Source organism: Pteropus medius, unplaced genomic scaffold (assembly GCF_902729225.1).
Source record: "Pteropus medius unplaced genomic scaffold, Ma_sr-lr_union100, whole genome shotgun sequence".
Classification (NCBI taxonomy): domain Eukaryota; kingdom Metazoa; phylum Chordata; class Mammalia; order Chiroptera; family Pteropodidae; genus Pteropus; species Pteropus medius.
In genome coordinates, this window is record NW_024351730.1 from 9,419,471 (window position 1) to 9,563,649 (window position 144,179).

Sequence of the window (144,179 nt, forward strand, 5' to 3'; positions counted from 1 at the left end):
TGTCTAACCAATGTACTGTATACTTGAAACTAAATTAAAATAAATAAATTCTAAAAAATTAATATAATTATAAAAACAATGCAAATATAAAGTATAATTCATGCAGGAGTGCAAGGGAACCAAAGAACAGAGTACAGAACTGGTCCCTTACATTCCACCTGAGTTATAAAATGTTTCCACTACTGTAAATGTGTCTGTTGGACATGACTAAAATATTTCACTCCTATAGCAGTTCACTCCTAGCCTCTTCTAGATGTCTTTTAGTACATAGCTGGCAGGGGGTATTATTAAAAATAGCTAATAACCCTAAAGGCACAGAGACTGGAGTCTCTCTGCTCTGCCTAGTATTAAACCTTTAATTGCTAGATCTGAGGAGTTTTGGGGTATCTCAAGAAAAAGGATGCAGTGAAGGGGCACTTAGATGGTAGGAGAATGGCTTTTTTTTCCCCCAGTGAGTATGGAAGGATTTCAATATTCTACTAATCAATATAGCCAACTTGGTGTGTACTGGCTGCACACGAGCCATGATAGCAGATATTATAGCTTCTTATTTGGGTATATTCCCCTCTGCCCCAAACTGTGAATTCCCCTAGGCAAGGACTTTGTCTCAATGGTTTTTTGTAGGTCTTGTGCCTACCTTGGTGCTCTATAGATGTTTGTTGAATGGTGAATATGAATAACTGTCTAGCATTGTATAATTCCCTATTCTGGTATTTTTCCTGATAGAAGTTTCTTGCCTAGAATTAAATTGGAATATAGTCTATTTTCACCAACTCTTCTGAAGACTTGTTATCCTCTCCAATATCAGTTGATTGAAGAAGAAAATTGTAAATTTTCTCTCAGGTATATTGTTGGTATCTTAACCCACAGTGACTTTTTTCTCTCACTACAAAATAGATTTTAGAAATAAATCAAGATCCCAGAAATTTATGATTGCTTTGAGTGGTAGCTTTTATCTGTTATCCTAAGAAAAAGGTACGGTCCAACGGCCCAGAGCACAGAGAACTTTGAATTTCAGTTCTCCCATAGCTGATGACTTGACCTTTTTGCTAGGACATTGGTGTGTGGGTTTCCACACTTGATTATAAAGATTGTGATAGGGCCCACATCTGTCTACTAACAATGGTACTTCCAATTCCTAGTGCCTCCTCGTTCACAGTAGACACTTAAATGCTTGTTAAAGAAAGAAATATATTTCAAGAGAAGCAATCATACATATTGTTAGAGTGGTGATAATTTTTAAGCGATTAGCTTTGAAAATATTTTTTCTTAAACCAACTTAGGTCCTATTAACATCAAAGAGGAGGGCTTTCAGTATTAAATAAAGTGGGGGGGGCTGATTAGTTATAAATTTTGTATGCTACTTTAGAGAAGAGTCTAGGTGCATCTAAAATGTTCCATCGCTCTTTTCTGATGGGTACCTCCCATTTATTTTCCATTTTTAAGCTCTCTGGAGAAGTGTTTTACTGGTTTATTAGAATGCATAGGAAAGGCTCATTATACCTGTAGTTAGTCGTAAAATGACTGGGTTTCCCTTCTTGGGCCACTTTTAAAACTAAAATAATAAACGTATCGGCTCTATCTATCTTACAAAGCTGTTATTGAGAGCATGAAATAATATTCAGCGTAAGGAGGAACCATAAAACCCTATACAGATACTGTTGTTAACCTTGGATAAAGCGTTTCCCAGGCAGTGGAACCTGTCTTGAGAGTCATTTTACTATTATTTTGCTCCTGGTACAGGCTAGGGCAGCTAAGAGGAACCCCAAGATCCCCACCCCTGTAACTATCGTCCGACAGGCAGAGAAGCCATAAAGGAAGGGGGTGGGGGGAAGGCGCTCAAAAGGCGTAGTACAACGACTTTGGTGCAAAACGGTTTGCAAACTCCAGTTCCCAGAGTGAACTTCGCAAGGCGCCCCTCCCCACTCCAAAGCCCCAGTCTCCAGAAAAGTCTCAGCAGGAGCTTGGTGGGCGGAGTCTACTGCGACCAATAGAAACCAACTGTGTGGTTAACAGGTTAAGGAGCAGGTGGAGAAACCGAGTATGAATTATCTACGTCCTGGCTCAGCCTTTTACCGCGGTGCCAGCCGCCACACTTGCCCCCGACTAACAGGAATGGAAAATATTGAGGTCCAACACCTACCACCCACCCCTATTCCTGCCGCCGCACCACCTCCAACACCAGCGACGTCCACCCTTCTCCCTCGGGATTGTGTTCGAGGGCCGGGAAGGACCTTTATTGTCTGGGGAACACCTGCCTGGGGGCGGCTGAGGTCCTAATGTGAGCGTGGTGCCCAGTTTAACAAAGCGTGTGGGCAGCACCACCCCGGAGACGCTTCTAGCGGCCCGACCACATCAGAGGGGAGGCGAGGTGGAGAGATGAAGGGGCTCAGAGGTCGGGAGCGGGCGGTAAAGGCCCTCCTCCCTGCCGGTTTAGCTACCCCCACCTTCCTCCTCCGAGATTAACAGGTCAAAAGAGCTGCGGCCAGACGCCGTAGGGAGGGAGCGAGAGGGAGAAAGGGAGGGAGGGGAGGCGAGGAGGGGCGCCGAGAAGGGGCGTGGCCGGCGCGCAGAGGGAGGGCGCTGGGAGGAGGGGCTGCTGCTCCGCGCTCGCGGCTCTGGGGGCTCGGCTTTGCCGCGCTCGGTGCACTTGGGCGAGAGCTGGAACGTGGAACGGTCCTCCGATCCCAGAGCAGCCTCCGCGATGAGAAGCGCTCGCGGTGCCTGGGGTTTCCTCTGCGTCCTGATCCTCCTGCCCGGCCTCCAGACAGGTGGGAGAGCGCGACGGGTACCGGGGCCGTGCCCCCCGCCGCCGCCTGTGCCCCCGAGGGCTCCAACTCGTTGGGGTGTGTCAGGAGAGGTGGCCGCCGGCCCCCAGTGCCGGTGCGTTTCAGCCTCGGAGAACATTCGAGCTTCCCCGGGACACTCCTGCGTCCAGCGTCGCTCACCTGCGGAAGGAGCCCCCAGCTGCTGGGGTTGGGAACCCTGAACTGGGGTCTCCCCGGCTTGAGGGTAGCAAGCGGGGTTAGGCGTGAGCGAGGTGAAGGCTGAGGACGCGGGCTGCATGCAAGTTTGGGGTTGCTTTTGTGCAGAGGGTGCGCGGGGCACAGGCGGGCGGGTCGGGGGTTTGCACCCAGCGCGTTATCTCCGCAGTGCGAGGCGCGGCCGCTGCTTCCTTTTGTTAAAAGTTGCGCGTGTGTGACCGGCGCACGGGAGGACTGGCCCGCAGGTTCTCAGCCGCGCCGAGGGCAAAGTTGGAGAACCTTTTCTTTGCTCTGCGGCTGCTGCTTTCCAACCGTGGGTGCTCTTTGTGCCCCAGAGCTAGGGACCGACCCGCTGCCGCCTCTGCTAGCGGCGCCACCCGTGGACACGAGTCGAAGGCTGCGGCGTTCCCCGGGCCCCGGGTTATGCTTTTGCACCCGGAGCATTCGGTTCTGGGGCGGGACCCCGCGAACCTGGCGGTGGCGACTACAGGGACAACTTGAGTACGGCGTGTGAAAAGCAGCCGCTAGGTTGCAGACTTTTTGCTTTTGTAAATCTCGTGCTTGAGGCTTGCCCCTTTCTGCCACCGTGCCGTTTCCTGCCACGCGCCTTGGAGCGGCTGGAGGCTGCGTTTGCAGCCTACTCTCGGTAGACGTAGAGACAGTGCGTTGGAACACTGAGGTCCCTGACCCCCGCCGCCTCCCGCGCCAGGCCAGAGTGCTGGGGCAGGAAGTCTAGGCTCTGCAAGCCGCGCAAATCGGGGTCTGCGACCTGTGATCGCAGCTCCCTGTTTTCTTTGGGAATTTTGAGATCGCAGCACCGTTTCCCACAGGATAGCTATATTTAAGGGCTTGCCTGAGGTGGGGGATGGAGTGGAACTTTCTATAAATCTTATATTTTAAAGAAAATTTTATTATATCTACGAGGAAACTTGGGTGCTAAGGCGGAGGAGGAGGATTTGCAGGCTCCTGGAAGCCCTCAGTTAGATTCCTGCTCCTTCTTCCTATTTTTCTGGGTGTCGCTGGCTGGTGCGTCAGCCAGTGCAGGTGGCCTGGCCAACTCCTGCATTGCTCTCTCCCAGGTCATTTAAAAAAAAAAAAAAAAAAAACCTTTAGGGCTATTCTGATGATATAAAGCTAGAAAGTGAGTCTGAACTGGAATTCAAGGGCTCCAAATGAAGCATCGCAGTGCACTATTGTGGGACTCTGGACTACCGCTCAATTTTCCTGTAAAATCTCAAGATGAAGCCTCCCCCTTCCCGGTCTCCTAAGGCATTGTGAGGGCTTTCCTGTGAGGGAAGAGAGGCCTTGCATCTGGACCCCTGCGAGGTAGGAGAGAGTTCACCAGTAAGTGTCCAGATTCCGTTGAGGGATTTGACTACCTAAGCTTAAAATGACATGTTCGGTCCTTATATCTTTGTGCCTTGGCATTTTTAATTTCAGCTAAGGCACGTGAACCAGCAATAGACAAACCACACAGAATAATTCCCTTTGTAAAAATGGAATGAATCAGTTCCTTCCTTCTTCCTTGTAATTAGCCTGCTCCATCCAGTAGATTTTTGGCAAAGGAAATTTTAAAGTCTGGCTCCTGATTTGAGGTGGGAGTAGGTGAAGTATGGTGCAGTGACAAAGCCTAGTGCTGCCCTCTGGTTTTTCTTTTCTTAGAGATTTATTTATTGGCTGTGTGCCCTTGGACAGGTTGCTTAAATTCTGGAGATCCCAGTTTCCTCAAGAGGACAGTAAAGCATCTGCATCATGAATGATCCTTTGGGTCCAAAATTCTCCTCTTCCAGTATTCTGAGTGTAGACTCTACACTTTTTCTGAACTCTTTCCCTAATTCCTTTCCGCCTCCTTGGCATTCCTCTGCCTCTCTTGGTCACAGGGATCAAGCACTGATGGTATCCTATTGATCTACCCCTGGTTAAAGTAGGGACATGTGGCTTGTGCCACCCTCTCCTCAGTCCACATGTGTTTACCTACAGTTTCACTTTGAGGGCTAGGAGGTGCCAATTCTGCAGGATGCCCCCCCACCCCCATATTTATTTACAATTCCTGTGCCCAGCTGGATGAATCTGCAGGGAGCAATGAATCACCTTCCCCTTGTTCCTGCAGGTGTGAGGCTAGAGTCATCCCCAGCAGCTGGACACATTCTGGATTATTATCCTGCTGGAAATAATATGATGGTCTTGTAAAGGGATTCCGGATAAGTCATTTATCTGCATTCTGGTCTTTCTCACTCATCCACACATTTATCCTTATGACTTTATAAATCATGTATGCTGTGCCCTTGCAACACGTTTTCTCTGGTGCCTGAAATTTCACATTACGTGTGTATTATACATAGTTGTTGCTCTTTAATTGGAAACCGTGTACCCAGCCCTGTGCTGGGACCCTTACCTGACATTTCCAGTTCTCTCAACAAGCCCCTGAGGCAGTACTGTCACCATCCCTACCATTTTACAGCTGGTGGAGCTAGCTGAGGATAAATCAGTTCCCAGAATAATCAGCAGTGAAGCCTGAGGTTGGTCCCATATGCATATCTATTCACATGACTTACCAGAATCAGTTATAAAGTGAGATTCATTTGAAACTATTTAATGAGTACCTACTATATACCAGGCATTGTTGAAGGTTCTGGGAATACAGGATGGCCAAGGGCATTACCATCCCAATTTTTGCAAAAAAGACTTAGAATTGCCTGTCTAATGATGTCTGAGTTAGTGTTCTCAGTCTGAAGGAAGTAGTCACTGAAGTGAGAGTCATTAAATTATAGCCTCTCCAGAGGTATGTAGGCAGCTGACCCTGAGTATGAAGACTTTAGGTGTTAGCTGTACCATTAGATTTAGTCCCTCAGAAATGAAGATAAGCCATCTCTAAAAGGATGATGTAAGTCAGTTGAAAATTTTTTCCATCCCCCACTCCGAAAAATAAAAATTGTTTTAGCTAGCATTATGTACTCGTGGCATACCTGTGAAAGAGAAAACTCCCAATCATGGGTAATACCATTGGGCCATTTACCCTTGGTGAGAATGACGAGCTATAAGGGCAGGTTACCACTCATAGCTTTTTATCTCCCCAAACAAATTCCCATCAGGAATGTGCCAAGTATTCTGTGAGCTTCCCTTAGAGCGCATTTATGTACAGATGTTGTTGTGGTGATGGATTTTGCTGCTGTTGTTGACGGCCGCTAAAAGTTGCCTGTAGGATTTTGACTCATTTCCTCAAGTCTCTCCCAGCTGATTAAAGAAAGACACCAGGATATGGGCTGCAGTGGCCTGAGCAGAATTCTTGAAGCTGGATTGCAGTGTGGGGATCCTTCAAAGGCAGCAGCATTTTCTCCAGAATGAATTTAGTTTTAGCAGTTGACAGGCTAGGACAGGGGGAGTGCTTTATTTTGTTGTATTCATGTGTGGTAATTTTTACAAAAAGGGATTGAAAGACATTTGAAGGAATCTTAAAAATGCAAATTTTTATATGCAGTTTCTGTAACTTGAGTAGGTATTTTGCTGCAAATCAAGAGTGAGGAGGGGTCTTCAATGGAGTTACCAGAGGTAAAAGTTTGAATTTAGGGCAAATCCAAGATAAATCTTTGTTGAAAGTAGATGGGACTTCTGGGTAAGCCTGATCTAATAGCTCTGATTTCTGACATTTTGGACAGGAGACAGCCCATCATTTGACTTCAGATTCTTAACAAGTAAAGAGAAGTTGCAAACTGATAGTCCGTGCACATGTTCTGTTTGGCCCTTGTAATGCCTTTTTAGCAAACATTGGGGCAATATTTAAAAATACAGAGAATTTATATCAAGATCTCTCAAAGGATAGAAAACTCTGCTCCTTGAGATGGGACCTGTGCTCTTCTGGTTGCTCTAGGCAATACCACTCTCTACTGCCAGCTTTCAGGTGTTAAGCCTGCCTGCTTATCAAGCTCAGGTGGTTCTACGCAGGCATCTATTGGGAGGATCATAGGCCTAAGGAGAGAAGACAGCCTTGAATTAGTCAGCTAGCTCCATGGCTGACAGCCTCGTAGCCTTGAATGGAGCAAGTTGCTTAACCTTGCTGAGTTTCACTTTTTCATCCTTGTTTTCTCTCTGATACTTTGGAAAAATTACCTAACCTCTCTGTGCCAGAACTGTGTTCCTACATGTAAAGATTTTGAAATGGTATAGTATAAGCTTAATACATGTGAGCCATAATTACTATCTGTAAAATACGAATTATTATTATCCCTAAAATTATTCTAATGTGACTGCCCTAAAGATTAGAAAGAGATTCTTATAAAGATGCTTGGCACTGGGTCTGGGATAAGACAGGCACCTAATACATAATGAATTTCACAGGTATGTAGAATTTGACTATTTCTCTTTATAATCTTTTCATGCAGTTACCAATAAGTACTAACTTGACAGGTTTTAAAATGAAATAAATTTTAATTTTTGTCTTGAGTTTTATATAACTTTTGACATAACACTTGGGAATTGCTAGTCTTAGAGATTGAACAGATCTTGGACTTTTTTTCTCCAGAGAGGGAAAAAAACCCAGATTTCTCCAATGCAAACATTCAGACCTGTTAATTTCTCCATTCATCTTATACTTTAGCCTTTATGCTTACACTTTGGTTATGACATACTTTTGTTAGATCTCTTCCAATGCATACCTCTCTGACAGCTAGGTTTTCAAAACTTTTGCAAATTTTGAAGTTTAAGCTAAATTTTTATTCAGGGCCTGTTGCATCAGAGTTAAGAGCTTGGGCTTTGATATTGACAACCTGGGTTCTTATCCAGTCCGCCACTTGCCAGCTGTGTGATCTGGGTAAGACCCTTTAGTTCTCCTTACACTTTATTTCCTATCTATAAAATGGGCATGATGGCATAGGGCTACTGAAAGGAGTAAATGAGATTGTGCATATAACATGCCTAGCAGTGTCCCTCATAAGGAAAGCATGGCATTCTGAAGCTAATTAGGCTGATTTTATGTTTCTCTTTCCACTTAGTCTCTTAAGAAAAAAAAATTGGAAATGGGTTAAAACCAGATTATATAAAAGCAGTTTTTAGTATTAAAATGAAGTGTATATATTTAATATATAGTTTTCTTTCTTTTTTTTTTTAAAGCCCACAGTTAGTGGCAATGTATACTTCTCTCTCTGGCTCTTTATTTAACCTTATTCTTGGCCTACTGTCCACCAAAGGGGATACAGATTTCTGGATAAAAGTTTAGGAGGGGAAAAATCTGTAAATGACTGTTTTCTCAAGGTGAATAGGGAAGTGTAGCTCACATGGGGTCCACGAACCCTGTTACCTTATAAAGTGGCATTGAAAGCTCCTTGAGAGTCAGGAACTTTTCCATGACTGCTTTACCTAGGAGTGAAAGACCAAGCTGAACTTGTCCTGGGCTGGATACTCAGTGGTACTCAGTAAATATTGGTTTAACATCTTTCCTCTTTTTCAGCACTTGCATAGCACTTTGAACACAGTAAATGCTCAGTAAACATTTAGGATTTAGTTCAACGAAGGTTTATCTATCAGTCTCTATGCCTTGGTCTTTGCAGGGACTCCAGGTACTGGGTAGGGGTGAGAGAGGGACAGGGTAAGACTGCCACTGATTCAAAGTAGAATTGCTATCTTAAGAAGTGCCAAGTGCCAAGGGCAGGATTTCAGAGGAGAGGTGTTTCTGTCTTGGTGGGTAGGTCAGTAAAAGTATCCATGTAAGAGATAATATTTGAGATTAATTTCTGCAACTTAAAAGAGGGTGGAACATCTTTAGTTGAGGCTTCAACTGGAAAAAGCTACAGAAACAGGAAATAAGACATGAAGATCTTATTTGAGCCTTGTCCAATCTTTCAATTGCTGTGATGGCTAGGGGTAGGGAGCTGTGGAGTATGGAAAGGTGGATTCTGGCTAGCCTCATGGAGCTTTTGGAGGGAGGATATATTTAGTGTTGAGTTTGGTTCAGATTCTGAAAACAGCTTTGAGGTCAAGGCTAAGGTGGAGGTGACCCAGTAGTGGCCCTTACTAGTCCAGGGCTTCTCGCTCCACCATTCCCCAAGGTTAAGCCCACTCCCCAACCTGGTCAGAAAACTTAGACACTCCCTTGCTTTGGGCAGCTGAGACTAAGGGAGGTGTGTGTGTGTGTGTGTGTGTAAATTTTAGTAAAATACACAGAACATAAAATTTACTATCTTAGCCATTTTGGGGTGTATAGTTCAGTTATGTATATTCACATTATTGTGCAACCCATCTCTAGAACAGTGTCCATCATGTACAACTAAAACTTTGCATCCGTTAAACACAAACTCCCTATTCCTCTCTCCCTCAGCCTCTGGCAACCGTCATTCTGCTTTTCCTCTCTATGAATGTGACTACTCTAGGGACCTCATATAAATGGAATCATTCAGCATTTGTCTTTGTGACTGGCTTATTTCACTTAGCGTCATGTCCTCAAGGTTCATCCATGTTGTAACATATATCAGGATTTTTTTTCCCAAGGAAGGAAGTGTGTGTGTACATAGATAGATATCACATTTTATCCATTATCCATCCATCAATGGATCCCCTTAGGAGGCTTCTCCTTTGGGCTATTATGAATAAGTTTCTGTGAAGATGGATATCTAAGGGAGAGTTTCTGAGGGGCCTCAGGATGGTTAATCTCATGGCTGAGAGCTGTTTTGGTGGGGAGCTGGACAGAGGAATGATCAGACTTTTTAGAGGACCTCTGGATGAAGGGGTGAGGGCCTGGGTATTAGGGTGCATGCTCTGGAAAGAAGAGAGACCACCTAAGAGACAGGAGGAAGATAAAGGTGGCAGACTTAATCTACCTTGGATGTGTCAGGCGCTGATGAGATTGAGGAGAAGAGGAACAGGAGTTATTACAGGTGCGAGTAACTGGGAGAACTGGTGGTGTGGTGGAATTAATGGAAATAAAGCCCATTTGAGGGGGTGAATATGATGCTGGACTCTGCTGTGTTTGTTCATTGATTATGTACAGGCTGCATTTACTTGAAATTCAATTTCACAGACATGATGGTAGGTATAAATGAAATTCTTCTTAGGGTCAGGTTCATGTAAGAAACAAAACTAAATCCCAAAGGTCATGGCTCTATAATATGGTAGGATTTGGGGATTATGAAGAATTGCGTGTTGTGTACCACTCATATAAGTACCAGTCATATAGTGAAACATACATCTTCATGAAAAAAATATATAGTTGGAAGATAAGTCTGCATTTCTCCTCTGCGTTAGGCCATTTTAAAAGTATGTTTATTGGTTTTCTCAGAGAACAAAATGGACATTTTGGATACAGAAGAGGACATAGGGTTGATTAAAGCTTTGGGAAATAGGCCCTTTGAAGGCAACTTAAATTGGATTTATTAAACCTGGAGAAGATAAGGTGAAGGAAAGTTTAGTGAATGACAGTCTTCAAATATTTGTAGTATGTGAGTGAAGAATGAGACACAATAGAGCAGTTTAAATTGCCCCAGAAGAAAATTGCGATTTATTTATTTTGGGGGGGGGATTCTTTGATTGAGAGGGTTGGAAATAACTTTATTGCGTTACTAAAACGAGTTATAGCGTCTTCACTGCAAGTATGAGGAAAGCCATATAATTGTCATTTCGAAATGGTTAGGTCCTGTCCACCTCACTTGGATTGATGACCTTTTAAGGGCCTGTCTGAAATCTTTTCTAAATAAAATAACTAGCTCTTTTCTTCACTTTCTTGGTGCTGGGGTAGAGTGTTTCTCATAAATTCTGGGTGGACTCTAACATGATTCACTACTCTCTTCAATTTGGCTATATTGAAAATAGCCAATGAAGAACCCACAGCCTAAAAATGGATTATTGATCTATTGGGCGTGGGGGTCTAACCACAGAATGAATTGTGCGATGTGATAATTAAGCCGAGTGCCAAAATAAGAAAAACAAAAGGAAGTTCGAGGTCTGGAGAAGTCCATAACCTATCATAATTAGCCCTAACCTAAAAGCGATTGTGCTCTGTGATCACCCAGCTGACTGATTATTTTGAGATAGAGCCAGCCATGCTGTATGTAGGCCGAAAGACCTGCAAGCGTGAAGGAAGTCCTTTTCCCTTGATTACTCAGGGATGGATTGTTCACTGTGTGACTTACCCACCGCCCTAACTTCCCTTCCCACCTGTCCTTTCCCTTTGGTCATTTCATGGTCATGGCTCATATGAGATGAGCCACAGTAGGGGAAGGTGGTAGAAATGAAATAGCAATTCAACAGCTTCTAGTTGTTTACACCAGGGGTCCCTAACTCCTGGGCCCCCAGCAGACCAGGTACGGTCTGCGGCCTGTTAGGAACCGGGCTGTACAGAAGGAGATCTGGCAGGCAAACAAGGGAAGCTTCATCTGTATTTGTGGCTGCTCCCCAGCGCTAGCATCATTGCCTCAGCTCCACCTCAGATCATCAGGTGTTAGATTCTTATAGGAGCACTGGTTGCTGGTGCCAAAAAGATTGGGGTGCTGGTTGATACCATTTCACCTGTCATGTCGAAAAATATGATGATTTCTGAGATGTGATTCCTGGCTTTAAGGAGCCTAGGATCTGTGGGAAGTTAAGTGCTGGGTAGATGCTAACGTAGTAAGATTTGTAATAAGATTTAAATAGCAGTCCTGGTCCATTAGCTAGGACCCATATTCATTACCATTGGTTCGGAGGAATGGGTATCGCTTCCTTAGTAGAATGGCTGATTTAAAGGAAGATCTGGGACCTGAGTTGGTCAAGGTGTCAACAGCAAAAGCAAAGGGTTGCAGTTAGCTCAGACTCCTGTAGAAAGAATCTCTGTGGAGACTAGTAGAAGATGAGATAGGATAATTTTTAGGTACTTGCATTTATATTCTTCAGTAATTGCTGTATTTCCTAAATGCCATATGCGATAAGATTTGCGTAAGTGTAATCTGGTCAATTAGTTGCTTATTCAGAAATAACTTTAAAAAATGGAAAAGTACAGATCTCACTTTTGCATTTGTTACATATATTGTATGCATAATGCAAATCCAGAGGTCTGAGAATATGTACTTTTTGTTGCTTTTAAGTCTAGGGCTAATTACAGTCCCCAACCTGCCTACCCTGTTACCCCCAGCCAAGATCATAGGTTTTGTAGACTCACCATTTGATAGACAATAGATGATCTTTGATTCTCTGTTTATTAACAGATTTTAAATATTTAGTAAAATTATAAGCGGATATTTAGCAGTCTGCATAAATTCATTTATTAAAACAAACAAGCAAACCCCAACCAAACCAGCAACAGGGAAAACCCCCAAGACTTGATAAGGGTCCTGTGTGGCTTAGGATGTCTTGAGATTCCATCCTGGGTTCCCCAGCTTTCAATAGAAGGGAATTAGGGGCACTGTCACTGCTCATTGCTTTGGGGAGGAGGTGGCTGTGGGAGGCACAAATCTATCATTTAAGTAAAAGATGCAAGTGTGGTGGCACTTGCCAAGGAATGCCTTGCTCTTGACCCAGGGTTAGGTGGCGGTGGGGTGCGGGGGTGGGGGTGCAGATAAATAATAAAGTGAGAAGAGTTGAAATCCTTACTCCTTTTCTAATATCTTTTTTTTTTAGTGAGGCAAACCATCCAGCTACATTGGGTTTACCTCAGGTGACGCAGGTGATATCAGGGGGGTGTTAAAAAATTCTTCAAAACAACCCTGGGCTGCTAGTAATTTATGTATGATGGCCTAAGTAGACTCTTAAGCAGAGGACTGATTGCTTTGCAGAGTTAGAACAATGTGGGCTTTATCACAAAGAACTTTGGAAATTATCTGGTGTCTCCTTTTATTGGAAGGAAGTATTTATAAGTAGGGATCTAATGTAGATTTGGCTTCTGGAGAAAACATTTGTGGCGATTTTAGAAGTACATTAGGTGGCTACTAGCATTGGCAATCTGTTATTTGGCTAGTGCACACTTATAAGAAAACCAGATTTAATGTTTTTTAAAAAATGAGAATTACTCTACTTGGAAAGACTATGGGTACTTTGAAAGTGATAACAATTTTTTTTTAGTTTGTAAAATGTTTTAACTGCATTTTCATTCTAATTTTCCCAAAGTACATTTCTTTTTTAATGGCTGACATTGATTGAAGGTACCTCGGGAAGATTTCACTTTAAGAAATGGCCTGGTAAAACAACGTGGACTTGTCTTTAGGCTTTTTGTCATTAAATTAAACCAAGATTCTTAATCCAAAGTATGTCTTTAGAATAGCCACTTGAAAAATGGTTAATCAGGATGTTTGAATGTTTTTTTACTTATTTTAGTATAGTTGGTGTATTTACTGCAGAGAAATAGTAGACAAGTTTCTAGCTCAATCGAAATGCATGAGTTTTATAAAAAAGAATTCCCCCTCCTGCTTTTTAAAATAAACTAGCATATGTATAAGGGCTTATGCATTTTTTAGTAGATCTGAATGTGTAGCCTAATTTACATTCCAGCATTTTCAAGGAATGTTATTTAAAATGATCACCTTAGTTTCAGAATGACCACCTTCTAAAGAGAGGCTGGTCAAGGGGGTGGATGCTGGAAGAGCTCTCAGGTGAGGCCAGGCCAAGAGCGGATGCCTTTGGCTTCTCTCTCTATATGGGAGAACTGGTGCAGCAGCTCTAGCCCTACAATTGTAGAGCTTAAGATTTACAGCTTCATTCTACTGGTACCTTCTAGTATCTTTTAAACTGACCCTATACCAGGAATTCATAAGTTTGTTCATAAATAATTATTCAAGTATGCGAGGTATAGCAGTGAGTACACCAGGCAAAAACCTTTATCCCCTTGGGGCTTATGTTCTAGTGAGTTTTTATCTCATGAGCCCAGGCCCACAAAGTGCCCAGAAAAAAAATAGTCTAGGGTCTCACAGAAAGCAACTTAATGTAGATTTATTTCAGTTCTGTATTATGGTCAATTAAGGAAGGAAGCAGAAGGGTCAGGAGGGCCTCGGTTCAAGAATGGGGAAAGAGGGGCTAGAGAGGGCAAACTAGGAACACAGGGAAGGGAGAGAGGTGGACAGGGACTCCGTAGGAGCTTTTCGAGATGTCATTGAGTTCTGTCTGCACCGGCCCTGCCCTCGGAAGGGCTGAGTGTCCCCCACTGTTCCAGCTTTTCATTGCTCCAGCGTATGTAACTTAAGAGCGCTGAACCTCTTGAGCAGGTGTTCCTGATGTAGGACTTACCGAAGTGCCTTGAATGTGTGCAACGCCAGGAGATGCAGACAGGTGTCTTCACTTTCAGGATGTCGTGGAGCCAGCTCTTAATGTGCCAAAGTGTGTTAGCCTGTAGGTTTGGAACCATTTTTCTCAGAATGCACCGGAATGCTTTTTCACAGCTGAGAGAGATGCTTTAGGGGTCCAGGCTGAATGCTCTTCAGTATGTCTCCAAGGATTGAAGGTTATGCACCTCCTTTTTAAATTCTTTCGCCTTTCTTCTTGTTAAAATCTGATCATTTTTGGTTTTCATAATAACCATGTTCCACTGGTAGCACTTTGTGTCTGACAAAAGCGCCATTTAGCCACCATCACTCCTACCACACATCACGTTTCAACTCTCCTGTCACTGTAGCTGGCCTGGGTGAGGTGACATCAGGTTGACTTTTTGCATTTTCGCCTTAGGGTGACCTTTCAGAGGCCTGTGATGTGATAAGCCATTCAGTTTCAAATCAAAGACTGACTTCCCAAAATGAGAATTGACACTGTTGAATTACTTAGGGCTGGAAGGTTCCTTCTCTGTCAGTTCTTGGTGTGGAGTAGGACTCCTGCCTTTGGCGCTGTTAGTGTTGATCCTCAGGAAGCAATCTAAGATAAAGACTGTCTAGGGACAGAAAGTGGTGCCCTCCTGAGCTATGGGCAGGAAGGTGTCCCCAGTGACCACAGCTTTGGTTGAAGGCATTAAGGAGAATTCCTCAGCCACTTGGTAGGATGTCAGGTGACGATTTGACTAAGTACCAGATTTAAGTTTACAAGTAGGAGTACTTAAGTAATTATGATATCACTTGCTTTAAAGTACTTGCCCTAGGTTTGAGGAAAGACTATTGTTTCTAAACCAGAGAATTCTTTTTATCTAGTGTAATAACCTATTGTTGGGGGTGAGAATTTCAGGGCCTAAATTTAAATAGGTCCTGTTTAAGTTTGCTATTAGTTGAGACTAGGGGAAGGTAAAACAAAAGAGTTGGGGGCCTGTGACTTCTAGGTGGTTCCCTGAGTTGTTTGAAAACCTATTACAAGCTATTTTATTTTAAGATGGAGGAACTGAACCTCACATTAACTTAAAAAGTGTGTGTGTGTGTGTGCGCACGCGCGTGCGTGTGCGTGTGCGTGTGCGATGGGAACATTTCTCACAGAGAGAATAGTTTAATGAACCCACATATATACCCCTTATCCAGCTTCACCAGTTAGATCGACCTCTAGTCTTTCTGCTTTCTTTCCATTCATTTCATTCTCCTGTGATTTTGAAGTATATCTCAAGTATCATAGAATTTAAAAAATACATATATTTTCAGTATGCAGCTCTGAAATACAGACTCACATCTCTAAAATAATGATAATGCCAATGTCAAACCCTTCCAAATCAATGTAACTCCACAACTGAGTATTCAGTATTCACATTTCCCCTATAAAAATAAATACACAAATATATGAATATTTGGTAGAATCCAAACAAGATCTACACATTGTAATTGACTGATATGGACTTTAAGTCATTTCTTATTTATAAGTCCTATTGTCCCCTGTTTTTGTTGAAGAAACTGAGTATTTGTCCTATGCAGTTTTTCAGTCTGAATTTTGCTGATTACATTCCTCTGATCTCTGTATAAATTGGTAGTTTAGGCTTGATCATATTCAGGTTTGATTTTTAATTTAAAGAAAATTTTTTATTCACATAACATACAATTAAACATTAAAAAAAATTTACCTATCTCTCACTTCACTCTCCTTTGGCAACTATCAGCTTGTTCTCTGTATCTATGGGTCTTTTTCTGTTTTGTTTATTCAGTTGTTTTTTTTCAGATTCCACATATATGATTTTAAAACAAGACTACTTAATAGATGCTGTGTTCTACTATTCTGTTTTCTTTCTCCCCCTTTCAGTATGCCGTTGGATACTTAAAAAGATGTGTATTTGTTAATGGTTGCCTTTATACTGATACCTTTATATGAAACCCTTCGTTTGCTCCTTCTGGGGGGCTCTTTTATATTGTTTTCCTAATATGAGTAACATTTAAATTAGCTAGTAAGTAGTCTGTTCTTTCCTCTCCCTTTTTTCCCCCTACCTTGGGATTTACCATCTATCTATCTATCTGACAATCAGCGAGCATATTCTGCTTTTCAGATATGTACTTCAGTGTCCCCTAATTTTTCTGATAGCTGTCCTAAAATTACTTTATCAGAATATATAGCAATCACATGCTCTACTATCTCCTTTGTTACTACTAGTCTTAGTTCTGCAAGTACATATATATTTAATGCTCGCCACTAGTTCTTATGTCCTTTCTTTCCTGACGTTTTGGTTCTCCAAAGCTCATTCTCTATTATATGCCTCAGGAAGAACTTATGGGAAGTATTTCCTGAATTATATGTTCACAACAGTTTGTCTGTAGCCTTTATACTTTTTAAAAGTCAGTTTGACTGATATGTAAACCCTTGGCCCATCTTTTCTTTGCTCAAGTATCTTTAGTATTTTATTGTGTCATCTTTTGCCATAAAGTGTGGTCAAAGTCTGCTGGCAGTCTGATTTTCTTTCTCTCACATTTCACTTGGTATGTTTGCCCAGATACTTGAAGGAATATATTTTACCTTTATTCTTTGAAATCTAGTAGTTTTATAGCATTGGCTGCTCTGGGTTGATTCTCTTTTTTTTTTTTTTTCCCAGGGACATGATGTGCCTTTAATATGTAATTTCAAGTGTTCTTTTCTTTCAGTGAAGTTTTTCTGGTAATATAACTTTTGCTATTCATTCTAGTTGTCTTCGTTGGCTTTAGAAACTCCCATTACATGTCTATGAGATCTTCTTTGCCTGTCTTCTATATTGATCCCTTTCAAATCCTTTTAATGTTTTTATAATCTGTCCGAATTTAAAATTTTTTCCTCCTTTCCATCTTCTAGTTCTTTTAAGGCACTATTCATTTTATTTGCTTTTGTTTTCTTTTTCTTTACCCTTCGTATATAAAATGATTTTTTTCTTTTCTAATTCTTAGTTCTTGCCTCCATTTTCAAATCTTACTTTTCTCCAATCAACTGATCTCTGAGTTTTAAAATTCTGATTTATGCTGTTCTTCACAACTTCTTTTATTTATTTAATTTCTTTTAGATTATTTAGAAATATTAGTTTATAGTTTTCATTTGATTTGTGTCTTTCTGGTATGATTTTATTATCTATACTAGGGATGTCATTCTGTTCCTTATTTTTTCTTTAAATAACTATTTGGAATTTGGAATTCAGCTTTGATTCTTTTCTGTTGTTCACTGTGAGTTTTCCTATATTTTCAGTAGGGCCGGTATCGTTCTTCTAGCTTCACAGTTCTAGAGTACCCACTTGTTTTCATGAGGTGGTAAAAAATATAGACTCTACTTTTCTACATCCTAAGACCTTATTTTTTGTCCCCTTTCCCCCTCCCTACCCATCTGAACCTTTTTTTTCCTTTGCCCCTATTTTGCTCATCTTATATTCATCCCCAGCATTTTCTCTTCAGTATGGGGCTTTGTTCTAGTTTGTTAGTTCATAGGGATCAGACCCTCCCCACACCAGAATATTCCAGATATTAGATGTACATGGGTCACAGTCCCCTCTGCACTCACTGGTGAAATTGGAGTCTGCAGGGTCCTCTGCTAGTTCCTGTGGGTATTCTCGGAATGGCTCTGAGCACTCTAGTAAGTACCTAACGGCAATTTGTGAAGCCGTTGGTAGCTTGTCCCCGCCTCAGATAAAGGGTCCATGGTGGGGTACCTTATCACCTACCTTTGTTATAGGTGTTGTCCTTTTTGATTCTGCTCCGTTTGTCTGTTTTTAAGGTTATGACGGGGGCACGTTAGGGAGATTGAATAGTTATGTTGTCACTACTATCTGCCAGAATCTGTATGGACTTTTTAACAAAATTTGGTAACCTTGGAGTCTACCAAATCGGGACCAAAGTAGCAGTCCCGAAACATTAAATCCCTGATAGCTACCTTTAAAAATAATTTTCTTCTAAAATAAGTTACTAAAAACATATTGTAGAGAGAAAAGTTAGCAGTCATAGACTTTCTGAAAACTGGAATTAAACACTTTATGGCCTGCCTAGCATTTACTTTCTAAGCTGATTGTTTATGATAAAAATGTAGTGGTTGAAATCATTTGAGTACCAGGAAGTTCATATCTGAACTATTGTTTCTGAGGAAAATGTATAAAAAGTGACAGACTTTTGTTATTGTTTGTTTGATGTGACATTCCTTGAGTACAGGAGATAATGCTATTCTGTAGCTTAAAAGCTTTAAACCTCATTTATACTTTTAATATCATCTAATAAAGATAAAATCATTACTTAATTAGGTGCATTTTTCTTTCAGCCAGTGAAAAATTTGCATATCTCTAATTATAGTGATTTTAAAAAAAAAGTGTTGCCAGGGCTTGACATAATATTAATTTAGATTTCCAAAAATACTAAATTTCCTTCCTCCAATCTGAGTTTCCTCCAGTTGGCCATTGATTTAAATTACATACTAAAAGGTTACAATTTTAGAATTGGCCTCTTTCTCCCCCTGCTTTTAGGGATAGCCATTATTCTAAAGCCATATAAGGAAGGGGTAAAACTTTCTCAATGGACATGTTGGAAACTTTTTTTTTAATTCTGGAGAATAGAGCAAGATCGTTTTCAGACATTTCTACAAAGAGATTGAGAAGAAATCATTTCAAACACAGGGCTGGTCATTAAGAATTCTTTACAGAAAGGAAGCAGGCTTAATGTATTGCTCTAAGCGAATGTCACCCAAGAAAAATTAAGGGAAAAGTGAACACTCATTAAGCAAATTGACCAGCAAGTGTTCTGATGAATGTTGCAATGAATTCGAATAAACTGATTTTGCCCATTAGTGTGCTTTTAGACCAATGTGATTGTTTTGGTCTAATTATTTTTTATTTTGTTTATTCAAATGTAGAATAGCTACAGAATTAACCATTGCTGCAATTATCTGATTAGCAATTTAGGAAATTGGTGAATAGTATCGGACTACTCACCAAGAAATGTCATATTTGATGGAGCCTTGTGCACGAACACTTATAGTCTAGGAGAAGCCTGTGCTATCTTCTGTGTCTCACCCACTGCGAATGGGAGCTCAGAGGCCCTCACTGGATTAGCATGGATTGTAGACGTGGGCTCCAGGCCCTCAGATGTAGTGTACCAGATTGAGGTCTGATGTGCTGCAGAAGTTGTCTTTGCCACCCAGTGTCACTATTCTGGAGTCCTGTCGCTGTGACTGGTGAATTCTGCAACATTTCCCACTTTTAAAGCTTGGGGATTCGAGAAATCTGTGCCTGAGTGGCTGCCAAAGCTTGTCAGGGGGACCCAGTGCGAGGCCGATTTCTAGGTGTAAAAGCCAGGCAGATTTGCTCACTCAAGAAAATCTGTTTTTGCAGGTTTGCTTTGAGTTCCAAGATGCAGTTACTCTTAAGATTTTTTTTTTCCTGCACTAATATCATGGGTTTCTTCTAGCTGCCTGTCTTTTGTGGGGGAGGGGAGTATCCGTTTCTCCAAGTGGGGGCCTGGACCAACAGCAGTAGCATCACCTGAGGCTTCATAAGTGCACTCTCCCACCCCATTCCAGACCTACTGAAACTGGAAACTCTAGGCGCAGCAGTCCATTTTAACAAGCTCTCCAGGTGATTCTGGTACAGGCTTAAGTTGAGAACTGCTGGTTGAGTGCAAAAACTACAGGCCTTTGTCACAGAATTGGTCTATGATAGTTATATTAAAGCTACTGCAGTCTCAAGTGTCAAACAAGGGTGCAATTCTCAGTTCTCCTTCTGTTGCACTAAAAAGATAGATATGAGTTTCAGTTAGTCCAGACAGGAAAACAGACAATTGCAGTACTGTGGGACAGTGCCTCGGCAGAGACTGCAAGAGGCCTTCAGAAAACATGTGAATGCATGGGAGCGGGGACAGGAAGGCCCCTCTAGAGGTGGTATTTAAAAAGGACAAAATGATCATGTCTCTCCCTGATTAAAACCTTTCAGAGACTTCTCAGAGCTCTTAGAATAAAGTTTGTGCATGCAGATCCTATGTATGGCCTCCAGTGTCTCCTTTAATGTCCGTTTTGCACATGGAAAGAACCTGCCTTGACCTTTGGGTTGTGCTTTCTTAATCCTTAATGTTCCACTCCTTTCAGCACTGCCAGAGGCACCAGTTTCCTCCTGGTCTTCTTATGCACTTCTGATCCCAGCTCACATGTTTCCTTTGCAATCCCTTTCGACCCCCCAGGGTAGGTCAGATCAGCTCTCATTGTACAGTGCACTTCATACTCATCACATTGTAATTATATAATTGCATAATTATTAGTTTATTGCTCAGTGGTGGAGCTAAATATAAATTCCATGTGGGGGAGAGACCTAGCCTGTTCACTGCTGCCCAAGGGCCCAGCACATAGCAAGCATTCAGGAAATATTTTTAGATGAATGAATAGGGGGGTGGGCAGTCCCATTTTAATCCCTAAGTCATGGGGCTGGTTAATGTATGCAATTTTGGTAGAGGTGTCACCTAATGAGTTTTATTTACATGAGCAATCGCCACCACCGCATAATCCTTCCACTGGAAAGGCGAGTCCCTTGCACATTGGCAGCAGAATCTCATAACTTGGTTCTAATTTAGGACACCCAGGAGAAGTTCTTGAATATTGCTAATCCAAGGATATGGGAAAGGAGAGAAATGCTCTGATCTCAGAGATATTCATAAAACATGGGCCAGAAGCCAGCAGCTAGAGTGGTAAAGGTGGTGCCTGGGAAGTGTCCCCAGGGAATGACTGTTGTTCCCTCCCCACTCTGGGCTTCCAAGAAGAATTGCCTGCTTTGCTCACCAAATTAGGGTACCGTATTTCTTCCCATCCACTTCTAAATCCATTGAATAGAAGAACAGAGATGCACTCCTTTGCCTTATTTTAGTCAGTTTGTCTTAGCTTGGATAAAGCCAAGGGTTTTTTATTCCTATTCTAGCAGGCAAAAGCATGGAATTAACCTCCCAGGCGCAACAGCTTCACGGTGGGGGCATTTGTCTCAGGACACGAAGTAAGCCTCGCTGATGTTTAACAGAAGGATTGCCAGTAGCATACCTGTGTGTGATTTTTAAAAATACATAAATTGTGAGTGAAGACTCAAAAATTTTTAAAGATGGGGGTTTCAAGGCCTAGAGAGTAAAAATGCTGACATATTTAGGGAATCTTGCTTTTAATAGAGGAACTGATAATCAGTTGACTAATTTGTAAATTAGTCGAGGTGCTTCTTTTTAACATTTGAGGCTACAGATACTCTCATACCTATTTTAAACTCCTTTTAGATTAAGTTGATGTAATAAACAGTGAGTTTTGGAACAAAAGACACAAACACAATTTCTCACTTGCTGTCAGAATAGCTATAATCTGCTGAGTTGGCCAGGAGTGTTGATAGCACGAATGGCTATCATTTTATGTTTTGGTGCTTGTGTCCTTTATTTTATTTATCTTTATCAGGTGCCATTTTCCTTCATAACTTCATTCCACATCCCCACTGCCCTCCTGCCCATCCTGGATCCCAGTGTGGCTCTAATACTTTGTCTGGTACTCTCTTATCCTGCTTCATTGCTGTCAAGTACAGTAATTACAGCAATAGTAGTAACAGGACCATTTATTGAGTGTGAGGTACATAAAGGATTTACAGATGATGTAAGAATCCTGAACGATTTTACTTCCAATTTATACATGTCAAAACCAAGATTTAGAGAGGTCAGGTAACTGCCCCCAAAGTCTCACGTAGCTTGGGTTGGAATTCATGGTTGTCTGGCTCTAAATCCCACACTTTTTTTTTATTATATTCCTATTGCTTTACCATCATGTCCAGTCTCTGAGCTTGACTCTGGACTTTAAAATACTGCTGAATAAAGTTACAAACGTTGCAAAATTGGTACAAAGAACTCCAGGATACCCTTCACCTAGACTCACCGATGGTTAACATTTTGCCACATTTACTTGGTCTATGTATACACATGTTATCTTTTTCTATCATTTTGAGAGTAAGTTGCTAATGTGGCCCCCTGAAGACCTATCCCAAGGAGACTCAGCCTTGCTTTTATGAGACCACTGAGGCCAACCAGAATGAGTCCTTTTTTCTCCCCTTCCTCTAGGGTGGGGCCTTGCTCCTGGGAAGGACACTGAGCTGCTTTTCTCCTCAGTCTTAGTCCCAGTCCTTTAAATTCAGCTCAGACCCTAAAACCTATCCATTGCCTTCCTGGAAATTGGATCTCTCTACCACCTCTTCTATGGCAAAGAAACAGAAAGGCAAATAAAAAGGGGTTGCCTGTGTCTACCTATCTGTGAAGAGGGGAGAAAGGAGATTCGCCCCAGCTTGTTATCCAGAGCTGCAGCTAAACCGTTTTGCCACTTCTAATTCAAGTCTGTCTGCCTGACAGTTATCAATGCTGGTAACCTTTTCTCTGGCAAATGCCTCAGATAAGATTCCTTTTATTATTATTATTAATACTTTTGTTTTTACTTCCTTTGGTGTAAACCACCCTTGTGGCTATAAAAGACATTTTGAAAGTGGAAACAGATGGGAAAAAGCATTCTGTCTGCTCTGGGTATGGAATGGAGGGGAAGGTGCAATTTCCCTTTTGTGACAGGTCCATTACAACCAGGATTTAGAGTATATTCACTAGTAGAATGTATTGATTTACCCATTATGGTGAGAATTAGCTTAAATATCTATTTAAGCCAAGTATAATTCCTCACATTTTTCAGAGCTAGGAAATCGGGCTTTTCAGAAGTGTAGATCATATTTGAAGACAGGGTTTAAAAAATGTCTCAGGCAAACAACCCAAATATTAGGATGAATGGACTCACAAATATGTGGTATATACATACAACAGAATATTATTCAGCTTTAAAGAGTAAATTCTGACCCATGACAGAACATGGATGGACCTCAGAGACGTTATTCTGAGTTAAATAGTAAGTGAGACACAAAAGGACAAATATTGTATGGTTTCACTTATATGAGATATCTAGAGTAGTCAAATTCAAAGAGACAGAAAGTAGAATGGTGGTTGCCAGGGACTGGGGGTGGTGGCAGTGGTGGTGGTATGGGGACTATTTGTCGAATGGGCACAGAGTTACATGTTGGGATGATGATAAAGTTCTGGAGATGGGCAGTGGTGATGGTTGCACAACATTGTGAATGTACTTAATGCCACTCACCTATACAATTAAAAATGGTTAAAATGCTAGATTTATGTTATGTCTGTTTTACCACATGAAAAAAATTTAATGCCTTGTTGGCACATATCATGTTTGTGTGTGTAAATGTTGACCAGCCAAGTCCCTAACTTTATGAGTATTTCATTTGAGGTCATTAGAATGAGATGCTATAAAATTAGAATTAGAGCTTATGTCTTCACATATTTTTACTTCTTAAAGTTTTCCTTTGGCATTAGCACTACCTCATTTTACCTCCTGAGCCTGAGAGCTGGCATTTTGAGGAATTCTAAGTTTCCTGGTAGGAGGAAATGTTAGAGTGATAAGTGTCGAAGTACGGGCCACTCTCTGCCACACATGAAGGCAGTGTTTGCCTGACGGGTCCTGCTACAAAGCCTCACCAAGATCCGGAGGATCCGGGGAATCCGTCGTAGCCCTTGTCTCTGGGTCGTGGCCAGGAGGGTCTGCCTGGAGGTGAGAGGTGCACACGCAGGGCTCTCTTCCTTGGTGTTTGGTAGGTCTTGGGGTAAGGATGGCCTTTGACTAGCGTAGCCGTCGTTGGCCGACCTTGGCCATGCTCTTCTTGCTCTGTTCCTTTTTACTTTGTTCTCCAGTCCTCCTGTAAGTTAAGGAAGTTAATGTCGAAAGAAGTCAGGCACTCCCCCACTTCCACCCCAGACTTCGCAGATGGTGAGGGTCTTGTTCTGGTATTTATTGGATTCTAATCCTTAGTGCTGTTTATCTGGTTCAGATTTCAGTAAGTGCTTTCCAAAACTCAAAACACAGAAATCTACATATTTATAACAGGAGCTGTACAGGACTATTTGGAAAAACCCACTGGAAACGAGAAAGTTCCTCTTTTCTGCTGCAGGAATGGATCCTAATATATTGTGCTTGTCAAATCCAGACCTTATCTGACTCCCCAAAGACCAACTTCATGATGGTGGAGAAAGCTTTCCTGTCTGTACGAATCTTTGGCTGAGATCAAAAGAGGAAGTCCTGCTTCCTCAAATGATGGGTTGTACTTTTCTTGGGATGAATGACTAGGAAATACATTAAGTAGCCCTATGAAAGCCTCTCCTGCCAGTGATGTGTGCATATCTGGAAGAAGTTTTGCAAAATAATAAGCCAAGAAGAGTTGTTTTTTTTTTTTTCAGTGTTGACTAATACAAATATCTTCACATTTATTGTTCATTTTATAAGATGTAGGGGCCAGGGATCAAATTCTACGTTTAGGCCCTATTCTAGTTCTGTGTTCAAACAGTAGTTTAAAAACAAATAGGTGATTAGTAATATTATTTATATTATAAGAGAATCACTGCCGTTCATTCTTGCCACAAATAGTTGAGTACCTTTTATGTCCAGTCCCTGGATCTTTATAGGGGGCTTTCTTTATTTTGTCTCTTTAATGGCATAAATATTCTAATATAGATTCTAGAATTTTAGAGCTTTTGATGGTTTTTGATGGCTTCTTTGTAGTTTTATAGAAGGAAAAACAGAGACCTAGAGAATCCATGTGACTTGCCCAGGATTTAGAATCTAGAACTTTTCTGTGTCCACATTATTACATTTTTTCTTCACATCCTTCACTAATGGCTTAAAAGCAAAATATGCAGTCAATACATTTTCTCTAAAACATACGAATATCAAATACCTTAGCAGACACCAGATAATCACTAATTTTGCTTATCGCCTCCACCCTGAGAAAAGCTTTGACAGATGTCATAATTTTAAAAGGCATTTATTAGAAGTGGGAATCTTTGCTGCCGAGTTGTTTTAGTAAGTTTTCTTAGTGGCACGTAAAACTTTTAATATCTCTTTGCTCTTGGGTGCGCTTTTCAAAAGGAAAAACAGCCTGAGGGCATCTTCTCTTGCCACAAGATGGCATGCTGGGGAGCTGGGAACCAGTGGGAGGAAGGAGTTGAGGGTTCAGCTACAGTGAAGCTCCCAGTTGGGCAATGTTGAGGGATCTGAGTGCGGGGAATCCTCTACAGCAAAGAACAAGGTCTGCGTGATTTGCGCAGGAATCACAGTCACAGCCAGAAAAGCAAAAAATGCAAATGCTGCAAGAAATGTATGATCAACACAGATGATTTATTAGCACAGGGTTTGTCCATGTGGTTAAGGCAGAAAATAGAGGGGCTGCCTGGGCCCCTGGGAGGAAACCACTCTCAGTAGCAGAGGCAAGAAAGGCCCAAACCACAGATGAATCCACTCAGGCTGAACAGCCGCAGAAAGGTGAGTGGGCGTGAAGATGGGGTGGGGGTCGTGCAGCCCGACCCTGCCTCCCTTGAGAAGGGCACTCCTATTTGTGATGGGACACCTCCTTTCGGGCCCCTTGGCGAACCACTCTTCCTCGGATGTTCATGGGAAATAGGGGACCCACCTGCGGTACCATTCACTGGCTCTTTTGTGCCACTGCTATTTTCCTGAAAGAGTAGGTCCAGAGAAAGAGGAGCTTGAAATGGTGCTTTTGCCCTGCCCTTGGTTCCTTTGAGCCCAGTGAATTCATGCATCTTATGGGCACATTCATCAGCCCCTGAAGTCTGCTCAGCAGCCTTCTCTGCTAGTCACTTCTCTGTCCCTGCCTCTCATTCTTTCCTTCTTTATTGTTCTCCTGATAACCTGTCTCTGTGGATATCCATCCCCTAGCTCCTCATCTGAGTGCCCTGTGAGCACCCATGTCTTCCATTCTGGCTTTAGCCACTGCTTCCCTTGCTCGCTGACTCCAAGAGTCTTTCCTCCTCCTCGTCCCCCTCCTCTCGACTGACTCTTTGGTTGCTGTTCCCCAACAGCATCTGCAGTCAAGCTCCTCTTCTCTTACATGCCATGGCTGCAATACCATCAGAGGTTCTGCTGTGATTGGCACGGGATGGGGCTGGGAGGTTAGCGATTCTCATGTGCAGCCAGGGCTGCGAATGAGTGATATCAGTTACGTGACTATTCCGCCTCACTACTGTCAGTGACCAGTCCTGTATGCTGAAGACTTTGGGGCTAGTTCTCTGTTCATTTCTGCTGCCCTGTGTGCTGGCACATCTTTGGAGATTCTGTTGACCATCTAGAAGGCCCTCTGCATCATCTAGTCTGGGATTTCCTGGTTCTCCTCTACGGTGAGTCATTGCCATCTCTACTTTACCTCAGCCACCTTGGCCTTGTCATTCATTTTCTTCTCTGCTCCCTTGTTCCTTATTCTTTATACTCTCCATTCCCTCCCCAGACATCCCTTGTTACCACCCCACAACCACTTTGTGTGCTAGTATGTCCCCCACTTCCCCGCCCCCTCACTGCCACCCAATTTCCAGGACTTTCTGTTATTCACTGGTCCAAATGCCTTTAAATTAATTTTTCCTCTTTCAAGCTAGTGGCACCCCATCTCCTCATTATATAAGCCAAAAACAGGAATGTCTTCTCTCCTTCTTGCTTCTTCACCACCCAGATTCAGCCCATCCTGAGGCCCCTTACTCACCCAGTAAACACTCATCTCTTTTCTCGGTCCCCACCACCTCTGGCTGATGCCGTCATCAGCTTTTGTCCGAGTCTACTTGTCCTAGCTGTACTATCTCTAGTTCTATTCTGTCAGTACTCTCCTTCACTGCTCCTAAAAGGTCCCCCGAAAATACACATTAATAGCTCTGCACTAGAGTACGCTCACCCCCTTACCATGACAGAGGTGGTGTTACAGTAGTCCTGCCCTCAGTCCCACTCTGGCCTCACACCTGGATGCTGTAGCAATTCTGAATGATATTGTGACTCCTCAGCATGCACCTTACTAGTTCTATGATATTTGCTCCTGTGGTCCCCCATCTAATAGACCTTTCTCCCCCTCTGCCCTGCAGCTTGGCCAGGTCACACACATACTTTAATCTGAGCTCTAGGAATCTTTTTCTGACCCCTCTTCTTGCCCACAACCTCTATTGCCCTTTTTGCCGACACTTGCTTCATTGTGTGCTAATTATCTGTGTCATTTTCTTTCCACTGTCTGGGAGCCCCTGCTCATATTTCTGGTCCCCAGCTCCACCTAGACCAAATGGTAGCTGCTCAATTACCATTTCATCAATGAAGATGTGGGTCAGTGCTTTCATCTCTCTTTGCCACTAATAACTAAAGTTCCAGCTTTATTTCTCTTTCCTTCAGTTCCCTTCTGTTAATTACTTCATAATCTTTAGAACAACATTGAAATATACTTAAGGAGCTGCATTTTAAAAAACTGCTGCGGTGAAGTCTTTGTTATTTTATGATTTTTAAACTGACTTTTAAATGGCTGATCATTTTACAATGGTCTATTGCTATTGCTTGAAACTGTAAACTATCTCAAATATTGAAACAGATTTTGTATAATCACTAAATATTCTGTAGCTAATGTAGTTCTGAGATCTGGCACGCAGAAAGAAAATGTCTTTCCTTTTGAAAAGCTAACTACAAATTTATTTTGTACCAAGGAATTGTTTTTCTCAGGCCCCGAACACGAGAGTACTTCAGTGGAGGACTTAACATTAAGAGACAATAAGGAAATCATGTCAATTACTTATTATTTACCTCATGTCACAATTTGAGTTCTACCTAGATAAGTTCTTTAATCTCTGTATTGCAAGGTTAAAGATATATCTGAACTCTTTCTTTCTCAGAATCCTCTGGAAATAGCAGGATTACGAACCTGGATTTATGTGATTTAGGACTATTTGCAAACTTGGCCATGGAGGTAACTTTAAAGGTGGGAGGTAGTAGGCAGTTAAGTCTAAGTTTGGGAGTATGTAATTGTAAGATAGTTCAATTTCTTTGAAACCTCATGGTTCCCCCCACTCCATACATTTGATTTTACTTTCTATTTTACTATGTATGATATAAAATAATGTTTAAAATTATTTGTCACCGAGTAAAATTGACCTTAAGAAAACTAGTTAGGAAACACCCTAGATCAGACAGGCACTACTCTGTTGAATGATGTCCCAAATTATCTTCCCCTATCCTGCATCCCCACATTTCCTGTAGGTAGTCATTCCTTCATGGTGCACTTATTAAACATGTCTGTATTCCTGGTGCTCGGTGAGTCTTTGCGGCTAGGTATTTATAGACCTGGCTTTGGATTCTGAGAGCTCTCACAATTTCAGGGGGGGTTCTCACAGGGTGAGCTCTTCCCGAATCACCATGCACCTTTGCACTCTGAGAACTTTGCCTTTGCTTCTCCCTTCCTTGATCACGTATACAAGCATGACACATGCAAACACACAAAGTCTTCTTGTCTTCTTGACTCAACTCTCATGGCCCCTCCCCCTGGAGCTCTTTATGGTCCTTTCAGGAAGAATAATAGCTTCTCCTTTTGAGTCCTGGGACATATTTGTCACCTTTCAGTATTTTTATTTCATTTGCATTGGATTTGTTTCCTGCACAAGGCTGAGTTCCCCACCAGCATCTATCTAGTTCACCACTATAGTGATAATTATGCAATAGATGCTTGTTGAAATGACTTTTTAATGGTTATGGTGGCCTTGCCTCACTGCAGTAGAATGGGGTGGGGACCATCCTGGACCCTCCCTGCATGGCTCACTCCTTTTGTGTGGGTGATCCAGAGTGGATTTGCAGTCTCTCTGCCACTGGGCAAGAACATTTTTTAGGACTTGAGTGGTTTTCACTGAGCTCATACTCCCTCTCTCCCCAGCTTCATTCTATTTCCAGTATCATCTACTTGTTTTTAAAGCCTCATGGGTGTTGTGGGCAATTACTAGGATCCTTCCATCTTGCTTTTTATCATTTATTCCTACGGGGATATAAAAGTATGTCAGAAACAGTAGGATATACAAATCATTAGCTTTTTTATTATGAATTGTGGTTAAACAGTATGTGAACCAAAGAGTAGTTCAGCTACAATGGTGTTTTCAGCTTTGGCTTAGTCAGTTTTTCCTGCCCCACTTCCCCAAAACTAAAGTAGGTCTCTCTGTGTGGGTTTTCTTCCCCGCCATTATTTTGCCTAGTTCCTTATATTCGTGTCCAAAGGAGAAAAGGTTTTGAAATGACTTTCTTACTTTAACCTCAGCTGTAGATCCAGTCTTTGCAACTTTAGACATTTGTGAAGGGTACAGAGACCTTGGAATTGTTGAGACTCTAGATTGCAATAATGGTTGCTTGACGTGGTCCAACCACTACCGAAGGTGATCGGGTAGCACCCGTGTTCAGGCAGGTCACTCCTGCTTACACAGCTCTTTGAGAACCTTCTGCAGAAGCCCGGTCTGGACTTTCAATTAGTCTTTTAATCAACAGAACATGAAACACACAGGCCTACCTCAAATACTGTATTTTTTTGCTTAAAAAAAAAAAAAAAAAGGGAGCTGGACAGCTGCGTTCTTTTTGATGGAGAAGCCAAACCTTTCTTTGAGTTTTGGTTGATTGTGAGTTTGGGTTGACTGACGCGAGTTCTCAGAGGAGTTCTGAGCTGTCGCCCTTACTACACACTCTATCCTAAATGCAAGGTCTGCAATTTTTAATGTGAGTTTCCTTACCTGTAGTGCCTGTGAAACAGTGGGAATGCAGACTCTCCCCGTGTTTGTGAGTCGGAGGGCTCCCCCAGTCTTCTAATATTTTACCCACATTTAATTAACAAGTGTCTTTTTTTAGTTGAGCCACCCCTATAATGTGTTTCTGAGTTATCAGAGGATCTCCCCCAGTTCACACACACATATTTCATCAATTTTCATAATATGTACTTAATTTACATATACTACAGCATCAAGTCCAGCGTCCATAAATAGGTTTGAGTATAAAACCTAATGACTCAGGTGGTGTGAGGAGAAAAGCAATGATGTATGAGAGAAGAGACTGACAGCCTTGAGCATTCAAAGTCTCCTGGGTAGTAGGAGCCAGTGTGGTTTAAAACTTCTAGGTGATTCAGCCCAGAGGGTTAAAAGAGCTTCTACTAAGAATGCCTTATACTTTGTATAAGGTGGTAGAGACATGGGAATGAAGATGCCATTCACACCTTCAGTTGCAACTGTGTGGAACAAATAAAAATAATGACAACAATTAATTTTTTAAATGGCATGATTTAAAACAAAGTTGAGGGGCTCATTGAAGCTAATACCGGAAGTCGGAGTGGTCAAATGAGAAAGAGTTAGGATAGCTGAGAAAGTCTGAAGCTTCACCTGGGCCTTGACGAATTGCTGATTTTTTTAATTTAAGTTTTCTTTTAAATTATGGTAAAATATACATAACATGAAAAGTACCATTTAAATGTCCTCATCAGTGCCATTAAGTACACAGTGTTGTACAACCATCACCACTGTACATTCCAGAACATTTTTTTATTCCAAACAGAAACGCTGTACCCATTAAACAGTAACTCTATACTCTATTCTTCCCTCCTCCAGCCCTTAGTAACTTCTGTTCCCTGAATTGCCTATTCCAGGTACCTCATATTTATCCTTTTGTGTCTGGCTTATTTCACTTAGCATAATGTTTGCAAAGTTGATTCATGTTGTAGAAGATGTCAGAATTTCTTTCCTTTTTATGGCTGAATAATATTCTGGTGTATGTATATACCTCATTTAGCTTATTCATTCATCTGTTAATAGATACTTGGGTTGTTTCTACCTCTTGGCTATTGTGAATAATGCTGCTTGTAAGCATGGGTGTACAACATACATGCTGTGTTCCTGCTTTCAATTTTTTTGGGTATGGTTGAATTTTGTACTTTTGAAAGAGGTTACGGAGGGTATGGTGTATTTATCTTGAACTCATTAAAATCTTGGGTTATTGAGGCTTTGTAAGTGCCCTTGTCCTCCCTCGTTTATGCCCTTTGAGTACAAGGACTGTCTTCTAGGTGCAACACTTACAAGGGTAGCTGAGATAAATATTTGCTGAATAGTTCCTGGAGTTCCTAGCCAGGAGCCATCATCGACTCTAGTATTTGATCCCCAGAATGTTGGGTTTGTTGTCTTTTTTTTTTTTCTTGGCTCATAAATTAACATGTGTTCAGGGGACAGAAAACAACTGTTAATATCAGCCTTAGCCAAACATAATTAGTGAAGTACATTTTCTAATGCAAAGAATCCTGATGTAGATAAAACCCAATTCAACAAACATGTATTGAGAATTTGCTATGTACCATATTTCAAAATGTGTAGTTTCAGAGCAGTTTCAAAGCTCAGTTAGAATACTTTATTGGTATTGAATTTTAAATATAATAAAGACAGGTATATATGAATACACATACACCTTTTAACATTAATCTAATTTTTTTTTTTATTGTGAGAACATTATAACAACATTCAAGATAGTTTGGAAAAAAGAAAATAAATAGTACTCATAGTCCCACTCTAATATAAGTTCTATTTTCATTTATAATGTGACTTTGAAGGTTGAACTTATAATTTATTTTGAAAATAAAACCCTGAATGCTTCTGATGGTAATGATTTAAAAAGTTTATCTTTTAAAACTCTAGTAGTAAGGCATAAACTAATGAACTGAAATTTGGAGGCTCCTTTTTTGTAGGTAGCCATAGTAGTTTTAGTGGGTAAATTAAACCTCCCTTTTCTTAGTACATTCAACAGAATTGACATCCGACCTCTTTTTGAGGATAGGACATCTGTTATAGGGGCTGGATGTTTAGGAACCTGTCCTTCCTTCAGTCTTTTATATGTTCAGGGATTGAAGAGAATGTTTTTATGACTACGCTAGGGGAAAAAATATAATTTAGGATTCTTACTCTGAGGGCTCAAAGACCTTAGAGGAGGTAGAAGGGAAGTAAGATTTAGATGAAGACCACTGTCGAGCATCAGTACAAGCCACATGGTTGCTGGGGTTGGACATGTTGGTGAGATTTTGTGAGGACAGGTGATTGTGACCTGGAGTGGTTTGGGAGCAACATCCATGAAGACTGGGCTGGGCTTTCTACATGACAAAGAGGCGAATTGGTGGAGTAAGTGTGTCCTGGAGACATGGGCAGAAAAATGAATATACCAAGGAATGAAGAATGTTTGCAGGATCCTTAGCCAACCTAAAGGTGTTTCTTATTGGAGAGGCAGGTTGGGTCCAGAGAGAATAGCTAGAAATGAATCCCATGAAAGTGCTGTACCTGATATCAGGGTGAACTGCTGCTGCTTCCGGTAGTTTTTTGAGGCTGGGAGTGAAGTAATTGAAAAGGTGGTGCTTTAGGCTGCTGGAGCTCAGGATTATGAGTAGGATGAGTTGGGGGTGGGGTGAGTGGACGCTGAAGGAATGGACACCTTTTAGGAGACAATGTTATCTCTATGCTAAGTGGTAAATGGAAGTCTGGAGTGGGGCAGCGGGAGTAGAAAGGCAGACAGCAGAGTGTGGCAGAGGCTCCACAGGAAAGATTGCTAGAATCTGCTACCGAGGAGGGAGAAGTCAGACAGGAGTGTTTAGGAAATGATGGAATCATTCACATCTACAGGAAGTCAGTAAGTCAAGACTGATGGGAGGTGTGACAAAAAGTTCTGTTTTTGAAAATATGTGTCTAATATTTTTATGTGTTTTCTATGTGTGCAAGCACTGTTCTGAGTGCCTTATGTAACGGCCTTATGAGATAGTTGCTGCTATGTCCCTACTTTACAGATGAGGAAACTGAGGCAGAGATGATTAGTTACCACCTAAGAGTTGCACATTTATTAAGTGGCAGAGCCAGGATGCAAATATAGACAGCTTTAAGTCAAGAGTCAAGCTTCCACCTACTATGCTTTACTGCTTCTCTATAATAGCTAGCTAGCATTTAAAAACTGCCTAGAGCTATGTTAAGCTCCTTGCATGTATTTACTGTGTTTGATTCCCATAAGAATTCTGTGAGATGAAGCTATTTTTAACATAATTTTTCAGATGTGGAAACTTGGATACAGAGAGGTCGAATGGCCTGCCTTAAGTCACACAGCTAGGCCTTACCTACATTGGTGTGATAGGTGCCTGGAAGTCAGCAATATTTGTTCTGGATTGCAGTATCTACATATGCCCTTAAGATCCACTTGTGAGAAAATTGAATTGATTGGAATATACTGTAACATAAATTCTTTAACAATTTTTGGATTGTCTTTACTGTCAATGTCACTAATATTCACTTGGAACTACTCTCATTTTAAAGGGGATAAATAATTGAAATAATAGTGTTTCTATTGCTGTGCCCATACATTCTGTATGACTTTGAAAATAATCCCAACCACTTCATGTCCATATTCTGGCTGCTCCGTTTAGATGTTGAGCCTACAGGGCACAAACCATCTCATTTATAGCACTTCTCCTGTTGTTGGTACTTAATAACATCTGATGATTATAATTGACTTTATTGTTGTCTTCCATGAATCAAGGCTGCTGAGTGTCTTGTGATCTGGGCTGTGATTTGCGTGACATCATGGAGGCACAGTTGATGTCATGGTTGAAAGGTACTCAGATGAAATAAATACTTGTCTGGATAACAAACTGGAATTGAGACTATACCTGCAGGAGACAATTTCAGCTCTTCTTTAGACCATATTCATCTGTCCCTCTCTACAGACTCTCCTATCTTCAAATGTCAACAGGTCTCCTAATTTTTTTTTTTTAACTTTTAACCTCATTTGACTACAGATCTATTTCTCTGTCATCTCCTGCGATAGCTCTTCATGGAGAGGTTGACACTTGCAGCCTTTAACTTTGGAGCAAACAGAAATTCCCACTCAACTGAAATTGTACTCTTGGATTTCCTGCGGTCTCTTTTTAACCAAATTTGAAGACTTGTTCATTCCCTTTGATCTTGTTCAGCATCTGCCCTAGGACCCACCCACCTTCTCTTTGAAACTCTGATCTGTTGCCTTCCTTTCTGGTTTTTTTTTTTTCCTTTCTTTCTTTTTTTAAGTCTCTAAGTCTCGCTTGACTCGTTCCTATGCCCTTTTAGCTGGAGGAACTCTCCAAGATTGGTACTCAGTGCATTCCTCTTTTTCCCAAAAACCCTTCCCCTTGATTATCTGATCTCAGTCTTTTAACTTCACACATTATTGCTCTGCCTCCACTATCTGAAGTTCAGGTTGAAGCCCATCTACTTTCCTGTCCCAGTCCCTTTCTGACCATGTCTTCATCCCCCACTTCACCCCTCCCCGCCCCAGCCAGCCTGAACTTGCAGAGAGTTTCCTGGTATACCTGCCTCTTGCTGCCTTTTCCTCCCACCAGACCCTTTCTCCACCTGGCCTGAAGGCTTTTACTCCTCCTTCAGCTCTGGTTAGTTCTTTTCTCCATGTAGAGAATGTGTGGAGAGGAGGCACACATCCTATGCACATGAGCCATTTCGTCCATGAAACTGAAGAAGTGATTGAAAGTCCCCTAGGGAATTCTGTTCTCCTCTTGTCCCAGCCCACCTCACCAAGGGACCTTTTATTCTCTGTCCTTCACCAAGGTCATCCATGAGTCAACCTTTTGTATTTTTGATTATGCTATTCCCTATAATCATTAACATATTCTTCCTCGGACAGTATATTAGATCTTTCTCTTTAGTCTCAAATCCTTACTATGGGTTCTTTATTGCTTTTGCCTCTCTGAGGACCAGAGCTTTTCACTGATCTCCTTGAATCTAGCTGATCTCTGATATCTTCCTGTGCATGTCTCTCTTCTACTGAAAAACCTGTGGTGACTTCTACATGGTCTCTATTGTATATTTCAGATATTTATACCAGATGTTCAGGGCTCTGGACATCCTACTTAGCCTGTTTGATCTTACTTCTTCTCATGGTCTCCACAAGGAACCCTATTTCCATCCAGGCTGGTTTCTTTATAGCTCCAAATGCCTTGTGTGCCAGCTCTTTTCTTGTTTTGTCTTCTCTTCCGCCTTTTCTGATACCATCTAGGTCCAGGCCATTTCTTACTTTTTCTTCAGCTTAAACCTAAATCTTGTAGCTATGTTTCACTTATTCTGACACTTGAGCAATGAGTTCCTGAAGCCCCGGAGTCAGGCTATGTATAAGGATCACGTGTCACACTTATGTGGACTTCCCCCTAGCACCTTGGATGATGCTTTTGTAGACCATAAGATCATAATTAATGAATGAATGTTGCATTCACGCAACAGATGCACGAGTGAATGAATTGGCTGTTGTGAATTTTCTAAGGTTCACGTTTTGTATTCAGAGCCTGAAATTTGCATCTTTAATCTAGTTTTCTACCTAGGAAAACTTTCTAGGCATTAGGTTGATCAGGCTGCAACCCAGCATATGCCATGAAATATCTCGTGGCCTGATCTTTAAAATGGGATTTTCATTTTCTGCCTTAGTGTTTTGAACTCCTAAATAGTTCTTTTGATGACTATCACTGTATACGGAGAACTGCATAGAAATAATTGAATTCACAAAGCTTTAAGAAAAAGCCAAGCTATGTCATGGTCATGTACATTTTGCCAAAAGAGTCATAGGCCAATAGTTTTTTAGTGTGAGGTTTTGTTTTTGTTGTTTCTAAGCTGGATGTCAGCATGACAGTACCATTGTAATGGCCCATATTCAGAAAGGAAACTTGACCTAGCTTTATAACTCAGAGAAGGCCATGGCATCCAGCAAGTCTTGGCTTGCACACCAAGGATTAATAAAAGGTTGCAGAAAGTAACTTAATTTTATAGATGAACTTAAGAAACTTTAAACAGAACACTTTCTAACTATAAATAACAGGGCAGCTTTGTCCTATTTTTATTGTAGAGTACACAGAAGATGGAAATCAATATTGGAAGAAATGCTTTATTTCGCCAAGGAAAAAGATCCTACTCAACACGATTCTCATTTTTCTTGGCAGGCTCTTCTCAACCATCTGTGAGTCCAGGGGAACTATCTCCACCATCCATCCATCCAGCAGAATCAGAGTTAAGAGTCAGTGTTGGCGATGAGATTAGGCTGTTGTGCACTGATCCAGGATTTGTCAAATGGACTTTTGAGACCTTGGGTCAATTGAGTGAGAAAACATACAATGAATGGGTCATGGAGAAAGCAGAGGCCACCAATACAGGCAATTACACATGCACCAATAAGGACGGCTTAAGCAGTTCCATTTACGTGTTTGTTAGAGGTAAGTGTTCAGCTTTCTTTGATGCTGTGCTTTAGAGATCTTAATATCCTGTTCTTAATTATGGATGACATATAGATGACTAAGCCATAGGTAAAATATTACTGACTTGGTATAGAAAGCCTAAAATAAATTTTTCTTTGTTAGATTCTCTATCTTTTAATACATTGTGGCTTTGGGTATGACTCCAGCTGAAGGTCTGCAAGGCTGTGACGCTGTTCCTAATGGGATTACAATATGGTTAGCCCATTTGTCCTGCTGCTCTGAGTAAACTCTGAGAATAAATTAGGTCCTTTGGGAAGGCTGCATTTTAATGCCTTGAGATCTCAGATATTCCCACTTAGTAAAAATGCTTCAGGGAACTAAAGATCTCTAAAGGCCTAAACAGACCAACACTTCAAAAGAATTGACCCACTTTTAGGGAGTAAACTTAGAAAAATAACTCAGTCAGCAAAGTATCCTTGTCTTTCCTAGGTTCTTTATAGATGTCGGTTGATTCATTCAAAAAGTTGTGACCTCTTAAAAACAAAAGAAAAACATGGTAGTTGGATTTCTGTACTTCATTTCCTGTGTTGAATTCATTGATGCATCTGCATTTGTGCTTTTAATATCTTTCTCTAGAGGTGGTTTGCTGGGGTGAGGTGGGGGGAATTGGGGAGGAGTACCTTTTCGTTGATGTAAAAACTGAAGTACTTGAAGCTTAAGAGAACCAGCCAGGTTACAGGAGGCGAAGTAGAGGCCTAGTTCTCGTCCTGGGTTCGTGTCTTGACTGGGGCTGTCATTGAAACAAGCATGAGTAGGATGCTTCGTCCATGGTATTGTGGAATAATTAATGAGTAAGTTTATCCCACATTGTAAATCTGAGCAACCTCAAGAGTCTTAGTTCCTCACTGCAACATTTGGTTAAGATTACCTGCTCTGTCTTGTTTACATAATTGTTATTTGGGAGATAGAATTGTGTAAATTCTAGCTCTATTAAGGGTTAATAAAGTTGACTCACCTTTGCTATAAAGGTTACCATGAAATTGACTGCCTCTCCTTAGTTTATGTGTTGTCCTTTCTTAGGTGGGTAGCTGAAAAGATATACACTTTGATAGGCCACAGCTTAGCCTCTGGGTATGGTTTCATAATTGTTGAGCCAACTTGTGTGCTATTCTTTGACATTCAGAAGTATACTGTAATTTCCCAATGGTAATAAGAATCATTCTGTTTATTAACAGGATGGGCAGACACCTGACTAAATGGGGAAAACTGCTGAATTAGTCAAATCAGTCTCACAGTGCTCACGAATTTTCTTTATAGAGGAAGTCATCCTCAATAACTTAAAACTATACTTAATTATTTATTTAACATGTTTGGGTACTTACATAATCTATGTTATAGCAACGAAGGAAGTCAGGGATTATTGTAGGAGCTAGACTCGAGCGACTGAGAAAGAGTAGATGGAAAAATAACCACCTCTGGACTTGGAGCATAGTTCGCCCATTGTGAAGTAATTTATTCGCAGAATAAATGTAAGGCTGGGAAGTGCATAATTCATTTTGGAAAACTATTTCAAAATTGGTCACAATTAAATGGTAAGAAGTATATTTTAACTATATTAAATTGATTTTTGTGGAATACCAACTTTCCAGCTGGAAAGGACAATCAAAAAGCAAATTTTAGATGTAATCTGTTGTCCCAACAGTATGTCTATATTATCTTTATACAGCAGAGGGTAACAGCATATTGTGTATACACAAGGAGGTTTGTCTGTGTTTACACAGGGTCCCAGTCTGCCTGAGGCTTTCCCAATCCACACCTGGTGTCCCGGCATAATTATTAATAATACCCCCTTTCACTCACAAGGGTCCTAGTTTAGACGATAAATTATTTGCCACGGCATTCCTGAAACTTATAAACTCCCCTTGTGGATTTGAAATTATTTGATTTCCAGAAGTTATATTTAAACATAACTTTCAAAGAATTAGAATAGAGTGAGGCTTACATATTATTTATACTTGGTGGCCTGTCGATAGTTTTCTAGATTCTATCCAGAAGCTGAAAGATCCCGGAGATTGAGAACTCTGAAAAGGGCCCACACAGAGGGGTTAGGGGAAGAAAACCTTTCCCTGACCCTAACAAGTATCATCAGGTGGATTATTCTTGACTCATGCTTCTTGAAGTATTACCTGTTGCAGAAAAGGAGTAATGGTTGTAATAAAATATTCTCAGAGTTTTAAGAGCTCAAATTGTGGTACCATTCAGACCTGGGTTTGAATTCTGCACATTCATTTCTGGGCCATGTCACCTCAGGAGAGTCGCTTTGTTGAGACTTCAGCTTCTTCATCTATGAAATGGGGATAATGATAGTGCACCTCACATAGGAGTGGTTTGAGGAGCAAAAGAAATAAAGTGTGTAGTGGTCCAAGCTTAGTGCCTGACACATGAAAAGTGTTCAATAAACGTTAACTCTTACTTGTATTATTTGGATAAATTCTTGTAGTATTATTTGGATAAATTCTACTTTTGCCTGCAAAGAAAAAAGTCAATAGCCATTTGAGCAACTAGGAATTGTTATGAAAGGTAACATTTTTGAACTTTTAAAAATGTTTTAGTGCCTGCGACCAGCCATTTAAACTACTGATTTTTAATATGCTATAGATCCTGCAAAGCTTTTCCTCATTGACCTTCCCTTGTATGGGAAAGAAGGCAATGATACACTCGTTCGCTGTCCTCTGACTGACCCAGAAGTGAGCAATTACTCCCTCATGGGATGCGAGGGGAAACCTCTTCCCAAGGACTTGACGTTTGTCGCTGATCCCAAGGCTGGCATCACGATCAGAAATGTGAAGCGCGAGTATCATCGGCTCTGCTTACACTGCTCTGCGGACAAGAAGGGCAAGTCAGTGCTGTCGAAGAAATTCTCTCTGAAAGTGAGGGCAGGTACAGGCCCTTTCTTACTTTCTTCTGGGAGTCAGAGCATTCCTTGATCTGAAGACAACTTATCTTTGCACTGGTCCACCTTAGGCAGCTGGCTCTTCAATCCCCCAGCTTCCAAATAATGTCGGCTGCTTGTGAATTCTTTATTTCACAGTCCCAACCCCATGAGACCAGTCCACATCTGCCTCCAGCTGGATGTGTCTACCATAGATTGTCATTTAGCTGGGACTGGGGACAGTTGTTAAACCTACTGGCTCCAGTACACCTCAAAGTTTCATAATTGCACAAAGTGTTCCTTTCCAGAGAAACCCATTGAGAAGCTTTAGTTATGCTATTTGAAAAGTTTAGCATGTAAATCTACAAGGATTATTCATTCCTTGGTTTATTATTGATACATGAGTCGACTTTCTCCTTAGTTATTTTAATGCACCAACTGATTGTGGACCTTGTTATTATTGTGGCATTATGTAGGCTGTTTTAGTAGCGGGAGGATATCTAGATTTTCTATCTCAGAGATTATCTCATTCTATCCCAACTGGCATTCAGCGATTGAATAGTATTTATTAAGAGTTTTGAAAAAGTATGCTCTTTGGAATTAAGGAAAATTTGATTATTTAAGACCTGGGATTTTCAGAAACAAGCAAGATCTATTTTTAAAGTGCTTGGGAAAGATACCTGTTTGGTTACAAGAATATAATTAGTTGTAGGCCACGTCCTCATGAAACCATCCAGATTGTGTGAGGTAAAGATTAAAGCCACTTCACGATGCCAGAGATTCTACCTGTTTCAAAATAGCATTGTCCAGGAGCATTATAATCTCAAAGTGGACATTCCTATCTTTTTCACTCAGTATTAGTGAATTTACTTGAAGGATGCGTGATTTAATTGCTGATGTCTTCAGATATGCAGGTAATACAGATAGGTTAGTACCATATTTTATGTTTTGCTTAAAAGAAGACGAAATAAGCTGTGTACATTTGGGGAAAAATGATAAGTTAAAATGTCATGTATATTAAAACAAATTATTTGAGGGTCACATTTCTTTTTATTTTAGCTATCAGAGCTGTACCAGTTGTGTCTGTGTCCAAAGCAAGCTATCTTCTTAGGGAAGGGGAAGAATTTACAGTGATGTGCTTGATAAAAGATGTGTCTAGTTCTGTGGACTCAATGTGGATAAAAGAAAACAGCCAGGTGAGTGAATCGTTTCCTTAATTTTTCTCAGTATGTCATTCTCTCTATGTGGGATATTTTCACATTTTTTAAAAGTCTGTTAATTGTCCTGGGAGCATGGCTCAGCTGGTGCGTCCGTCTGAGGTAGAACTGTCTGGGAGCGTGTCGAGATGCATATTTTCATAACGCCATATGTAGATGTGCACACTCATTATTGGTAACAAGAAAATGTCATTTCGTACATTTATTTTTGGCAAATCGAAGAGAGAACTTCAGACTCAAGTTATTACTTCGTGATGTTTCTTTGAATGACTTTAGTAGGAAAATTAAAAAAACTAATAACATAAATACCTTGTATTTTTTTTAATTATCAATACTATTCAGCCCAGATTACTTAAAGTAATGGAAAGAGTTGCCAATTTTTTTCCTTCCATATTTAAAAAGAAGAAAAGTTCTCAGATATTAACCAGGAAGCTCTTCCCGCTCCGACCAAGTGGCCTGTCCATTTGAGAGATGAGTTACTTTTTGGGATCTGACTTTTTTCCTTTGAGGCTGGTTACCTGAGATCAAGTTGCTAATAGTTTTTTACTTGTTTTAGTTGCTATTAATTAAATGGTTATCTTTAATCTAAAACATTTGGAGATGTTTAGTTTCGTATTCATTTAACAAATGCATATTGAATGTCTACCATATGTCAGATTACTGTGTTAGGTATATCTTAAAATTAAATAAATTTAGCCAGTTATGTTTGAAGTTTTCATTTCTCTCTAAATATTCAATATGGATAAAGGAAATACTCATATTAATAAATACTCATATTAATAGCACAGACTTTTAAATGTCTAATTTCCCTGATATTCTGCTTTAAAATTTCTGTTGACTGATTTTTCAATAATTTTTGTAGGCTATCTAGTTAATTAGCTATTGTGGTTTTTCTTCAGTACACATGTATGCATTACATTGGAAAACAAAATGCTATATTTTTCTCCTCCTCTTTCTCTTCTTCCTTCTCATGCCCTATATTCAACAATGGCAATTTCATGCCTGTTTAAAATGCCTTTGCTAAACAAGTAACCATGATCATTAGCATAATGCAAAGCATTATGATGCTATTCATATAGACCTGTGATGGATGATACCTTGCTAAGTGAAGCCTGCAATTGACTAGGAGAATGGATTATCCTCTTGACCTGTTCTTGCAAACCAATGGCTCAGAGAAACAAGTTTTAGTTTCCATGGTCATATAACTTAATAAAAAACAATAGCTTATGTATGGATTTTTGACTAAATTTAAGGAATGCAAGCCTATGTTAATTGGCTTTCTATAACCCTTGATTTCAGATGAGAGAACAGTTTAGATTGTGTGTGTATTTGAGCCTCTGTATAACTTGAAAATTAGCCTTTTTGAGATGAGAAATTAAATTGCCCCAGGCAGTTCTGTTCTGAACCATTTTTCCCAAGAGCCCTGCATGCCATTCCCAATTAATCCACTGGCGTTGGTAGATAAGCCTTCAGTGTTGGGAGCCCTTTGGGGAAATCCCAATGTGCACCTCCAAGGGTTAAGGAAAACCAAATCACGTGCAAACAATATGTAGTGTGTGACTTGCAGATGGGGCTTATGGCTCTATGCCAAGGTTCATCCATGAATCTTTTATTGATATCCTTTGGCGTAATTTGGAATACTTAGCACTATCACATTATTTTAAAAATCTGCAGTATTTGATTCTGACCATTTAGAATAAGTTAGATTCACAATAAAATTTAGGATAAACTCACTGTTTCAGAGTTTTTTGCAGTTGTTTGTTTTAAAACTGGAGAATCTTGGAGTGTATTCTACACTTGTGAGTCTTGGTTAGCTGTTCTTATGCTCATAAGTCCTCATATTTTTACTTGCTTTTGCTTGTGGTCTTTGACAGTATCCTAAATTATGGTCTTTGGGTTTAGGTGTTGATATTGACCAAGCTATTTATGACCAAGCTATTTCTTCTGGCACTGACATGTTCACCTCCCTATGGTAGGCTCTTAGGCTCTTACAAGAACTGGAAAGAAAATACCTTAAATCTAGAATTTGGTATGTTATCTGTCCATTGTCATTCTGCAGAGGAGAAGTCTGTGACATGATGGAATGGGAAGGGCTAGAGAAAATGTCACTTCACCATGCTATTGTATCTTCTTAACAGCGAAATGGCAGATTTCTGTCAGTTATTAGTCAGTTATTAGAAAAATCTCTTAGAAGGGAGGATCTTTAAATCTACACAGTGCTCCTAACTGGACAGGCCTTTAAAGACCTTTGTTCCCTCATTCCTTTTTAAAAACAAAAGACTGGTGGTGTGTCTTTGACTTACCCAAGATCTCACAATTAGTTGACAAAAACCAGGTTTCTCTTCTTTTTATTTCAAAACATTCAACTTTGGCAGTCACCTTTTATGTGTGCTTATTTTCATGTAAAAAATTTTCTAAAAATATAACGAGAAATGTGCAATGGAAATATATTGTGAGCCTCCTGTGTCATTTCAAATTTTCTAGGAGGCACATGACAAAGAGTAAAAAAAGTAAAGTTTATTTTCAAGATATATTTTATTTGACCCACTACATCAAAAGTATTATTTTATCATGTAATTAACATAAAATTTTTAATGGGATATTTTACATTATTTTTCCACATTAAGTCTTAAAATTTGGGACTATTTTATATTTTTAACAATTCAGTTTGATGTTTTGCATTTTAAGTGCTCATCATATGTGGCTAGTCCTTATAAATACCATACTGCCCCAATTTATTTTTTTATTTTTTTCTCTGCCCCCATGCATATGTATTATCTCATGGTTGCAGTTTTAAGTAACACTCAATTTATGTTTTTAAAGTAATATAAACATTTTCTTGTTTTCACATTCGTAATTTTGATGTCTGATAGACATTTAGGTCATCTCCAAGTTTTCACCGCAGTAAGCATATTAGAGGTTTTGTTTTTTATTGAACTTTTTCCCTTGAGATAAACTCGCTGGACTTGATCAGGAGTATGAACACATTGCCAGGTTGCTTTTCCAGCAGGGCTGTTCTGATTTACAGTACTGTCAGATTGGGCTAACACTAACAGGTTCACCACGGCCCGGCCAGCGAATCACCCTTGATCTCGGTCCATGTCAACATAAGCTCCTGTCTACTTCCTTTTTTTTTTAGTTGCTTTTTTCTCCATTATAATAGAATGTGTCACAATTCAGAAAATTTGGAAGATGCAAAAAGCTATAAGCTACTTTTTTAAATCTTTTCAGAGAGTGGCTGTAGTTTATATTATTGTTTTTGTCCATGTAAGAAATCTTTCCACGTCTTGTCTACAGACAAATAATAAGAGTGGAATGGTGATATCATGAGGGTAAATTCACAATCTTTTCTCTTCAGCTCATGCTTAAATAATTTGGGGTTTAGTTTTATGTATTATATATCTTGGAACTTCCATTAATAGTTGCCAAACTTTTTCTGGGTAAATAAAAACTGTAGGATGAATTTCCAGGTTAGTTTGTAGACATTGTGATTCTCTTTTTATTCATGAAAATAATACACATTAATAAAATAGAACATGATCATTATTAGCAATGTGTTTCAATCACTGGGATATAGAGTAGAAAAAATATATAACAAAATACCAATATGACATAAGTATGCTAGTTTATTGTAAAATATCAGTATTCTGTAGTATTTCTTATATATTGACTTTTAAAATTTGGCACTGTTAAAAAATATTTAGCACTGCGAATAATTTGGAATCATGTATGCTATGGTTATTAAATGAATTTTCATGTTTTTTTCTAATCGCTAATGACTATCTTTCAATATAATCCTATAATATGAAGTGTTCCAATGACAGACTTGTCATGATGCTTTATTATCCTTAAGTAGAGTATAATGAATGCTAATATGCAGAAGCTAATTGCTGCTATTTTTAATTTATGTAGGAAAGATCCTGAATATAAAGTTTATGGTAATCTTACTTTTTTTCTCTCCTTCCGAAACCAGCCGACTAAAGCACAGGTAAAGAGGAATAGCTGGCATCAGGGTGACTTCAATTTCCTACGTCAGGAGAGGTTGACTATCAGCTCAGCAAAAGTTAATGATTCTGGAGTGTTCATGTGTTATGCCAATAATACTTTTGGATCAGCAAATGTCACAACAACCTTGGAAGTAGTAGGTAAATATCTCTAAGGGAATTATCAATTACTGGCAGTAGTGAAAGAAGGAATTACTCTATAGTTTCCTTTTTACATAAATGGAATGTTGAACAGAATCTTTGAAATTTTTATCATGACTGACTGACTGAATGAGTGAATGAATGAATGAATAAAATTATCATTGTGGCCTCTTCTAACTAGAGCACAAAAGCAAATTCTACCAGTTTAATAGAGAGAAGTGGAAAGCTGTAGTTGAAGTTATTCAAACCTTTCATATTCTGTGCTACTTACCCTCCCTTCGCCACGAAACAAATAAAATACAAGTTGAGCTTTTCCAGAAATTCTAGTTCTTGCTGAATGACTTGAATTTGGAAAGAGATGTAGAATTTCTCTCTTGAGGAGCTTGAATGTTTAGAGCCTAAAATATTTCTCTGAATCTTTAGGTGGGGCTCCTCAGCCTTTTGGTTTATTGTTTTACCGCTCATGGTTCTAGCTTTGTAGCAGGAGAGGGTGAATTGGACTTCTCCTCCCCATCCCACCTCACCCTGTCCTCCAACCTTATAGGCTGTAGCATGAACCTTCAGGAAGGAGGTCCATAGAGCCATGGGTCACTGGTTCTGCAGTTTACAGCATAAACTGGAACATGGTAACCTGTGCCCTTAACCCCATCATCTCCGGTATATACACTGGTTTAGCCTTTTCTTCTCTACTCTAGAAATTTCCCTAAGTATTTGTTTTCTAAGCGTCTACTTAAAGAGTGTAGTGAAATATTTGAAGCTTTTGATTTACAGAAAATAATAATGATTTTAAATTACTTCATTTACACTTTTTTTTTTCTTCCGAGTATTGTTTGAATTTAATTTCTTGTCTTGTCTTTTTAATGCAACCCTATTCCTAATGCTTGACTTTGATTAAGTGCTTGTAGGTGGAGAAATTCTTCATCATGAGCAATAATAAAATGATGCCATATTTGTTTTCATTTCTCTCCTTTCCCCGTATTTCTTTAATAATTTATGTAGCGATGTTAGAGGTCTGTGATTTATCTCACGATAATCTCATATAATTTTGATGTTTCTGCCCATGTTGTAGTGGAAAGTATTTCACCAGACTAAACATGAAAAATACACTTTACTTGCAGTTACAGAGTCAGCACAGAGAAAGAGTACTCTGTCCCTAAACGTGATTGTGAACCATTTATTAATTTGAGGAGAAGGCTATGCTTTTAAAATATTAAACTCCATAAGTGCTAATTTGCTAAGTTGATTAGGGATCATGTTGATATATCAGCTTCAGCTCCAGAAAGCAATTAGTAAGGATGTTTTGAGCATATCGTTGTATGTAATCAGATTTTTAAAATCCATTCATCAATTTCCAAGAATATAACTGTATAACTGGCAAGACTTGTGGCTGAGAAACCTGAATCTGGTTTTTGGATTGTTTTGAGAGTGGGTTGGGATGGAACAAGAACAGGAAGATACACAGAGAAAAGTGATTTCTTTAGGAGCTGGGAGTAGGATTTGGATATGATGGGGAGTAATAGAACAGGGCTTTAGGATGGCCTCGACTTGGTTTTGAGTTGGGGCTCTGCCACTTAACTTGCGAATGCACCCTACTTCAATTCTACCTGCATTTTCTCTTCTGAGACACAAAACCTCAACCTCCCAAGATGATGGAAAGGAGAAAAGTCAGTAGATTTTATAGAAGTGCCTGGCATAGTGTTTGTACTTGATTAAATGTGAATGCACCACCAATTTCTTAATGCAGAAGTATTTGAAAAAAATCAACTTTATGGTATAACAACCTAGCTGGAGTTCTTTGATTCTAATAATTCTTATACTTCATAAATTTGAAGCTCTCTTCCACTATAGGACATAAAACTATATTGAGCAAACTAGGTTATAGAAAGCTCAGGGGGAACTTAAAACAAATATTTTATACATGGTGACTGTGAGAGAAATGATTCCACAAAATATTTTGCGTTGTGTGGTTAGAATTTATAACCTTGAGAACCTGAAAATTTAATGTAGCATTCAGATGAAACATTTGTTCCCTCAGAATAACCCAAATTAGCATAAAGAATTACAGGTATTTATGATTCAGGTATTAGAACAGGTGGCGGTTTCTCTATTCAGTTTTCATTTGGATGATTTTCCATTCTCACCTGAAAAATCCCTTTTCCATTCGTACAAAAGACAGGTGAAGTCCATTTTCTATTCTGAATCTAGAGGAAACAAAGGTCAGTAAATACTATCTTGACAACGTCATGTGGGGCTTTGACATATTTAACCAAATAGCACTAAAGACAATGAATGATAATTTTAAATTTCCTAATCTTTAAAATTTGAAAAAATAGAACAATAAAATTGAAACTTATTTATAATCCCACCTTCTCTCTCTTCCTCCCTTGATTGGTCTCTCTCTCTCTCTTTTTCTAACTGAAAGGATATAGAGACTCTAGGATATGCTACAGTAAGAAGAGGTCGGCCTTGGCTTCTCATAGACCTGTGTTAAAACCTAGGCTCTGCCATTGGGTAGCTAGTTGTATGGCCTTCCAGGATTTAATTGTTTTAATCTATAAATTAGGAGTTATAAGTTTTCTCTTTCAGTATTTTAAGATTAAATATGTCATAATTATTAAATGAAATATATGCTAAAGTACTTAGGGCACTTCTTGGCACATAGTAAATATTCCATAAATGGTAGCTATAAAAGTAATATTGGCAATTATAATATTCTTTTTCAATATCTGTTTATATTACATGATCATTTAAGGGCTACTTTATTTAACTGGTTTCTTATTTTTAAAATTATTATAACTAGTGTAAATAGCATCTCTTTTATATGTAGCTATCTACCTTAGTAAGAAGAGTTCTCAAATGGAAATTACAGGGTTAAATTGAATAATAATTGTGAAAAATCTACATTACTAAATGCTTTCTAAGAGTTGTGCCAATTTACAGGGTGTCATTCAGTGTGCCACTCTTACCACACTTTATTGAGTTTATTTCAGATTACTTTTGTTATCATTTTTCCATAGGATGGATATATTTTATTTTTGAAAGAGCTTTATTGAAGTTATGCTATTTTTAATAAGTGAAAAGTGATCCCTTATTTTAATTACTAGTGTAAATATTTTTCTTCTATATTTTTATGTCTTTTCCTATTTAATTTTGCTATATAGACATTTAAAAATGTTTATGTATTCACATTTGTCTTTTATGACATTTTTCTGTTGCTTCTAAAAAGCCTAGAAAACTACATCCTCTGTAGAAGTTTGATGGGAGTCGGTTCTGTTTAGTTAAAAATATGGTTTGATTGTTAAAATGCTGTTCTTGATTCATCTTTGTAAATAATATGATGAGGAGACCTAAGTTTATTTTGCTTCAGGTACTAAAAGACATTCTTTTTAACATTTTTATGGCTTTCTTTTCTATATTTATGGCAAATAAATATACACTTATCAAATACTGAGTCTGGGTATGGGCTAACTATTTAGTCCAAATACTTTTTAACCTGATAAACATCAAGAATAGTACTCCTAGAAAACTTATAAGATGGTGATAGATTTTTAAGAGAGTTGTTCGAGAGACAAAGATAGGAGAATAAACATTACAAGTGTGTGTCCTTTCTTTATGACAGTGATTCTACAAGAGCAAAATAAAATATCAGATGGCTAGTTTAAATTCTTACTTGTTATTACCAATTCATACTAGAAATCAATTCGTTATCTTTGTCATCTAAAGAAGTTTTATTTTTCCTTGGTAGCTGTGGATAATGGATTCTTTCTGTTTTATTCTGTTATGATTAGATAAAGGATTCATTAATATCTTCCCTGTGGCAAATACTACAATATTTGTAAATGATGGAGCTAATGTAGATCTGGTTGTTGAATATGAGGCATACCCGAAACCTGAACACCTACAGTGGATTTATATGAACAAAACCTTCACTGATAAGTGGGAGAGTTATCCCAAGTATGAGAATGAAAGCAATATCAGGTAAGAACAAGGCCTTGCTCTGGAGATTATACATTTTCCCTCTCTTGTACTTGGCTTACCAGATCCTCCTTCTGTGACCCATAAATGTATGAGAGGACTCCTGGAATGGAAGCAAGTTTGGGACTGCTTCCTGAGTCTTCATCCCATCATTTCATTGTGCTGTGTATTTAGGGCACACACAAAAAAATCCATGCCTCAGTTTTCTCGTTTGTAAAATGGAGATTATTCTTTCCCAGAGTTCTGAGGTTACTCCAAAGCAGTGACTGGCATGTACTAGGGACACACCAAATAATTCTCTTCAGAGGAAGAAGAAAGTTAGTGCTTTTAATAATTTTTTTATGAAAATTTTTTTTTTATTTTTCAATTACAATTGCATACAGTATTACATTAGTTTCAGGTGTACAACATAGTGAACATACATTCAAATAACCTATGAAGTGATCACCTTGATAAATCTACTACCCGTCTGACACTGTACATAGTTATTTTTAAACCCTTTTTTTAAAACTACAAGAAAAGTAAATCATTAAGTAGCTTTGGGTCAGGCCGTGAACATGAGCTCTTTTGCATCAGACCTCTCCTTTCATCCTCAAAACATAACAAAAAATAATAGTAATAAATAACACTTTATGTAAGCTGTGTGTACTTTATTTTGCCTTGCCCTGTTCCAAGTACGTTTTGCATATTAACTCAATAATTTTAGTCTTCACAAACCTTATGAGTGGGCACTCTTATTTCTCCATTTCTATAGAAGATAAAACTGAGTTAAGTAATTTGACCCAGATCAAATGGCCAATAAGAGGTAAGTGCCTAGATAGAGTTTGTGTATTTTTCCAGTCAGGAGCCGTTGGCTGTTGTAAGACTGTGAATTAGAGATGATATTGGTCTGGGCCAAGGTCTAAGGGTTAGAGGGACAAGGATGGATTTGGGAGGCTACCCCCTTACCAAGACTTGGTGACTGAGGGGGAAGAAGAGAGAGGGAGGAGCTGAAGATGCCCCTGAGGGTTTTGGGTCCATCAGCCAGTTTGGGCGATGAGAAACGATACCATTCAAGGAGAAGAAGTGGGTACAGGTTTAGGGCTTGTTGAATTTGAGGTTGACCTTGGCTTCTCAAGAGGAGATGTTCAAGGGGGAAGGAAGTATCCTAGGTCGGGTTCCCTAGAAGCAGAGCCTGAGGCAGGGGCTCTCGGATAAGAGCTTTATTACAGCAGAAAGAGACCTGCCAGAGTTGGGGATCAGGCTTGGGAGGGAAAGAGGAAAGAAAGGAAGTGGGTGAGGTGAAGCTGAGGTATAGTCTGATTCCAGTGGTGCTCTGGATCTGGGCCTTTTTTTCCCATGGTCAGTCATTCATTGGCTGTAGACCCGGCATACAGTCAGCTTCTAAGTGGGTCTAAGTGCTCAAGGACAAGACATGGGAGAAGGTTGCAGGTATGAGTTGTTATTAGCTGCATCCCCTGCATGGAGGCATCGCGGCATGGAACTAGCTCTACAGAGGAGGCACAGACAAAAAAGTCTGGAGTAGAGGTAAAAATGTGAAAGTATGAACAAACAGCAAGTACTTGAGTATAAGAGTGGATTTCCCAGGGAGTGTGTACAGTGCAAGAGGAGTCTAACACACCAGTGCATATGTCCAGTTGGTTGTGTACCTCCTGTGGGTCGAGGGCTGCCCAGAATATGCCATCCACACTGGAGCCCATGTTAGTAACTCCCCTAATAGTCCTACGTGCTCAGTCCACACAGCCGTATCTGGCAGCCCTACAGTAAAACAGAATCTTGAATAGCAAATACTGCAAAGGACACTCAGAAGAAGTAGTGGGGTAGGAGGAAATCCCAGAGATTGTGGTGTTGCTTGCAAGAAGGAAGGTGGGGGCAACAGTACTGACCTTGCTGTGAGGGCTCTGCAATATCTGCATGGAGACAGCCTGCCACGCTGGGATTTTTCTAGGCCAATGTCAAAGCAAAGGTGGGCAGACAAGTTCAGGACACTGGTGAGAAGGTGGCCTTAAGGACAGCACAGGAGGAGGGAGAGGCTATAGTCTCTGGGAAATGGCCTTTATGCCAAGAAAGTCTTTTCCCACTCAGTATTCTCACATGACAGGCATTTATCCCAAATTAATTATATGTGTGTATATTTGTGTTTGTTAATGTGGATCTTGATAATACTAAGTTAAGTGAGCTGTATTTTCTCTAAATACATGTTTCCAGATAGAAACTGTGAAAAAGACATGCACTGGAGGCAGGCCTTCTATAGGTGATTAATTTATTGCCATATCTTTGTAGATATATAACTGAACTTCACCTAACCAGATTGAAAGGGACGGAAGGAGGCACTTACACATTTCTAGTGTCCAATTCTGATGTTGATTCTTCCGTGACATTTAACGTTTATGTGAACAGTGAGTAAAACGAATGGTTCCTTATTTCTTTATTTTTTTTATTATTTTAAATTGTGGCTCATGTTTGTAACAGTTGCAAAACTGAGCTCGTTGTGTACTATGCAAATAATGTTTCATGATAATTTTGACCTTAACAAAGACCCGTGGTTTGTGGTTGGAAGAATGTGTACAGAAACCAATTCCTTGTCCTACATTTCACTGACCAAGGGACCTTGTAGATGTTGGTCAAATTCTGGGTGCTGCCTTTGAATTTAAAAATAACAGTTCTTTGAGAGAAAATGTATTATTATTCATTGTGGAAATGGGGAGCCAGAGGTTGAATAGGACCTGGATTACGGTGTTGGGTGGCAAAGAGATGCTATCAAGCCCTGACATGATTTCTTTTTTATAATGCTCACCAACTGGGATGTTTGCCAAGTGCAGGGCTTCTTCCTGGCTCTCCTCTGGGACTTTTCTGCACTTTCAAGGAAGGGACACAGTTACCTGCCACACCACACCAGCCAGGACACTGGAGGACAGGAGGCTTCCAAAGATAGAATTCCAAGGGATGGCCTCCAAAACAGCCATCAGAATTAGGCATCCTTGGGTTTAGGGGGTGATGAGGAGACAACCGGCAACATTCCCTAGAGAACAACTCAGAAACTGCTGAGCACTTCGTGTGCATTGGGCTGTAGGATGGGAGCCTATTTCTCATCCTTAAGGAGCTTACTTTCTGTATGCTGTGACTTTACATCGTTATCTCACTGATGCTATGGCTCAGTGGTATGGGGACGGAGTAGCATGATCCATGTACAAATGAAGACAAGAAACAGCTACTGAGTGATACTTGGGACATTTCTGATTGCTGATCTGGAGTCTTTTGGACTATACCAGCATTTTCAAAATTGTGATTCCCAAACAAGATATGTGTTTAGATAAAGAAGATCACATCTGCGCAGTTACACACTTTTCTTCTCAGGACCCTTAGTGTGCCGATATGTATTATGCCTTCCCAGGAGGGGGCTGTGGGATGGAGGGTATATCTCAAACTTGTTTGACCACAGAACTCTCCTTTTCCAAGGGAATCATGTTAATATCTCTGTTCCTTGGAACAGTTTTGATTATATGATATCTCATTAGCCTGAAATTCAAATATCTCTAGATTAATTCAGATGTTAATCAGAGGAGCTTAGTGTATTACACATGGGCACAATTACCTACTTCTGAAAAATTTTAATATTCAAGTAATTTAAGAGACAGTACAGGTAAGTCAATATCCTTGCAATCATAATGCATTCTCTGTCCATACAAAACTTTATTTTGAGTGCTCTGATGTGGACCTTTTTTTTTTTAATTTCCAATTTATTCTGGACTGCTCCTTCTTGTAAACTATGGTAAAACCATTTACTAGAAAAGCGAAAGGAAAAAGAACAGATATGCAAAATACAAGATTATATATATGTGTATGTATATGTATATAGATAATATTGGATTCAACAGATACAAAAATTATTGTCAAATTGTTCCTTCCAAATGCTTATTCTCAGTGTCTGTACTTACCTCCTGTGGGCTAGTGACAGCAGATCATGGATGTGACCTGCTCCACAGACCTTCCTTTGAGAAGCTCAGTAGTTGGTAATTTTATAAAGTTAGCATCTTTTATATATCTCTTTCCTTGGCTTCAAGGCCAAGTAGGCGTTAAGATCTGCCTTTTTTACTCTTTTTCATCCTTCCATGAGCTAGTGTGTAGTCTGCCAGTTGGTGGTGAGTCATTGACCTTAGAAAGATGTTTCTGAAGTCACCCTTACTTTTCTCTGGGTGACAAAATTGCTACCATTTTACTTACAAGGCTAATTTGCCACCCGACAGGATCAGTATTAATCACCTCTGCTGGTGAACTCATGCCTGTTTGAAACTAGATAGGAAATGGCATTAACCTCACCAAATGATCCTTTCTAGATTCCTTGTTAACGCAGGAGGCCTCAACTGTATTCTGGCGCCGGGGTCACAGACACCCATCCAGCATCTGCTGAGCTCCTAATTTATAACACTGGGCATATAGGTGAGAGTAGTGTAGTCCCTGCCCTTTTAGATTAAGCTCTTCAGAAAGTCTTTTTATTGATGTCAGTTTGTTACAAACACTAAACTGACTAAAGGCATTTATTTCACTTACTTAACACATGGGATTTCTTGATTTCCAATTACTCTGAGTGAGGTAGCATTTTTATGTGAAACTTAAAACATTCACCTTTTGCGAATTATTTCCCAATTGCTTCTCACAGGTATAGTTAGCTAATTTCTTTGTTGGTTTTTTTGAGAAGAGGGAGGAATTGAAAAAGAATTCTAGTTAGCACTATATGGGGTAAGAACTTTTATCTTAAAACTTAAAATCAAAAGCTAAAAATACTTCTAAATTTCAAATTGGAGCATTGTGTCCATTTTGACATAACATTTTAGCTGAGCCAAATACTACCTAGAACTACTGTGTGGTTCACTCTGTAAATAAGCTGAGTCCCAAGGATGCAAGAAATTGCACTCTGTAAAAATTAGAGTTAATAAAAATCAGAATAATAAGTGCATAGTATTAGTGCATAAATTCAAGCTACTTTTTCTCAGTGACATTGATGCATAATTGCTTAATAGATTCAACTTTGAGAGGTGCTCATGAAAATTTTTGATTTTGAATGGTTAAATGTTTGGTGGTTGAAAAATCTATTTGTTTTGAAAATCCCACGTGTAGATTTGAGTGTACTGAAAAGGGGAGAGATTTAGTTTTAATCATTTGTGTGGGAGGCTTTAAAAAAAAATTATGTCCTGTCAGTTTGTGTTAAGGGACAAATAGGTAACATGTAAAGCTTGAAAATGTTTTAATACTGTTTTGAACCTCTTTAACCAAACCATAATTTACATGAGCCTGTTAAGTCGGCTCGATGATATTAAAGGTGGTTTATAATGGCCGAGAGTTATAACATGTTTCTGAGCAGAACATCCAGTGGAAACTGATGGGAGTTTTTATTTAAAAACAAAACAAAATCACTGTATCTTTTCACTGAACTTGACATTACTATAATTACTCTTGCATTGCTTATCAAACATATATATATAGGAATCATATTCTTAGTTCTAAGAAAGCTTTATTTATTTATTTATTTATTTATTTATTTTTGGCAAAAATAGCCATTTGTTTTCCTTACACATCAAAATTGGTAGAAAAATAGAGTCCTAAACACTAAGAAACTATCCCAAAGTGCTTTCTTAATAGGCACTACTCTTCCCAAAATTCCTGGAGTTGTTAGAAAAGTGACATCAAGATTCTGTAAGTAGCTTGCGATACTTTAGAAACCTGCTGTCTCTGGTTACATAAATGTCACACAATAAGGTTTTTACTACCTCCATGTATGAATAAAAGGCCAAATGTGTATTTTAACCTTAATTTATCCACTGGGCTCCTTTCCCTCTCCACCCAATATTTCTTGAATAAATTTCAGACTTTATAGTGGATTTAAATGTTAATCAGTAATATAAATATTTTATAATTTTATTTTGGCTTATAATTTCAAATTTATGTAATTGTGGAAATTATGATTAATAGGATAAATCATTTGTTCTTTAAACCTGGAATAATTCTAAGGAGACCCAATAACCTTTTTTTCCCAGCTTTATTGAGGTATAATTGACAAATGAAATTATAAGATATTTAAAGTGTCCAACATGATGATTTGTTATATGTATGTGTATGTATATAATATATAATACATTGTGGAAAGATTTCTGCCATTGAGTTAATTAACACATCCATCACCTCACACATTTACCCATTTTGTTTTGCTTGTCGTGCTGTGTTGTGTTTTGGTAAGATTTCAGTTATACACTACAGTGTTATCAACTATAGGTACCATGTTATACATTAGATTCTCAGACCTTGAGAATCTTACAACTGAGAGTTTGTACCCTTTTACCAACCTCTCTCCGCCCGCAGCCTCATGCCCCCAGGCCCTGGCAACCACTTCTCTGTCTGTTTCTATGAGTTTGACTTTTTTTTAAGATTCCACATATACATGATATCATACAGAATGTGTTTTTCTCTGTCTGGCTTATTTCCTTAGCTTAATGCCCTCCAGACTTATCCATGTTATCACAAATGATAGGATTTTTGCTCTTTTAAGACTGAATAATATTCCATTGTGTATATACACCACATTTTCTTTATCTATTTATCCCTTGACGGACACTTAGGTTGTTTCCACACCTTGGCTATTGTGAATAATGCTGCACTGAACACAGGAGTGGAGTTATTTCTTCAAGATATTGGCTTTGCTTCCTTGAGATATGTACCAATAAGTAGGTCGTAAGGTAGTTCTATTTTTAATTTTTTGAGGAACCTCCATACCGTTTCCCATAGTGGCTGCACCAGTTTACGTTCTCACCAACAGTTCGTGAGGGTTCCCTTTTCACCACATCCTCTCCAGCGTTTGCTGTTTGTTGATTATTGATAATGGCCATTCTGACGGATGTGAGGTGATATCTTATGGCGGTGCTGATTTTCCGGTAACTTAAAATAACACTTCAAAACGTTATCTGAGAGCATTTCCAGATCAGTATTACGAATTTAAAATTTTTAGCAAATGATATCCAGGGGCCAGCCATAAATAGATCTCCCTCTGGTCTTAAAGGTCTATCCTTTAATGAGAAACCTACTAGTCCAGTGAGGTGCTGTGGTACTCAGGCAGTAGTACCAGGAAGGCAGGCAGGACAAGCAAGGTACAGAGAACTAAAGGGTTCGCTTTTATTGTTGGGTTTACATGGAACACATGTAATGTTAAGCTAGATTGGATTTTCAAATGACTGTTGAACTGCACCAAATGAATTCTCAAAAGTCACCAATTTCACTCCATTTATGGCAGGGTATTAACAGGAGGTTGAAACAATTTAAGGAAATGCTAAATAATGTATTATTTCTAAATCACTGCATTATATAATTAACATCCTGTCTGGTGTGAGCGATTATTTATAGATCATACAGTATACCCAAATCACTTCAAGTAATAAATCACCCAGAATGTGAGGCCTCTTGATGAGAAAGTTTCTCTTTGCCTGCATTTGTAAAATCTGGGCTGCCTTTTATGTATTTTTGGTCATAGTTAATTCCAGTTACGAGTGGCTAAACTATTCTTCTAAGGAGAAGCCACTATAAATGCAACATCCTACAAATAAAGCACATGCCCAGCCTGCCATCTGCCAAAGGTGAAGATAGACCTGTCAGGCTGGCCATGTAGATAGAGGGCTCAGACTGCCTGCCAGCTAGCCATCTGGGTCACCCACCTGGCTGGAGGTCACCAGGACCTTCTCCCAGGTTAAAATAATAATGGTGGGCTTGCCTTTTAAGGGCTCCGTACTTTTGAACTGCCTAGTTACTAGAACTTTGCCTTTTGAGAAGATGGAACTGTTTTCTTACCTCAACCTCTTACTTTCTATTCCCATTTTTAAAAGATGATAGGACCTTCTAAACATTGGAGTGTCCAAACCATACTTGTGTTAGACGCTAAAAACTTTAAGACTGCTAACACACTTATCTATTGAGTTTTGCTTGAGAGGCTTTGCATTTAGGGTTTTTTATTTTTCCTCTGTTAGATAGACTCTATTAGAGCTATTCCTATATTATTAGAATTCTTAAACATTAAATAAAGCTAGTGTTAAATAGAACTCTTTTCTGATTTATTTACTTGCTTTTGAGAATGTACTGTTAAGGCTACCACAGTAACTAGAATGTAGCTTAGTTTGTGCAAACATTTTTGTATATTTGTGTTTTTAAATTAATTTTTCTTATTATAAAAATGTTATGTGAAGGATAGAAAAACTAGAAAATATAAATAAGCAAAATAAGAATCAGGCCAGTTTGAATTGTCTTTTAAGTTTATTTATGGTTTATAGATTACTATTGCTAATATGTCCCTTACCACATATTCTTCCAGACCATTTTTTAAACTTTTTTTTTTTTCACAAACATGAGTTTCTATTGCGTTGCAACCTTCTGTTCTGATGCCAAACACCAAATGCATTGTGAGCATCTTTCCATGTCATGAAATACTCTTCTACAACATCATTCTGTTATCTCATTGCGTAGTTTATAATTTCTTTAACCTGTCTGAGGCAATTTTGAGACATCGTGGAGTGTGAAGTGGGACTCTGAAATGATGTGACTTAGTTTTAAAAGAACACCATCAGACAGTTATTTAAAGCTTATAATTATGTTGTTTAATCTCAAAAGAGCAACCTTGCCTAAGTGCCTGGAAATCAATAAGGTTATCATGTGCCATGATCTCTCATGCTGCTATGTCTTGAACATATGTCATGAGAGATACACAGTGCTGGCTTTCAGGACAGCTCTAAATTAAGGAATAATTTCTGAATCTTCTTAGTGTGGTACCTAATCTCTATAAAATAGCTGCTCATCTTCTTACATTAATATTTTTATAGGTAATACGTGTTCATTTGAGATATCTGACAGTGTCTGAACTCTGTTTTTATTTTCTCTTCCTGAACTTGAAATGAATTTTTGTCCTTAAATTGCTTGGGAGATATGAGTGTTGTTTTTGATATGACAGTTTTATATCTCCTTATGAACAGGATCTCTGTGGATGCAACAATTGCTATAGACATTTAAATTGGGAGAAAAAAGGAATATCATGGCAACCTACTTTTAAAGTGGAATTTGATTCTCTTCTATTCTGAAAAGATTTAGGAAATGTGGCTCTGAACTAGAGTCCCATGCCCCCGCCCGCCCCAACCTCAAGTGTTGGTATCATTATTTTTCCTTCATGTCTCATAAGAAAGTTAGTTTGGTGAGGTGTGTTGCTAATTTGGGGAATCTGTTTAAACGCTGCCCCTGTTAGAGGACAAGGTAACTTGTCTAGATAGTTAGGTTCTTTGTTGGTGTGGTCTGGCCTTTTTGTAAATGTTTTTGGTAGAAAAGCAGGAGAAACAGGTTTAGATATGTGTAACCATGTAAACTTCTATTAGAATTGACCCTGCATTGGGCACTCGTTTTCTAAAAACAGCATGAGTAGGCCCTTTTATATCAGTGGAATTGTACTCTGGAAATTTTCTTTCCAGTTGAGCCACATGTGTTTTTACATCAAACTAGTCCCCTTCATTTACAAATATAGATGGGGACTTAAGCCTTTGTTTCTGTGTCCCCTAGAGAGGTGGTGACATCCAGGTGTATTTGCCACTGACCCAAGGGGTCCACTAGAGCTAACAAGTGAGCATGTCCTGGTGACCAAAGTTACCAAAACTCCAGGGTCACCTATAATTTAGTGGAAATTTAAATACATCTAAGAATAGGTACATAATTTTTCCATGGGCATTGTGTCAATAACCTTTCTCCTCCACTTGTGAATTATGAGGCAAAATGAATTCACTACTTTTACGGAGTAGAAAAAAGATAGTATTGTATCCCGTGCCTGCACTCCTCGGCAGCAAGTAGAGTTGCACTGCGATGTGTGTACATAGCTTCCTACCTCACGTCTGGAACACACAGCCATGGTGCTCCTGTAAATTGAGCATAGTGATTGAGGAATGCCTTCCCCAAGCAGTTTCATCATTTTTGTTCATTTGTTTATTTTAACTCGGAATTGGGAGATCTTTTTGATGACTGTTTAGAACAGGGGTTGTGAAACTATAGCCCTTGGACCAGATTCGGCCTGCGGCCAGTTTTTGAATTGTCTGTAAGCTAAGAATTTTTTTTTCAAATGGTTGAAAAAATATTAGAAAATTTTGTGACACATGAAAATAAATTTCAGATTTCTGTGTCCATCCATAAGTGAAGTTTTATTGGAACATGGACATGAGCGTTTGTTCACAGCCTGTGGCTACATTTGTGGTATAATGACAAAACTGAGTTGTTTGTAAGAAAGACCCTATGGCCCGCAAAGCCTAAAATAATTACCGTTTTACCTTTTACGTTGAAAGTTTGCTGACCCCTATTTAGGAGTGGAGAATGATTCTTAGGAGAATGATTTTTTTAAAAAAAATGATAAGACATTCTATTAAGGATAGCTAGATACGAGAGACTATAGTTGAAGTTTTGTTTTGTTTGTTAACCTTCTATTCAAGTGTCCACATGCCAATTTCTGGCTATCTTTAAGAATGTACAAAACAAAATAAATTTTCGAAATATTTATTCTGGGGATTTTTTAAAAGTATAATATTTCTCTTATAAGTAAAAGGTAACCTGAATTTTTTTAGTGCTCCTATTTTAGCTGATTTAACTTCCTTATTATAACAGTATTTTGGCAGGAATATAGATTTGACTCAAACTCAAATCAGGAAAGTGATAAATTGCTACAAAGCATTGCTGTATTGCCATTAAACACCAGCAGACCTACCATCAGAAAAACAAATTCATCCCAGAAACAACCTAAGTGTCCATCGATGGACGAATAGATAAAGGAAATGTGGTACATATGTACAGTGGAATGTTACTCAGCCATCAAAAAAGAATGAAGTCTTGCCATCTGCAACAGCATGGATGGGCCTCAAAGGCATTATACTAAATGAAATAAGTTAGACAGAGAAAGACAAATGCTGTACGATCTCACTTCCGTGTGGAATCTTTTTAAAAAAATTGGAACTCATAGATACCAAGAACACTAGTGGTTTGTTTACAGAGGTGGGGGGTATGGGGTGCACAAAGTGGGTGAAGCGGGGGGGTCAAAAGATATAAACTTCCAATTATAAAACAAGTCCTGGGAATGTCATGTACAGCATGGTGACTGTAGTTAACACTGTATTGCATATTTGAAAGTTGCTAAGAGAGTAGATCTTAAAAGTTGTCATTATTAGAGAAAAATTTTTGCAACTAGCATGATGACAGATGTTAACTAGATTTACTATGGTGATCATTTCGCAGTATATACTAATATCAAATCATTATGTTTACACTTGAAACTAATATGTCAGTTATATATCAATAAAAAATTCATTCCTAGATTCCTCTTTGTTTAGTCTTATTATCTGGAGACTTAAGTCTGTTCTTTGCTGATTGTAGGGTGGGCCCGTGTGCATTTATAGCAGGACTTGGTTGAGGTGATCGGGAGTGAAGAGCTGTACTCAAAAATGTGTCCATCCGTTACTTGCATAACTCTCCTCTCGTCCCCACCCCACCCTCAGCTCTTTGGTATCTGTGCTCTGTTCTTTGAAATTCATTTTGTTCTTCTGCGTGGACCTGATGGTGATAAAATAGGAATATTTTTCAAGATCACATATCTGTGGGGTAAATCATCGAATGGTTAGGACTTTGAATTGCATGAGCAATAAATTTTCAGTAGAATTAGAAGCACTCTGAAATCTGCCTACAAGCTGATCAGTGTTATTGGAAACACCAGAATGACTCAGGTCCACAGTGCTTTGAAAGGGGGCTATTTTTATCTCCATAGGAAATGCATAACTTATACACCTCTTAGGCTTATCTAAACCTCCAACTTGGGAGGAATTAGGGAATGTGTCATTTGGCATACTGCTGATTGTAGAATATCTAAGAAAACCTTAGCTCAAATTTAACCTGAAGAATAGCAGAGGGTAATGTATCTTTAAAAGCAAAATATATATTTTATGCCTTACAGTGCTTTGAGGCACTCATAAAATGCAGATGAGCCCAGATTTTCATTTTTAGGAATCAGATTTATACCCAGCTCATTTTTTGTGAATTAAACATTTTCTCAGTGCAACTTGCCAGGTACAGCCCAAACTGTACTCATGAAACTTAGCCTTTTCAGAATGAGGTCTCTCATCACCAACATTAGGGACAGGGCTGGGATTAGGGTGAGAAAAAGAGAGGTACTTAAGGTGCAAAATTTAAAGAGGTGCTCACTCATGGTGCCAACCCCAGATTTGTGTGATCTTGAGGAGGAGCGCCTTCTTAATTCTGCACCCTAAGTGCTTTTCTTCCCTCACTCTAGTCCTGGCCTGAGCAGGGTCCCTTGAAGGTACTTTTAAAAAGTGCATTGCTGGGTCAGAGCTTCAATTTACTAAATCTCTGTGGGTGGGGCCCTGGAATCTGCATTTAACCTCTTAGTGCTTCAAATACACACTGAAATTTGAGGACCCCCTGAGCTTGGTTGGCCAACCTGAGTCCCAACAGGACAAAAGTTGCTCCTCTAGCCTCAGGTTATAACTGAGATAGTCGCTGAAAAATCTGCCTAATTAACCAGCACACAGGAGCAAGTAGGCCAGCCAGACCGTGCCCTTGCCAGCCCTGGCTGTTGTGTAACTGCTACCAGGTGTCACGCTGGAAGGCTTGGATTGTGGAGCTGTGGAGCACGTATAACCAAAGCTAAAGATTGATTATGTAATTTTGAGCTGTTCTAGTTTTTTTAATTAAAAAATGTTTTATAGGTTCATTATTAGCTACATGTTCATTGTAAACAAAAATTAAAAAATAAGTCAAAAGAATAAAATGGAAACTATCCATAACCCTATTACCCAGAGATAAACCATCATTAACATTTTAAGGTACCCTTTCAGCGTTTTTTGGGGGTTTTTTTGTTTGGTTGGTTGTTTTTTTTTGTTTTGTTTTTTGTTTTGTTTTTTTTTGCTATTGAGTCGATTCCACTAAAATTTATCATGTGGCATGAGGAAGAATGAGTTATAAAAGGAATGTTGGTATGAAGAAATCTGACATGAACTCAATTCCCATTTGAGTCCTGTATATTTGCTGTCTGTATAGATCTTCCCCTCTCATCATTAATCTCAATATTTAAAAAAAAATTCACATGGCTAGATGTGTGTGTGAGTTTCCTTCCTTACAGCCCACTATCACAAAAGAGAGTGGAAATGGTGCCCCCGTACAGGAAAGTTGCCACTGGACTATTCTTCCAGGTCTCCTCTTGTGGGTCTAATCGAATTCCTTGTTCTTTTTAGGGATACTTAATCATTCAATAGTTTTTACTGTGTGTCCATCACAGATCAGACTCTACTGGGGGTCAGAGGTACAACCAGTAAGACGTGGTTTCCTGCCCTGAGAACATACAGTCAGGTGGAAGAGGCAGACCAGTATACTGTAGAATATCAGGCTCTCTAAAGTGCTACAGGAATAGGGAGGAGAGATCAACCACCTTGACTTTGGAGAGTTAAGGATGGCTTGGAAAAGGGGTGACACTTGAATCGAGTCCAGAGAGGCCCACCGTATGGCTCCTGCAGGCTCCAACAAATAGCACTCTCATAAAGTTCTACTGTTTTTTTGTGTTATGTCCTACTTTCCAGTTCGATCACACAGTTGCCCATGATAATTAAATGAAACTTGCCAGATGGATGCTTTCGCAAGACGATGGCTCGTTTTCTTGCTCTATTTGTGAAAGCTGGCATTGGATCCAAACTCCCAAGGATACCCCTACCTTGAGATTGCTTTGGAGTGTCGCTCTTTTGTGTGTATTAGCCAAATGGCCAGCCCATCAACCAGGCCAGGTTGAGTGACAGGTGGGTGTGCCATGCATGTAGACACTCTGACCCCTGGCAAGCCATTTTGCCTGCAAGGAAGTAAGATGCTGAGAGATTATTCTACAAAGATGTCATTTATCAGTGTTACCTTCCTTTGAGGAAATAAGCTTCCTAAGTTTCCGATCTGTCAGTCTTTTCTTCTCATCACATACAGTTTTCCCACCAGTTGTGACATCATCGATGTCAAATTCCCAATTTATTTGATTAAAAAACAATTTAATACTATCTGAAAGAATAATTTTTAGATCATGGAAGAGAATATTTAGAGTGGCAGATATAGTGATCTTGATTGGTAACAAACTTGATTAACCAAGGAGGGCATGTATTCTGAATAGAAAAGAATAGCTGAATCGTTAATGATAATTATTGAAGTTATTGTTTCTGTGACTCGTTCTTAGTTTATCATTCATTTCTGTGACTCATTCTTGTGCTTCATCTCATTTAATTGTCACAACATCCCTATGGAATGGTTACTGTTGTTATTCCCATTTTATACACAAGGAGACTTGATGGAGGGCAGGGAACTGGTGAGTGTCGGAGATGGAGTGCAGCTCTGTCTGCCGCACGCGGGGCCTTCCGAGCTCTGTGGTCAGGTTCGGCATGCGATGCCGCAGCCGGGATGTTTAGTTCAGCTTACTCGTTCTCAAAGGGTTAAAATTCTTTAAATAAATTACTAATAGAACAACTGAACATAAGTTCATCTTCCTTCCACTTTAGAAATAATCTCAAGAATTTGCAGTGATTTAGGGTTCCCTCGATTGAATATCCGCTGATTATTGTAGTTACACAGAAATGTCAAATTAGAGCATTCCTGCTGATATCATTTACTTGTTCAGTGATTGTACTCAGGTTTAGATATATTATGAATAAAACTCTTGAGCTGGTTTCCTCTTATAATTTTCTGTCTGTATTTTGCATTTGAAATAAAAATTTGGAGTTAAAAGTTCATATTGTATTTTACTCTTATGTTTTTGCTTTTCTGTGAATAGAATGATTCAGCTACTTATTTGTACTATTCCTTCACGTCCCTCTCCAAAAAAAGGGAAGTTTTTTCGGGGGGAGGGCTCTTCTCTTTTCCTGTAACTCCTTTTTTCATTCATTCCAGTCTCCACAATAACTTGAAATCCTAATGTCAGGAATTCCCTTCAACAGAATTTCCACCTCACAGTTTGGAGCGCTAGTGTCTCAATTAGAAGCAGTCGTTCCGATTACCGCTCGCTGGAAATAGAAACCCTGTCAGGTGGTCGTGCGACCTTTGCTTCAGCCATGCCTGGAACAGGAAGTTCTCAGAGAACCCCCACATCTGCAGGGTGAACAGTCTGCACTGGGGCTGGGCAGCTCTGACTGTGAAATCCTTTCTCAGCCTGACCTTCGCATGCCTCTCCTTCTACCTTCCACTTGCTGGTTCAGATTCTTCCCGTGAATAACATGTTCCCTCAGCTTCAAGAAGGTTCTGAGGGTTCTGAAAGAGCGGAGTGAATCTTGGTGAGGTTTTCCAGCCCTCTGACATATGGCCACTTCTCTCTTCCTGCAGTAAAACCAGAAATCCTGACTCATGAGAGGCTCATGAATGGCATGCTCCAGTGTGTGGCAGCAGGATTCCCAGAGCCCACAATAGATTGGTATTTTTGTCCAGGAACTGAGCAGAGGTGAGATAATTATTTTGGGAACCACTTAACATGCAGAAGGGAAAGACTGCAATTTGGTTGAATTTCAAATATGTTTTCAGAATTTTTAAAGCATTGTTTTGATTATTTTTTTCTATCCATGTGGGCATAATTGCTATATTTTTCTTGGTAGACATTAATTTTGTTTGCTGAAAAATGATTACTGAATGACTTCTCTATTTTGGCGGTTATCTTTTTGGATTTATCATGCAATTTCTAGCCCGCAGGTAGATAAAGCAATTTTCCAGGACAGAGTAATTAGATTTCCATTCTATACACAGAGGTAATGTGTGTGGGAAGTGTGACTATAGTTATCATAAAAAAAATTACCTCAGAAGTTAATTGCCAAGTAACCAAAAAGTAATGATCGTGCAATTACAACATACATATGGCATTTGTAAGCTATGTGTTTTAAATGGTTTTCTTCCTGATTAGGTGCCCAGCCCCTGAGCAGAGCACATCTGGCATTGTGCTTCCTTTCCCTCAGAATCCACACTTAAGCCTTCAATTGTTCTTTCATATTACCTGAAGATGAAAATGGGGTCAACATTGCTGTTTTTATCCATCAAATGGTATTTTATGCTCAGGCTTTAAAAGCTCAGTGTAATATCACAATTGAATAGTCAGGATAATAGTAGAAATTTTATTTTTCCTTGAATGGATCTTTTTATCACAAGTTGGAAGAGGTTACATAGGATTGTTGTTTTCAGCTGAGTTTTAGTGGAACGTTTCCTTGGGGAATGATAGGGAGGTTTAAGACCCCCGAAAAGTGTGCCCGCAGTGGAAGCAACCCCGGTAGTTACATTCAGCCATTCAGCAGATATTTATGGAGTGCCACCTGTATGCTAGATACTAGTCTAGTGAGCAAAACACACCTGAGTCCCAGCTTTGTGAGTTTGTATTTTAATGGGTGGAGATGAACAAAAGATGAGATAAACAACTAATGAAGGTAGGTGTTAAGTGTTAAGGAGGAAAAGACGGCAAAGGAAGGAATAGAAGACTGCTAGGCATATGGGGCAGGAGGAGAGGGGTAATTTAAAATAGGGTCATGAGGGCCTGACTCCACCTGGTCTTTGCTACCTGGAGTGCAGCCCGTTGGGACAACCTGTATCTCCCTTGATAGAACCTCAGGCCGCAGGGTTCTTGCTGCTGGTGTTTGGGGGGGTTGCCATGTGGTTGTCTTTGTTGAGACTTTAACACTTTACTCCTCCATGCTTTTCCTTTTCAAGCCTTCATACATCCTTTCTCAATTATTATATTTATCAAGGTTTACTGTGTGCCGGCATATTTAAATCATTCCTAACCCTTTCACTAACTTTCCAAGACGGGTGTTACCATCCCAGTTTTACAGCTGTAGGAACTGATCCTTGGAAAGTTTAAGTGACTTCTCAGAAGTCGACAGAATAGGAGTTTAAGTCAGGAACTAACCCACATCTCATTCCAAAACCTCATCTCCCACTTTCTTCTATTCCACAGTGCTTTCCCTGTTCACTGTGCCACAGAAGTGTTCATTCGTCATCGGAAACTCTTGGTTGTAAAAGAAATTCCCAATCATTAACCCCCTAACTCAGTGTGAAAAGTACGCCAAACCCAAGGTGTTCGATTGAGTGGTGGATTTTCCTGGAGTGAATCTGGGCTGTTGTTTTCTTCCCCCTAGATGTTCAGTTCCTGTTGGGCCGGTGGATGTGCAGATACAAAACTCATCTGTGTCACCATTTGGAAAACTAGTGGTTCAAAGTTCCATCGATTACAGTGCATTCAAGCTCAATGGCACGGTTGAGTGTAGGGCTTACAACGATGTGGGCAAGAGTTCTGCCTTTTTTAACTTTGCATTTAAAGGTAACAGCAAAGGTATATTTCTTTTTAATCCAATTTAAGGGGATGTTTAGGCTCTGCTATATCAATCATGATATTAATCCATTCCATCACTGGCCATGTCGTTTCTGGTAATATCTACATTGCACCATATTGTCATCAAACTCATTAAGTTTCATTCTGTGCTAATATGTTAGTAAAATATATGCAGTAATTTTGACCATGCACTATTTATGTTTTGCACGTGTGTGTGCACATATGTATATGTATGCATGCATGTGTGTGAATGTGTGTGTGTGTGTGTGTGTGTGTATGTAATGAATTGTATATTTTCAGTTGTTTCCATTAAAAAAGGGTAGAGAAGGAAAATAGGGAGGACTAAATTTACCTTATATTCAAACAGAAATAGAATTAAGACAATAAAAAAATTTAATTCTATTTAAAATTTCAGTTATTTAAAATCAGTTATATTAACACATTGTCAGACAGAAAATTGACACTGTCTTTTATGAAATCGTGTTAGTGAGTTATTTCTTTAACATCTTTAAAATTCCATTCATGAGTGACTACCTCTCTTAACATTAGTTAAATGATCCTTGCAAACACATTGATGAATTAGTATGAATTTAGAAGACAAAGAAACTGGGCACCTACATTCTTAGGGCTCAGTTTTTGTTTTCCTGTGTTGGCAAAGACGAGTGCCAAAAAAGTGGTATATTTTCATTTTTTGAGTAATGAGGGGAAGAATCTTACATTGTTCATCATAGATTTTTTTCAGGCAGGGCAATAAAAAGAACACTTTAAAAACGCTTTTCTCAGTTGTGGAGGAAATTCATATTCAACGTGGAAAATTTGGAAAATATAGGAAAGCATAAAGAAAAAAATAGAAACCATCCATAAAGGAAATTTCTTAAAGTTGTCTAAGGCAGAAATTTGGTTGAAGGACAAAGTTCGTTTAGATGTTGTTTTTCATTGACAAACAGCTTAAAATTATTCTTGTGCTATGGAAATCTCAACTTATGTTCCACAGTAGTCTGGTTTACAGTTATTTTAAAAGATTTGCTTGAATAACAAAGTAAGAAAATAACCAAGGCAAGGAGTTGATATAAGCATGGCTTTGAATCCTGCCATGGGCTGTAAGACGGGAGGGAGTGAGTTTGGGGTTAGGTGATTGTGGTGAAGATCTGAGCTTGCTGATAGGTTGTGATTCCACGATCTTCTTTCATTTTAGAACAAATCCATCCCCACACCTTGTTCACACCTTTGCTGATTGGTTTTGTGATCGCAGCTGGTATGATGTGCATCATCGTGATGATTCTTACATACAAATATTTACAGGTAACCACTTATTTGTTCTCTACCCTAAGTGCTTTAGTGGGTGAAACATTGATCATTAAAAGATGATACATCTTTCCCTTTCTCCCCTACCAGAAACCCATGTATGAAGTACAGTGGAAGGTTGTTGAGGAGATAAATGGAAACAATTATGTTTACATAGACCCAACGCAACTTCCTTATGATCACAAATGGGAGTTTCCCAGAAACAGGCTGAGTTTTGGTCAGTATGAAATGGGCTTTCCAAACAACCTTTTTGTGTACACGTAACAATGACTTTAGGGAACCCCAATAGCTTCCTTTGTTATAGTGTGCCTGTAACAATAAGTGTTTTCTGTGAAATGTCACCACATTTGATAGATTGGGCTTAAGCACATTATAAGGAAATGTGTCTAGACAAATGTGTTCTAATTCATTTGTTGATTTTGAAATTACACAAATAATCCTTTGGTCCCACCACCACCACCACTGATTTTGTTGTCTTCCTTTCTTCAGGAAAAACTTTGGGTGCTGGTGCCTTCGGGAAAGTTGTTGAGGCCACTGCATACGGCTTAATTAAATCGGATGCGGCCATGACCGTTGCTGTGAAGATGCTCAAACGTAAGTTTCTGCAGGCTAGTGCATGTGCTCAGCATCGGTTTGCCAAAATTGTTTGTTTGTTTTTTGCTAAAATAAGATGTTTTTAATTTTAGCAAGTGCTCATTTAACGGAAAGAGAAGCTCTAATGTCTGAACTCAAAGTCTTGAGTTACCTTGGTAATCATATGAATATTGTGAATCTTCTTGGAGCATGCACCATTGGAGGTAAAGCCATGACCACCTTGTCTTTTATTATCTGTCAAGTTATCAAGAGGGGAGATTTTGATACAATTTTGACAATGCTTGATTGTAAACTGCTTGCAAGATTTTGACCCAGATTATTGTTACCTCTTGCTAGGTTATCCTTCCTCCCATCTATTGTTCTTAAGAATGTATATTTTAGTTTTTATCATGGACTGGGACAGCCCAAACACATACCTTAGTGACTGTCCTGTGTGTCGCAGCAATAACACTGACCTCTGGAATATCTCAAGAATGTCTCATCTGATCCAAAAAACTTTTGTTTTATCTCACAAGCTTTATATTTTGCTGGATCACATTTAGTCACTGAAGGGTTAATATTTATTTGCATACCATAATTAAAAATAGCCCTGTAAGTCTACCAGTTCTCAAATATACACCAAACAAGGCAAACACTGCACGTTTGTTAAAAATAAATTTCCAATTCTGAAGCATCAGTCAAGCCTCCCATCAAGGATTTCAGTGATGTTTCCAGAAAGCATTTTGGTCTGTAGGAACAAAGCTGTGTGAAAGGAGCTATTCCTTGAGATCTGGATAGCTCCATGGTCAAGTCGTCAACTTTATATAATTTCTTAAAACAGTCCTGTTAAATGTTGCTTCACGACATCATGAATTGTTCATGAGAAATTTCTGCCCAAGTTAATTAGCTGCCTGTTAACTTCAGAGCTTCAATTTTAGGCATTCCCAATACCAAAAAAATGTTTGACTAGTAGTGCTCAGAACAGGTGACACCTTGTCATTAACACAGGTGATGATGTCTCATCATTTCAGATTTTCACCCACTTTCTAGTCTTGTCTCAGCTGGTTGTTCCCCATGGTTGGTTTTCCTATTATCCTGCAGTGTGTGCCATCATTTCCATAATAATGTTACTGAGAGGATGTGAACCCTACTGTGTGTAAGTAGTAAAGAATCAAAGGATTCATTTAGGAAGTTTGATAATAGTATAACCAGCAGTCACGCCTGGCCCCTAATCACTCTGAAATTCAAGAAAAAAGGGGCTTGCTTGTTTAGTTTTATCCACTTCACTCTGCTTTTTGATAACCAGTGTTAATAGATCGGATCGTATTGGTACTCAGTAGGCTTATCCATTGAACTTGATTGTTAGTGGCCAGGTCACCCTTCATTGTTTTTATGGGAAGCAGGATTTGTCTATATATCTCACCTCCTTCAAACCTTATATGCTTGTAGGGCCCACCCTGGTCATTACAGAATATTGTTGCTATGGTGATCTTTTGAACTTTTTGAGGAGAAAACGTGATTCATTTATCTGCTCAAAGCAGGAAGACCATGCAGAAGCAGCCCTTTATAAAAACCTTCTGCATTCAAAGGCATCTTCGTGGTAAGGCTGACTTACATCCTTGGTTGCTGATGGGCAGTTCTGGGGTCATAAGGGTTTACAATCAAGGCTGATTCTTAAAAAAAAAAAATGAACCGATGTATTTTGAGGTGCAAAATCAGAATTATTAAATCATTTAAGTGTGGTTAACAGTTTAGAAAGTTCAAATAGTGTTTTTAAAGATTCAGAGTCTTAAACTTAGATTTTTGCTGGATTTTTAAATGCATCTTTAGTTTTTCCCAAAGCTTTTGTTCCGTTCAACTGAATGAACTCTATATCTGTTCCTCTATCATGGTTCTGCATGTCATTCCATTTCACTGTGGAGCTTGGTACTATATGCATTGTTACAGTGAGACACTGTTTATAGGGAAAATGCAAAGGCTTGTCAAGTTGTCACAGTAAATTCCTTTAAAACATTTAACAAAATGTCAGAAAGCTCTGAACCTAACTCTGCATGTAGGTTTCTCACCATCTACCTCTGAATTATTTCTATATACCTTATTGTTTTTTTAAAAAAAGCTCATTATGCTATAAAAAGGCACACTACTGTAGCACAGTTAAAGAAATTCTGTACCTTATTTTCATCTCTTTCATCATTGGTGTCATTCAGAATTTAAATGATGTGTAAAGAGCATCAAGTATCTTTAAGGAGAATCAGTGTGGTTTACAACCAGAGTAGAATTCTTCTCTGTTGTGCTTTGCCTGTTCTTTCCGAATGTTGTTAAGATCCCCCACTTAAGAAGATTTCCTAGCGTCGCCCAGGCCAACAGAAATCATGCTCCTCATACCCAGTCCCTTATGCTTTATATTTCTGCAGTGGTGGGTTTCTGCTTTCCTTTTTATTCACTACATCCCCTAATTTTGAGATGGCAAGACCGTCTTCTTGCCTCTTAACTCCAGGCCCTCAAGGACCTCAGTAAATATTACTGATTGGCAGTTCCCTCTTGAAGCCTTTTCTGTAACTCTGGCTGAAGTTTTAATTCCCATGCGAAGATTTAAATGTTTTTTTTTTTTTTTTTGATCCTTTAAACTTGCACAGTGTTAAGCGGTAGTAAAACACAGTACCGACCACCTTTTGTTAGTTTCTCCAGAGCATGTGTTCTTTACATGAATAAATGAGCCACTTTGCTTTTGGCCCCATATATAATTTTTAACTTTCTGAAATAATAGCCTAAACTGTTCAGTCCTGTGGGGTGTTCTTTGTGCTTTGGGATTCCATATGGGACTGAAACCACCCGCATACTCTGAAGGAGATTGTTGTCATGGTGTTTCTATGCTAATCAGAAGCAGGAAGTACTAGAATCTTGAAGACTCTCCAGCCAAATGTTGCAGATTCAAGAGGTCCAGATGGTTCAGAAAATCATCCAAATTATTGGTGTTTATCTGAACCAAACGTGGTTTTTTTAAACCTTCTTCCATCAGTCACTATATGTTAACGATCTCTGTCTTCTCCCCCATAACACATCTCAGAACCTCTGATTCTTTGTCTCTTTCATTGTGTCTCTTGGGGCTAATTTAGAGAGTTTGAAGTCATGTGGAATAATTCTTTTTGGCTCTATTTTCCATTAAATCTCTGGTGCCAAGAGATGGGAGATTTCTAACCTGAGTTTCGTCTATTACTGAACACAAAAAAGGCCATTTAACTCCTGGGGATTGGACTCTAATGTTGAATGTTAAAAACTCACCTCTTACTGAATAAGATTTTCTTCATTCAAACCTGGCAATACTTTCTTCTAATAAATCAGGCTATCATGTAAAAAAGGGATGGGGAGATAGAGCCTGCTCTATGGGTGACCCCTCCCCCGACCCATTTCCCATTTTATTCAATCAGGATTTGATGGATGTTTCATCTCTCCCAGCAGTGATAGTACTAATGAGTACATGGACATGAAACCTGGAGTTTCTTATGTTGTACCAACCAAGGCAGACAAAAGGAGATCTGCGAGAATAGGTGAGTACCTAACAAGTAATGAAATCAACTTTATTTACAGAAGGTTTCTCATACTGCCATAGAATATAGTGCCATTCTAGTAGTGACCAGTTCTTTTTTACAAAAGGGTCCAGTGGCAATGCCAATAGTGGTCAGTGGCAGTTAAGGATTGAAAGGGAGTACTTGGAGTCAGAGCCTGTGTTATTATACCTGAGTATCTTACGGCATCTACAAAAATATATGCATATCAAATATGTATTTTGCCTATCAAATTATATTAATTACGTTTCACCTATCAAAAATATGAGATTTTTAAATTAATCCACCATCCTTCTCCCTTAAAGATTTTATAACCTAACCCAGGATTGTGAATATTAACTTTGTGATTCAACACCTGCCTGTTCTCAACATTTGGGAAGGTCATTTCCATACAAGTTCACATCAGTTCATTCATTACTTGCCTTTGGTGTTATTGTTGTCACTGTCTTATTTTCTTCACCATTAAGATTTTAATTGCTAAGAAAATCTTTCTCATCCTCACAGGCTCGTACATAGAAAGAGACGTAACCCCTGCCATCATGGAAGATGACGAGTTGGCCCTGGACCTGGAAGACCTGCTCAGCTTTTCTTACCAGGTGGCAAAGGGCATGGCTTTCCTTGCCTCAAAGAATGTAAGTGGGATTGTCTTAGAAGAGGTCCCCCGCACCGACCCACCCCACACACAGAGTGGAGCATTTTAGAGCTGTAGTAAGAATGCAGAATGTAGTTTTGAAGTGTTATAACCAAAAACAGAGGAAATTTAGTTTCTTCGAGTTCTAACTGCTGTCTCTTTGGAATTCCCATTCTCATTTGTAAGCTTTAAAGAGCAAGCTGTATAAATGAGCTTTCTATGAATATTTTTATATGGAATGAATTCATTTAAACCATTTAAGCCTTTTGGCTTTTAGGATATAGGAGTTACTCTTAGAATATAGGTAATTTATCAGCAAAAGCAGAGGGTACCTCATACAGTTTCAGTGCTTGGTGAACATATATTAGGGTTTTATTAAAGTTGAACTAATATTGCATGTATGGTTTGTGCAGTGTTGGGGAATAAGGGATCAGAGAGAATACTAAACATTTGGGAGAAGGATAGGGGTGGGAAGAGAATGATGGAGCCAAAACAAGGAGCATAGTCTCTGGAAGAGTGAGAGGAATTCCCTAGGAAATGGGATGAACAGAATAGGGATAAGGTCACAGATCCGACCCTTAAGTGTCATTGGTGACATTTCCGAACAATTACCAAACTAAAAGAGGATATAGGATGGCTGAAATAAAGGGCCTCTTCTCTGTGTCCTTGAAGCTGTCAAATTGAAGTTTAGACATTTTAGAAACCCTGTTAAAGGACATTCAGAGAGAAGCATGCAAAATGAGTTTTCAGTGTAAAAAATATGATGTGACTATTTAGAGTGTATTTTCCTATGAATGAAAGCAGTCCTAAGAAGTTGGTTTTGAAAGTGATTATAGTAATTAAGGTCTTAACGATGCGAAACACAAATTTTGAGCATCATTCAAGGCATAATTTAGATATTTATTTTTGGTGCACCGAATAGTTTAAATGTAAAGCAAAAGTATTGGATTTGTATAACATAAGCAGCAATCTAATATTAAACATAGTTTTCCCTCTATAAAAGTTTAAAATAAATTTAAATGGCTTTCTTTTCTACCCCTCTCTCCTAATAGTGTATTCACAGAGACTTGGCAGCCAGAAATATCCTCCTTACTCATGGTCGAATCACGAAGATTTGTGATTTTGGTCTAGCCAGAGACATCAAGAATGATTCTAATTACGTGGTCAAAGGGAATGTGAGTACCCACTCTCTGCTTGATAGTCCAATGAAGCATTTTAGTTTCAAGTTTTTGTAAGAATTGTTTTTTATGATTTTCATAATGCAAATCCTACCTTAGATGTCATGCATTTTAGCATTTGAATTAAGTGTACTTCGGCAAAATTTGCATAGCGTGCTGAGTGTTACTACAACTAACATTCTGATAATAGAATTCCTAATTCTAATTGTGTAATTATGGGGCATGTGAAGGAAACAGAAATAGCCTTAATTTTCATTATAGCCTGAGAATAGCAATGAACCAGATTTTGCTCTAGCGAAACAAATGTGGACCTGAAGGTCACAGCAGGAGAATTTTATTTCGAGATTGACATGCCATGTGAAGAGATTAAAATCTAAGATAGTGTTCAAAATTAGGTAGATAGAACGTTGGATCTCGTAATCAATGGAGAGCTTATTAAATAGGTTCATAAGTAATAATTGGTTTATAGAACATAGTGATTTTATTTCACAGAAGTGCTTTATTGGGGTGCCAATTTTCATTATGTCTTCGGAACAAACCCTTGGCATTAGAATGCAGTGTCTTCACATTTTAAGAGTTAGAGAAACTAAGGCTTGGTATATATCAGCGATGTTTGTCTGAGATGACATAGGTCAGCAGAGGCTGAAACCAGAGTCCGTGATTTTTAGAGCACTGTCCCATTAGTATGGGAAGCCATGGAGCCCTGTATATCTACTCTTTTACGACTGTTTTCCCAGGCTCATTTCTATAGTTCAGTTTTATTCCTGGCGGTAGCTACTTGTGTCCCTTATGATAATGTAACATTTTCTCCCTCATCACTATGGCATATCTGTGGGTAGGCTGTAGTTGACTTGGGTTTGTAGAAATGTTGCTGGCAGTACCTTCTGATGAAAGTATGCAGTTCTAATAAATCTCCTCCGAGGCTAGATTTCATTATTAGGAGCGTTACTAAAACCATGTTCTCTTCATTCTGGTACACTAATGGAAGGAAGAATGTAAGGTGGTTCTTTATCCAGGCCTGTGAATAGTGACAAAAGGACAAGAGGAAGAAGCTAGCAGCTTCTGGACCCAGACTCGCTGAGTTCGAATTTGGCTCCATCATTTAGTAACTGCATGATATTTGGCAAGAATTATCTCGCGCCTCTGAACTTTTGTTTTTCTCCTCTTGGGAATTATACTGTCAGCTGCCTCATAAAGTTGTTATGAGAATTTAATCAATTGATATAATGTAAAGTGCTTAGAACAGTGCCAGGCACATTGCAGCTAATAGCTATATGGCACTTAATATTCTGACTATTCTTTATAGATGTCTTATTTGAAATATAAATACTCATGACAATGGTTATGCTGCAGTCCCTTAATAGCTTGTAATTGGTTAGTGACCTTAGCTGGAATTAACAAGTATGGGTTAGGTCCCACCAGGCTTCCAGATTGTGGACTTCGGCTCAAGTCAGTTGAGCTAACTAATTACAGATGTCACCTTCACCAGGCTTCTGAATAAGGAGAATTTATGGGACAAGTTAAAAAGCAAGGAAACTAACACAACATGTTACCTCCCCAGGATTTACATCATAGTCATTTGAGATCTCCTTGTGTCAGTTTTTCTGAAAGTTCTTCGTTTTACATGGGTTCTTAGTCATTTTTGTGCCACAGCCCCTTTTATAGTCTGGCAAAGCCTATGGATCGCTTGTCAAAACACTGTTTTAAAGGAACAAAATAAAATAAGTAGGATAACCAAGAAAAGCAGTTAAATTGAAATATAGTTATCAAAGTATTAAAAAATAAATTTGTGATATGTCAATACATGTGCTTTATTAAACAGAATAATGTATTCTAGCTATGGATCCAAAAGCTACTATAATTTTTAAATGGTGATGATAGCTAGATAGCTAGATACCACATCCAGAAGGCAGGATGGAAGAAGGGACTAGAAGGACGCATGCCAGCTACATTTTAAGGAGGTTTTCCTAAAGCTGCCATACAACACTTGTAACTTAGTGTCCAAAACTCAGTCACATGACTATACCTAGTTGCAAAAGAGCTGGGAAATGTAGTCCTTACTGTGGGGAGCCATGTTTCTATTATTAAGGGAAAAGAGGAAAACATTCTCACTGGTAACTAACAAGTCTGTGTCACTCAAGGCCAGTGGTGGAGCCACGATTAGAACCCATGTCTGTCTCTGATGTCTGTGATCTTAACCTCCATACTGGACTGATTCAATGTCTTCATCTTGAAAATGGGGATAGTATACTTGTGAACCACCTATTCAGACATAGCTGGGGTCATCTGAGGTCATAAAGGTGAAAGGCTTTTGTGATATGACAGTCAAGTTCCCACCCCCACCTCTCAGCAGGAGCAACATCTATAGCAACATTTTCTATTCAGCTTTTTGAATCTTCTCAATTAACATTGCTGAATCTGTTCTACTTCCATTACAGGCTCGGCTACCTGTGAAATGGATGGCACCTGAAAGCATTTTCAACTGTGTGTACACATTTGAAAGTGATGTGTGGTCCTATGGGATTTTTCTGTGGGAGCTGTTCTCCTTAGGTAAAATGACCCTGCCAAAGGCACTTTAATAGACTCAGAGAATCTTCTAAAGGTTTTATCAATGCCCTGCTTGCTTATTATTAACACTGATTTGCAAACCATTTGTGCCTCAGGAAGCAGCCCCTACCCTGGAATGCCAGTGGATTCTAAGTTCTACAAGATGATCAAGGAAGGTTTCCGAATGCTGAGCCCTGAGCATGCACCCGCCGAAATGTAAGAGCTAAGATGTTTTTTCTTCATATAATGTTTCCCTTTTTATTTTTATTTTTAAAGACAGAGCCCTAGATGTTGAATGTTTTCAACTAGCACAATTTGAAATGTTACTTGGTTCCTTTATAGGATACCCTGGTCAAATGTCATTTCTGTAGCATATTTTCACAATCTCTTGTCACCAAATACAGAGCCAGTTTCGGCAGCATTTCATACATAGCACATTATGCACATGCCACTTAATATGTCCAGTTGCCTAACCCTGGAATTATTTTTGAAATTATTGCATGACATACACCTGAAGACAACTGAGGGGTATTGGGGAGTATTGGAAAATGGCCCTCGTTTCGCAGGTATGCCATAATGAAAACTTGCTGGGATGCTGATCCTCTAAAAAGGCCGACATTCAAGCAGATCGTTCAGCTGATTGAGAAGCAGATTTCAGACAGCACCAATCATGTGAGTACACTCTGCCAGGCTTAGGATCTCCCTTCTCTCTGCTCCTGGTGTATCCTTTTTCTCAGACTCTGTGGGGTGAGGACTAACCTCTCCACCCCTTCTCTCCTTGGCTTAGGCTGCAAATTGGCCTTTGGGTGGGAAAGTAAAAGCAAGGGAAACAAGTTCTTTCTGTCCAGCCCCCCTGTTCTGAGCCAAAGAAGAATGTGAGATGAGAAAGAGTAGAGGGCTCTACACTCAGAAGTGTGAAAGTAGAAGTTTCCATACGGATTTGCCACATTTCCTCCCCCACCCCAAATGCTGGTCATGGGGTCGGCCTGGGCCCTCTCTCACATGTCAGGGCCATTCAGCCTTTAGAGGGTTGGGATGGTGTGAACTAGAATAAAAACATAGAAAAAACAGCTTGTTACTGCAGTGAAATAAGCCTTCTGTTCAAACAAGCATAGCCAGAAAATGGCAGATAGCTGTCATGCCCACAAGCCATATAGAATGAAGAGCTGTTTGAAGTTGGGAGATCCCTCCCAGTGATTTGGGGAGGTGGGGAATTCAAAACCCAAACCCTTTATTTCTTCTGCTTTTAAGGAAGATAGTAATCCTTACTTTGACTCAGATTTTTTTAAGCTGATTTTTTTTTTCCAGATTGTGTGCTTGGAGTTATCTTTTCTTTCCCAAGTGTACACCACCGATACTTTTGTGTTAAAGCTTACTCTTCTGCATGTAAAAGTGTATTTCAAAATTAACTAGCATTTTTCACCTAAGTGCTTGATTCCTAATGGAAGATCTATTGAAGGGCCACTGATTTCTCAGCAAATTACATCGGCTGTTGGGTTGTAGTTGGCTACTGTGGTTTATAACCCTTTTTAACAGGTTAGATAGCACCCGTTTCTAGAAGTGCCTCAGCAGAAAAGCACATTTTTTTTTGCTATCACTTCTTTTGTAATCAGACCTTGGGAAAAATGAGGGGTAAAACAAAACTTGTGGGTTGGGTTTTGTTTTCCAGTATGATTTGGTTTTTGGCTGCAAAGGTCTTTAAACTTCCTCTCGTTGAGTCTTCCTCAAGTTATTTGCAATTCTGAAGCTGCAAACATTTCCCTTTGTTGCTGTGTTCATTGTAGAGACTGATGTATTGACTGTGGACTTGTTTTTCTCAGATTTATTCCAACTTAGCAAACTGGAGCCCCAACCAGGAGAGTGCTGTGGTGGACCATTCCGTGCGGATCAATTCCGTGGGCAGCAGCGCCTCGTCCACGCAGCCTCTGCTTGTACATGAAGACGTCTGAAGCAGAATGGATGTCTGCGAGTCTCCGCAGTGGAGTGATTCTTGTTCGTTTGGTTTCTATGATTATTTCGTTTTTTTTCGACTTGCGTCCTACTCCAGGATAGTGAACACCCGCTATAATTCTCTCTATGAGCACACTTTAGTGGCTGGTGATTGTCATCAGCTCCTATCCCCATGCCAGGGTTTGAACTGCGTATATTCCTGACAGCAGAGTAGCTCCCATTAACGAAAAAAAGACTGACTTCGAGAAAGGGAGGGTGGGAAGTCCTTTCTGAGGCTTCTCTGATATAGAGAAGTATGAAAAGTATGGTTGACAAGTTTCTTTAAATAAAAGGCATTAGTTACCTTCGGCCCTTGTAACCACCCATAATGATATGATGGTACAGCAAGATTAGAAGCTGAAACCTAAGACCTTGATGTGGAAAATGGAATGTTATTAGGACAAAGGTCAGAAGTCTATGAATATCTAGGCCTAAGATATCTAGTGTTTCATGCTAGGAATGAGACATGGGCCATGAAAAAATGCTCCCTGGACATGAAGGGTGACTCGTTGCGGTGTGTGAGCCTTCATGCTGCCGACCTACTTTCTCACGAGATTTTGCTATTAGGGAGCTGAGTTGGAGCAAGGGCCTCCCCAGCCAGCATTTGTATATACTCACCTATCGATTGTACATGTTCATATGTCTGAGGGGAGAAAACCCACAAACTGTTGTTCGTGGATACAGCTCTGGCTCTAGTCTGCCATACGTAGGGATAGAAGAAGAGCCAGACAAATTTGAAGGACACAGTGCTTTTTTTTTTTTTTAAAGAAAAAACATAACTATCAAGCACAATCTTAACAAAAATCTCCTTTTGTAGCTGATGAATTTGCTCTATAGATTGTCCAGAACAAGCCTACCAGCTTCAGAATGGCATTGTGCTGAATAGATTTGATGCCATTTGAAAAAGATGTACTGCGTGACTCTGGCAGAAGTGAGAAGACAGTGCTGTCCTAATTTGGATTCTTTTGTAGCAGGAAATAAAATTTAGATTCAACCTCCTTTGCAGGCATGTCCTGAACGCAGGGCCAGTATATAAGTGTGTATGTGTGTGCACACGCGTGTATGCTTGTAGACAAATATTTTGGCGCTGTTCTTACCCTGAGCCCAAGAAGGTCCTTTAGTCTCCCAGAAGTAGTTTGCTTTCATCGTCAGTACTGTTCTTGGTCTCCTTCACCTGGCTGTCCCGAGAAGCTTACCAAGAGCTTGCATAGAGGCATATAGGAAACAGAGTGCCTAAGTTCCTATATATCTGTGGTCCACCTGCACTTAAGGCACTCTCTTATTTAGACTCAACATACTGTACCTGTTCCTTAGACTTTATTAATGCTACTCTTCCAATTAAACATATTTAAATTTTACACTTTAGGTAATTGCCTGGATATTATTATTAAGAGTTTACCTTCCCCCTACTTCCCCATCACTACCCAACTGTAAGAGGTCCATGTGTACATGGCAAGGTTTAAGTGTTGTCTTGCAGGATTCAAGTATGCTGCTTTCACGATTTTCCCCTCGTAGGTCCGTCCCTTAGATAATATTTAGAGAACTGTGGCCACTTATCTAGAAGTAACCATTTGCACTGGAGTTCTATGCTCTCGCACCTTTCCAAAGTAACAGGTTTTGGGGTTTTGTTTCAACATAAGAGATTGTCACTGTTTGCCATACTTTGTCTAAAAATTTCCTTTGTGTTTCTATTGATTTTGGTTATAGTAAGAAAATGGTTGTTAACTGTAGGTGTCCAGGTACTTCAAGGGCACTTCACTGAGAGGTCTGTCTTGGATAGTCTTGAAAGTTTATATTTTTATAATTTTTTTTATATCAGATGTTTCTTTGCAGTGGCTTGATGTTTGAAATTATTTTGTGGCTTTTTTGTAAATATTGAAATGTAGCAATAATGTCTTTTGAATATCCCCAAGCCCATGAGTCCTTGAAAATATTTTTTATATATATAGTAACTTTATGTGTAAATATGTAAGCGGTGCAAGTTTAAAAGATGTTGGTGTTCCACGTGTTTTTTTTTCTGATATGTTGTCTTAATTGTTGACAGTTCTGAAGAATTCTAATAAAAATGTAAATATAGAAATCAAATGGATTTTTTGAATTTTTTCAACCTTAGTGAAATTAAACTTTAAAGTGTTAAAGTACATTCACTTGATATTAGAATGTTTTGTACCTAGAATGCATAAGACCCATGCAAAACTTTCAGGTTACCGGAGTTTACATACTTGAAAATTCAACATTTATTAAGAATTTAGTATGCGCTGTATTTTCTTATTTTATTCTTACAATTCAAGGTCTTCATTTAAATTGAAAAATATAAATGGAAAACGTTTTGAGAATTCTGCACATTGCTATCATTGATATTAAGTTGACTCATGTGAAATAACCATTTTTTGTGAGCAAAATAGTGGTCAAATAGCATTAATGTGGTTCAATCTAATATAACTGGCATGTTTCCTCCTAAAAGAGATTCTCTAAAAATTAGCAAGAACAATACAGTAATTCGCAGGCTTGACCTGAAGAATCCCAAGAAAGTGGTTTGTATTCTTGCTGGCTTACGTTTGAAAGAGAGGTTATTTCATCATGAAATGTTCATGATTCTGCCTTTCAGTCCTTATAGTCACTTGCGTCTAGAACAGAGTTAAGTTCTTTCACTCACTTAGAGGAAGGAGACTTGTGCTTGTTAGTTCAGGACTGTCTATGGCTGGAGCATCTTTTGTGATCCAGAGGTATTGTCCATATCAGCAGATCCTGCATAGAGTCTGACAGTTTTCCAGCTTTAAAAAAAGAACCATTCTGAACCACATAATCTTATATCCTGTTAAGAATGTGGTAGGCACACAAAACACCTTCAATTTTGATTTCCTTTATTGAAGTAGCATTTGTACCTGCACAAGTATCTCCTGAAAGGAAAGGGACAGCTAAAAGTAACCTGTAATGAAGAGGAATCCTTTTAAAATCTGGAAGGAATTATGTGGCCAGGAACATGTCAATAATCAGACAGAAAAACAGACCCACAGTTTAGGTAATTTTTATTATTTTTTATTGCAGACAGGATTAAATGCTAATTGACCACAGAACAAAGAAGTCCTTTCTGAAATTTTCAGTGTCATTTGGACTTTTTCGTGTGTGCGAAATCATAACTTAGAAGCAGTCAGCACCCCCTGTATTGTTAGTCTGTAGCTATATTCCCTCACCGACCCCTCCTGTAACGGCAAAGTGTAGTATCGTGTGCTTGGTGTCCAGCCTCAAACTGAGTTCAAATCTTGGTGCCAGTCCTGGCTTTCCACTTGCTGCTGTGTGATGTTGGGCAGATTAGCTTTTAAAATTTCAGTTCCCATGTAGTGTTCGATGTGCTAATATGAAGCTGTCAAGGCCACCTCGTCATACACCGAATACATAAATAGTGATCAGAAAGGGTAACTTTCGTCATGGCTAATTAGTCTTACCAGGAAGGAAGAGGCTGTTCCTGTACCAGCATAACTCAGTTGTTAATCCATAGAGAATTATACAGTCAAAAATTTGTTTCTAGTTGTCGTTCTCTTAAATGCAAATGATATAGTACTAGTTTGCTGTGAAACTTGACTTTGCTATGGAGGTTTCTATGTTTAGTGAAATCCCAACTTTTTAAAGTGAGGAATTCAAGGCTCTCTGTTCTTGTTCCAACCTTCTTTCCAGGCTTCTCTCCCATTACCATAGGCTCATGACTATGCCCCACTCTCTTCAAATTCCCAACTCAGACTTTGATGTGTTTGTTCTCTCCAAACAAGCTCCCCCACCTTTCAAGACCAGGGAAATAAGGTCAATTGAAGTAGCCTCAGAATTCCCACGACACTCTATACTCCCTACTGCTCTCACAATCTATTCTGCCTTATGCTATAATTATTTTGGTTCTGGTCTTATCTCTTCCTCAACCCCATTATATCCAGACAAAATCAATCAACATAAAATACCTATATATGCTAGGGTTTCATTGTTTATCATTTACTTGTTAAAATATTTAATTATTCAGACACTCAGGTTAAATTGCCCTGAGGTTGCAAGAGGTCACGACTTTCCCAAGTTCACCTGGTAATAATACACGGAGCCAGAGTCTGAATCCAGATCTGAGTCCCTGTACCTCAGAGATGGCAAACACTTGGTCTTCCTATGCTGGCATCTCCTGTCTCACGTTCATGCAGATATCGTTCATCTCCATAGCACTCTGTCCCATGGAGCCAAGATGCCTTAGAAGTCTAAACCTCCAGGAAGCCCAGATAAATCCATGGAGTTAGCCTAAGGACAAACTTACCTATCACCTTTAAATGATTACCAATTTTCCATTTTCTTGAAGCACAGGTGTTCTCCATCTCAGGCACTCCTGAGGCTGCTAGCACAGTGCTTCACACGTGGTTAATTAATACCCTTTGGATGAATAATTAAACATTCCATCAGCATGGAGTAAGGGAAAGCCATCTGGGAGGATATGGCAGGAAAGACAGGGAGTAAAAGAAAATGTAACTTTTCCCCAGAGAGACCTGAGAAGACAGCTTCATTTTGCATTAGGGGTGAGGCTTTGGAGAGAAGGGAAAGGGAAACTAAGAGTTCCTTGGGCAGCCCTACTGAAGCCTGCACAGCTGCTTTGTGGGAACAAGAAGAGAAGTAGAGAAAAAGGAGACGGATGCATGGGGCAGGGTGGAGAGGAAGGGAAAGTGGCAGAAGTGATCTTCCTTGTTCAGAAGGTGGGGAAAGTACTGAAGCTACCGAGAAGACCCTAGGCTGGAAGTACAGAAATTGAAGACTGAGGAGACCTTCTCTACCTCAGGCTTGACCCTGCGGTGGGGTCATCAGGGCCAGCATCTCATGAGAAAACACCCCCCAGCAGGGATCTTGGGACCAGATGGGCTATCAGGAAGTACCAGCTGGGTAGGCTTCAAGTGAATTTTTATAAAGGAAAGTATATCAATTTGCTACGGCAGCCATAACAAAAAACTACAAACTGAGTGGCTTAAAAAACAAATTTATTGTCTCTGAGTCTCAGAGTCTAGAAGTCCAAGATCAGGGTGTTTGCAAGACTGGTTCCTTCAAAGAGTTGTGAGAGAATTTTTGCCTCTCTCCCAGCTTCTGGTGGTTTTCTGATTATCTTTGGCATTCTTTGGTTTATAGACCTCTGTCTCCTTCACACTTTTCTTAAGTGTCTGTATGTATCTAAATTCTCTCTTTTTTATATGAACATATCACATTGGATTAGGGGCCCACCCTATTTTATTATGACCTCATCTTAACTAATTACATCTGCAATGACCTTATGTCCAAATAAGGTCACATTCTGAAGTACTAGGGGTTACAGTTATGACTTTAATTTATGAATTTAGTGAGTCACAATGTAATCCAAAATAGAAGGGTCTCGAAAACCCTCTCTATTGTAGCAGGTGATCTGGTCCTCACTAGAGTACTGAAATTTGCTCTCTAAAAACTAAAAAACTAAGAAAAATGATCTCCAAAGTACCAATTTCAGAGCACTCTTTTCAACTGCTCTATGAAACCGTCTAGAACAGTATCTGGTCTGTAACAGACATGCAGTACTTGCTGAATGAATAAAACTTATGCAGTGGGGGACCCCTCCTCCTTAGAACTTGCCTCCTTGCCTGCCCTCTCTTCTTTTCTCTCAGTTTTCCTCCATTGCTCCTTTAAAGGTCAGAATTTCAGAGCTGGATCCTTTATTGTCTACTTTCATCTGACATGCTCCCACCAAGCTGTGGTCTATCTCACCTAATCCTCGAGATACGGCTGTCACTTACCAAATGACAATTTCCAACTATGTCTCTGACATTTCTCCCCTTCGTATAAGACTAGGGTTGTCAGATAAAATAGAGGACACCCCAGTAAATGCTCCATGCAATATTTGGGATATACAGATATTTAAAATTTATTTATTATTTATCTGAAATTCGAATTTAACTGGATATCCTTTATTTTGTTAGCTAAATCTAATAACACTTGTCTAGATTTTGGGTCTCTTGAAGTTAGAGAACTGCATCTAATTAATCATTGAATAGTCAAGGTCCAGTGCATGGAAGAAATGTAGAGTTAAAGTGATCATGAAAAATGAAGGAGGAACTTTATTTTAGTGAAGTCCTGTAAGTGGCAAATCTTAGTTTTTTGCTGTTATTTTATTTTCATTCTTGAATAATTCTTCACAGGATGTAGAACTCAAGGATAGCAATTATATTTTCAGTGAGTTTATTTTCATTCTCTTCTGGTTTTTATTGGTGGTGTTGAGGAGTCACATTAGTCTGTTCTTTTGAAGAGAGTTATCTATATTTTCTTTATTGCATCTAACATTTTCTCTTTTTCTTTGGTCTTTGTAGTTTCACTATGCTGTGTCTAAGCTTGAATTTCTTTCTCTTTGTCTTATTTGTGATCCTTTGTGCTTCTTGAATCTATGGATTGGTGTCTTTCATCAATACTGGGAAATTCTCAGCTCTTTTTAAGTTACCTGTGCCCATCCTGTTTCTCTGTGCCCTCCTTCTGAGATTCCAGTTCAATGCATCTTAGAGCCTCTTACTCTGTCCTTCATGTCTCTTAATATACCTTTCATATTTTAACTTCTTTTTGTCTTTCTGTGCCATATGCAACATAATTTCTGTTCTTCCTGTTATCTGAGTCCCCGTTCAGCTCCCGTCCATGGAGAATTTTTAGCATCTTTATTGAGGTATAACTAACATACCATAAAATCTACTCATTCTACATATATATAATTCAGTGATTTTATTAAAGTTATAGAGTTGTGCAACAATGATGCAGTTTTCGAGCATTGCTATCATCCTCAAAGTTTCCCTCATGCTTGTTTACAGTTAATAGGTATTAAAATAATTTTAATGAATTAATTTCCAATTATTCTCACTTTGTAAGATTACACCACATATTTGACTCTCTTACAGCATGCATTCATTCATTGAGTCATTTACTGTCTCTGGGATCTTTCTTGATGTGTAGGTCAAATAAATAACTGTAATAATTGATAGGTTGCCTTGTTTGGATGATTATTAGCGATAGTGATGACAATGGTAATACAATGATGATGATAGCTACCATTTATTCAATGCCTACGATATGCCTGGATCTATATTGACTGTTTTACACATATTACCTTATTTAAGCCTCGCAATAACACCAGGACGTAAGTATTATTTATCTCCACATAAAGGTGAGAAGACTTTTCCTCTGAGAGGTTCACTGTCTAGCTTCAAACTTCATGGATATGAGCAGTGGAGTTGAGAGGGGAGCTCTGGTTTGACTCCTGTATCCTAGGATTTTAAATAGCAACATCACCAATCTAGTCAGTATATGGGCAAGTCCTTTATTATCCTTTTCCGGGCTTTGGATGACCTTTTAACCATTTCATTTCATCATCAAAAATACAAGAAAAGGTAAAGAAATCAAATCAACCACTTTGTTACTCATTGCCAACTCCTCTAAATGTTAGAGAGAGTGGTGGTTGAAGTAAAAGTTAATAGGCTCCAGAATTATCTGTTGATTTCACAAGTTCATGATCTGTCCACTCCCTCAAGCACCATGTGAACTTCCCCATATCCTCTAAGAACATTGTTTTCTTTATGTTGCAAAAAACAGTCTTGTTCATTTGAGCCTTATGAGATAAACAAAATGTGTTTGCGAGGGTAGGAGGGCTGAAGTCTGAAGTGTAGAGAGGAGTATTAGAGAGAGGACAAATCAAGAATTTCAGATCATTGAGAGTGTGGGTGAAAATACCACTTTTCCTTTGCTTCAACAGTTGTTATTGTTGGTTAGAAATTAACAAGCTGTTACTCATATGTCTCCTTCACTGTTGATTCCACTTTCATTGGTTAAATGCAGCTTGTATAGTGTGGGTTCTATGAGGGGTTTAACTTCACAAGGGCTGGGTCCTCAGGGTAAATGCTTCTAGTGGAAATAAATTTTCTCCGGTGGCTCGCCTATGTGTCTCCGTGCATGGTTGGCTTTGAAGTGTGCGTGCTTTTTCAAGCACATCAGCAGGAACTGGTGTATTTTATGAGATTGACCTTTTTCTTTGTGGTCTGTGGCTTAGCAGCTACTCTTCTTCTATAGCAGATGAAGAATGAGGACAGGCAAAAGGATGTCTTCATGGCTGCTCTTCTCAGGATGTGACTAGGCATTCTAGGGCAGCTGAAAACATTTGTGTCCACAGGACAGGACTCCTGGCCCGAGTGCCAGATCTTCCTTATATGGCATCATTTACCTCTAATCAGGATACATTTTACTCTTGTGGAGAGTTTGGTATAGAAACTTGGTATGGGTGAACCGACTTTCTCCACTGTTTACATCTAAATATTCCAGTTGACATTATTCAGTTAGATGGTGGGAAAATAATTTTCGTTTGGCGAGCTAATCAGTAAGCAATTACATAAAATGGCTTTTTGGAGAAGGATACAGAGACCTCAAAGAGAGAAGGTAAAAAGGAATGCTGTCATTGATTAGTTATGTCTGCCTGGCCATGGGTATGGGGAATACAACACCCGTGCTAACTAATATAGCACCTTATGTAACTCTTATTATGTTCCAAATGCTTTATATACATTAACTAATCTGATTCTAAACGACCATATGCCATAGTTATTATTTTATAGGCATAAGAGTAAAAAATAGTTATAATTTTAAGTTATAAGGAGGTCAAGTAACTTGACCAAGATCATATAGCTAGAGCATTGAGGCTGGATCTGAATCCAGAGAGTCTAGCTACAGAGTCTGGGTTCTGAACCAAACATTTTATTATTCTGTTTTGATCAAGACAGACTACCTGGGTCAGCTGGGTTCAGTAAATGCCCACATTTTTTCTGGTCTAGGATACAAGAAGGGATATTCTCTACCCTCATGCTTACCAGACATGAGCTTCATGGGTTTCTCTTGTCCTTCTTTCCTCCCAGACTGATGAGAATTTAAATTCCTGACCTTGCAAAATTAGATGCCTTTTTCAAACAGGGAAAGAGGAAGCTTCAATGATGAATAGGTGCTCAAAGCATATGTGGGTGACAGTTCAACCCAGATCTCTGAAATGCATAATGTCGGAAGGTGACAGGGAAAGTTAAAGACAAATAGTGTAAGGCGTCCCAAGCCCATCACTTGCCCTACCTGTGCCCTTAGGTGACTTTTTTTTTTAAGTAACCACTTATTAAGTCCTTAATGTTATTTAATCTTATCTTTAAAACAGCCCTAAGAGGTAGAACTTTACCTGCTTTATACAGATGAGGAAACTCAGATTCAGGGAGATAAAGTAAATTTTGTTTGAGTTCAAAGTCCCTCTCAGTGGAATCAGAAATTTTCAACTTTTTTTGGTGGTGTCGATGCTGAATCCCAAATTAAATGGAAATCCCAATAAGCAAAACAGACAGTGGCAATTGGGTTCCAGAAATTCACTTGCCAGGCTTTTACCCCTTTTTCCCACAGCTATCCCCAGACTCTCCAGTCCTTCGTAGACCACATTTGGGAAACCACTGAAAGTCCCCCGCAGTTTAGCAGATTAAAATCCCATCCTGCCTTGGTGTGGTGTGGTTGACTAAGGCTGATGTCTCTTCTTGCTGAAAGACTCCCTGTCCTGGGGCCCTTCAGGGGCATTCTCCAGCCACTTAAACACAGACTCCCCTTTTGACTCAACAGGAAGATATGGAAGGAAGTACATCTTCCTGGTCTGCAAGTTTTTCAGACTTCTCCAGCACCAATTTGTTTTCAAATTTCTTTCTAATTTGTATGTAAGATACTATTATTTCAAAAAGATTTGTTCAACTGTTACTCTCCCTTAGATAATCAATGTTAATTTTAATATGGTTCCTTCCGTACCTCCTATTTTTATACAAATATATGTATATAACAGGAAATACATGTATATATTTAAAGAAATGGAATCATTATATATCCCGAAACTTACATTTTTAACGTTAGTGTATTGTGGTTATCATTTCAAATCTCTGCACATAAATTAAACTTATAATTTCCCATATTGTGGACATACCAAAAGCCTAATGTTTTCAGACAAGAACTTGTCACATTGGCTACTGGAAGTAAGCTCTTACGTTTTTGTCCCACTTCTAACAACAACAACAACAACAACAACAACAGCAGCAGCAAAAATGGTATGTATGTACGTGTTTGGATTAAAAGCTAAGTTGGGGGAAGTATGTCATAACAGATTTTGGTCAGTTTATTAAATAAAGATTCATATAAGAGGGTCTAGAACAGTGTCAGGCAAGGTGCACATGCTCATTAAAGGTTAATTAAATGTGAAAGTATAATATCCCTTGGTGAGTAAAAAAATGTCTGCGAAAGTAGAGGGAATTGATTTTTATTCAATGTATTTTAAAAGTAAGATTATTAGCTTTTCTCAGGTGTCTACAGGAAATTGGAAGAAAAGGAGTTATTTTCCAATCACACACATGCTTCTATGTCGGTGCCTATGATTAAAATAAAGCCAAACCACATCAGGGTTACATTAGATATTCAGTGTTCAGATAACAATAGGTTATCACTTTCTCTCTGAACTGCTCTCCAATGATTACAACTCTCCTGCCCCAAAGAATGTCAATCCTTACCCTTGTTTGGGCTGATTAGTAAAGCATTAGTCTGCTTTTAACCGACAATGAAAATAGCTTCACTCCAGGTACTTGTCAGGCAGTATAACCTCCAAAACTCTCTGACATTCAAAATCCATAAAAAACCTAGTTGATGGAAATAGTGCTTATGCATAGTTGTCTAAAGAATACTCAGTTCATCTTACCTTCCCTTTCAAATTCAAGTTCTATCCAGGAACATAAGAAGGTTGTGTGCACAGACCAGGTTATATATTGTACCATAACCCCAGAAATACTTTTGCTGAATTATACTTTAGGGTATTCCTTCAGCTTTCACCTTAGATGAAGAAAATTGTAAAAAGAAAATTATTGTGATTAATGTATGGTGTTTGCAGTTTAGAAAACCTGAGTTTTAGTACAAACTCTTCTGTCTGTTATAAACATGACTATAGGTGAGTCAAGTGATTTCTCTGAGTTAATATGATACTGTGTAGAAACTATATATAGCTGGGGGGAAAAAGAACAGCTCCTAGCTCATAGGCTGTTTGTAAAATTAAATGAGATAGCCCATTAAGTTCTAGCAGTACAGTACTCAAATCATGGTCTTCTTGGAGCAGTCATAATTTTAACTAGGATCCTCTAGTTCCTCTGTGAATCATAGAGACTGATGTCCAGACCTGCTGAATGCTCTGGGCCAGTAGGTTATTCTCTAATTTGCCCACCTACTTGTGTTCATACCAGCCAGGTTGTATGCTTACCAAAGTCAGCTGTTTTGTTCCCAAACATACTTATATCACTTGAACTTGTTATCATAATCATATATTTTAGTATTTACATTAAAATATTCCAAAAAGTATAAATGGAAGTATTTCAATTAAAAAAAATCAAGGGAAGTATTTGGAAAGACTTCATAAAAGTGAGTGGCCAAGAAAGATTGCTGTCAGAGTGGATGTGGTTATAACAACTATTTAAAAAAATGGGAAAAGACTATAAAAAACCTAGAAATACACATTTGAAATGTTTCACAAATTATCTAACTTCACACTCTAGTTTAATTCCAAATCATAGATGATGTATTGTGGATGTGATTTATAGAAGAAAGATGGCACCATTACTCAAATCAGAGAACTTAGAATCCAAGAAAGGGCATTGCCTGACACCAAAAGATTGGGGAATAAAGGTATATTCATAAGATTAATTTAAACAAAAGGTGTAAGGTATGTCTCTATCATGATGTTTTTATAAATAATTTTTCCCATTTTACCTTTTTTTTTTTTAAGCAACCAGGTCACTTCAACTGTATTATTATAATTAACAGCATTTTTAAGACTCACAAGAGAAATCTCTTTCTGGTCCTCTTTGTAGATACTCCTAGAAAGGTTAGAGCCAAATTAGTGATCTACCCCTTGCAAATGGAGACAATTTGATAATATGGTCTTTGTACTAATCTCATGCCTGCTTCCTTGTTTCCCCCTTATTTAATTTTTGTCATACACACACACACACACGCACACACACATATTTCAGGTTTATGTTATTTTATCTAACTTTATGTATCATTTAAGATACAGATGCAAAACCCATAACTGTCTCAGAGAACTCCCCAAATACCCTCCAGTTTCCCCTACAGATCCCTGCTGCCTCCTCACCAGCTCTGGGAAATCCTAGCCTAATGCTTTCCATGAACCTGAGCTTTAGAAAATAAAGGCTACTGAAGGAAGATGACGTTGTCTTCTGGCAACTTCTGCCTGTCACACAAATTAATCTCTCAACAAATTATACTGTCACATCTGAAAAGGAGTTTTATGACCTGTCAAGGTACTTATACAAGTATACAGTATAAAATGCAGGGCTTTGCAATTTGTCTAACCTGGCTATAGGCTGGTCCTAACGAGCAGCAGCATTTCAGCAGCAGGATTCAAAGAGCGCCCCGAAAACTACACACTAGGAACTTCAGAGCACCATTTTCTTCATTGTTTCTAGTGGACTTGTATTTACTATAAAAGAAGCAGAGGGGCATAATGGAGGGGAATCTTTAATCTGTCAGATCCCACCTGTATGCTGCTCAGCACCTGGGTGACTTCATAGGGTCATTTCAGCTATAAGAGGCTGGATTCATCATCATTGAAATGAGATGATCATGATATATCAGTGGCTTTTAAAATACTCATTGAACACAAAGGTGGGAGTGGGTAGGACTTTGAGTTCTCACCTTTGCTGTAACCAGAGGTAACTGACATTTACCTGGTTTGTTTATCTTTCTAGAAGAAAGAGTTCTGCTACTCGAAGCAAGAAAAAGGGTCTTAAAAACCACTGGGTTGGTTGATCTCTACAGTTTCTGCTTCTGTGAACGCAGCTGAATCTGCTGAGAACAGGCGATGACCTTTCTCCTTCATGCTGTCCTGACTAGGCCCTCTCTTAGATGTGAGCAAATGATAGCTGCCATCTCAGCCATCAGTCAGCTCCGAACCTGAGATGCAGCATCAGGACTGAACCTTTCTGGGATGCGCACAGCAACTTGGGAAATATGAGGTGCTGGTGCAGTGCCTCCTACCCAGGCTTTGGTGCGCACTCTCCTTTGCCCTCCCCATGCCTTTCCCACCCCGTACAATTTATTACTACCATGGGGTCAGAGATATATGTACATAATGCCAAGGGAGCACAGAGGATGGAACAACTAACTTTGCCTGGGGAGTTGGAAGAGACTTTATGGTGCCTAGAATACAGTAGCTTCTAAAATATATTCAATTTATTGAATGAGGGTATATTTGAGAAGACAGACTCTGGGGCTAATTGCTTGGAATTGAATCCTAGTTCCATCGCTTTACCAGATGTGTAACATTTGGCAAGTTACTTAAACTCTCTGCATCTCAGTTTCCCCATATGACAAATTGGCTAATATTACTGATCTCACCTCTTAGAGTTGTGAGGATTAAGAGTTAATATCTGTAGGGTCCTTAAAACAGTGTTTGGCATGTAGTAAATGCACAATATGGTCTTGTTGATTAGCTTGGGTATTGAACAGGAGTTTGCAGGGTAGAGAAAGGAGGAAAAGACAGTGCATGGGATTCAGATTAAAAACACTGGAGTTCTTTTCAGTAAGTCTGAGAGAACTTTTATCAGAATTAAAAAGAAAAAAACAGTGGTGCATAAGCCTCGGCTCCGTGCACGTGTCTTGCCTTCCTCCTTTTGGTCCCGCTCTCCCTTCTCCACCCCTCCTTTCCCTTTACTTTCCGTTCTTCTCCTGTCCCTTCTTTCCCTCTCTCAGTCCTCCTTTTCCTCTCTCCATCTTTCTCCTCTCTGCTTCCTCCTATTCTTTCCTCTATCACTCATCAGCCTTCTGAGATCTGCTCTTTTCATTCTTTCTCTCCCTCCTTATTTCCCTATATTGCTATCTTTTCTCCCCCTTTGCACCCCAACCAAGGTGACGCTATAAATATTTCTCCGAAGCCTGAAAACTCAGACCCTCCATTTTTCTGTGCCCCTCTTCTTCTAGCAAGAAGCGTATTCATAGTATTAAGAAACGGACCAGAACAAGGAAATAAATCTTTGTTGTTGTTGTTGTACTGTTGGTTGTCAGTGAAAAGTACCAGTGGGTGCCCTTTATTGCCAACACAGCCAGAGATCTCTTGATGACATTTGTAGCTTGAGGTGATCACAGCCTTTGGCCTTCTAACGTTTTACTGTCCAACACTCTAGCAGTTTTCAGGATTTAAATGGCAGTAAGTGACATGGACAGAAACACCCCTGCTGAAACCCTGAGGGGGCTAATGCCTGAATCCTGGGAAAGACAAAATTCCTGAGTTTATTACACGCAGAAATTAATGCTCAGGCATTAGTAAGAAGGAGCCCTGGGGCCAGGGCAGAAGGCCTTGGAAAAATCTGGCCTGGGCATCTCCCTAGAGGGGTCTTCATTTCTCTTATTCTGCAAATGATTCCTGCACAACACCATTCAAAGTTCTGGGCACGTAGTATTGACAAGGCTTTAAAGGTCCCTTCTCTCCTGGAATAACTTCCAGTGGGAGAGGTAGATCATAAACAAGTAAAAACATAAACAAGATACTTTTAGATGGTTAGAAATGTTATAAAGAAAAGAAAATAGGGTCATTAATAAGGTATCTTGGTAGGGAAGGGTTTGCTTTAAATCACTCCTGAGAGGAGCCCTTTGAGCTGAATTCTCAGTAACAAGAAGGAGCTGGCCACATAAAGACCTGGGGAAGGGTGAGTGCCAAAGACCCTAGGCAGAAGAGTTTGTAGAAAAAGGCCTCAAAGATGGAGTGTAGGGACCAACTGGGAAAGGTGGTTAGTCTATGACGAAATTGGGGAAGGAGGCAGTGGCCAAGACTTGTAAGGCCTCATAAGCCACAACTCCCTTTGTAAGTCACAGAGACTGATGAACGATTATATCAGAAAAGGGATTTATTGAAAGGAGTTTAGGTAGCCCTCTGGAATGCCAGGGACAGATGTGGACAAGCAATTCGAGCACGGGGCAGAAGCTGGACCCCGGCAATGCAGTGCTTGTGCTACCACCCATGCCAGCACTGGTCACCAGACACTTCCACTAGACCACAACCAATGCTGTGTCAACCTGCCACCCAGACAGATTTCCTACAGTCATCAAAGCTTGATTCAAATGGTGGGTATATGGGTATATTGGGGTTCTCTAGAGAGCAGGACCACTGTGATGTAGGATGTATGCATGTGTGTATATATAATATATATTTTACTATAAGGAATTAGGTCACATGACTGTGGAGGCTGAAAAATCCCAAGATGGGCAGTTAGCAAGCTGGAGACCCAGAAGAACCAAAGGTATAAGTTCTCGTCTAAGTCAGTCTCAGGTCAGGAGAGTACCAATGTCCCAGCTCAAAGACAGTCAGACAGAGAAAGGAAATTCCCCCTAACTCAGGAGTTTGTTCTAATAAAGTTTTCGGTCATAGGATGATGCTCACGCATATAGAGGAGGGCAATCCGCTTTACTTAGTCTACAGATTCAAATGCCAGTTTCATCCAGAAACATCCTCAGAGACACATCAGAATATTTAACCAAATATCTGGGCACCTCGTGACCCAGTCACGTTAACACATAAAATTGACCATCACAGTGGACATGCACAGCCAATTGGCTAAGTGGTCAGTTGCCCAATTCTCGGGGACAAAAAAAGCCTGAAAGTGAGTATTCGATGTATTCTTGTGTGGAAAGTAGAGTCTACCACCCATCAAAACTCAAAAGTCAGGGAATTTCCCCAATATGGAAAGTGGGTTAGGATTCTGGAAAACCAAAGAAATGACAGGTGTCTAGTCTGTCATGGCAAGAGTTAGCTTTTTATTTAAGTGCAATGCGAAGTGACTGGAGGACTTTAAACAGGAAGTAATGTAATAAAACTTATAGTTTTAAAAGGTCACCCTAGTTGTTAGGTAGAGATTTCGAAATAGTCCAATATATTAATTTTTTTTAATGATTAGTCTTCTTTGTTTTCAGTTTAAGAAATAGCTTTCTCTTTCATGACCATGAAGATATTTTTATATTTTATCTTCCAGAAGCTTTATTCTTTGATAAAAGAACATGTTAAAGCTTGAATCCACCTAAAATAGATTTTTGTATGTGGTGGAAGAGTCAAATAGCATTTTTTTCATATGGATATTCAGTTGACATGGCTCCATTTATTGAAGAGAGCATGGCTTCTCCACTGCTCTACCTTGCCACTTTTATTGCCAATAAAGTATCCATGTGTGTAGATCTATTTCTGTGCTCTCAATTGTTTCTTTGGTTTATTTTTATATCCTTGTGCAAACATCACACTGTGCTTTTAACCAAGGCTTTGTAACAAGTCTAGATGTCTGGCAATATAAGTTCTTTAAATGTGAGCTTCCTCATAATTTTAGGGGGGAAGACTTTTCTTGACCCTTTGTATTTTCATATAATATTTAGAATCGCCTTGTCAATTTTTAACAAAACTATCTGCTGGGATTTTGATTGGCATTGCATTAAATCTATAGATCAATTTGAGGAGATTGACATCTTTACAATATTGATCTTCTGGATTGTGAAAATTGATTTAATTTATTTATGATTTTTAAAAAAATTTCTCTCAGTAACATTTGATAATTTTCAAAATGTATACCTTGAATAGCTTTTATTAGATTTGGTCCTAGGTCTTTGACTGTTTTGTAAATAATAGTTGAAAAAATTTTAATTTGCTAATTGTGGCTGGCATATGAAAATGCAAATAATTTTTTATGTTGATCTTATATTCAGCAATCTTACTGTATTAACCTATTATTTATAATAATTTATACATAGATCTTGGGTGTGGATACAAATCACATCATCTGTAAGTATTGATGGTTTTATTTATTGACTTCCAATCCTTTTCACTTTTATTCATTTTACTACATTATTACATTTATTCCATTATATTGGCTAGGACTTCCAACATAATGTTGAGTGGAAGTAGTAATAGGGTTATTCTTATCTTGCTCCTGATCTCAAGGTACAGTTTCTTTAGGATTTCTGTAGATACCCTTCACCAGATTAAGGGAGCATACTTCTATTTCTAGTTTGAAAGAGTTTTTATTATGTATAGGTGTTAAATTTTGTGAAATGCTTTTTCTGCTTCTATTCAGATGGTTTATATTATTTCTTCCTCGGTTCTAATAATGTCATGAATACCATCTATTGATTTTCAAAAGTTAAATCAACTTTGCCTTCTTGTAATAAACCCAAGAACTTGGTACTGATATATTTTCTTTTACATATTCGATTTGCTAATAATCTTCTTGGAATTTTGCACCTGTGTTTATGAGAGACTGGCCTGCATTGTAATGTGCTTGTTAGGATTTACTATCAAAGTTTTGTTGATCTAATAAAATAAGTTTGGAAGTGTTTCCTTTTTTTCTATTCTCAGAAAGAGCTTGTATAAGATTGATGTGTTTCTTCCTTAAATAACTTAAATATTTGGAACAATTCACTGATGAAGCCATCTGGGTCTTAGTTTTCTTTGCAGGAATGTTTTTACTACAGATTCAATCACTTTAAAAGATAGATACAGGATTGTTTAGATTTTCTATTTACTCCAGAATCAGTTTTGGAAGGTTTTGGGTTTTTTTTAAAGCTATTTGTCTAGTTCACATAAATTTTTTAATTTGGTGGCAAAAAATTGATCATAATATCTTTTCACTGTATTTTCAATGTCTGTAAGACATAGAGTGATAATCATTTTTTCCTTCTTGGTATTGGTTATTCGAGCACTCTCTTTTTTTTCTGATTACTTTATCAAGATTATAAATTATTTTAGTCTTTTCAAAGATTCAACTTTAATTCTTTCATTAATTTTTCATTAATTTCTGCCCTTTATTATTTCCTTATTTCTAACTTCTTGAGTTTTAATTTGCTCTTCTTTTTTAAATCAAGTTGTTTGCTTAATTTTTAAACATTTGAGGATATTTTTATTATTGATTGCTAGCTTAATTCCACAGTGATTTCAATGCTTGGAAATTTTTGAAATTTGCTTTGTAGCCCAGGATTCAGACACTTTAAATAAATATTCCATGTGCATTTGTAAGGCACATGTATTCTGCAATGGTTCAGTGTAGTGTACATATATTTATATATGTACATAGATGTGTGTATAAATATATAAAGTCTATTTAGATCCATTATCCATTTATATATTTATATCTATATTTATAAATTAGATTAATTTTTTTAGTAGCATTGTTCAAAACTTTTATATCTGTATCGATATTTTTGTCTGCTTATTTTATCAATAATGGAGAGATGTGTTAAAATTTCTCAACGTGTTTGTGAATTTTTCTGTTTCTTCTTTTAGATGTGTCAATTTTGCTTTATAAATGTTGAAGATTTGCTTTTGCTTTTGTAGGCAGTTAGAGTAGGGTTGGATCACCTTAACCCGATGAGTTAATTTAAAGCTGAGTCTTTGTGAGAGCTGGTCTATTGCCATTTATTCTTCGCAGTTAATATTGTGAAATATTTTTAAATCACTCATATATTAATCCATTTAACAAATATTTCTTACATGTTTACTATGTACTAAGCACTATAATAGGTGCTGAATCTTCTGTATTCTTCCATGGGTTATGAACAAAATGCAACTCTCTTTGAGCAGGAATCCCCAGCACCAAGGTGACTATTTCTTCTTTGGTCTCCTCATTTCTCAGGGATTTCCATCCTACGTTCTACCACCAGATATCCCTCTCCCAAGCACCTCTTTCTTCTCATCAATTACATACTCAAAAACTTGTCTTTGTTTCCTAGTGCCTGAGGAACAGAAGTCTGTTTTTGTCCAGCTGGGAAGCTCCACAAGGCACCACCTTATATCTTCCCCAAGGTCTTAGCAAAGAGTCTTACCACACGTTTGATCTGAATTCACCCCGAGGCCATTTCAAACTGGCAGTGACTTGGGTTTTATCATAGCTTGAGAACATTTCTTAATTTCTCAAAACATTTTTCAGGCTGGAAAAACTGTTTTGAGGTCTCTATATTTCCTTTAAACTATGCCTGAAAACTGAGTAGTTCTTTCTTCAGTTCGACCCTTCTTATATTATCATAGGCAGCTACATAAAACGAGTTGACACTTTTAACATTCTGCCTAGAAATTTCCTTAGTCAACTACTAATTAATTCACCCTCTCTGTCTTCCATATGACAGCAGGTAATAATTTTGCCAAACTTTCTGCAACTACGTAACAGAGATTGCCTCCTCTCCAGGCTACAACAAACGTGTTCTAGTGTCATCCAGCCTTTACTAAAAGCACTCTCAAGGCCCTTCTAGTAGCTTCCTGCCATTTGGTTTCAATGCGACATATATTAGGCTTTTGTTACAGAAGCATCCCGTTCCCTGCAGCAATTTCTATTTCTATTAACAAATCATTACAGAGGATTAAAGAGGGTTAAATTAGAGGATTAAATAACAACAATTTATTATTCTGTGGGCTGACTTGGCAGTTTTTCTGCTTCACATACAATGTCAGCTGTGCCTCTATAGTCATGAGGAGTGCAGGTTGATGGACTGAAGTCTCTGGACTAGATACACTCACATTTTTAGTACCTTGGTGGGGATGGCAGGAAGATTAGGCTCTACTGACAGGCTGAATTGTTGGGCCATTCTCTCATTTCCCATGTAGTCCCAGAACTTCTCCCTTTGAACATGGTTTTCCATCAGGGTAGCTGGACTTCTTACATCTGGCTCAAGTAAAAATGGCACTTTGTTTCCCATGGCCCACGGATGTCTTCTGAAGGCTTTATTGGGTCCCGGGTCTCTTGGCCATCGAAGAAAAAGGCAACAGGAGAAAAAATTTCAGTCAGTTTTTCTAATCTCTACCTAGAGATTAATTCTGCAGTTATTAGAAGATTACTAGAGACATTCCTGGCCTCTCTCAGTTGGGACATTTTCTAAAAATATTTTTACTTCCTGAAAGCAAACGAACAAAGGATGAGAAGGAAGAGCAAATGGGCATTTGTTGAAGCAGATTAGTTTGCTATTCTAAGAAAAAGTTTGGTAAAGTAGAGTGATTATGACTATTAACTAAATGAGGTCTTTGGTATTTTCTCTGGATTTAAAAATACCCTGTACTTATATAAATCTTATTTTTAAACAAGCAAAGCCCTTTAGCCTTTTAACATTCCCAAAATGATAAAAAAGATGTTTTAATTGTATACATCTGGTAGGAAATGAAGACAAGTTAAATAACTCTCTCAGCATTATCCAGGTAATAAAACCATCCTATTTCATCATCAATTAATTTTTAAAAGTGTATTCATCCTTTCAACATATATATTATTGATTACCACTATTTATCAATGAGCAATCTCAATGTATATTTCCTGATTACTCAGGGCCTGGCATACAAGAGTAAGAGAACTTTCATGAAATTTATATTCTAGTGGATGAGCAGAAATTAATCAAATAATCTTACATATTCAAAGTTGTTCATGACACGTAACATAAGAGGAACTATGAGTGCATATTGTAGGGACATACGATATATCTCAGGGTGTCAGAGAAAGCTTTCTTGAGAAGTGACACTGTGCTAGATGTTAAGTAGATGGAAAATGAGAACATCCAGGCAGAAGGTAAATTGTGCATAAGGCTCTGAGGCAGGTAAGAGCTCTGCATCTTTGAGAAATGGAGTGAAAGTAGATATGGCTGGAGTTTTGACAACACAGGCAAGGGATTCATGGATGCAGCTGATGGGGCAGAAAGATACCACATTATGGCCTTTGTGGATTACATTTACGAGCTGCTTGACTTTAGGTAAATCCCTTAACCTTCCTAAGTTTCAGTTTTCTTCAAATGGGGATAATTTTCAATACTCAAAAGCTCCATCTCTGACCTCACTTCGGGCTCTAAGTCGTTCAATGCAATTTGACATATTCATTTAGATATTCAACAGGCAGACGCAGCTCGTTTTCAGAACAGAGCTGTTGATTCCTACAGCTCCATCCCCTGTTTGAAGGCTTTTGTTTTTTTACCCTTTCTGTCTTCTCTACAACAGCAGATAACGGTTCTGCCAAACTTTCTGCAACTCTGTAACACAGATCGCCTTGTCTCAGGCTACAGTAAAAACGTCCTTAGTGTCTATCCAGCCTTTACTACCTATCTTCCCTTAGTTCAGTGACTACTTACATCATCCACCCACTTGCTCAGGTCAAAATCTCAGGAGTTAGCCTCCATTTGTCACTTTGCCTCATGTTCCATAAGAAATAAGTTTCGTTGGCTCTGATGCCGGAATAGATTCCAAAACAGCCACTTCTCACTATCTCTACTGTTATCAATGTAATCAAAGACTACATTTTTTTTTTCCCCATCTGGATTATTACAATAGCCTTCTAGCTGCCTATTCTTCCTCTCTTACAATCTATTATCCACTCAGCAGCCAGAATGTTATTTTTAAATGTATATATTTTCATGTCATTCCTCTATTTGAACACTCACTCCTATAGTTTTCTACTGCATTTAAAGTTAAATATAAACTCCTTACCATGACAAGACCCCAGATGAGCTAGTCCCCACCTGCCTCTCTAATATCATTTTATACTGCTTTGCTGCTATTCTCCAGACACATTGGTACCTTCTGTTTGTTTCTCACCATGGCAAGCTCGCTGCTGATCATTATGTCACTGGATCCTTCTCATCAATTAGACTTCAGCTGAAAGAAATCACATTCTCAGAGAGGCCTCCTATGCAATCTAAATCAGCTGCACTCTAGCCTCCTACTGGATAGTCACTATCCTATTATCCCTTTTTAGTTTCTCAGTAACAACTACCAGTCTCTGAAATTATCTTAACTACCATTCCTGACATTATCTTATCCATTAATTTATTTCTTGACAACTTCTAAATGTAAGTTCATGGGAGTGGGACCTTGTCAACCTAGTCTTCCTCAACGAGCAAAGTGTCTGGCATAGAGTAGGAGTGCAATATAGGTATTTGTTGGCTGAATGAATGAATATGTGGATGAAACCACCTTACAGGGGTCTCACTCAGCCCAAGAGCCCGGATCAGTTTGCCTAGACTGCCTGCTCTGGTTACATGGCTGAGACACACTGAAAGCTGCTAGTTTTTGAATTAAGGCCAGCATTTTGTTGGTAAAGAATCAATTTCAGTTTTCAAGGCCCAAATTCATTGCCTTTAGTACAATTTAGGGACTGTTGTGAACATCACTGTGTGTATCATAGCTGAAATATTCCACCTTGATGTGTAATTTCCATAATAATAGGTCGCATATACCAATAATCAACTTTTTATGTATATTTCAGTTTAAAAACAAACATAAAAGGCCTCAGGAAAACCATCTCCCATGGCAGTACATAAACTTTCAAGTAAAGGTTTAAAGCATTTATTGATTGCCCAATGGATGATTTGTAATTACAGATTACACATTTGGTTAATAGGTCTTTGTGGGCCCTTTGAAATTTGTTTTATTGGGCTAACAGATAATTAGGGTCTTTTATGTAGACACACCACAACCGCTCCTCTGGAGCAATTAAAGTTTGCTGAATGGATCCCCAGCTCTGCTGTTTCTTTGATACATCCCTCTAGCTCCTATTACAGCTACTGAGAGGAGCTGAGTGGTAGGAAGGCCCAATTGGTATTAAAGAAGGCAGCTTCTGAGGTAGAGGTATACTCTGGCAGCAGCAGCAGCCTGGGTGGAGGGAGGGAGAGAGAACTGGTCCTATGCTCCCAGAGGCTGCCCAGCTCCCCCAGCCAGCCAGGCCCAGAGCACACTGTAAACTGCTGATGCTCTCTCACCAGGTCTGCACCATGCACCTGAGCTGGATCAACCTCAGCACTGTCTTCCCAAGGCAGGATGCACCTTTTTTAGATTTCAGTTCCAAGTATCTGTTCCCAAGCTGGTGCTGTGTCAACACCACTTAGTTCTTTATGATTCCTACTTTGAGAGGTATTTTTAAATACTCATCCCAAAGTTCTCATCATTCAGACTCAGGGGAAATATCCTAGATTAGAACATGGACTCTGGAGTCTGACAGTTTGGGGTTTGAGTCCTGGCTTTGGCATTTACTAGCTATATGACTTTGGAAAAGTTACTTAAACTCTGTAAACCAAGAAGAAGAATATTAGTAATAGCCACTTTTAATGGACACTTGCTGTGTGCTAGGCACCATGCTATTTCCATACATTTTTCTTCCTTAATACACACAAGAAATATTTATTTATTAAAAATTATCATCTTGATTTTAATTGATGACAGAAATGCCTTGATACTTAAATAACTTGCCCAAGGCCGCAAGTGTTATAAGTGACAGAGACCGGGTTGGAATCCAGGACTGGCTCATGTGCTCAACCAGTATGGTCTCCTCTCTTTTGAGAGCATATATTTCATAGGGGTGTTTTATGATTTTGATAAGATAATGTACACAAAGCACTTAGCCCAGAGCTAAGTAAATGTTCAATAAATGCATACTATTATTATTGGTATTCTTTTTTTTACTTCCTTATGAAGCTTTTCTTGATTCTTCTCTGGCCAATGCAGTGGCCCCTTCCTTTGGGCTCCTATCATTTTATACCTATTCTCTTCTACTACATTTGAACTGTAATTATTTGTTTACTCACCTATTTTCCCTACTGGATTGTGAACTCCTCAAGGCAGGAATTTTGCCTTATTTATTACCAAGCATGGTGTAAGGCACATAGTAGGAGCTCAAGGGAAATATTTTGAATAAGTAGCTGTGAGAAGGTGGACTTTATAATTCATAGACAATAGCATGTGTGAAGACCCAGTGTTCCAAGAGAGCCTGGCCCATTTGAGATTTGCTGGTAAAGTAGCGTGGCTGGAGAATAGAGGTGGGCAGTGGTGGGTGGCGAGAAGAGAGAGAAATTACAAGAGATGAAGAGATGATGCTGGCGAGGTAGGCAGGCCTCACGGGCCATGTTTTGGTGTGGACTTACCTCAGGAGCAATGGGCACAATGGAGGAGCTTCCAGTTAGGGAGTTGCATAATTAGATATGTTTCAGAAATGTCACTGGATGAAGTATGGAGAATGGAATGGGGGTGATGTACAATGGAATATTACTCAGTCATAAAAAAAAAACAAAATCTTATCATTTGCGACAACATGGATGGACCTAGAGGATATTATGTTAAGTGAAATAAGTCAGACAGAGAAAGACAAACCATATGATCTCACTTATATGTGGACTCTAAAGAACAAAATAAACAAACAAAACAGAAACAGACTCATAGATGCAGAGGACAAATTGATAATTGCCAGATGGGAAGGGGCTTGGGGTACTAGGTAAAAAGGTGAAGGGCTTAAGAAGTACAAATTGATAGTTACAAAATAGTCACAGAGATGTGAAGTACAGCATAGAGAACATAGCCAATAATCTCGTAATAACTATGTATAATGTAAGGTGGGTAATAGACTAATCGGGAGATCTCTTCATAAATTATATAAATGTCTAACCGCTATGCTATACATCTGAAACTAATATAAAATAATATTGAATGTCAACTCTAATTGAAAAATAAATACATACATACATACATACATTCATACGTACATACATACACAAATAAATAAAAACCAATGTAAGCTGGATGCCGATGTTCGCTTGGCTCACGAAGGGTTCAAATTAAAAAAAAAGAATCCCAATGACCTATTCTTTTTGGAATACCACTTGCAGTGTAAATTATTTCCTCATTGGTTTCAGAGCCCAAACCATGGGAAATAGAGAGCTATGGATCTAGTCTTCTCTGAGGCACTCTGTTCACCTCAAAGAATGGGCAGGGATTCAAGAACTTCCAGGAGGTTCCAAGGATGCTGATACATGGATCACGAGGCTGTCCGCTGGTGAGAAGAAGGAAGTCAAAGGAAAACAGATACCCTAGACTTTGTTCTTTACAGATGACCTCTATCTACTCTGATCCTTCTCCTAGCAAATGACCTCTAGTCATTCCATCTTTTCCCCTAACATTCTTGCTGATACTACTGCTTTTTCAAATCCCAAGCAACAACAAAAAGGGCTTTAAACAATCTCTGGGAAGAGTTTTGGCTGCATCAGACGCATCCCTTCCTTCGAGACATCTATAAACAGTTAAGAGAGTACTGTCTCCTTGACTACACATGGGAGCCCGATGTGTTAGGTGCCTGCAGAGCTTTTCCATTTTTGTCCCTTAAAATGATCACAAGCCGCCCTTGTGGGTTTCCTTTTGGCTTTGTGTTTTGGGGGAGAAGTCAGTTAGGAAAGAGGACTAAAGGCCAAAAGGAGGTGGCTGAGTTTATGAAGTCTAAATAAGCAATATGAGCATGTAGGCTTAGTTGAGGGACCGATGCACTCCTCAGGGGACAAGCTGGGCCTATTTCACTCTTTTCTGAGCCTCTAAATGCCCTGGAGCCCAGTTACAAAGTCAACCCCTTCTGCAAGCTTAGTCTAGTAGACTGGAGGAAGTGCCCTTTGCTTCAGAAGGGTGATGCTGAGTCTAAAGTTTAAAAGTTTATAATACAAAGTTTAGTGGTTTATGAAGCACTTTATATGAATTATCATATATCTTCTCCATATAGATTCTGTGAGATAGATATCATGAACTCCATTTAACAGATGAAAAGACTGAGACTTAGAGAAGTTGAATACATTTCTAAAGGTCACATAGCATTTAAGGTGGTTGATAAAGAATCAAACTTAGAGTTATTCAACTTATCGAATATTTCATTGGTTCTAACATAGGCAATGTCTCAGGTGCTAGGAATACAATAGTAGTAAAAAAGATGGAATTTTCCCTCATAAAGCTTACATTCCAGTTGGAGAAACACTCGTTGGACAAAGAAGTACTCAAAAAATAAAAATAATAATAACTATGGATAAGAGCAGTGAAGGAAAAACACAGGGTGCTAGGAGAAAAGGTAGCAAGGACGTAATTTGGATGTGGTATGTGTTTGTGCGGGGGGTGTGTGCATGTGTGTGAATGTATCACTGAAGACCAATTATAACATGTGAGACCTGAGAAACAGGGGGAAGAAATTGGGAGAAGAGTAGGGGTAAGAGGTTTTAGCAGGAGGTAACACATGTGCAGGAGAAACTAGGTGTGCTTGAAGATCTGAGAAAGGCCGAGTGAGTCAGGCAGAAATGGAGTGGGCAGGAAAAGCGGGGCGTAAAATGAGATCAGATTATTGGCAGGCTTAGCTAGCTCACGTAGAGCATTTAGCTGTAGATTTTATTCTAAATGTGATGAGAAACTGTTGGAAAATTTTAAGCAGGGAAGTTATCTGGGTTTTACATATTAAAATGATCATTCTAAAAGCTCAATCGATATTAGATTGTATGTGAGAAGAGTAGAAGCAGGGAGACCAATTAGGAGGAGAATATTGCAACAATCCAGCGGAAAGATGACAGCCCTAATCTTCAACTCCTGGAATTTTTGGCTACAGTATGTGCTATAATTGTAATTCTAGAGAGCTGGCTGACAGTTGAGAAGGGTTGTCATTTGCTATATTTCTTAAATCACCCTTGAGTTTTCTCTACTTACTAGATGTTGAAGGACAATGGAGCCCTTGGCATATTTAAGACTTGGGTAAGATTTCAGCTGCACAGTTCCAGGATTAAAAAGACCACCTCTTCATGATCTAAGAAGCTTCATAAAATGCCATGTAGATGACATTTAAAAAGGAAACTAACCACCAGAACTTTTACTACCCGGTCCTTACCCACTAAGGGATATTCTATCACTTTTACTATGTGACAATGGACAGTTTACTTAAACTCTTTTAACCTAATTTACATCATCTGTGAAAGAACAAAAAAAGTAGTACTTTTCTCAAAGAATCATACTAGAATGACATTAGATTTAGAATTAGATTCATATTAAAAGAGTTAATACATATAAAGATTAAATAAGTAATACATCTAAAGCTCTTAACATAATGCCTAACATAAAAAGCATTCTGCTTTCAATAAATAATAACTATCATAAATATTAGTAATGATACTTTTACAGTGTAAATGGCATAAAATTAGATACCAGCATCACTTTCATAGAATAATTAATTTCTGTCCCTAGGCAAAGCATTGACATATGTAGTTTAACTTATAAAACGTTACATTTCCCATCACCCAAACTATTTTAAAATGCTTTGAAATTCTTGGATGAAAGGAATTATACAAACATAAAATATTATTATTCCAAAGAGAAAGTTTATCCTACAAAGCTAGACTTTCCCTAATGACAGCGAGCTATCATTGGAGTAGCCTGTTGCATTATCAAACTGAACAGCTGGCAGTACTGAACACAATTATAGATTTTGCTTTAAAAATCAAACATTAATTGGATTTCTGAATGCCATTTGAACTATAGAGGAAGACAATTCTTCTGGCTCTAAAACCAACTTACTTTTGGTCTAACTCAAGAGTTTTACATCTTTGATTATCTCCTAATGGCTTCAGGTAAGCCTGGAACTAAAGCATTAGCTTCTCAGTGGAGTAAGGACATATCAAATATCAAATGCACAGAGCTGCCATTTATCACTTTCCAATTCTGCTGAAAAGACTGCCCTTTGAAAAATCTGTCTGATGAGAGAGTACTGTAGGGGAAATTCCTATAATTATCACCTTTTCTAAAATTCAGTGGTGTGAGCTTAATCCAAAGACAACTCAGAAGTTCCTGTACTTAACCTAACTCCAGTGGGTAACCTGTACACCTCCTTGACCCATATGGCTCAGCTTCTACGAGACTTCTAGTCAAAGATTTATAGAGCAAACAGCCAAAAGTAATCAAGAAGGAATCCAGCCTCTAAGTTGCCTCTCTGAAAAAAAATTTAAAAAGATTATGAGTATTCAATTTATAAGCCAGTGACACTTTTCATATCGCCTTTTGTCTCTCCCCAACTTTCTTCACCCCATATCACCCTTCAGTTCCCATTCACTAACACCCATCCTCCCCACAAAATGTTTCTTTATCTCATTTAGCTTTTCATCTCTCACTCAGAGTTTAGATTAACTTGGATTCTCTCTCTGACTTCTTTTCTATAACCTCCAACCTGTGATCTTTTTTTTTTTTTCCTTTGCCCATTATCCATTGCTGTATTATGGATGTCAAAGGATTTAATTGATGGAGGCTAAGTCTCTACAGGGAACAGATATATTCCATTCTAATAAGGACTTGATATTTGGTCCTATGATATGCTGAATGTTGTACTGGAATATAGTATACTGGAATATAGTTTATGGGGCTAGGACCCATGTTGCTTGTATTTAGCCCCAGTTTGAACACAACAGTCCCCTGTCCTCAATGTGGAGGAATTGAAATGGACCAGGGAAGGAAGAGGGGAAAGGAAATGTGAGTGAAGCTGGCTGTGCTGATCTTGATGGAAGCTTTGAAATATGGAAAATAGTTGTCTGTCATCGGCTGAGGTGCTTAAGAAGGAAATGCGGAAGGAAGAGAAAAGAGTAGGAGAGAAAAGGGATGATGGAGAAGAATGCAGAGGGGTCCAGTGGGTGGGGCAAGAATGGCAGAAAAGACGAAATAAGGGTCAGAGAGAGGTGAAGGACTCTTAAAAAGTCCACAGTCAGCAACTCAATTGCTTCTGGCCATACTCACTGACTCATGGTCCAAGAAACTGAAAGAATTACAGTGGCATAGGTGATATGCCAGGGGCAGGTTTCTAATGGGATACTTGGGACTGTGATCAAAAATGTTTCTTGGCTATGAATAGTTGAATTAGCCTCCTTAGAATATGGCTCCAAATAATGAGCAGGTATGATACACTTCTCCATTATCCACTTTTATTATGCTTTAGAAACATGCCAAGTTCTCTGCCCTGGCTTCTGAGACATCCAAACCCAGAATATCTGCTCTGAAGATTGAGCTAATAGAGATTAGTCAGTGGAAGTTTACTTAGACGTTGCCTCTCATTCCCAAGTAGGTCAAGACGATGACTGATAGTCTTGAATTGACTGCCTGCCTCTCATTCCCAAGTAGGTCAAGACAATGACTGATAGTCTTGAATTGACTGCCTGCCTTTTTTTTAAAGGTTGAAAGTAACTTTGGAAGCCTTACATGAAAACTTACTCCTTTTACAAATGAAAAAATGAGGGGCAGAGTGACAACTTAAAAAAAAAAAAATCTACTTCCAAGGTTGGATCCATACTTCCCCATCTCCAGAAGAGTTAGAAATGAACTCCATGGGTGCCTCGAGATTGATCAACAGAACAGGACTAATGACAAATAAGAGTCCAGAACCATTTCCATGATTCTTTACCATCCTCAGGACAATATGGTGACAAGGACAAGTGGGGCAGACCTATTTCACAGATGAGGAAACTGAGTGTAAAATATAGATAATAGAGAAAGAGACCTCCTGCTTCAGATACTATATTCCAGATGAAATGCCTCCCTGACAGCCTGCCTCCTTCTTACTTGTGTGAGTGGTTTTCTTAACCTGTGTTCCCACCTCTGTGGAGCTGCTAAAGTTGAATGGTTTAAAGTGGAGCCATTTTGACTCATTGATGCTTTGTTTCAATATTGACAACGAAAAGGCCTACATGGTGTCCACCATCAATAGAATCACCCAAAAGGCAAATTGCACAGTAGAGAGACCGTTCAAGAGTCAGGGAAGGGTGAGGGTAAAATAGTGAGAAGGAAAAGAATCTTTTTTCCCACCAGGTCTTCCTTCCTGCTTCATGCCTTTGATAACTTCTTCCCTCCATGTGGGCCTTTGGTGCCCACTTCAGTGGAAGCATCAAGAAGATGATGCAGTGCAGTGGAACCCACAAATTGTCAGGCTGTTGGCTGATGGGTAGCCAAACAAGACAGGACTAATAGCTTCTTTCTCCCACTTAAGCTCCCCCTAAATATCCCTCTTTGGCACATACTGTTTAAATACCCCCAAACACTGTGAAGTGCAGGAAACTTCAAAAGGTGTCTGACCTAAATGTCCTCTGATAACATGTTTTGTACGTGTGATAGAGTAAAAGCTAATGATATATAACTATTCTCAGTCCCTCTTATCTCCACCTTCCACTGACTAAGGGAATGCTGTCTTTGGCAGCTGTCTTCTCTCCCGCTGACCACCTCAGGGGACCAGCTAGGCTTTTCCTTTATCACAGATGGTTTAAAAGCTCCACAGACCACTCGACGCAACATCTAAATGTTTTCCTTCCCTGATTCCCCTACTGGCCTGCTTCTCTTAAACTCCCTACTTTCTGCTCTAACTCTTTTTTCCGTTTTTAAATCATTAGGTTAACATTCACTTTCTTTATCGGATAGGTGCAAAAGAGGAAAACTTGTCTTCTTTTTCTTCTACCTATAGCCAAGCATCAGAGTTTCAAGACAGCTCAGTGTTGATAATGGGAAGCGCCTCAGAGAACTGAACCTCATCCAGTAAAACTGGGCTGTTGTTTTTGAATCACACGCTGTGAACTGACTTATTGTTTGAAGTGATGAAAAAAGGTGTTGGGAGACTCAGAGGAGAGTTTTGCTTTTTGGCGTCGGCAGTGCTCCCGCAGTCAGGGCACCGTCTTCTGAGGGATTGGGAGCTAGGAAATGTGGAATTATTTTGGTAGCTGTCAGCAGGAATTGGCTAGAGTCTGTACGTTAAATAAATACAAACTGCCTATTTAATTATTTAACAGTGAGAACAATTGTCCCACTGTTGGCAAGTGGAAAACAGTCAACACTCCAACTATGTAAAATCTCATCTTGTTCCCATGATGTGATTTGACCCTGCTTGCACCCACGGGCTTGTCTTCAACCCTCCAGGGCATCTTGTTGCTATTTTATTGGAGTTGGAATGCGGTTGGAATTGGAGTACAAATCTCCATAAGCAAGGAAATGCTGGAGAAACAAGAGTCAGTTAACCTCCAAACCGGTTCCAACCACTGTGTTGAAACTTCACTTGGTTTACGCTGGCTTCTTCTTTTTTTTCTGCCTCTGCCAAATTGTTGATGGCCTCAATTGCCTTTTGGAAACTGTTGAATTTGAGCAACTAGAGTCAAGGAGTCTCTCCTTAGGAACGTGTGCAGCAAAAATTCAAATTCTTTTTTTTTGAGAAAGTAGCTATAATGTTATGTCGATTTTACTGTTGCTTAAAAAGACCCTCAAGGCTAATTTATATAACTGTGTAGAAGCAGGCTGAGCTTACTAGAATTTGTGTGACCTGAAGCATTGAATACTAGAAACCTATTTGATTCTAGCCTATATCAACAACCCTCTGCATTTATTGTGTATGTTTGTATCAATATAAACAAAAGTTTGCTTTTGTGTTATAGTGGTGGTTTTGCCATGTCATACATATGCTTTAAAATTTTGGAACCTAGAAGACAAATAATAGCATTTAACATGAAACGTGGGTATTTATAGTCAAGTCTAATAGAATACTTGATACTAACCTATAAAAGTGAAAAATAAAGGGGGTAGAGGAAAGAGGAGAGAAAAAGAGACAGAGGAGAGACGTGAAAGGAAGGAGAGAAGAGAGAAGAAAACATCAAAGCTAAGAGAGCTCTGAGAGACAGAACTAGGTCTTGTACTCCTTGATAGTACCTTTCTGCAAACTTAAAGGACAGGAAAACAAGTTGGGGAGCTCATTTGTACTCAGAGTTCCTTTTCTATAGCATGTTACATTCTGGTATTTACTAAGGTGATTGGACCTTGGCTTCCATGAAGTTCTAAGCTTTTGATTTGGGCTGAGAATTACTGTTTCACTCTGTGAAACTGGTACTTTTGGGGGAACTTTGTGCCTTGTCTGTACCTGGTGGAACCCCCAACCCAGGTTTGTTTGTTTGTTTTTTTTCAGATTCTCAGCAGACACAGTGTACAGACTGTAATTAGCACCTGCTCATCTTGATCTCTCAGCTCAAGGAAGTGTTTTGACACCCAAGGTCAAGCTAGATCCCTCTTATACATCCTCATGAGCCTTTGTACTTTTTGTTGGAAGCACGTATCCAGACTCTAGTTATATATTTATGTTATGATTATTTATTTAATGTTTTCCTTGTAACTAGACTGTAAGTGCCATGAGAGCTGGGGCCATGCTCTATCCCTTACCCTTGTTGATGAAGCATCTACAGTGTCTAGTACCTAGTAATTTTTTTTCTTTTAGGCGAAGCAACCCTTGGTTGACCTCACAGATTGCAAGGACCTTGTCAGCTTACAACTCCTTATTTTTTATTTTTTACGCCTACAGCACCTGGTCTTCCTACGTGGTCTCCCATCCAAGTACTAACCAGGTCCGACTCTGCTTAGCTTCCGAGATCAGATGGGATCAAGCTTGTTCAGGGTGGCATGGCCATAGACTAGTATCTAGTAATTTATCAATAAGTAGGTGTTGAATGAATGATTATACTACTCTCTCTCTCTCTCTCTCTTTCTCTCTCTCTCTCTCTCTCTCTCTCTCTCTATATATATATATCCACCTATGTATATAGTATGATAATATAAGATGCATAAATATCTGTAATGTCATGTGTATAGTCATAGAGTGTATATATAATACAGTATGCATACACACATATCCAATGTTTACTTAATTTCTCTGAGCTTCATTTACTCCTTTGTGAAGTGAAAGTTAATATATACCTCTTTGCAAACTCCAAGTGCTAGACCAAAAGAAGGGATCAGAGTAACCTTTTATTTTAGACCCTATGGTACAGACTCCAACAAATACCTTACAAGCTTATATAGGACATTTAAGTATCTCTCAGTCAAGCTCTCTCTCTGCTCAAGCCAGTCCATCAATCGAATAACTCTAAATTTAGGGTCACTTCTAAATATAGTGCATTTCCTGTGCAATTCCTTCCCTGATAGACAGCCATGTCCAACCAGAAGTGGGGCTAATGCTTCTTATTAACCCAGTTGCATTTCTGTCTCTGTCTGGACTGCAAGCATGTGAGCTGATTAGAGTACCATGTGACTGTGTTCACGTCCAAGCTCCGAGGAATAAATTTTTCAAGCACGATTTGCAAGTCACACTATCACACGTCTCCTGAGTCCAGCTGTGTTGCAGCTGCCGCCTCCCCTGCATCCATTCATCTTGCACTTAGATCAAAAGCAGGAGCACATTTGCCTGAATTGATTTGGTCTCAGCCCAGCTGTTTGTTCCCCATTGTCATCAGGATGTTTACAGACCTGTTGTTCTTGTTGTTCTTGTTTCATTATCATACTTAGGTCTGAAAAGTATTTTGCCATATGGTCCTGACCATGGCAGGCAATTGGGCTAGCTGTTCTCTGTTACTGAAACTTTGCAAAGGGATTTGTTTCAAACCTTCCTACCTAAGTATTCACCTACATATTGCTACAGTGATAACAAGGAGAGGGACAAGGGCTACACATTTTGTTAAAGATAGGCCACGAGTGTTATTTTTGGCCTACTAATATTATCACATGATCAATTTTTAGCTTTTTGGACAAGAAAGCAATTTCAACCAGAGACAAAGGCAGATTAGGGGAAGAAATTCATTCCTGTTTGAGTTAATTCAGTGAATATATTTTATCTTTCCAGAAAGTTATTTTGACTCTTCTTAAAGCAGAAGGATACCTGTCACTCACCAACAGGTATTTCGCTGGCAGGAACTGTTCTGGAAGTAGAGCAGGCAGTGAGCATGGTGTTTGGAAAGGAGCCTGGTGGGTCAGATCAAGGTTCTAGAGCTGGCTGACCTCTGACTATGAAAACATGAGTGAGTCACTTACTCTCTATGTGACTCAATTTCCTCCCATTAATAGCAGGCACCATTTATTATCACATTAAAACCTGTGATTAAAGTACAGACTTCCATACTCCCCTAAAGATCCTGTTTCAGCGTGTTTGAAGTGGGGCTGATGTATCACAGCACATGGCCAGCTTTTTCCAGTGTTTCTCCTACAACCACCGTGAGCCATATGACCCAGGATATTTTACATTTTTAATGAAATGCTCTTTCCTGATAAAAAACATGGTTCTGATTTCCCAGTAGCTCAAAGCACTAGAAGGTAGATTCCATACACCTTTGATAGGCTGAGATTACAGAGCTGCACTGTCCAATACAGTGGCCAGACCAATGGAGCAAGTGAGGACTTAAAATGTGGCTAGCTGGATTTGAGATGTGCTGGCAGAATAAGATATGCATCGAATTTCAAAGATTTTATTATAAAAAATGAATGTAAAATATCTAATTAATCATTTTTGTATTGATTACACGTTGAAATGATAGTATTTTGAATATAATGGGTTAAAGAAAATATATTATTAAAATTAATTTCATCTATTTCTTTTTGCTTTTTTAAAAATGTGGCTACTAGAAAATTGAAAATTACATGTATGACTTGCATTATTCTTCTATTGGATGGCATTGCTATTGAGCATAAGGCAATTTTTTTGAGAGAACAACATGCCCTTGGGATAGACCACCAACACGGATTATGAAATAGTAGCCTTATAAAGTGACTGATGTAACCTTACTTGTCTTGACTAAACTCCAGCTTCCATTTTCCATTTTAACTGGTAGAATTTACAGGTGAAGGCTTGAGAAAGCATTGGGTAGACAATGGGACAGTCTTATTTCCTAAATCAATGGGTCTCTCCTTAGTGCACTTCTCCTGCCTGGTTCCAGCTGCTATTTAAAAGTAGAGAAGCATTACCCAGTCTTGTTATAGACTCAGGCTTTCCCATTCTCTCTACATACTTCTCATTCATTGTGTTGCCCATTGGAAACATTGGTAGCCCAATATCAGGCTGACCTCTTGATGATATGACAGCTATGAAATTAGGAAAAAAATATGTTTTTTCAATAAAAATATCCATTACAGGGGAAGGTGTGGTGAGATTGGGACACTTCTATGTCATTGGCAGTAGCAAAAATTATAACCCTTTGGAAACCAGGATGACATCATGTTTCAAGAAAGAGCCATAAAAGATGTTCTTACTCTTTGATTCAGTAAAACCGCTCATGGAAATCTGTCTGAAGGAAACATAACAGAAGCAAGATAAATGTATAAAGATATTCAATGTAGTATTACCTACACTACAAAATTAGTAGCCATTTTAAATTCCTAATTATTGAGGAACAGCTGAGAAAATTATACTGCAACAATTCAATATAATAATATGCATTCATTCACATTTATAGTTATCAAGACTATATAGCAACATAGAAAAATGTTTACATGATAATGTTAGATTTTATAAAATAGAACACATAAATTACATGTAGATAGATTGTGATTGCACAATCACAATTTCACATGCATATAGAAAACTTAGAAGAAATGAACAAAAATAAAATCTCTGTTTTAAAGTTATTAAAAAATAAATCAGAGCATTTAAATTAGGAGATCATGTTTTTTGGGGGGACCCAAAGATGGGTTTCCACAGTGCCCAAAATCAAGTGAAAATATATAACATTTTGTGTGGCTGAACACAAAATGAATTTGTTTGAGAAGTGGAAGCATAGTTTTCATGATTTTCTCAGAGGAGTTTGATTATAACCTCTCTTCCAAGTAAAGAACTTCAATAGCTTAATGATTGTGCTATTATTTTATTGTTTTAATACTAAAAGAAAGTTAGGTATCTCCTCTTCAGGAGTATACTTCAATGTGAATTCATCAGTGGGCTTGAGGAAGAATAAGAGCCCTTAGGTAAGTACAGGTCTGACCCTGGTTGAACTTGGAGGAGTAGGAAACTGTCAGGAGCCTCCATATCTTTGATTCAGTAAAACCACTGATGGGAATCTGTCTGAAGGAAACACAACAGAAGCAAGATAAATGTATAAAGATATTCAACATAGTGTTATCTACACTACAAAATTAGTAGCCATTTTAAACTCCTACCTCTGATCCCACCCTAACCCCATTCCTTCCATCTCAAGTGCCCAGTGCTTCTCCCTGTTACTATCCACTCCCCTTCCCTTCCTCTTTCACTACTCCTCTGAAATGTTCCTACCAGGCCAACTCGCCCAACTTCAGGCCTTTCTAGTCCTTCATAAGCAAAAATAAGAACAAAACATACAAACAAAAAAACAGATAGAGACAGACAATAGGTGGGTGGTTACCAGAAAGAAAGTGGGGTGAAGGGAAGGCAACATGGGTAAAGGGGGTCAAATGTATGGTGACAGATGCAAACTAGACTTTTGGTGGTAAGCAGGATTCAGTACATACAGATGTGGAACTATAATGTTGCATACCTGGAACTTACATAATGTTATACACCAATGTTACCTCAATAATAAAAAAAAGAAACACTTTTGTGTTGGTGGGTTACCTACCAGAGAATCTTTGCCTTTCAACAGGTGCTTTGGATGAATGACACATTAACCCAGCGGTGGTCTAACACAGGTAGGTATTCAGATACTAGGTCAGCACCGGGGACAGATCTGTAGGAGTACCAGCTGCTCTACATCCCTCAGACCACATCACAGCTGCCTACTTCACCCCCCACATGCTGCCATTTGAAGGATTCATGACATTCGAGGGACATTAGTCCATGAGTCCTAGGCATTGTTTTATCTCTTCTGGGCCAATAAAAGAAAACTCAAGTCAGGGTTATTTTAAAAGTCTCCTTAAAACTAAAATCTGGCAAAGATCTTAGCGTTGAGGCAAGATTTAGGTGTGTGTGTGTGTTAATCTTCACAATTCCATTCAGTAGGTACTATTTTTAACCTTCATTTGATAGATGAGTGTGTGTGTATGTGTGTGTGTGTGTGTGTGTGTGTTTCCATCTACCATGACAGTGTCTGGATTCAGTCACTCTCCACCCCACTCTTCCTCCCTTAGTCCAACACATTATGGCAGGTTTGGGAATAGTTTGCTTTTTTGGTGGGAAAGGTTTTTCTTTTTTTTTTTTTTGCTGAGATTCTCCCAATACCCCACACACTCTCCTAGGCTTCCTTGAACTGCAGTCTTGTCCTAATTCATTAGAATAAGACTTCTTTAATGTTTTCTATTTAGTCTAGTTGCCTGCAAGATTAGATGTTCTGTAATGGACATCTATAAATGAACTGAATAAAAAGAAAAATAAATTAACTTTTTAAACAAGTAGCTCAGTGGCCCCCACCCCTTAAAAATTGCCACCAGCTTTATCCAGTGCTCACTTATTAACGGCCTTACTTCCCAGCACATTTTTTCCCTTGACATTTTGGTGAAAGCTTTTTTTCTTTTTTTTCCCTCCTATTCCAATCTAACATTTACGCCTTTAATTTTTCTGTCAGACCTTTTTCTCTGGAAACCTTTAAGCTAACCAGGTACAGCAATTATTATTTCTTTTGCTTCATGTATATAAGCCCTGCCCCCTTTTCTAATCACAGACTCACCAGAGGGCTTTTCAGGAGGAGGAGCCCCACCCCTCCAAAAAATATTCTGGACAGTTTCCTCTTTCCTATCCCTAAGCATCTCCCAGAAATGACAAAATGACATTATACTTTTCTTCAAGACTCACTTTCATGTACCACTGTGGCAAGATTTAAAATGTTCTTCAGGTCTGGCTTAACTCACTGTAATCTAACTTGATAGTCTTCCATCAGATAGCAGTGGGGATTTGGGTAACTTGTCATCATCACCTTGAGGATCCCTGATTGCGTGAGAAGCAACGGATCTTGCTTGTTAAGAGGGTAGATTGTAGTGTAACAGAGAGACTGTAGGTTGGATCAAACCCCGGCCCCTTCCTAGCTATAGGGTCTTTGAAGAAAACCAAGGCCCAGTTTCCCCATTTGAAAAAAATGTACATAACAATGGTGTCTATTTCATAAGTACACACATTGCATATTTGACCCAGATCAATTGTTATGACCAAATATCTCTTCTCCCTTTTATCCTCGATAATAGAATCTTGGATTTTTAGCTGGGTTCTTGGCTGTCTGGAATAAAGATTATATTTTCCAGTCTCTTTGGCACCTAAGTGTGGTCATTAGACTAAGTTCTGGCCAAAGAAATACGAGTGGAAGAGATGTGTGTAATTTTCTGGAATTATATTTAAAATAAGGCTTGCTTTTCTTTATCCTTTGTCCTTTGGGATACAATGGTGGGAGCTCCTGCAGCCATCTTGGACAATGAGACTGAAGGAATGAAATCCACACATGACATTTTAACGAACTAAAAAGAGCTCAAGCACCTAACATAATGGAGTACCATAACTGCCCTGGACTCTGTCTTCAGATATTGGCAGGGGAGAGAGAAATACATTTTATCTTATTCAAGTATTATCATGTTCTTTTTCTGTTGCTTGCAGCCAAATCTTATCCTAAACAGGAGCCACACATAAAAATCGCTTCATACATGATAATTGTTATTTAAGCCATCACCTATGTATTTTGGAAAACCTCTTCTCACCCCACCTCACTCCATTCCACAACATTTCAGAAATTGCAGGTGCATCTTCTGTAATTCTGACGTTTATTGAGTTAACGATGGCCCACGCAAAGTAACAAGTGCCTTACATAGAACATCTCATTTAATCTTCACAACTCCATTCAGTAGGTACTATTTTTAACCTTCATTTGATAGATGAGTGTCTTAATTTTTAGGACTGCCATAACAAAATACTACAGATTGGATGGCTTAAATAACAGAAATTAATTTGCTCACAATTCTGGAGGATGGAAGTCCAAGATCAGGTTTGGTTTCTTCTGAGGACTCTCCTATTGGCTTGCAGATGGCTTCTCTCTAGCTACCTCTTCACTTGTTCTTTCCTCTGTGCCTACACATCCCTTGTATCTCTTTTTTTGTTTGTTTAAATTTCCTCATTTTGTAAAGACATCAGTGCGATTGGATTAGGGCCCATTCTTATGGCCTCATTTTAGCTAAATCATCTTTTTAAAAGGTCCTAGCTCCAAATACAGTCATATTCTGAGGCTGTTTGAGTTTCAACATATGAATTTGGGGGGAACACAATTTGGCCCATAAAATAAGGAAACTGAGTCAAAGAGAAATTAAATAACTTTCCCCAAAACACACAGGAAGTAGAAGAGATGGGTTTCAAACAAAGGACGACTTCTTCCCAAGTCCATGAAATCAAACATGGCAATATGCTGCTTTCCATTTCATGTTATCATCCATAACATATTTAACCTGACAATAAGCCCCCAGTTTCCAGAATTCTGCACATTTAATTGTCTAAGTTACATTTAATCTGTAAGCACAGATTTGAGCTTTTGGGGGCAGCTTAATGTAATTGCCCTACTCTTTTAACTTAACCCCTAGTTGTCACCTGCTAATTTTACTGGAAGCCTTTGTCCCGTGTTACTACAAAGGGCCTGGTTACTTTGCTCAGCTCTCAGGGAAATGTGTCCACTTGAACACTCTGCCCTTCCCACCAGCTGGCATTCCCAATGTTATGGGAAGAGGCCTAACCACTATGCCAAACAAAAGCTACAGGCTTCTTTCGTACTGTCCAACCTGTATCTCCATATGGGGTGACCCTGGAAGCCTGCAACATTCTCAAACTCCAAGTCTCAAATCCTACCTTCAACATAAATGTCATCAGCAGGAGGCAGGTGCCATTATTATGTACACAGCCCACTGGGCCCTGGGTACTGCCCTATACCACTGATCTCTTCCTCCTTTCTTGTTGTTTCCCTCTAGGCTCTTGGCTTCTGTCAGCCCACTGCATGTGCCCATCATGGATCATTGCCCTGGCACCTCCCTGAGCACAGATCTCCTTGGAATCTCTGTCGCTTTCATTGCCACGGTTTTCTCCAATGTCATATCCTGCTGATCTTAGAAATGGAGATTTCTAAGATCAGTTATTGACCTAGGGGCTTAAAAGGCAAGGAGAGCTCTGCTTTCAGCTCAATCATAAGTACAAAGTTAAATAAAAATAGCTAATACTAAGTATTCAATATATATTAATTCAATTAATGTTCACAATAACCCTATCTCTCCCCTTCTACAGAGGAGAAAAGTATAGCAAAGAGATTAGGGAACTTGCCCATGGCCACGCACCAGGCACAAGGCAGAGCAAGGACATAAACCTATATAGTTTGTCTATAGAACTCATGCTCTTAACCACTATGCATGGGCTCCATGTATCACAATTTAATACCTCTTTTTCCCCTGGCAGCACAGAGATCTAGACACATACACAAATACACATCCTAATGATTGGCCTTGGATGAGTCCAAAAGGAACCTCTGCACCTAATTTGTCAGAAAGTTTGACAAATACAAGTAATGTAACATCACTTTCTATCTCATAATTGGCAAAGCAAGGGGTGTCCCCAAGGTCCTAGAACCATTCTAGGCACTTTCCCATAAATTATCTCATTTATCCTTGCAACAACATTCTCTTTTTTCTTCTTTTTTTAACAACATTCTGAAGTAGGCATTTTATCTCCATTTTACAATTAAGAAAACTGAGGCTCAGAGGGATAAAGCAACTTGCCCTAAGTAACACAACGAAGAATGGGTGGAGCCAAGATTTGGACAAAACAATTTCTCTACAACGAGGTGTACCTGGTGATAAATTAGGTGAGCCCACATTCCTCTTGCTACACCCGCTGCCTTACTACTTACTGTGAATGCTGTGGAATTCTGAACAGGGGTAGTCAAAGTGGAATAACAAAAGTGTCCAGAGTTAGCTTAAAGAAAATATGGCATTTATATTAGATTTAAAGTCCACATTATTGTATTAGTACAAGCATTAAAAAAAAAAAAAATGAATTCCAAAATAAACTCTGGCTAATCTCTCAAGTCCCACAGACCACTCCACCTCTTGCTTGCCAAAACACATTGAACGAAGAAACTCAACCTGAAATGTCTCCAAACTATTTGCGCTTGAAGTCAAATCCATAAAATCTGCATTTACGAAAACCCTTTCTCTGAAAATGTATTAATAATGTATGGCCAGAACTTGCAGACAATGCGATCATTATGGGGATTTGTAGCCAAAGTATTCCATTTTGTGGAAGTTTGATTTTTGCACAGTGATAACATTTTTGTACAATTTTTAAGGAAGGCAGATGTTCTTCTATTTGCTGATTCTTCATGGCCCAAAAGCCAACAATGATTTAAACACAAATTGCTTTCGATCTTCTCAAGTACTTCATTTTTATGATAAAGGGACTTGCTGCTCAAACGATCTGTCATTCAAGTAGGAAAGCCCATATGTTGGACCTAGTCGGATTGGTTCACGGTGTTAAACCCCTGACAGCAGTTTAAGGAGCTGAGTTGTGAAGATAGAGAGCAGCAGTGGTGGGACTTAAAGAATTCTGGAGAGCATCTCTTTAGGAAAAGCCCAATATACAAGAATTCTAACCAACAAAGCAGGTAAATAAGGAACGATTTCCTACTGTGTTCCAGTGGTGGTGTGGAAGATACAGACCTTAGAGATTCTAATGCAGATACTGCTACTTATCAGCCATGAGCCATTGGACAAGCTACTTAAACACTCTGAAACCAGTCCTATTTTCTGGGCATACTCAATACTTACGTTTTAGGCTGTTATGAGAACTAGTATAGTGTCTGGCACAAGACAAATATGGAAATTATTTTTCAGGCTTTTAATGTGTAAGATCAAATCTTTCAGACTTAATTTTAAATTTGAATTTTTAATAATTTTCCACCTAAAAGGGCAAAATCTTAATTTATATGCATTTCTCTAGGGACATATCTGTTAATCAAAATAAAAAGAGAATTCCTGAAAGTCTACAACAGATACCAGGAATATCTGATATCCTAATCTCAATTTTAGGTGGTTGCCACTGGAATAACTCTGGGTCAGCTGGCCGTGTTTGCTATTTCCTGCCAAAGACTTTTGGGGCTGTGGGTTTCACTCACTATGAGATAAACAGATTACCCCTTCCACCTCCTCATTATATACTGCCAAGAAGAAAATGTGGGTTGCCCATAGTCATTACTCAGTTCAATTCAATAATTATGGACAAGGCAATAAAGATACAAACATGAAGGAGACATGATCTCTGCTCTTGAGGAGCTCACAGCCTTATGGGGAGACAGATGGATAAATAGAGAATTTTGTGTGAGCTGGTCAACTCTGTGACTGGCATGTGAACATGGAGGATTATGTACCTGGAAGAGTTAGAAACAACATTCTATAGATGATGTCTGAGCTAAATTTGGAAGAATCCATCCACCCATCCAACCATTTATCCATCCATCTATCCATCCATCCATCCATCCATCCATCCATCCATCCATCCATCCATCTATATTTCCACACATCCATCCCTTTATTCCGCAAATACATGTTAAGTGTATACTATGTGCCAAATGTTGCTCTAAGCATTGTGATTAGAGTGGTGAACAAGCAGATAAGGTCTCTACTCTCATGGAAACTATATTCTGCTGAAGAGAAACAAAAAATCAATATGTAAATAAATGTATAAATAGCTTCAGGCATCAAGGCAAATAGTAAGAAGAAAATGGGGAGTGATGGGATGTTGAGAGCACGTAGCTAGAGAAGGCTATTTTATTTTTTTGTTTTAAACATTTTTAATTTGCTAGATTATTTAGACTTAACATTTTGAATTTTATCACCCACCTGAATTTCCTCTTTATGACTTGTATCATCAATTTTCCAAATACAGTCTTAATATTTTTCTTGTATATACCCTTTGTTTTTCCTAATCACATTTTTAAATTTGTTTTTTATTGAAGTAACATTGGTTTATACCACTACAAGTTTCAGGTGTGCAACATTGTAATCTGACATCTGTATATACTGCGTAGTGCTCACCACCAAAAGTCTAGTTTCCATCCATCATCACACAATTGACCTCCTTTACTCATTTCCTCCTCCCTCCACATCTCCCACCCTCACTCCCAGCTATCTCCATTGGGAAACACCAATCTGTTATCTGCCTCTATAAGTCTGATTTTTTTATTGTTGTTTTTTTGTTCGTTTTGCTTTCATATTTCTCATATGAGTGAAATCATACTGTATTTGTCTTTTTTCCGTCTCACTTAATTCACTTAGCATAATACCCTCAAGATCCATCCACGTTTGGAGGAGGCTATTTTAGAAAAGTTTCCCAGAGGAAACATCAAGTCAAGATCAGAATAATGGAATGGAGACTAATCATACAAAGATCCAGAGTTAGAGCACTAGGCAGAAGAAATGAGTAAAGTCTCTAAGATAAGAACTAACTGAGTCTAATCATAAACAAAACAAAGATTAAAAACCCCAACCAGAAGCCAGTGTGGCTAAAGGCCAGTGAGAGAAAGGGGATGGTTGGAGACGAAGTCAGAGAGGAAGAAATGGGAAGCTACTGGGAGAGGGGGGTTATCTGACTTCCGGCTTTTATGATAGCAGAAGGAGTTGGACAGCAGAAGTCCAGAAGAAGACAATTCTAGGCAGAGGTGTTGCACGCCCCCTTCCACGAGTGTGCCTCTTCTGGTCCCTGTTGCCCTAGTGCCCTACTCTCTCCTCCCGCCCTCCTTCCCATCACAGCAGTACTATTGAGATAGGCATGAGGTCAGGGTCAGTGTACACAATCAGGAACCTAACAGATGCCATTCCTTGGCAGCATTTTATGGTTAACCCCTCCTACTTCTAGAAATGCTAACCCAATTGCTAGACCCTTGTGGAAAAAAACAAGACCTCGTATGTGCATGGCATTCCTACAGTTTTTGCAGGGCCTTCATGATGATTATTTGATTTTACCCTGGGCGGTAAAAATGTCAGGAAATTTTTTTTATCTCCATGTGACAGATGAGGAAATTGATGCACAGATTGGTCAATCGGTGCTCAAAGTCACACAGCTAGCTGGTGGCAGAGTCCAAACTAGACTCCTAGTCACCTGATTCACAGCCTGTATTCAATTCACGGTGGTTCTCAATAGGGCACTATTGCTATTTCATGGGAGTGGGATGGTGGTGAGCAATTCTTCATTGTGCTAGACTGTCTCAGATATAGCAGAACATTTTGAATCCCTGGCTTCTGCCAGTAACATTCAGGTGAAAACCATGTAACAACCAAAAAGTTCCTCACCTATTCCTTAACCCTCTGGGGAGGACTGTTAACTGCCCTGGTGGGGCACAGTGGAGTTTGACCCTGTCTTGTATGAATGGGAAAATGGGGACACCAGAAGCAGAAGGCCCTTAGCAGCTGCTCACATATTTGCTGTGTATTGTTTAAACAGCTGTTGTCAATACTCTCCTCCAGCCTTATCTGGTAAGCACAAGAGTGTTGATCCAGCACAGCAGTTATTTATTCATTCAACAGAGAGTTCCTGATTACCTACTTAGTGTTCTATGCTCTATGCAGAGGATGTATTGTTCAAGAGGGACCTGGTGCTTGTCCTCAAGGAGTTTGCAGCATGTAGAGAAAGGAGGTGGAGCCCAGGGAGCTAATGAACAATTGCAAGGCGAAGGGTGGGAAACGTCAGGACGTGGTCACATTGGTTACACAAGAACAAAGACAAAGGCATCTAACGCTGATTTGGAGACATTGGGAAGGAGGGATTTTCTAGCACCCACTGCTGTCCAGAACTTGATCGTGTTGAAATGTAACGAGCTTGCCGTTAACGAAGATGTTTAAATAGAGGCTGGATCATCAGATGGTTTGGAAAATATTAAATATTAAGCAGCACAGGGGAGGTCAAACTAGCTGGTTTTCAACATTCTTTTCAGTTTTGCAGCCTGGGATTTCTGTCGTATCCACAGAAGACCACAAATAGAATGTAATCCCATCTGATATCTATAATGATAAGCAGCAATGAGGTAACCCCGTGTAAGACTGGGATATAAAAAGAAAATAATACTAGGAATAATCTGTTTTTCTCCCAAAGGGCTTTCTACAAAGTATTAACTTAAATAATATTTTCCTTATTCCATCTGTCCATTCATCTAGGGAGTTGTTAAGAGAGGAATGAGGATTGAGAGGGTTGGTAACCCCCAGCACTGAGTGAAAGGGTGGGGTTCAGGAAGGACAGGGCAAGAGAAGAGTCTTCTATCGGGGAATATTAATTGGGCACTAAGCATTTATTTTCCTTCAAGGTAGCCAGAAGAGCCAAGAAGAGCTCCTTAGCTCCAATTTACTCTGGTCTGTGCTGATCCAGAGATGTTGGCAGCTCAAACGTCAGCAGGGGACAGTTTCTGACAACTACGTGCAAAGGAAAGAGTCTCAAGGGACAAGGATGCCCAAGAACTGCAAACTTTGTTCTGACTTCCAGGAGGTAAAGTGTCAGCATTCAGCAAACGTTCCCTCTGCACAAGGACAGAAAATGCCATCTAGAGATCTGCTGGAACTGGGTTAAAAGTCATGTTTGTGCCACCCGTGTCAAAAGGACAAGGCTTAGAAAAAGGAATCAGCCATTGGATATGGCGATGACTGTGGATTGCTGATGGCTTGGATTTAAACTTCAAAAGGTAAAGCTGTCAGCATTAGCTTTTTTTGTTGCTTCTATATTTTAGATAGGAAAATTTTTACTCAAACCAGACATGTGCCAGATACCAACAGGATATTTAAAGTAAAATAATGACCATCAGATTAACAAAAAACAACTCTCTTTTCTGCCCATTATTCATATTCTATTTACTCCCTAAATGCCTCCCCTAATTTTATATATCGTCTCTAGTTTGGCTTTAACAGATCCTTTCGCCAGTGCTGAACTTTATTTTTCGTCAGCTTGGTTTTGATGGAAGGAAGCATTGAGATAAATGGGCTGCTCTCTTTGAGCATCAAGATTAATTCGCTATCTGTGTGCAGTGTTCAACTTAGGATTCCAAATATATCATGTTGTGGTTGTCAAACCTTCCACTGACCTCTGGCCCCAAAAACATCACATTTAGGAGAAAGTTTTGTTTTTGAGAACCCTCATATTTTCAAGAGTTGGTCTTTAAAACTCTGTCTTCCTCCTTTCCCATCTACCCTCACCTCCTGTTCTAGACTCCTAGGGTTTTTTTGTCATAACTTCCTTTCTTAAGTTTTCTCCCTCTGTCCTCTTTTATTTCCTTCTTTGTTTTCCCCAATTTTATCCCTACTTCACCTGGTTTTGGCTCAAGAATCTCTAGCAGTGGGCTCTCCTAAAAACATTACTATATTCTGTGGCTCCCTGCACAAAATTATTCCTAAATAATACAAAGTACTTAATTAACTTTTGTTTACAAATACATGATCCCTTTTAAAAATGTAACATACAGTAAGACATTCCTATAGAAAATGTAACATACAAACAAAATGATAAAAATTACCTATAATCTTACTATCCCAAAGTGAATACTCAACATTTTGGTGTATTTTCTTCCAAAGACATTGATGTATATGCAACCTATGCAAAAATAGTTGATTTCCTTAACTTAAAAAAAAAAAGTGTAAAATAAAGAACACTGCAAGTTCACTGAAATGCAGAGGTATGATGGATGACCCCATAGAGAGGACTGGATAGGACTCACTCCAAATCTTCAACAGTGTGTGATTGTCATTCAGTACATGTGGGGAGTTTAATTTGGTTTCCTCACCCTGACTGTGCACCAGAATCATCTGGGATAAGAAAAAATAACTGCAGAAGTTTTGTTTCAATTAGCAGGACCTTAACACTGTATTTTTTCTTCTAAGATCCCTATGTGATTCTCATGTGCAGCCAGAGCTGAGAACGACTGGAAGCCAAAAAGGCTACTGTAGGTTCTTGCACCATGATTAACAATACCCGAAGACACCATATAAATTGGAGGCTTTGGGTGCTGATTGATGGGTCACATCTCTAGTTGATGTGGAAACATGCTTTGGGAGTGAGGAGGCATGGAGACTCAGCTTTCTAGGGGCCAATTCGATGGAAGACTCTGGATTATTTTATGTTATCATTTCATTTCCTCTTCATCCTCTTTTTTATTTTTCAGCACATGCCAGATATATGAACTAAGCACACTTGATGGCCTCACCTGTCCTCTCTTTACCAGGTGCTGCTTCTTCCTCTACTCAATCAACTCTCACTCCTATCGGCAATGACTGGATATTTTCCAGATTGTTGGCTAATGTATGTGTCCTCTTTTGAGTCATCTTCCTGAGAAAGTATTGGCTTTGTCCTGCAGATCGCTCTTTCTGTACCTCCTAGATATAGCTATAGAGAAATATAGGAGGATAGAGGTAACAAAATCTTAATTAATTAAATTCTTGAATTTTCAGAACACTATTGGCTCTCTTCAAATTGTAGGAGAGAGAGAAAGTCATAGGGAAATAATCTAATGTCAAAGATTTTACTAACATCAAAACCAACCAGTTAACCAGTTTCTAGGGTTTAACCTGAGATCCACAAATAGATTTTAGAGAGCCTGTGAACCATTTGAAATTGGAGATAAAATGGTGTGTGTATGTGTGTGCATGCCCATGTGTGCATGTGTTTTTCTGTGAGGAGGATATTTTCCAAAGGGGTCCTACTTCAAGAGGTATTAAGAATTACTACTCCAGGGTCTGTCTTGCTATGCAGTTCCTATACTCCTACATCACTTCTATCTCTTCCTTTTCTTTGCCTCTCACATCAATCTGGTTTATGTGTTGTCTCCCTCCACTTTCCATACTCACTTCTCTAGGCCAGGCCTTCTTCACCTGTCACTTGGAAATAGTGAAGTTTCCTATCTAGACCTATTCTTCTCTCCCTCCTTCCTGCCTTCCTTTCTTTCCTTTAGCAAACAGCTCTCCCTCATTCAATTTATTCCTGTCATAGACACAAGATCTTCTTATAAACTCGAAATCTGATCAAAGTCACTCTCCAGCTTAAAATGAGATGTGTGTGTGTTGGGCAGGGGTGTGGCGGGGGGCTGCTCAAAGTGTCCACAGGATAACAATCATGCATTTTGTTATGGAATTTAAGACTTTTTACACGCTGGTCCTATCTACCCTCCTAATGTTTTTCTTTATGACTCCACATTCTGCCCACTCTGTAAAATGACATCTTTGCTATGATGCTTTCCATAATTCCACTAGTTCTCACTCTGAACTCCCACTAATTTTACCTGTATTTGTCTTTCTATGTGCATCATCATTATTTATATACATGCTTCATTTTCCTTTGAGGATAGGGCACATGTATGATTTATCTCTGTATCTTCTATAGGCTCTAATATAATACTTTTGCACATAATAGATGCTCTACAAATGCTTATTTAATATTACTCTCTGGATTAGCCAGTTTGGGCTGCCACTGAAAATACCACAGATTGAGTGGCTTCAATGACAGAAATTTGTGTTCTCACAGTTCTGAAGGCCAGAAGACCAAGATCAAGGTATCAGAAAATTCAGTTTCTGATGAGGTCTCTCTTTCTGGTTTGTAGACTATTGCCTTTTTGCCGTGTCTTCATGTGGCCTCTTCTCAATACTTGGGAAAAGAGAGTAAGTTCTGGTGTCTCTTCTTCTTTCCACATGGGCACTGGTCCTACTGAATTAGGGCCCGACTCTTATGACCTCATTTAACCTTGATTACCTCCCTAAAGGCCCTGTCTCCAAATATAGTCACATTAACAGTTAGGGCTTAAACATATGAATTTTGGGGGGACACAATTCAGCCCAGAATATCCTCTTCTATCTCTATCTGTACCAGTCTAAAGTGCAGATAGACACCCTTCAATGTGCATAATAAGCATCTTGAGCCATGGCTTGTTTCTCAATCAGCAAATAAGAAGTTAATGGTGTTTAGTATACTCTGTTTACTACGACAGGAAAAAGGACATCACCTGACATTTTAGTGTATTGTTTTCTAAACTTTAGTCATTTGTATATCACTGTCATAATTTTTATCATAATCTTATAGCAAATATATCATTATTTATTAAAATTACTCTTTAAATTGATTTATGTTTTCACTTAAATATTTTAGAAAAAATTATCTGTGAAATCATAGATTTGATTATGTTTAAATGACATACATTTAGACAAATATATTACAATTAGAATTATTTGTCCAAAATATTCAGTACTCCACCATACAGGGCCTGGCTCGGCTGGGAAGGATTCTATTTTCAGTCCTATTGATGTCGGGCTTGGCCATGTGACTGGCTTTGCCCAGAGATGTATCATGCTCCCGAGCAGAAGATTTATGAGCACTTTCTGGACTTGCCATAATTCTTTTTTCCTCATTTAAGACTGAGACAGGAACTGTGCTTTAATTGGTTCTAAAATGAAGAAAACACGAGGCAGAGCTGAAACCAGCTGGCAACTTACATGTATATGCATGAGAAATAAATGTTTATTATTACAAGCCACTGAGATTTTACTTCCAGGTCATTTGTTACTGCAGCTTAACTTAACCTAAGCTGCCTATCAAATGTTCGGTCCTATATTACTGAAAGGAGCACTTTGGGAACCCTACCACCCTTTGAGAAACATGGCTGAGTGTCTTGAATGAGGAGATAACTGTAAGATATCACTATTTTCTTTCAAGTGACTCAGTGTTTTCATTTTATTGGGGAATTATTTGAATGGAACTTCAGAACTCTGTGAATAACCTATATTCTGACAAATCACAGACTATAGCTCTGCTGCCACTTTGGGCCTCTGCCCTTGCAGCATCAATAGCTCAGGATGGTACTTCTTTCATATAAAGGGAGAAAACCGTTATACTTTAAAAACAGTCTTTAGTCTCAAAAGGCAGTGATGGAGACTTGGCACTCAGATGACCTAGAGGCATTTTTTGTCTCAAATACTTCATTTTCTCCCACAGACACTTCAAAGACTTCAAAGGCAACTGGACTTTGGGAAGTGCCAGGCCTTTGAAATGGGGCATAGAGCTGTGGGAATGCTTTTCAGGGTTGGGGTAGGTGGATGGTTTTTAACATAAGTGAACTGTGGATAAAATAAAAACACAACGTGTAAAAGTATTTCTTATCTGCCTACCCGTTACCCAACCTTGGAATCTTATAAAACAATACAAGCTTTCTGCTATGGTCAAGGAATAGTAATGAAGTAATTAATTACTATTTAGTTTTATAAAAAGTTGTTGCCATATCTGCTATGTAAGAACAATAAAATTTTAAAGAATCTCAGTGTCATAAAATAATATATAATTAGAGGACATAATTAAACCACCGATGATTCAAATGTATTTCTTAAAGCCCCTTTGGGCCACAGCTTGGAACAACTATCATTTGACTTCTGTTCCCCTCCATTCTTCTCTGTTCTGCTGCCTCCAGATAATAATTATCTTCTTTTGCCAAATCAGGGGTCTTCCTTAGTTTTCTTCCTCTTAGACTCCTCAGCTGCATTTGACAGTTAACCTCCTCTTTGAAACTCCCTCTCACTCAGTCTTCTATGAAAGTCCACTTTTCTGATTCGCCTCTGAACTCCTAGCAAAGTTTTTGTTCACTTTATCAATTCGCTTTCTTTCTCTCATCTAAGTGGAGATGCTCTTCAGACTCTGTTTTTCCTCTTTTATGCTCTCTGCTTTGAGAAATGTGTCCATCACTACAATATTTTGAGGCTGATGCCTCCAGTCCTGACTAACACTTGGCTCTCAGGATTTTGGATTGGCACCTCCTCAGAGGACATATCCACTTGGATCTCCCACCATCATTTCAAACTTGGTGTGTACAAGGCACACCCATCTTCAGTCCTTCTCTTTTACTATTCACCATATTCCCATTTTCCTTGCAATCATCTCATTTATTCTTCTTTTTCAAGACCTCTATCCAATCTCTCTCCAAGTGAGTTATTTTTTCTTTAAAATGTTTCTTGAATCTTTTTATATTCTTCTAATTCTGACTTCCTACATCCCAGCCCAGACTCTAGCAACCTCACACCAGCATCCTGCCATCACATATGTGAGATGCCCAGTGTGGCAGATGCTGCTGGTCGCTTATTAAGTATCTATTCTACTCTCCTCTCTTTAGTGGCAGTTATTTGGGGCCTTGCAATATGTCCAGGTGAAAATATCTCTACTGTTATCTATAAATCTCATTCTGCTGTTGAGTACTTCTACTGGGTGAGGTTTTTGGGACAGCTATAGTTTTCCCAGTAAAAGGCAAGACCCAGATGGTACATACCTTTTCCCCTTCTTCCTTGCTTCCTTTTTTCCCGCATGGAATGTATACATAATGACAGTGGTTAAGATATCATACTTTAAGACAGATAAGTTTTAAATCCTACCTCAGACATTTTCTTGTGTTAAGACCTTGGGAAACTTACCTAATATCTCTAAGCCTCAATTTTATATCTGCAAAATGGGTGCAACAATACTATTAGGTTGTTGTGAAAATTAAAAGTACTAATATGTTTATAAAGCATTGAGAATGAATGGTGTATGCATAGGACCTTGGAGAGAAAGTTTAAATCAGGCTATTCTAACATTTTTATTACTCAAGGTAGGTTGGGACCACAAATATAAAGATTAAAGTATTCATCATGTCACTAAGATCTGTTTGGGTATAGGATCTTATGGCATGCCCTGATCTTCTGTTAATTAAGATATACATACACAGAAGACATTTATTCTGCCACACGTACACCCTGGATTTGAAAATGGAAAACAATAAAGGTAAGGCTGTGATGGGAGAAATTAGTGTGTTCATTTTCTCTGTTACTGTATTTGATTTTGAAAAACCCTTGAACAGGTGTCAGGCTCCTATGTTCCTTCCCCAGTGAGATCTAGGCTCCAGGTATTTCCCATGTGAGGTTGTAGAATTTTGAAAGAGTAGGCACGGCAGGTCACTGACATTTTATTATGACAGAGAAGCAAGTCTGTGAGGAAATAAACATTCTAATGTGGTATTTCTAGGATTTGTTCCAACTTTTTTTGTGAAAAGAAACTATTGCAGACAATTTATAGATCATCTGGCTTCTCAGTATCATGTGTTCTGATTTTCCCTTCTCCTTTTTTCTCCTCTAACACACATCTGTCACCACCAGCTATTGTCCTAGAGGTGGTTGTCAGGGCATGGGTGTGAGTGTGCGTGCGAGCTCATATCTATGTATATATATGCAACCTTGAAGGCACACATTAACGTTCTTGTAATTCTCTGAGCTCATTTCAATTGTGGAGACTTCTTCCCATCATGCCTCCCTTCCTTCTCTTCCTCCTGCCAAACTGCTCTCTTGTACCTCTGTTGCAACTGGGTCATGTTTTTGACTTTACCAAGAGGAAACAAGGGGCCTTCAGTGGGAGAGTAAGAGGTTTCCAGTGCTCACCAAATACAGATGCTCAGGAAATGGGGGACTTGTGTGGCTTACATATAGAGAACTGCTCAGCTAAAATACCGTGTCCTGTGTGGGAGGCCTTGTTCACTCTTCTCTGTCGTCCAGTCTGCCTGACTCCAAATGTCCCCTGGAATAATTCAACTTCTTATCTAAGGTATGGGCCAGCTTCCTTGAACCACCAACTGCTCGATTGCACAACAAATCGGTTATATAAGGGGATCTTAAGAAAGAATAAAATCATGAGCACTGCATAACTGCCTCTCTGCAGGCATCAGCCCCAGACCCAAGGAAGGGGGCCCAGTTGGGGCAATTGGTCCATTTGTAAACAGAAGCTGCAGAGTGGACCGTTGGTTCTCCCAAATGTAATTCAAGGGCTATGCAATGTCTTTAATGTAACCACCACTCCACCTCGTCACCCCAAACTCAAGCCCTAATTATCCTGGATGAAAATAGAAGGTTCCTCATCATTTATTTATTTTTAGCACTTGCTCAAACTAATTGGTAGCCCTGCAACCCATACATAATACAGTGATCTGGAAGAAACTGACAGCTTTTTAATGATGGATTATATTGTACCAGGACAGAGAACATGAGGCTCACTCTGCAGTGGGTCTTGTCTGACTGTCTGCCATCATCTGGGGTTCATGTTTTCTGATAGACTTGGTTTTCAAGGGTCATTAACCCAAAATTGCACAGTCAAAGCTCAGAGAGTCTAGCTCAGCTCTCTTCCTGCTTCTTCCCCTGGCTTTCAGTGGTGGGTTGGCTGGATCTGAACCTTTGAGAGAAAGAGGCCCAGCAGTTAGGAGGGCTGTGTCCGTGAGTTCTTTACCTGCTTTGACCTTATGATGGGAAAGATAGGGAGGGGGTTGGGAAGAGCAGAAGTTCTGGAGTCAGATAAATCTGGGGAGTCTCAGTTTGAACATTCAACATTTACGTGACTGGATAAGCGACTTGAACTTTCAGAGCCTCAGTTTCCTCATCTCTCAAAATGAGAATAAGACTTGTCTACCAATGTGTTTTAGAGGATTAAAGTGACAACACTAATCACACTGCCTAATATAAGCTTAGACATTGAGTAAAAACTTTCCTTTGAATTTATAGCATATACAAGATTTCAAAACATTTCTCAAATTTGCACTTTTATTTTGCTTTTTATTAGTGAATTCATAATATAATATAGATAAGATATAAAGATAACATAGAAGGTACCACTGAGAAGATTCTGGAATTTTATTATTGATTACACCTGCAAATGTGCTCAAGAGCTGTGTGATCAAAAAGGCCTTTTTTTTCAATACAAGGCTAAACATGTGACCTTAGATAAGTTATTCTCTCTGAGCCTTGATTTTCTTACTTAATCTCATAGGGATTTTGTGAGTGCTATATAGAATAACAAATATAAAACAACTAATTAAGTGGTTGAAATAGAGTAGATGCTCCCCAAATGTTACTTTTATCTCTTCATTGGTTATTAATATTTTATATTAATTTTCTACTGTTTTGAACTGGAATTACATATACAGTTATGTAACAAATGTTCATTGTTACCTATTATATGGCAGACATGGTCCTAGTTGCTGGGGCTCTTATATTCTGGCTTAGAGAGAAAGAAGATGAATGGCAGGTAAAAGTTTATGTTATTTGGTTTTAAAATATGAGATTCCATTAGGCTCATGCTACTGTGCTACTTTTCTTTCATTCAACTATATTTTATTTCATGGATAACTGTCTATGTCAGCACATAGAGAGCTTTTTCACTTTTTTACTTACCTGCATATTATTCTAAAATATGTGTGTATGTACACACACATAATCCCATTAGTTAGCCATTCCCTTATTGATGTACATTTACATTTTCTATCTTTTTAGGGGAGAAAATTTGGAAATTTTTGTTTTTCTATTATTATACTCATATGATAACTTCTGTAGATTAAATACTTTTAATATTCTTTTTTTTTAATTTAAATATCATGGACCCAGGATGTCATCAAGTTTCATAATTTTATTTTATTTTTATTTACTTTTCACATTTTTCCATTCTTATTGAAATATAATAAACAATTAGTAGCTTGTATTTACATTGTACAATTCAATGAGTTTTTTTGATTATAGTTGACATACAATAATATACCAGTTTCAGTTGTATAGCATAGTGAACAGAGATCCACATAACTCACAAAGTGATCACCCCACTAAATTTAACACCCCTCATTCCCCTTACATATTTATTACATTAACCATCTTCTCCATGCAACGTTCTACATCTCCATGTCTATTCTCCAACTATCCATTTGCACCTCTTAATCAATCCCTTTGCCTTTTTTTGTCCCCTGTTATCCCCCTCCCATCTAGAATCCTTCAAAATATTCTCTGTACCTATGAGTTTATTTCTGCTTTTGTTGTTGTTGTTGATTTTGTTCTTTAGATTCCACATGTACATGAAATCATGCGGTATTTGTCTTTCTCTATCTGACTCATTTGATTAAGCACAATACCCTCTAGATCCATTAAGACCATATCATTTTCCATCCCCTTCCTTTTAGTCTGTTTGTGTCTTTTAATCTGAAGTGAATCTCTTATAGGCAGCATATGTAGGGGTCTTGTTTTCTTACCCATTCAGCCACTCTATCTTTTGGTTGGAACACTTAATTCTTTTCTGTTTGAGGTAATTGTTGATAGGAATGTAGTTATTACCATTCTTTATTCCTGTTTTTGATACATGTTTTTTCTTTGTAAAGAAGTCCCTCCAATAATTCTTATAATACTGACTTGGTGGTAATAAATTCCTTTAGCTTATTTTTGTCTGGGAAGCTCTTTATCTGTCCTTCGACTCTAAGTGATAACTTTGCTGGATAAAGTACCCTTGGTTGTAGATCCTGGGTTTTCATCACATTGAATATTTTGTGCCAAGCCCTTCTGTACTGCATAGTTTCTTTTGAGAAATCAGCTGCCAGTCTTGAGTGCTCCCTTGTAGGTAACTAACCGCTTTTCTTTTGCTGCTTTTAAGATTCTCTCTTTGTATTTAAACTTTGGTATTTTAATTGTGTGGTCCTCTTTGGGTTCCTGGTTTTTGAGACTTCCTTCACCAGGAGAGGAAAGTTTTCCATAATTATTTCTTCAACTATCTCTTTAACATCTTTTTTTTTTTTTCCAGTATCCTTATGACATGGATATTTTTACACTTAATAGTATCCTATGGACTCCTTAAATTATTATTATACTCTTGGCTTCTTTTTTCTTGCTATTCTGATTGAGAGTCCTTGGCTTTCCCATCCTCTATATAGGTTATTTGATCCTCTTCTTTATTTACGCTGTTTATTTCATTTAATATACTTCTCATCTCAGATAATGTGTTCTTCAATTCTGACTTTTTTTTTATAATTTTCCTTTCCGTTTTATGTTTTTTATCTCTTTGTTAAAGTTCTCACTGAATTCATCTACACTTCCCATAAGTTCATTGAGCATCTTTATAACCAATGTTTTGAACTCTACATTTGTTAGACTGCTTGACTCCATTATTTCTGGATCTCTGGTCTGTTCTCTCAGATGGTTTCTGCTTCTTTGTCTTCCCATTCTGGCTGCCTTTCTGTGTCTGTTTCTATGTACTAAGCAAAGCTCCTAAGTCTCCTGGTCTTATTAGTGCGGCTTTGTGTGGTAGGTGTCCGTGGCACAGTCCGAAGAGGAGTTTAGCTGCAGGCCAAATTTAGCCCCAGCCTGTACCCCTCAGGGGCCACCTGTTAAGATTCAGCAAGCAATCCACAGATGCTGTGCTTATAGTTGCCTCAAGAAGCCACACCAGAAACCGAAGCCAGCTGCCATCAGTGCAAATTGAGGTGCTGCTCAGCAAGGGGCACCTGACTAAGCAAGGACACACCTGGATGTGGGTTGGGTGGGGCCATGAGTTGGAGAAGGTGGAGTTTCCATGAATCCTCTGGGCAAAGTGACTTCTCTTATCCAGTTTGATGATGTCTCCGCTATGGTGGCCTTGAGTCTGTGCACTGGGAGTGGAGAGGGCCCAACAGAGGAACAGTGGATACAGTAGGCACTACTGTACAGGGTGAGTCTCGCTTTGGCCCTCGCTCTGACAACTAGTGTCCTCCTGTAAGTCCCTAGTGCTCCCTGCATATCTGAACCGGTGCTGGTGCTTAGAGTAAGCAGGTCCATCACTGTAAAAGTCTGCTCAAAGACATGGCCCCTTTAAGAGGCATCTGCTGCTGCCACTGCTATGGCCTCTGACCCACTCAGCCACTTAGGACCAGGCAGCCTCGTTTCCTCACCCTGACCTACCTTCTGCTGTTGCAGGGTGATTTCTTAGATTTCTCCCTAGTTGTAGGGCTTCCGTTCATCTAGATCCTAGGCAACTTTGCTTGCTGTTTGTTCCTTGTTTCTGTCAAACTTTGATTTGGTCACCAAAGGGATGAACCTCTAGAGCTTCTATCATCTACACCATTTTTTTGCCTTGTTTCGTAATTTTAATAGGCAATATTTTTTTACATTGCAGTAATCTTTCTTGATTGATATTTGCCAACAGCTCATCAATTATGTCAGCTTTATGAAAATATTTTGACAAGGTTTTATAAGTAAACCTCTCCCATGTTCCTATGTATTTCCTCTGGGTGGGCAGTAGAGTACTGAGGTGGGTGTAGGATGCAGAGTGAAGTAGATGGGGGTTTGCATTTCTGGGCTACCTCTTGCTAGGTATGACAATGGATGTGTTTCTTTGCCTTTCTGTGTTTTATTTGTCTATAAACTGAAGATAATAATTTTTACCTAGTTGTACTTACTAATATGGGTCATTCACTTGGCTATTCACCAGATATATCAACTTCAAATTCCTGAAAGTACCCAGAATTACTTTTGACATCTTCTCAGAAGTCTCTCTCTCCTCTACTGTGTTCTCTCTTGCAGCACCCATCTTGGGAAATTTTAACTTAAAATAATTCATTTTTCAGAGCAGTTTTAGGTTCACAGTGAAGTTGAGCAAAAAAGACAGAAAGTTCCCACATTATTCCAAAATATGTGTGTAATATTCCCTGGCCCCACACATACAACAGCCTTCCCCACTATCAATATCCACAACTAGAGTGGTATATTTGTCACAATTGATGATTCTACACTGACACATCATTATTATCCCAAATTCACAGTTTAATTAGGGTTCAGTCTTGGAATTGTACATTCTATGAATTTGGGCAAATGTATGATATATATCTACTCTTCTAGTATCAGACAGGGTAGTTTTATTGCCCTTAAAATCCTCTATGTTCCACCTATTCATCTTTCCTTCCTAACCTTCGGTAACTACAGATCTTGTTATTGTCTCCATAGTTTTGTCTTATCTAGAGTGCCATATATTTGAAATTATACAGTATATAGCCCTTTCAGATGGGCTTCTTTCACTTAGCAATATGCATTAAGTTTCCTCCATGTCTTCTCTCTCTCTCTTTTTTTTTTAGTACTGAGTACTACGCCATTGTCTGGATATATCACAGCTTATCCATTTACCTACTGAAAGATATCTTGGTTGCTTCTAAATGTTGACAAATATGAATAAAGCTGCAATAAATATATGTGCGCAGGTTTTGCATGAAAATAAGTTTTCAGCTCATTAAGGTAAATACCAAGGAGTACAATTGCTGTATCATATGGTAATAGTTTGTAATAAACTGCCAAATTGTCTTCCAAAGTGTCTGTGTCATTGATCATTCCCAAGAACAATGAATGAAAGTTTCTGTTACTGCACTTCCTCATCAGCATTTGGTGTCGTCAGTGTTTTGGATTTTGGCCTTTCTAATAGATGTGTAGTTGTGTCTCAATGCTATTTTAATTTGCATTTTCCTGATGAGGTATGATGTTAAGATTGCCCTTTTAATTTTATTATTTCACTTTTTTGTTGTTTAGTTTGGTTTAGTTACTAATATTGACATTTCATTGCAACATAACCATACTTACAGGTCATCATGAGGATGAAGAAAAAAAAATCTGATAATTTCAAATAAAAATCTCAGTTTATAGTCTTCATTTATCAATCTTGCTCATTTGGTAAGGCCAGAGCTAGAAGTCACATTGATGGAAAGCTAGTGCCGAGAAATGATGTTTAAGTTGTGTCAAGCAGTGGATCTCAAATACACAATGCTTTGGAAGCACAGAGCGGGGAACAATTAGCTTTGCCTGGGGAGTTGGAAGAGAATTTATGGTGCCTGGAATATAGCAGCTACTTAATAAATGTGTATTGAATAAGATGATGTTGGAACGATGGACTTGGGAACTGGACTACTTGGAATTAAATCCCAGCTCCATCACTTTATCAGATATGTGACTTTTGGCAAGTTACTTAACCTCTCTGTGTCTCAGTTTTCCCATCTGAAAAATGGGGCTAATAACACCTAAAATCTGGAAACAACCCAAATATCCATCAATGGATAAATGAATTAACAAAACATGGAAATATACACAGTGAAATATTATTCAACCGTAAGAAGGAATGAAGTACTGAGACAAGCTAAAACATGGATGAACCTTGAAAACTTTATGCTAAATAAAAAGCCAAACATAAAAGGTCACATATAGTATGATTCTATTTATTTAAAATATCTAGAATAGGTAAATCCATAATGACAGAAAACAGATTGCTGGTTGCCAGTGACTAAGGGGAGGGAGTAATGGGAGTAACTACTTAATAGGAACAGGGTTTTTTTCTGGAATATTAAAATGTTTTGATGAAACAAAATAGGAGCGGTGGTTATACAGTAATGTGAATGTACTAAAGGCCAGTGTATACTTTTAGATGATTAATTTTATCTCATGTAAATTTTACCTCAATTAAAATACTCATTGGATATGTTAAACAGAAGATTTGACACAGGTGAGTAGTAAATTAGTGAAATGGAAAATAGATCTCATTAAATTATCCAGGATGTCATAAAGAGACAATGAGCTATGCATGCTATGTTAAATTACATACAGACAGAGTGAGATGTCTAGAGTTTTAGAAAGAGATCAAAGGCAAGATGGGAAGAGGCATATCTGAAGAGAAAAGAACTGAAAATTTTCTAGAAATGTTTGTTGAAAGATTCCAAACCTCAGAACTAAGAAACCCAAAAAGTCGCAAGAAGAATAAGTAAAAGGAAATTCACACCTAGGCATATTCTAGTAAACTGTAGAATGCCTAAGGCAGAGAGAAGATCTTAAAAGCAGCCAGAAAAAAAAAATCAGTTTCAAAGCAATGATAATTAGACATATGGCTAACTTCTTAAGAGTAGTAATAAAAGAATAAAGAGAGGAATAAAATATTCAGTGTGCTGATAGAAGTGTTATTAGTGTAGACTTTCAAAGAAAGCAAAAATATCTTTCAATAATAGAGGCAAAATACTTTTTTTTAGATAGATAAAATTTGAGAGTTTTATCACCAACAAATCTTTGCTAAAGAAAATTTTAAAACATTCATTTCAGGGGGAAAAAATCCAGATATTAGTAAATAGTGGGAGAATCTAAATGTAATCGACTTATAAAACAATAAATTAATATGTAAATTGTGTGATTATATAAAAAGTATAACTATGACGATATAGTATTTAAGTTGTGGAAAAAGTGATAAGAGTTAGTATTACGAGGTCTTATATTCTGGGAAAAAGGTAAAGATAGTAATTAATATGTTAAAATGTAGGCCGTCCCCTATATCCATTGTCCCTTTCTTATATAATAATGAAATCTTGATATTTAGTTGACCACATGACCATTTTTCAGCTTTGAGGCTGTAGTGATTGATGTGTAGCAGATTGCATTTTTATTCCCAAATATAGGCTGCCCATCTTTGAGGAAGGATTATGTCACCCCTTCCTATCCTTACTACCCCACTGACATCAGGTTTGGCCATGTAATTTTTAGTGCTCTTCCTTTGGGAAGATTGTATTTTCACACTCTGATTATGTCAGGCTTGGTCAAGTGACTTGTTTAGCCAATAAACTCAGTGGAAGTAAAATATGTCACTTTCTGAGCAGAGGTTTTCAAAGTCATCATCTCTCTTTTCTTTCTGCCCCAACTTTAGCAAGTTTCAGGATGGGACTACTCCTTTAGCCTGGGCCCAAGAATAAAGAGCCAAAGCTGAAATGGACAGGTAATATTAAAGAGAAATAAACCTACGATAAAGCCACTTAGATTTTGGAGTTGTTTATTTCTGTAGCATAATTTAGTCTAAGGTGAGTGATACAGAAATTAACACCTAGAAATAAAGTGCTATCACAATAACAATAAATAAACAAACAACCCCCAATTTATAATACATAGTATTGGCTTTCAGAATGTGAAGGGAGTGGCTAGGAAACTGTTAAAGGAGGCTGGATAAATGACGATCCACATTATGCAGTGCTGAAACATGGTTGCCTATGCTAACTTGAAAGGCAAATAAGGTTCCCAAAAAACTTAAGATGGAAACTGTGGGAAAAAAGAATGAAATCATAAAGTTGTGTATTATCATAATGTAACAGCCTAAGATGACTTATAGACCAAGCATGGCCCATATGACTAAATATATTAATAATAACGTAAAAAGAGTAGATTCAACTCTACATTTAACAGATACAGATTTTCACATTAGAGGTTTTTGCAACTCTAGCCATCTGCTATTCACAAGAGACATATCTAAAACATAAAGATACTGGAGAGATTGAAAAAGGTAAGGGAGAAAAAGAAGAAGCTCATAAGAGCAAGGAAAGGCTGTCATAAATGTCTAACTCCAAATTCTTTAACCACATAGACATAGCTAGAGCATTCTCAAACTAAGACAAATTTCAATTAAGAACAAAATAGTACAATTCCAATTCAAAAAATAGCCTCAGAGTTCTTTATTATGGGTTGAATTGTACCTCTCCAGAATTTGTTTGTCTTATCCCCAGCGCTTCAAAATAAAACTGTATTTAGATATAAGGCCTTTAAAGATGTAATTAAGTTAAAATGAAGACATTAGTGTGACCCTCCTAACCCAATATGTCCTTATAAGAAAAGGACATTTAGACACAAAAAGAAACACCAGAGATGTGCAGGCACAGAAAAATGGCCATGTGAGGACACAGAGAAATAGCCATCTACGATCAAGGAGAGAGGCTTCGGGAGAAGCCAAAGCTGCTCGCACCTAGATCTTGGACTTCCAGTCTTAGCACTTCGAGAAAATAAATGTCTATTATGTAAGCCACCCAGATTGTGGCTTTGTTTATGGTACCCAACTTGCGGTACTTTGTTATGGCAGCCCTAGCAAACTAATAAAGCCTTAAATAATAGTAATTAATAGTGATAGCAGCAATATGTAATACCCTAGATATTTTCAGGTCATTTCCTCTGCAGAACGCCAAAGATCAAAAAAGTGGCCATGTGCTATGGGAAGATGTCTTCTGGCAACTCCCTCCTTACAAAGACACTTTTAATAATGGGCTTTGGCACAGAGGTAACCAGCACTGTGCCCTGCAGCGGGTCTCACCATTGTCCTCCTCTGTGGGCAGCCAAAGGGAGCCAAGGATGCAATGCTGTCTGAGGGAGTGCCATCTGGGAAGAGGAAGCGGAGGGCTCTGGCTCCTGGATTCACCATTCTGATCCAGTTTGCTAACATTTGTAAGAAAAAGAAAGTCCTCTTTCTTTCACATCACATTGAGCTGGAGCCAAATGTGATTCTACATGCTGATGGTGTTGGGTAATAGCCATATCATAATAATCATTTTAGAGAACATTTCTCTCCTACCAGCTCTTGCTGAACATATTTAGATTCCAGAGTTAGCATTAGGGGGTGAGCACATTTGTCCTTTAAAGACTTCAATTCCAAGACTTCAACTGCTCACTGGCTTTATCATTTGTTATTCATATGTGTTAATTGAATTGTTCAAATGTTTGTATTTCTTCCTATAAATGGATTCATTTAGAAAACATTTCATATCATCTCCAAGCTAATTATTTAATAAAAAAAGGTTTCTTTCATTTTTCATTTTCTCATCTCCATTCTTTCAACATCGAGGTCATGTTTCTCATCTGAAACTTCAATGTGTGCTAACTTTACATTTCTATAAATTCATACATTGAGGGCTTTTTGTTTTGGTCCACTGTTTCTCCCCCTGGGAAGAGCAAGCTGTATTTATATATTCCTACTAAATGCGAGACTTTGTTCTGCTGATCTTTTCTTTCTTCTTATCCCCTCAGGGAGGTGGCTAGAAATCTGTGCAATCCTTGTTTAAAAAAAATAAAGAATTTAAGACAATATGATACAGTTGGTCTCTGTTGATTACTTAAGAAGTCTGGTGACTGTGAAAATCCTGATCAAAGGCAATGGACAATAAAAGCCAGGATTGTGGGGGAAGAGGCTGTAGGGCAGCAGGATTTGGGGAAGAGTGACAGAGCTTTGCCAATAATTTCTAATTTCTTCTTATACCTTCTTCCTTCCCTTATTTCCTTCCCTTCTCTCAGCTTTTTTTTTTTTTTTTTTTTTTTTTTTGGTCTATCATTTCCCATTTTTCTGCATTTCATTTTCTCTTTTCTTCTTTCCTTCTTTCTTTTTTTCCTTGCAAAAAAGTAAACTATTAGGTTGACCCATAGGTCAGATATGGTCAAATATCAGCAGTTTCACACACTTCAACCTAACACGACAAACAAAATTCAAGGTTTAAAATTTTTACTTTTATATACTAAGAAAAGAGAATAATAGCACCATATTATTAAAAAAAAAAAAATAGAAGTTTTTCTTTATTTGAGAAGGCAACGTGATTAAGGACCAAAAGTTTGGCTGTGGACTTAGCCAGACCCGAGCTGGAATCCCAGTTTTACAAACTTCTCTTTGCAAGACCTTGATCAAGTGACTTTGTCTTTCTGAGTTTCAGTTTCCTCATCTATAAAATAGAAATCATACCTATCTTATAGGATTTTTCTGAGGATCAGTCGAGGTAAATATAAAAAAGCATGCCACCATATTAATAGAAGGAGGAGGCAAGAGAACTAAAATGTTAAATCAAGCTGTATTCAGAGACTGCAATATGCTGATCAGCCCTGCAGCCAGACCATGAGGACACCTGCAGAACAAAGGACGATTCCTGCTGGGATTGCTATCAACCCATTTCCCCACACTGGGAAGAGAAAACAGGGAAACAGCGTCTTTAAGTGGCGTTCTACACAAAATAAAATCATTCATTCCTTATGGCTAAAACTATAGAAAACGTATGGATTAAAGGCTGGGAACTGCCAGTGGGCCTCTCACGCTACATATCCTTATTCTTTCACTCTACATACTCTTATCCTTCCTCACTGTATGCTCCTATCAAAGGAAAATGAGTAAACAAAGTCTTTAAACTAACTCACAGAAACTAAAGAATGACATAAACTGAATTCCCCGAACTCTTGGGGTCTCTCTCAGTGTCTTTCTCTCCGTCTTTCTCAGGGCCTTTACTCTGTCTTTCTCACCCCATCTCTCTACTGCCTCTGTCCCTTTGCGTCTCTTTTAGGCTCTCTCACTCTTTGCCTCTGAGAGGAGACCACACTCTATGGAATGTTGTCTCTTTACCAAACTTCCTTTTTGACTTTAACCTTAGCATATCTTTGAATTCTTTCTTAAACTTCCCCAAAAACCTCCTTCTCTCACTACAGGGCTTGAGTTACCCCAATACTCTAGGAATTTACCTTGTCCTTCATAACTATTACCTTATAGCCACTCTGCTCTCTCCCTAATTGGTCTCACCATCTACAATTTCAATCACCTCTTCTACGCTGGAGATCTACGCTTTATGGTAAGACCTATTTTTTCCTGTCTCATTTGTTGTGAGAACCTGTTGACTACATGATACCCTCTACAGCTCACCACACCTTAGATGAGAGGCATTTGTCACTAACCACTGGGCACTGCCTGGAGTTTCTCAGGTGGGTGCATGCTCCCCGTCGCTGACTAGACTGGCAATGCTGCATCCCTCTAGCCACCTGGAAAACAATGGTGATACATAGCTTCAAGCACCACACAGCCAGGTGTGGGCCCCTCAGTGGGAGGACTAACATGCTTTTAAACTCAGACTCTGCTCTGATTGGTTTCTCTGCCTGTGATTTCCATTGTTCTTCACCCCAGCTTCTAATTTTCTCTTTTATGCCTGAGAGGGCAGCTTGCCCATGCCGAGAAGGACTCTCACACCAGAGAGCCACACAGCTTGGCAGGGATTCTTCCCCCATGCAGGGGAAGGGCCCCCACCAGATGTTTCTTATTCTTTCCCATCCCCCACCATCAATGCAGTACGTTGGCTAGTGGAGGCGTCTGCTGCAGGTCACTACTTAAAGTTGTTCATTCTCCTTTACCATGGGAAACCAGTCATCTACTCCTCTTGGCTGTATTCTAGCTCATTAGGCTCAATTTGACCCACTGACTAAAGAAGCAGAAACTTATTTTCTTTTGCCACACTGCGGGGCCACAATATAGACTCCCCGACGAGGAAATCTGGCCTCATAATGGGAGTGTTAATTATAACACCATACTCCAATTAGATCTCTATTACAAACGGCTGGGCAAATAGTCGGAGATACTTTATGTTTAAGACTTTTTCCTACTCCAAGAAAATTATTCCCTCTTACAGAAATGTAGTCTAACTACTCTAGCCTTACTTCATACTAATAAGTCTACCTCCTCTTCTGAATTTTTCTTGGCCAAACCATCAGTTTCTTCCACTCCCTCAAACACAACTCCCTCCTTTTATCCAAAACTTCCCCCATATCCGGGAAAATCTCTTCCACCATCTAAAACTTCCTCTGTACCTCTATAGAAGTTCTCCCCTCTAGGAGAGGCTCTCAGAGAATTTGGACCTCGACCTGTCCACAAACCTTTTTCACTTATAGAACTTAAAAAGATCAAAGCAAACTTAGGAAGCTATTCTGACAACTCCGATGGGTATATTGATACCTTCTAACATATTATGCTCATTTTATAACTTAACCTGGAAAGACACCATGATTATTCTGGCACAGACCTTATCAGACCAGGTGTTAGAGGCCCAGGCTCACGAGAGGGAATGAAGGACAGAATCAGGCATGCCCAGATACTAGTGACCTTTCAAGGCCAATCACAGCCCAGGTCCACAAGTACCCAGCTCCCAGCAGCGAAGAAATCATCAAAGTGTGCCATCTGTCACTGACCTGGCCACTGGACCAAAAAATGTCCCAACAAGGGAAAAGCTTCTCAAATCTGCTTGCTACACATGTCAGCAGCTGGGTCATTGGTCTACTCTCTGCCTCAGGGATCGAAGGACCCCTGGGTCAGAGCCAGCTGCAGACTTCTAAAGGGTTGCATGGGACCGAAGAGGCCTCCTCCAGTCAGCCCTATCGCAAGCAATTTTCATCAATGGACTGGAAGTGAGGGTACAAATGGATGTGGCAGGTAGGACAATTACTTTCCTTTTTAGATACTAGGGCCACCTGATCTGTCCTTATTTCCTTTTCTGGGACCTTAGGAGCCACTGGTAAACTGATTTCTCAATATTTCACTTCACCTTTATGTTATCTATGGGATAAGTATCCATTTACTCAAAACTTTTCTCATTATGCCTAAATACCCAAGCCCTCTTCTGGGCCAGGACAATCCTCACCTTTTAGGCCAAGCCTTAGCTGATAATTTACAAGATTTATAACTTGAGTGGGGGATCCACTTTTCTAAATCTCACTCACCCATAATTCTTTACTGCATCAGTGGGGACAAACTGAGGTCTGCCCCCCACCCCCCACCCATGACCCTAGGGTGACGCCGGATTTCACATCACCACAGCAATATCATTATGAAGTGACACATTATTGTGGCATGACACAAATATGTGTCTTAACTATTTTATGATGTGTTTAGGTGCTTTGTGATTAGAAAAATGAAAATTAATTCAGAAGCATTACTGAACACCTGTAGTTTTTGAAATGATTTTTTATTTTTCAATTATAGTTGATGTTACTTATAGTTTTTGACCAGTATATACAGAGTAGTTCAAAAAGAATTGAGCATATTGAAAAAAACGTATTATTCAATAAATAGTAAACATATAGTAGGCACCAATTTATAACACTTCTTTCATTTCATGTCTTGAGAAAACTGAGTCATTTTTGTTCACATTCATCACAACCCCAAGAAATCAACAAAGAGGGCTGGGTGAGAGCATTGTGTCCCTCAGACCATGATCTGGCATCTTGCCTATAAACAATGTAAGGTGAGACCTTCTTGTAACTCTGCAAGCACTGATGGAGTAGATAAGGTGAAATGATAAAACATCAGCTGCCAT

General features: G+C 39.0%; 1 protein-coding gene and 1 pseudogene across 4 annotated transcripts; one reads left to right on the forward strand and one right to left on the reverse strand.

Moving 5' to 3' along the window:
- The first annotated feature begins 2,614 nt into the window (after positions 1–2,614).
- Positions 2,615–79,831, forward strand: KIT (KIT proto-oncogene, receptor tyrosine kinase). 4 transcript variants are annotated; one of them, XM_039845237.1, is made up of 21 exons: positions 2,615–2,771; positions 36,136–36,405; positions 39,046–39,327; positions 40,379–40,515; positions 44,510–44,681; positions 48,470–48,659; positions 50,940–51,055; positions 64,065–64,179; positions 65,855–66,048; positions 67,244–67,350; positions 67,444–67,570; positions 67,843–67,947; positions 68,040–68,150; positions 69,376–69,526; positions 71,383–71,474; positions 71,997–72,124; positions 73,176–73,298; positions 75,740–75,851; positions 75,965–76,064; positions 76,415–76,520; positions 77,669–79,831. In XM_039845237.1, exons 1-21 carry the CDS (start codon positions 2,705–2,707, stop codon positions 77,795–77,797), a joined length of 2,934 nt encoding a protein of 977 aa, XP_039701171.1. In that variant the 5' UTR covers positions 2,615–2,704; the 3' UTR covers positions 77,798–79,831. The 4 variants fall into 4 exon arrangements, with proteins under 4 accessions (XP_039701171.1, XP_039701172.1, XP_039701174.1 ...); XM_039845238.1 differs by having other exon boundaries at positions 71,386–71,474; XM_039845240.1 differs by having other exon boundaries at positions 65,855–66,036; positions 71,386–71,474.
- Positions 79,832–110,047: 30,216 nt separating this feature from the next.
- Positions 110,048–110,166, reverse strand: LOC120588674 (uncharacterized; annotated as a pseudogene).
- Positions 110,167–144,179: the final 34,013 nt, after the last annotated feature.

Coding starts and splice junctions, on each gene's coding strand:
- KIT (XM_039845237.1), top strand. CDS start 2,705: ATGAGAAGCGCTCGCGGTGCCTGGGGTTTCCTCTGCGTCCTGATCCTC. Junction 2,772..36,135: donor CCTGCCCGGCCTCCAGACAG/GTGGGAGAGCGC, acceptor TTTTCTTGGCAG/GCTCTTCTCAACCATCTGTG. Junction 36,406..39,045: donor CATTTACGTGTTTGTTAGAG/GTAAGTGTTCAG, acceptor AATATGCTATAG/ATCCTGCAAAGCTTTTCCTC.